General features: G+C 44.9%; 2 protein-coding genes across 2 annotated transcripts; one reads left to right on the forward strand and one right to left on the reverse strand.

Moving 5' to 3' along the window:
• The first annotated feature begins 1884 nt into the window (after nucleotides 1-1884).
• On the forward strand, nucleotides 1885-94248 carry GTF2E2 (general transcription factor IIE subunit 2). Its single transcript, XM_073542406.1, has 8 exons — nucleotides 1885-2118; nucleotides 2960-3117; nucleotides 65119-65210; nucleotides 66170-66277; nucleotides 71183-71365; nucleotides 75460-75553; nucleotides 93441-93556; nucleotides 93667-94248. Exons 2-8 carry the CDS (start codon nucleotides 2964-2966, stop codon nucleotides 93784-93786), a joined length of 867 nt encoding a protein of 288 aa, XP_073398507.1. The 5' UTR covers nucleotides 1885-2118; nucleotides 2960-2963; the 3' UTR covers nucleotides 93787-94248.
• SMIM18 (small integral membrane protein 18) lies at nucleotides 28438-54615 on the reverse strand. Its single transcript, XM_073542348.1, has 2 exons — nucleotides 54495-54615; nucleotides 28438-29121 (listed from the first exon to the last, which is right to left on the reverse strand). The coding sequence occupies exon 2, from the start codon at nucleotides 29093-29095 to the stop codon at nucleotides 28805-28807; it is 291 nt and encodes a 96-aa protein (XP_073398449.1). The 5' UTR covers nucleotides 29096-29121; nucleotides 54495-54615; the 3' UTR covers nucleotides 28438-28804.
• Nucleotides 94249-144179: the final 49931 nt, after the last annotated feature.

The raw sequence follows: 144179 nt of genomic DNA on the forward strand, positions 1-144179 counted from the left end.
GCCCTGTCATAGCTGCAGCCAGCATTCATCTTGATGTGCGTTGTCACCAGGATTGGCTTCAGGTTTCTGTGGACCTCGGGCGAAAGAGTATCAGTGGGCCCCTTTAACACATGTCACGATTCCTGATGCACATATAAAAAATACATATATAGTACAATATATAGGCACCACATAGTCCTCCATACAGTATTATGGCCACCACATAGTGCTCCATACAGTATTATGAGCACCACATAGTTCTCCATACAGTATTATGGGCAACCACATACTCATATATACAGTATTATGGGAACCTCATAGTCCGCCATACAGTATTATGGGCACCTCATAGTCCTCCATACAGTATTATGAGCACCCACATAGTCCTCCATACAGCATTATGGGCAACCACATAGTACGCCATACAGTATTATGGGCACCTCATAGTCCTCCATACAGCATTATGGGCAACCACATAGTACGCCATACAGTATTATGGGCACCTCATAGTCCTCTATACAGCATTATGGGCAACCACATAGTCCGCCATACAGTATTATGGGCACCTCATAGTCCTCTATACAGCATTATGGGCAACCACATAGTACACCATACAGTATTATGGGCACCTCATAGTCCTCCATACAGCATTATGGGCAACCACATAGTACGCCATACAGTATTATGGGCACCTCATAGTCCTCCATACAGCATTATGGGCACCTCATAGTCCACCATACAGTATTATGGGCACCTCATAGTCCTCCATACAGCATTATGGGCAACCACATAGTACGCCATACAGTATTATGGGCACCTCATAGTCCTCTATACAGCATTATGGGCAACCACATAGTCCGCCATACAGTATTATGAGCACCTCATAGTCCTCCATACAGCATTATGGGCACCTCATAGTCCACCATACAGTATTATGGGCACCTCATAGTCCGCCATACAGTATTATGGGCAAACACATAGTCCATTATACAGTATTATGGGCAACCATATAGTCTGCCATACAGCATTATGGGTACCTGATAGTCCTCTATACAGTATTATGGGAACCTCATAGTCCACCATACAGTATTATGGGCACCTCATAGTCCTCCATACAGTATTATGGGCAACCACATAGTCCGCCATACAGTATTATGGGCACCTCATAGACCACCATACAGTATTATGGGCCCCTGCTCCTCCATAGAGTACATCACGGAACGCATATAGTGCTCCTCTGATTGTTCTACTCCTGGTTTCGGCTTACAAATACTGAGGTAAAATACTGACCAAATGCTGATAGTGTGTACATGCACTTAGTGAATTTTACTGGGGGCTGCCATGGTGATTGAGAAGGGGATAGTGGAGTAGTGCACACAAAAAGTGCTAACTAAATGATTAAAAAAAGTGAATATATGAATTCCTATGTAAAAACAACTTTTGCGTTCCTTAGTTCACTCTTTTGGGCTATTTTAAGTATATGATTTCAGTGAAGCGGCCAGGTCTAGCCAAAAAGTGCAGGCCACAAGATGTCCGCTGTAGCCGGCAGAGCTGAATCCTGACAGTTTGTACATGCCACACCATTAGCATTCAGCCAGCTCTCAAAATAATTACTCTGGGTGGACAACCACTATTTCACGTCAAAAAGATGTAAACGTTTATTATAATCGCCACATAACACTCTGTACTAGAAAACAATATCATTAAATGAAGAAATCAGCTCCGTGTAACGCCGCCATACTGGCCTGCTCTGTACGGACAGTCTAGTCGCCCTGGCTCCGCCTCCTTCTAATCACTCCATTCTAGTCACAACTGTAGTAAGATGCTGGCGGTGACGTCATCAGCGCTGCGCCCGCCACTGCCGTGACGTTTCGATGTGCGACAGTTTTTTTTCTTCTTTTGTAAAACTTTATTGACAGAAAAAGAATGATGACAACGTAAAATCTGTCGGTTGAGCCTAGCATACCCGCCCCCGGTTATGACATCACACCTGAAACTTCTGGAAGACCACATACAGTCTAGCATCTACCAAAATCTGACCAACGTTGCCGGCGAGCGTGGGAACTGACGCCGTGGGGGCGAGAGGGCCGCTCCGAGTGCGGTACTTTGTAGCGAGTTTCTGGTCACACGCGTGGAACTGTGAGTGAAATTCGTCTTCGTCCAATATGGTGAAGCATTGGAGATGGTATAGGTGCCAGTGTGTGGGCGCAGCTGAAGACTGGGCAGGGTGGCACAGCTCAGCAGTGTTCTGCCAGTGTCCTCCTGGCCTGAGCTCTGGCTATCACACTGGTCATCCATGCCTGTGCTGCTGCACTGGAGGGCGATTGGCACCCAGACCGCCTGCACTGCCCGGAACGTGGCGGCTGAATGTCTGCCTGCCAGTGGCCACTTTGCTAATTTTTGTGGCCTCCTTTCCTAGTTCAGATAAGTGTGTGGTTTTTTTTGTTTGTTTTTTTTTTGTTTTTTTTAATGAGAAGTTTTAAACCTTTAAATTAATGTCTATAAATTATTATTGGAAGAAGTCAGAAGTAGCTGGCTCATGTTCTACTCAGCAGGAGAGTATTACACTTAATTTATGGTTTGATTTCTTTGCCTGAGTGGATTGGGTGCGTTATTGCCCTCGTCGGGTGAGAAATTCATGTCAATAGCACCTTTAGAAAATTGGTGATGTGTTCCATACTTATGTCACCTGCTGTATATGCCAATCATGCTATTAGACACACAGATTTACCTGGACTTGTCCCTAAGATAAGGCTGTGTAATCAGGCCAGCCAGCAGTTAGTAGACATATTGATTGACTATACTAGTGCAGCTTATGTTACTTGTATATTCATATTATACAGACATTATCCTGAGGCAGAACATTTTGTCCATTGTCTGTGGCTGAGTATATGAAGCCTGGTTCAGGGACTATGTATCTCTTGTGTACTGCAGATAACTTATAGTGCATAATTTTAAATAACTTCTGTCTTCTTACCAGCACCATGGATCCTGCACTACTGAGAGATCGGGAGAGCTTTAAGAAGAGAGCTTTGAACACTCCTGCTGTGGAAAAACGCTCTTCTTCCTCAGAGTCATCGAAGAAGAAAAAACCCAAGGTTGAAATTGGTGGAACATCCAGCGCAAAGCAGAGCTCAGGTTAGCGCATCAAAAAAAATCTTTGGTAGCAATTAATAATGGAACGTCACTGATTCACAGGACCCAGTCTAGCAGCTGCATCAGTAATTTGTGGCGGGAGCCGTGCAAACTGCCTCCTACCTGTTTTCATCCTTGGCTCCTCTTTAATTAGCCAGCCTGGCTTGAAATCATCTTTGCAAATTGACAAAGGTGTACCATGAGCCAGCCCGGCTAGTCAACAGGAAAGATTCTGGGAGGTAGGAGACTGCCACAGATCCCTGACCTGGCTGCTGGACCAGGTGTTGCAAATCGATTCGCACCCATAATAGCAGTGATCACATGCACATTTATACAACATTTTTTTTTATTTATTTTTATTTTACTCATTTATATAGCGCAATTAATTCCACAGTGTTTTACAGACATTATCGGCACTGGCCCCGATGGGGCTCACAATCTAAATTCCCTATCAGTATGTCTTTGGAATGTGGGAGGAAACCGGAGAACCCGAAGGAAACCCACAAAACATGGGGAGAACATACAAACTCCTTGCAGATGTTGTCCTTGGTGGGATTTGAACGCAGGACCCCAGCACTGCAAGGCTACAGTGCTAATCACTGAGCCACCGTGCTTGTGTCTCTTTTGCTGCTCAACACATCAGCCTGTTCAGTGATCCCTCAATCTCTCTGGTTCTGGACTGACTGCTCACCGCTTTTTTTTTTTTTTTTTTCTACAGCAGGTAGTGCAGATCACTAGTCTGCAGTGATACTCATATGAAAAAGTGATTATTTATTAAAGCATGCATTTTATTACACATACATTACTGTGGATTTTTTTTTTGTTTCATACAAGTAATCCTAACAACAATTTAGTATATATAGATTCAAGGTAATCAAGAACTAGAAAATCATAGGAAACCTTAAAATGCTAAATTTATTCCAAATGCATTAAAATATCAAATGGACAAAACACACAGTAACTATTGGATTCTATGTCAATATGCAAGTAATCGTATTACATTAAAGGGGTTATTCAGGACATTTTGTGTTTTAATATGGGTTCAAGAACTAACAGGTAGGTAGTTGCTACCTACCTGTCTGTTCTGCTCAGTGCCGATCTCTACCATCACAGATCGCTCCTTCCGCTGACGTCACATCAACAGAGTCACAGCTTCTTTTCCTCTCTACTCTGTTGACGGGAAGTGACTGCTGACGTTTTGCTAATTGGCCGCGGGAAGCCAGATGTCAGTCAGCATGACTTTGGTAGTCACGCACCATCGACAGAGCAGACTGGAAAATAAGAACTGCTCTGTTGACGTGTAACAGCTAAATCACTAGTAGGAGAGGTTGATGACTGTTCTGAGCTGGCAACAAGTAGAACAGGCAGTTAGCATGGTGGCTCAGTGGTTAGCACTATTGCTTTGCAGTTCTGGGTGCAAATCTCACCAAGGACAACATTTGTAAGGAGTTTGTATGTTCTCCCCGTGTTTACGTGGGTTTCATCTGGGTACTCCAGATTCCTCCCACACTCCAAAGACATACTGATAGGGAACGTATATTATGAGCCCCAATGGGGACAGTGATGATGTCTGTTAAGGACTGTGGAGTTAATGGCGCTATAGAAGTGAGTAAAATAAACAGTTGTTCCTGTTAACAGCTCCCTGCCTGTAAGTTTTTATGCTAATAATAATAATCCTGGACCACTCTGTTGTTAACCTGAAAAATTAACTCAAGTTATTTAGTGTAAAATGTGGACAGCATAAAACGTAAACAAAACTTGTCAGTTGTCACGGGGTCCTTCTCCGATACCACACAATCAACAGAGCGAACGAGGGAAGTGTGAACAATCCCAAGACCTTTATTATAGGCAAAACTAAAAGGTCCATAAACAATCCACCACAATGAGGATACAATAGTCCAGAACACGAATGCAGTTCAGTAACAGGATGAATATCCAAAGAGATGAGAGTCCAATAATCCAGCAGACAGAGGATAAAATGGGTCCATATGCTTCCCCTCCTCTCTGACGTGCTGTCTTCACACGATCATCATCACACAAGGTCTGACTTGTACGGCTCCTGTCCTCCCCAGCCCCCTCCTCATGTCCAGGGGACTACCAGGAGACAGGTTGGGGCGGTTTTCAGGCCTCCCAGACCTGACAAAGGTTCCTTGGGGATTAAGGCACTACAGGGGGTTCATCAAGAGGCATAGATACAGTCAGGCTGCAGACAGTAAGTGAGCTAATTCAATTATCAGACTTTTGGAAGGTAATTGAGATTCTAGACAATATGGGGAATACAAGGAATGATACAGGGCAACAAGAGAACACTATGGAAATCTGTAAAATATAAATAGACACAAAACGATACCCACATAACATATCACACCATCACATCAGTGTTGCTTCTTTTTCTATATTCTTTTGAAACAAAAATTATGTAAAAGATGCAATAAATTTTATTGACCCATAAATTGCAATGAAAAATTAAAATTCCTTCATGAAACAAGCCTCATACAAAATAGAAAAGTTATGTACACTAAAATTTAGAGAGAGGAAAAAATATGACTGGTCTTTAAAGAGGCCGATTTATCAGTTTGAACATGTTACACCGGCATCATGGACTAGTGGCTGCAGAACTATGTGAAACAGTTTTAATTTCTCCTCACCATTACGGAGATATTGGCTTCTAAATTTTTGGGTGTAATTTTGTTATTGTTCAAGAGAGATTTGTCTCTGAGGGCGTGCACTTCTTCCCCTGCTTGATGTTGACCAATCATAAGCAGGGCGACTATCTGTACATCTCACAGTAGAAGAAATCATCTGAGTTTCTTGGGCAAGTTTCTTTTTATCAGGACAGGAGGCCTCCTGCTTATGATTGGTCAATGATAAGCAGTGCAAAAAATCATCTCTGTCTGTTTTGTGCAGCATTCTTATATTGACCTTCCCTTTGTGTAGGCAGAGTGAGGTCCAGGATGGTGGCTGTACAAGAAGAACTGTTTGTGCCCTTGCTCTTTATCTAGGGAGTCTTCAATGTGCTATGGTCCTTATAGGACTGCTGCTAGTTTGCCTAGTACTTACACTGGGCTGGAAAGTATTTCAGTAAAGAGATAGAGTTGGCAAAAAGTGTTTACTAGATATTTTCTCTCTACATCAATTCCAGTTACTTGGACTCATTTTCGTTGTGCACAACCCTCAGGGACAAGTGCAACAACATCCCTTTAAATTTGCATTTGATACCCATTTTATATTGACGATGGCATCTGGAGTTGCCTGTATGGTGACATTTACTGTAATTGCCTCTCTCTGGATTTAGGACAGTTAGATCCCATCTTGTTTTATTGAATATCCAGAAATTACTGCTGTTTAACTTTGGTGCAGTCAATCACAGAAGGGCATCTGTCAGCACAAAATGACTGTTCAAACCAAGCAGTGTTTCAGAGACATTGTGTGGCCGAACATTTCAGTGCGCCGTATCATCTACTTGTCTTTCCCTTGCGTCCCTCCGGACAGCACCATGGAGGTAGTCCTTCCTTGACCTATAGTGGGACAAGATCACAGAGAGCTTGAAAGGCCCCTCCCACCTCCACCCTCCAGTGTTTTTCCTGTCCCAGCAAGGGACGGTTGTATGAGTGGTTGCTCTTAGAGTGAAGATAGCCGGTGGACGTTTATGGCTTTCCATTCCCCCTGGCAGGCGGTCTGTGGCTGATTACTTTCTGGGAGAGGTCCCTCAGCCTTCATTCGCTGTACCAAACGGGATTGGGGGTCTCAGCCCTCTCTCCCCCCCCCCCCCATGTCAAGCGGACCGTGGCTGACACCTCTTGGAGAAGTTCCTCATCCAGCAGCCAGCCTGCATGATGGGCTCAGGGGGATCGTGCGGCGCGTCCAATCCTTCCCCCTGTCAAGGGGCCCAGGGCCGACACTCCCCGGTGGGGAGTCCCTCTGCCCCAAAGACCGGTTGAGACGCTTCTCCCGGTGGGAGGCTCTTGGCTCGGACGCCAGCCAGCAAAACATCGCTACTTCCGGAAAACACGCTGTGGAGAAGGCCGTTGCACCTCCGGTAACGTCAACATAAGGTTGGCCTGCGTTCCACGGCAGAACGCGGAAGTGCAGAACGAGACAGGCAACAGGCTAGTTTCTTGGATCTCGTGGGGCACCGGAGAGGAAATCACTGGCAGTAATACAACATTCCTGACCGAACGCCACTTCCCTCCAGGGTAGGTTCTCGGCGTTACCAGCTCCTCCTGTCTTTCTAGCAGGTGTGGAGCCAGCACAGGTGAGTGCACGCTGGAATGTTGTGTTCACAGCCTGGGCCTCTGGGTTGATACTAGCCTCATGCCTTGGTGCCAAAGCTGGGCCTAGAGCCTCATGTGCTGAGATGTGTCCTCACATATAAGCAGCTAGGCCTTGGACCTAGGCTATAGTAAGGCCATATGTCCAAGCTACATCTCATAATTTGACCTCAGTTAGTTGCAGGCCATGTCTGCACAGAGCCTTATGGCTGGACACATGGTGGAATGCAGCACATGGTCTCCCGGAAGACTGCCCTCCAGCTGCGGCTCATTAATTAGCTCCTTCAGGTGGAGCCGGTGTGACAATTGAGATGTACTATTCAGAGAGGAGGTTTATCCGGATCTGTGATTGCTCTCTTGGAGGTAACTGGGGGCCTGGTCTTTCGTTTGGCACCTTCAAGCAGGGCCGTAGTCTGTGCATCATATTATATCATAGGTGCATTGTATCGTCTCTGTGCATCGTATCGCCGCTGATCATCGTATCGCCGCTGCGCAGGATATGGCGCTGTGCACGACGTATTGCCGCTGTGCACGACGTATTGCCGCTGTGCACGACGTATTGCCGCTGTGCACGACGTATTGCCGCTGTGCATCATAGGGCATCATATGGCATCAGTGTGCTTCATATTGCATCATTGTGCTTCATATTGCATCATAGGGCATCATTGTGCTTCATAGTACTTCTGTGCATCATATGGCTTCATAGTACCTTTGTACATCATATGGCTTCATAGTTCCTTTGTGTATCAGACTGCATCATGGGGCTGCATAGTGCCTCTGTACATCATACGGCATCAGGGGGCTTCATAGGGCCTCTATGCAGCGTATTCCACTATGTGGCTTCATAGTGCCTTTGTGCATCGTATTGCATCATAGTGCTTTATAGTACCTCCGTACATCGTATTGCATCATAGTGCTTTATAGTACCTCCGTACATCGTATTGCATCATATGGCTTTATAGTGCCTTTGTGCATCGTATTGCATCATATGGCTTCAGAGTGCCTTTGTGCATTATAGTGCATCATATACTGATAGGGAATTTAGATTGTGAGCCCCATTGGGGACAGCGATGATAATGTGTGCAAACTGTAAAGCGCTGCGGAATATGTTAGCGCTATATAAAAATAAATAATAAATAATCTATCATATGGCTTCATAGTGCCTTTGTACATCGTATTGCATCATATGGCTTTATAGTGTCTCAGTGCATCATACTGCATCATATGGCTTCAAAGTCCCTTGGTGCATAATATTGCATCATAAGCCTTCATAGTTGGCTCTATGCATCATATTGCTTCATAGCGCCCCTTAGTGTCTTGGCACATCATATTGCATCATAGTGCTTCTGTATAGCATAGGGCTTCTGTGCATCATATTGTGTCATAAGGCTTTGGTACCTCTGCGCCTCAAGGGGTCATTTCTGGGTCTTAATACCTCTGTGCTTCATAGTACCTCGGGCATTGTGGCTTTGTACCTCTGGCTTAGACCTTCTGACTTGTGCCTTTTCGTGGGCCACACCTTGTATGGTCGGCCTACCACTTCACATTTTGTATCAGGCCCCAACTCCGGTCTTCGTGTTTCGGGACCCAGACCCAGCTTCTGTTACTTCATTCTTTGCGACTGGGCTTAGCCAGACGAACAGTTATGCTTGACTTGGCCTAGTAACTTAGCATTTCTTCTATTTAGAACAGAACTCTCAAGTGAGTTACTGCCTTGAGTGCTAAAGGCAGGTCTCTCTCATAGTTAGCTTTTAAAGGGAGACATACGTCTTTGGGGGTTCATCCTTAAGTGGACATATTCTGGGTGCAGAAAATCCCATAAGGTGGAAGAAAACAATTCTTCCTGACTCCACATAGAGCAGTCGGACTAGTTTCCTTGATAAACACCTGGTAGACAGATTCTTGTCCCATAAATCCGTTGTATTATGTTTACCAGGGGTGGCATCACTACTTTTTGTGCCTAGTGGCGAATCAGCAGCTCTGCGTCATGTGGCAGAGGATCCCATACTCGCTGCTCTTACAGGAGTCAGGGCTCCTAAGGTAAAGAAGCTGTATCCAGGACTCTTGCAGTTGAGAACCCCTAGTCCCTCTGCCTCGCAGTAGACAGTACCCTTTGTGATGGGAGGGAACCTACTTCCCTCTAGTTATAGAGTGTGGTTCCTCCCACCATAGCAGTCAGGGGTATAAATATCTCTAAGAAGGTTGCCTTTTAGGATATAACATATAAATAAGTTGACACATTTACAATGTCTGGGCTAATGACTTGTATAGAAGTATACACACACACTTACTTTCCTCAATTCCAGAGTCAAGACTCCCTGTGTCTAACATCAGTAAAACAGGGGTGAGGATCCATATTTCCCTTTCAATGCTTCTAATGAGAAGCCCAGTGTTGGTAGTGGCAGGAGATGTTACCTGCCAGATGGAGTATTTCCTTAGTTTTAAATAATATCCAACCCTTTCTTGGGGTTTAGACATGTAAAGGATTCAGAATACACATGATCTCCTGGATGAGCAGGGTACATACGTCCCAATGCTCAGCTATTTTCCATGTACTGTTATTGCTTTGATCTTCCAGCGGTGCAGGGTCTCTGGCCTGCAGGTTTCCTTGTATGGTAAGCTGGTCTCCAGCCAAGGTTTAAGCCGAGCCCAGGAGGACCGACGAAGGAACTATCCTGTGTTATAAGCACATAACAGCGAATTACTGGTCTGTACAGTCCTCATTGTATTGTGGCTGGGGTTATCACCATACCTTTTGCTGGGCAGTAAGGTTTTAAACCTATTCTGTGACTGCGGTGTTCATAAGTATCTATCACAATAACTGTAATTCACTGCGGTTCATTAGTGGTATTGGGGTACAACAGGTTTGTTCCACTGCAGATCTTGTTTGCCACATTCATACTGAAATTGGCCATTATAGACATATATCAGACACTCACTGCGGTGATTACCTTTATAGATCCCTTCCGATATCTATATTTCTTCTCATCTTACAGATAATTTCTATATCTAGCCTGGTTCTTACCTAGGACTTTGATCCTTGGGCTTCTGTACCCACCCTGGGACCTTTGCTTTGGTATTCTCCATGGTGCTGTCCTGAGGGACGTAATGGAAAAAGGGAAATAGACCTACCGGTAATTCTGTTTCCTGTAGTCCCTCAGGACAGCACCCTTAGTTCCCTCCCTTATGTTTGTCTTCAGGCTTGCATGGAATTGATCGTCCAGCAGATGGTTCATCCATCAGGTCATCGTGGCTCGAGATTGGGATGGAGCCGCTAAAGGGTCTTACATACGCGTTTGTAAGGGCGCGTTTAGACCATTTCCATCCATCCTCGGTGGTACTTTGAAATAACACTGGAGGGGGGAGGTGGGAGGGGCCTTTTAACCTCTCTGTGATCCTGTCCCACTATAGGGCAAGGAAGGACTACCTCCATGGTGCTGTCCTGAGGGACTACAGGAAGCAGAATTACCGGTAGGTCTAATTCCCTTTTTTTTTTATCGCTGCCCTTCTGTGGCTTCGATAACGCCAAAAGCTGTCAGTCAAAAGAGAGGCTGGTGAAGATAGATGCAAACAGAGTAGGAGGAAACGTGCACTGAGCTGCTCAGCCATGTTGAGTGTGCAACAAGCATGTTTGCCTGGTTTGAATAGTGTTTTGCTGCTGACTTCCTTTTGAAGGTTTTATCAGATTTTTTTTTTTTTCCCATTGCTTTTTACTCCCCAGCCCTTTTCCCCATGTTGTGGCTTTAGGGTGTTGATGGATTACCATGGCCTGTCTTCACCATCTTAGTACTTCTATGAAGCCAGGCCTGTAGCAGGGCTTCATAAGCGACTAGTAAATTTACAGTGCGCTTCAATACTATGGTATTGCAGTGTATTGTGCAAGCGATCAGCCAATCACAAGTTACAGTACCCTAAGGTGTTTTGGGAGCTTTTGATGTTGCAGATTTTCTGCAGCATTTCTTCACCTGATAGTTTAACTTAAAATGAAGAAACATCCGGCTCCCACTATCCAATAAAATGCGAGATTGCTTTATTAAGTATTCCACAAGAATAGGAACAAGACACTGGTGTAGAAATGCAATGTGTTTTGGATCACTTGTGAGCCTTCTTCATAGCATGAAACCTACACAGACAGTGGCGTTTAAATATAAAATGTATACCACCCAGCATATTCATTGGACGTCAAGACCATGTGTGGAAACTCAGGTGTGGATTTAATGAACATGTTTTAATAAAGCTGAATTGATTTTTATACTTCCTGGCATTTGGCTTGGACATACCCTTATTGACAGTTATTTGCCGATTACATACCTATTTACTGCATTTCTGCAGTGGAAACACACCAAAACAGCATATGTATTTTTTTTCACCTGCAGACTTTCCGCATCTAAAACAATTATGTGGGGAAAATATGCATACAGATCAATTTATGCAGTTTAAAAAAAAAAAAATTACAGTGGGCACGAAATTCCTATAAATCCCATTAATTTTGCTGGAGCTGTAAAATTGTGCGTTTTTTGCTCAGGGAAGATATGCAGCATCAGAAACTTAAACTCTGTCAGCACAGAATGACTGTTCAGACCTAGTCCAGGCACCCGGTGCTTCTTGGAGAAGCCAATCATTGATATACACCTGCTTGGTTTCCATCTATGTCTGCTCTTCTCTGGCACTATGATGCCAGGGCTAACCAAAGAAGGGGAGGGTGAAGATTTTGGGAAAACAAGCAGGCGGTAAGGTGTATTATTATTATTATTATTATTATTTATTGTTATAGCGCCATTTATTCCATGGCGCTTTACATGTGAGGAGGGGTATACATAAAAACAAGTACAATAATCTTAAACAATACAAGTCATAACTGGTACAGGAGGAGAGAGGACCCTGCCCGCGAGGGCTCACAATCTTCAAGGGATGGGTGGTAATACAGTAGGCGAGGGTAGAGCTGGTCGTGCAGCGGTTTGGTCGATCGGTGGTTACTGCAGGTTATAGGCTTGTCGGAAGAGGTGGGTCTTCAGGCTCTTTTTGAAGGTTTCGATGGTAGGTGAGAGTCTGATATGATGTGGTAGAGAGTTCCAGAGTAGGGGTGATGCGCGAGAGAAATCTTGTATGCGATTGTGGGAAGAGGAGATAAGAGGGGAGTAGAGAAGGAGATCTTGTGAGGATCGGAGGTTGCGTGCAGGAAAGTACCGGGAGACGAGGTCACAGATGTATGGAGGAGACAAGTTGTGGATGGCTTTGTATGTCATGGTTAGGGTTTTGTAATGGAGTCTCTGGGCAATTGGGAGCCAGTGAAGGGATTGACAGAGGGGAGAAGCTGGGGAATAGCGGGGGGACAGGTGGATTAGTCGGGCAGCAGAGTTTAGAATAGATTGGAGGGGTGCGAGAGTGTTTGAGGGGAGGCCACAGAGCATGAGGTTGCAGTAGTCAAGGCGAGAGATGATGAGGGCATGGACTAGGGTTTTTGCAGATTCTTGGGTGAGGAATGAACGGATGCGTGAAATATTTTTGAGTTGAAGTCGGCATGAAGTGGAAAGGGTTTGGATATGTGGTTTGAAGGAGAGATCAGCGTCAAGGATTACTCCGAGGCAGCGAGCTTGTGGGACTGGGGAGAGTGGGCAGTCATTTACTGTAATTGATAGGTTCGTAGGGGGGGGTCGCGTGAGATGGGGGAAAGATGATGAATTCTGTTTTGTCCATGTTGAGTTTCAGATATCTAGTGGAGAAGAAGGATGAAATAGTGGACAGACATTGAGGGATTCTGGTTAGTAGGGAGGTGATATCTGGTCCAGAGATGTAGATCTGTGTGTCATCAGCATAAAGATGATACTGAAAGCCATGAGATTCTATGAGCTGTCCCAGGCCAAAGGTGTAAATAGAGAACAGCAGGGGCCCAAGGACTGAACCTTGTGGGACTCCGACAGATAGGGGGCGAGGTGAGGAGGTGGTGTGTGAGTGGGAGACGCTGAATGTCCGGTCTGTTAGGTATGATGAGATCCAGGAGAGGGCCAAGTCTGTGATGCCGAGGGATGAGAGGGTCTGTAATAATAGGGAATGGTCCACTGTGTCAAAGGCAGCCGACAGGTCCAGGAGGAGGAGGACAGAGTAGTGTCGCTTGCTCTTGGCAGTTAAGAGGTCATTGGTGACCTTAGTAAGGGCTGTTTCAGTGGAGTGGTGTGACCGGAAGCCAGATTGTAAGCGGTCGAAGAGGGAGCAAGAAGAGAGATGGGAGGACAGTTCAAGGTAGACGTGTTGTTCCAGTAGCTTGGAGGCGTATGGGAGAAGTGATATAGGGCGATAGCTAGATACAGAGGATGGGTCAAGAGAGGGCTTTTTGAGGATAGGTGTGATGGAGGCATGTTTAAAGCTTGAGGGGAAAACACCAGTTGTTAGTGATAGGTTGAAGAGATGGGTTAGGGTTGGGATGAAGACTGTGGTGAGGTTTGGGATGAAGTGGGATGGGATCGGGTCGAGTGCACAGGTGGTGAGATGTGATCTTGAGAGTAGAGTGGAGAGTCGATCTTCTGTAATGGTGGAGAAGTTGGTTTTGAAGGTGGAGGGCTGGGAAGTCGGGAGGAAGGGCTCTGGGGGTTGTTGACCAAAACTGTCCCTGATGTTATCAATTTTCTGCTTGAAAAATGAGGCAAAGTCTTCAGCTGAGATGAGTGGGGAGGGAGGAGGTGCTGGGGGGCGGAGGAGAGAATTGAAGGTGTTGAATAACTGTTTTGGGTTGCGAGACAGGGAGGATATGAGAGATGAGAAGTAGGTTTGTTTAGCTGTGGCGAGTGTGGTCTTGAAAGTAGTGAGGGACTGTTTGAATGCGATGAAGTGCTCGTTGGAGTGGGATCTTTTCCATCTGCGCTCAGCAGCCCTGGAAGCTCGCCTCAGCTCTTTGGTCAGGCTGGTGTGCCAGGGCTGTCTGTTGATTTTGCGAGTTTTGGTATGTGTAAGTGGGGCAGCGGATTCCAAAGCTACAGCTATTGTGGTGTTATATAGAGCGGCAGCGTCATCCGCATTGTGTAAGGAACTTATATCTGTAAGAGGGAGGAGGGATTCAGAGAATGAGTGTAGGTCAAGGTGTTTAAGATTCCTGCGAGGGTGTGAAAGTTTGTGGGGTGAGGATTGTAGACATGGAGTGAAGAGGGAAGAGAATGTGAGCAGGTTGTGGTCAGAGAGAGGAAGAGGTGAGTTAGAGAGGTTAGATAGGGAGCAGAGGCGGGTGAAGATGAGGTCCAGTGTGTGGCCATCTTTGTGGGTGGCTGTAGAAGACCATTGAGTGAGGCCGAAGGAGGAAGTGAGAGATAGAAGTTTAGTGGCAGCTGAGAGGGAAGTGTCAATGGGGATGTTGAAGTCGCCCATGATGATGGTAGGGATGTCAGCGGAAAGGAAATGAAGTAACCAGGTGGTGAAGTGGTCAAAGAAGGTGGTGGCTGGCCCTGGGGGGCGGTAGATGACAGCCAGTTGGAGGTTGGAGGGGGAGTAGATGCGCACAGAGTGCACCTCAAAGGAAGGGAGGGTAACAGAGGGTGGCAGTGGGATTGGGGTGAAGGAGCAGGTATCTGACAGGAGAAAACCAACTCCTCCACCATGTTTGCTGCTGGGGCGGGTGTATATAAATGATCGGCTCCGTCATGAAGCACTGAGCGGCGGGGCTTAGTTTGAACATTCGTTCTGTGCTGACAGTCTCCTTCAACATTGAAGGGAATTAAATTAAAAATATACAAAAAATGTAAATAAACCAAAATTTTAAATCAACTCCCTTTTTTTCTAACCAAAAAATAAGCATCTTTGGTAACATGCGCTTGAGGAAAGCCGATTTTTCAAAATGTAAAATTATTTAACATGTACGGTAAATGTCATAAAGAAAAACCTCTAAACACTGTGTCCCCCTGCAGCTGCTCGCTTGCAGTCATTGGGGCAGGGGGCCGTGATCAGTGGGCTCTTTCTGCTATAATCACGGCCTCTGCTCCTGGACTGCCATCCCGTTCTGCAGTGCATGTCCGGAGCAGTCTGTCACTCTGATTACAGCGCACTCGCTGTATATTGAGCATTGATTGGAAGCAAGCGACTGCATGGAGGACATAACTTTATCTTCCCGCTGCAGCCGTTCTTTCAGTTAGATGGCCGTATATGATTAAAATGATATTCACCTGAAGGTCACCTCTGTGGCTGTAGTTAAACACTGCTTGCTTTCACTTTATTTTTTTGATGACAGGTTCCCTTTAAACGAACAGCTGTGTCTTTTTAATTTCCCTTGAAATGTTATTCAACCCTTTTGCTTTTGGTTCATCGTCTGCGGTTTCGTTTTTATTACGTATTTGCCCAGTTTTCATGTATATACCTCCAATACACATGCATGCTCAGTTTTGCATGCACACAACACTAAAGACCCACTTACTATATATACAAAGCTTTAATGAAAATATAATAAAAAGGACTTACCTTGGCATTAAGCCCCTTTTTTTTTTATTATTATTATTTTTTTTCATTAAAGCGCTGTACATATAGTAGGTGGATCGTTTTTAGGGTTGTGCACAAATTGGGACCTAGATTTATATTTGAATACCCTGGAGAGAAGGGAATGCGACTGCCACTTTTTGTCCCTAGAAAATAAAAAAAATCAAACATTTAAATTCAACATGCTGAATCTTTCTTCCCTGACATCTCCAGGGTGACCCCATGCATATTGGATTTTTGGTCAGTGGGTACTGAAGACTTGACTCTATTATGTCTGGTGTCCCTAAATTTTTTTTATTCTGCACAATTACATAATTTGTCAAAGACTCTTGCAGTGTGTTATATGCTCACCATTAGGATTCTGTGTTTTTACACTCCCGACACTCTGACTGCTTAGAGTGCAATTTCCATACTTTGAATCATGACGTTCTCAATTGAGTGAAACGGAAGCGTAAGCAGCCAGCATCCCATATGGACTTGTTGCTTGACAGTGTAGAAATTGTGTACATAACATGTCTGTTAGGATTCAGCATATTAGAGCTCTTGACAATCAAAAGGGAGACAAAGATGTAAAAGTTTGTAAGGAATTAGTGTCTGCTTCCATCCAGAAACGCTTACCTCCGCTTGTGTGGTGTTGCAGTACAGCTATTTTCATGTCATTGGAGCACACACAACCCATCATCAGGCACCAGAGTCATACTGATTGAGCCTCAATGGGGACAGTGATGTTTTCGGTAAAGCAAAATATATAAAGCATAGAACTGGCTGACACACAGCGGGGGCAAGATTAGATCTAGAAATGAATGATTCACAAGATAGACTTTCCTAGAGCTGTCTGGTTAACAGACAGCAGGATTCCTGGCTAGCTACATGGTACAGTATGCCATAGGTTTCATTCAGATGTCCAGATCCAAATCACCCATACAAGTCTATGGTTCCAATAAATTCACACGGACGGCATCAGCATGCAGTCTGATTTCTGTACGCGATTAAACGGTTGGTCCTATCGAAAACGACACTCTGTGACTGCAGAATTGTGCATCCTGACAGTGCGCACACTGCAAGCTGTGAAGTTTCTCTAGTGTCTGCACCCGAGACGACAGTCATGTGTTCCTGAGATTGCGATATGCAAACTCCAGACCAGAATCTGACTAGACTGTTTCCAACTTTTCCAATTTGCTCAATGTGTATTGCGCAAGGTTGGAAGCAGAGTGGCTGAGAGTCTGCATATCGTTCTCAACGCATAAACCGCAGAATCCTCACAGCTCGCAGTGTACGCGCTGTGAGGATTCACAAGTCTGCAGTAACATAGAACGACTGCAGACTGGTAGCTTAAGACCAGACAATCCCTTTAAAATTGCAGTAGATATGAGAAACTGCCATTTATTTATCTTTCCACACATAAAACTCACTGATGGTAAAACTTGACCCAGTGACCAAACGCTGCTGAAACTCAGATGCAAAACACTGGTGAATGTCAGACATCCGAGTGCTTCTGGTGTATTTAGATAGCTGGTGAACGAGTGTTGGTTATGGCGCTCATTCAGTATTGTCAGCCCGTGTAAACATTCCGGATGTCACCTGAGCAAAACACTCAGGTGATGGGGTTCTTTAAGCTGGCACAAAATCCTCATTACCCATAATATATTGGATTGTGTAAATCGGATGTACTGCCGATAACACAATGCTAGACAGGACAATCATATTAACTATAAAGGGGTTCTCCGAGAATGAGAGAAATTGGCGTCCCTGATATAATGCAAATTGCAACCCATCCTAGTCACATGTCTGGGTGGGCTGCAGACTGGTGGCACCAAAGACCAACTGATAAGAGCAGTTTCACATGTGCCTCACAGCCCTGCATGCTCTGAGGATTATATATAAGTACGTTATCAGAAAATGGCGTACCTGTTGTTTAAATCAGGTTTTTGTGCGAAATATATTTTTTGGTAATCTTTTTCCCCTATGTTACAATCTGTATTAAAAATAGAAATCCTGCCAATTTCACACTGGCCACTGATGAATCAACCATGTACTTACAGACAATGCTGGGATTCCAACCGTATGTTTGTTTTTTTTATTGAAGTGTCTAATGAGCGTGTGCAATGGTCATTGTGAAGTGAGGAGGATCAGCTGTGATATTTTCCAGTTTTTTGAAGGATGCAGCCAGGCCCTTCAGTGTTGGTTGGGTAAATTGGGGCTTCTGTGCTGTGGGGTGCACTTATATCATGCTGGACAGCCCACCTGATGTAAAAGTATGGGTGTCATCAATAAGCTGGAAGCCACACACTGTGCACTACATGTATCTGTTTGACTGGCGCCCTATGCAAGCCTCATCTGTGGGCATTTTTAATGCTAGGCAAGCACCCCATCCATGAATTGGTATGTCTGTGAGAGATTAGGGCAAACATTAACTACTCACAAACCTACCGATTCATGGAGGGGGTGGTCGCCTAATATTAAAAATGCCCACAGATGAAGATTGCTGCCCCCCGCCTTTAACGTGGTGGTCTCCTGCATCCTTCTAGTGCATAGGTAATCTGACCTGAAGTTGGTAAGGCTATTTCTTCTGTGCTTTTTTTTTTTTTCCCAGCTGTGCATAGAGGTGTTATTTGGCATTGTACTTGTGCCTCTGCTTTTAAGGAACACAAGAAGCAGGAGTGTAAGAAAGTTCAAAATTCCTTGATGAAAATAACGGGATAATATAAGCATGTTTGGTATCGCCACGCACGTAAAAGTCTGTTCTATTAAAATATGGAATTAATCCAATTGGTAAACACTGTGAAGAGAAATAAAAATCAGAATGTCAGAATTGTTGGGGCTTTTGTTACCTCATCTCCCTAAAAAAATGTAATAATAAGCAACCAAAGCATTGTAGGTGCACACAGTTATCAATAAAAACATCTTCTCACTCTGCAAAAAAAATAAGCCCTGAAAATGGCGACGTAAAGCAAGCAAAAAATCTCCACAATCAGACTGACTCGGGCATCTGTGTTTTCAGGTCATTTATACTGTGCTGAGGACGCCGTAAAACCAAAATCCAGAAAATCGTGGCGGAATTGCATTTTTTTCACCTTTTCGTCACATTTGGGATTTTTGTTTTCCCCCGTGTTTCAGTACTTGGAAAAGTAAAATGAATGGTGTCATTCAAACCTGCAACTTGTCCCCTAAAAACAAGCCTCATGTCTGACAGAAACAATTATGGCTCCTGAAAAAGTGTAAAGGTTAAAAAAGATGATGTGGGAAAAAAAGCATTGCCAAATAAAAAACAGTGTATGTATGTAAATAAAATACACACGGTATGTAAAATGCAAACCTGATGTAAAGAATAGGTCATTTTCTGATGAGAAGTCCCCTGTGTCAGTATCATCAACCCTCCTAAGCTGGTTGATGCTATGGGCACACAGGTCGTCAGAAGCTGAATAAAGGGTTACTGGCTGCCTGTGAGATGGAAGCTGAAGCACTGTAAGAGGACGCCTGCAGATGTGTTTAACCCCTTCACGACCTATGACGCCTACGTAGGCGTCATGAAATGCAGTGCCCAAACGACCTATGACGCCTACGTAGGCGTCATGCTATAAATAGCCCCCCTGCGGGTCGGGTGACCGGGGTCACTGAAAGGTCACCCGACCCGCACACAAAGGACCCTTCAGAGTTAACACCTGGGGGTGTGGCTTAGCCCCCACGTGCCTACGATCGCTCTGATTGGCTGTTAAAAGTGAAACTGCCAATCAGAGCGATTGTAATATTTCACCAATGAAAATTGGTGAAATATTACAATCCAGCCATGGTCGATGCTGAAATAGCATCGGACATGGCTGGACACCGAGACCCGACCCCCCCACACCGACTGACGGCACCGATCGGCTGCCGCCACCTTCTGACGGCACCGATCGGCAGCCGCCGTCATGATCTCCCCCCCCCCCGCCTTCTCTCCGCCCCCCCAGCCCTCCGATCATCCCCTCTCACCCTCCGATCACCCCCTCACCCTCCTTTGTGCCTCCGATCTCCCGCTATCCGTCCCGGTGTCCTGCCGTCCAGCGTCATGGGCGCCGCCATCTTGCAAGATGGCGGGCGCATGCGCAGTGCGCCGAATCGAATCTGCAACGCTGCAGATTCATTCATTTATTTTGATCACTATGATAAACTTTCATAGTGATCAAAATAAATAAAAAGTAAATCACCGCCCCCTTTATCACCCCCATAGGTAGGGACAAATAATAAAATATATTTTTTTTTTTTTCCATTAGGGTTAGGTCCAGGGCTAGGGTTAGGGTTAGGGTTGGACTAAGGGTTAGGGTTGGACTAGGGGTTAGGGTTGGACTAGGGGTTAGGGTTGGACTAGGGGTTAGGGTTGGACTAGGGGTTAGGGTTGGACTAGGGGTTAGGGTTGGACTAAGGGTTAGGGTTGGACTAAGGGTTAGGGTTGGACTAAGGGTTAGGGTTGGACTAAGGGTTAGGGTTGGACTAAGGGTTAGGGTTGGACTAAGGGTTAGGGTTGGACTAAGGGTTAGGGTTGGACTAAGGGTTAGGGTTGGACTAAGGGTTAGGGTTGGACTAAGGGTTAGGGTTGGACTAAGGGTTAGGGTTGGACTAAGGGTTAGGGTTGGACTAAGGGTTAGGGTTGGACTAAGGGTTAGGGTTGGACTAAGGGTTAGGGTTGGACTAAGGGTTAGGGTTGGACTAAGGGTTAGGGTTGGACTAAGGGTTAGGGTTGGAATTGGGATTAGGGTTGGGGTTGGGATTACGGTTAGGCTTGTGGTTAGGGTTAGAGTTGGGATTTCGTTAGGGGTGTGTTGGGATTAGGGTTGTGGTTAGGGTTATGATTAGGGTTGGGATTAGGGTTAGGGGTGTGTTGGCGTTAGGGTTGGAGATAGAATTGAGGGGTTTCCACTGTTTAGGCACATCAGGGGCTCTCCAAACGCGACATGGAGCCACCATTTATTCCAGCCAATTTTGCGTTCAAAAAGTCAAACGGTGCTCCCTCCATTTCGAGCCCCGACGTGTGCCCAAACAGTGGTGTACCCCCACTTATGGGGTATCAGGGTACTCAGGAAAAATTGCACAACAACTTTAGGGGTCTAATTTCTCCTGTTACCCTTGGGAAAATAAAAAAATGGGGGCTAAAATAATTATTTTTGTGGAAAAAAAAGATTTTTTATTTTCACGGTTCTGCGTTATAAACTTCTGTGAAGCACTTGGGGGTTCAACGTGCTCACCACACATCTAGATAAGTTCCTTGGGGGGTCTAGTTTCCAAAATGGGGTCACTTGTGGGGGGTTTCCACTGTTTAGGTACATCAGGGGCTCTGCAAACGTAACATGACGCCCACAGACCATTCCATCAAGTCGGCATTTCAAAACGTCACTACTTCCATTCCGAGCCCCAACGTGTCCCCGAACAGTGGTCCCCCCCCCATATATGGGGTACCAGCGTACTCAGGACAAACTGGACAACAACTTTTGGGGTCCAATTTATCCTGTTACCCTTGTGAAAATAAAAAATAGTGGGCTAAAAATCACTTTTTGAGGAAAAAAAAAGATTTTTTTATTTTCACAGCTCTGCGTTATAAACTTCTGTGAAGCACTTGGGGGTTCAACGTGCTCACCACACATCTAGATAAGTTCCTTGGGGGGTCTAGTTTCCAAAATGGGGTCACTTGTGGGGGGTTTCCACTGTTTAGGTACATCAGGGGCTCTGCAAACGTAACATGACGCCCATAGACCATTCCATCAAGTCGGCATTTCAAAGCGTCACTACTTCCCTTCCGAGCCCCAACGTGTGCCCAAACAGTGGTCCCCCCCATATATGGGGTACCAGCGTACTCAGGACAACCTGGACAACAACTTTTGGGGTCCAATTTATCCTGTTACCCTTGTGAAAATAAAAAATAGTGGGCTAAAAATCACTTTTTGAGGAAAAAAAAATATTTTTTTATTTTCACAGCTCTGCGTTATAAACTTCTGTGAAGCACTTGGGGGTTCAAAGTGCTGACCTCACATCTAGATTAGTTCCTTAGGTGATATAGTTTCCAAAATGGGGTCACTTGTGGGGGGTTTCCACTGTTTAGGTACATCAGGGGCTCTGCAAATGTAGCATGACGCCCACAGACCATTCCATCAAGTCTTCATTTCAAAGCGTCACTACTTCCCTTCCGAGCCCCAACGTGTGCCCAAACAGTGGTCCCCCCCACTTATGGGGTACCAGCGTACTCAGGACACACTGGACAACAACTTTTGGGGTCCAATTTATCCTGTTACCCTTGTGAAAATAAAAAATAGTGGACTAAAAATAATTTTTTGAGGAAAAAAAAAAATTTTTTATTTTCACAGCTCTGCGTTATAAACTTCTGTGAAGCACTTGGGGGTTCAACGTGCTCACCACACATCTATATTAGTTTCTTGGGTGATCTAGTTTCCAAAATGGGGTCATTTGTGGGGGGTTTCCACTGTTTAGGTACATCAGGGGCTCTGCAAACATAACATGACGCCCACAGACCATTCCATCAAGTCGGCATTTCAAAACGTCACTACTTCCCTTCTGAGCCCCAACGTGTGCCCAAACAGTGGTCCCCCCCACATATGTGGTACCAGCGTACTCAGGACAAGCTGGACAACAACTTTTGGGGTCCAATTTATCCTGTTACCTTTGTGAAAATAAAAAATAACAGGCTAAAAATTTATTTTTTGAGGGAAAAAAAATTTTTTTATTTTAACGGCTCTGCATTATAAACTTCTGTGTAGCACCTGGGGGTTCAAAGTGCTCACTATGCATCTAGATAAGTTCCTTAGGGGGTCTAGTTTCCAAAATGGGGTCATTTGTGGGGGAGCTCCAAAGTTTACGCACACAGGGGCTCTGCAAACACAACATGGTGTCCGCTAACGATTGGAGCTAATTTTCCATTCAAAAAGTCAAATGACGCTCCTTCCCTTCTGAGTCATGCCGTGCACTCAAACAGTGGTTTTCCCCCACATATGGGGTACCAGTGTACTCAGGACAAACTGGACAACAACTTTTGGGGTCCAATTTATCCTGTTACCCTTGGGAAAATAAAAAATAGCGGGCTAAAAAATCATTTTTGAGGAAAAAAAATTATTTTTTTATTTTCACTGCTCTGCGTTATAAACTTCTGTGAAGCACTTGGGGGTTCAAAGTGCTCACCACACATCTAGATAAGTTCCTTCGGGGGTCTAGTTTCCAAAATGGGGTCACTTGTGGGGGAGCTCCAATGTTTAGGCACACAGGGGCTCTCCAAATGCGACATGGTGTCCGCTAACGATTGGAGCTAATTTTCCAATCAAAAAGTCACATGGCGCTCCTTCCCTTCCGGGCCTTGCGGTGCGCCCAAACAGTGGTTTATGACCACATATGAGATATTGATGTACTCAGGAGAAATTGCCCAACAAATTTTAGGATCCATTTTATCCTGTTGCCCATGTGAAAATGAAAAAACTGAGGCCAAATAAAATTTTTGTGAAAAAAAAAAAGTACTTTTTTTTTTTTTACAGATCAATTTGTGAAGCACCTGGGGGTTCAAAGTGCATACTATGCATCTAGATAAGTTCTTTGGAGGGTCTAGTTTCCAAAATGGGCTCACTTGTGGGGGAACTCCAATGTTTAGGCACACAGGTACTCTTAAAACAAGACATGGCAACCGCTAAACATTCAAGCATATTTTACATTCAAAAAGTAAAATGGCGCTCCTTGCCTTCTGAGCCCTGCCGTGCGCCCAAACAGTGGTTTATGACCACATATGAGGTATCAGTGTACTCAGGAGAAATTGCCCAACAAATTTTAGGATACATTTTATCCTGTTACCCATGTGAAAATGAAAAAACTGATGCTAAAATAAAATTTTGGTTGGAAAAATTAAAATGTCCATTTTTTCATTCCATGTTGCTTTAGTTCCTGTGAAGCACCTGAAGGGTTAATAATCTTCTTGAATATAGTTTTGAGTAGCTTGAGGGGTGCAGTTTTTAGAATGGTGACACTTTTGGGTATTTTCTGCCATATAGACCCCTCAAAGTGACTTCAAATGTGAGGTGGTCCCTAAAAAAAATGGTTTTGTAAATTTTGTTGTAAAAATGAGAAATTGCTGGTCAACTTTTAACCCTTATAACTTCCTAACGAAAAAAAATGTTGTTTCCAAAATTGTGCTGATGTAAAGTAGACATGTGGGAAATGTTATTTATTAACTATTTTGTGTCACATAACTCTCTGGTTTAACAGAATAAAAATTCAAAATTTGAAAATTGCAAAATTTTCAAAATTTTTGCTAAATTTCCATTTTTTTCACAAATAAACGCAAAAATTATTGACCTAAATATACCACTATCATGAAGCCCAATATGTCACGAAAAAACAATCTCGGAATCGCTAGGATGCGTTGAAGCGTTCCTGAGTTATTACCTCATAAAGGGACATTGGTCAGAATTGCAAAAAATGGCCTGGTCATTAAGGTCAAAATAGGCTGGGTCATGAAGGGGTTAAAGGGAGTCTATCAATAGGATCGCCCCTCCTAAGCCGTCTATATGGGCATGTAGGTCATAGGAAGCTGAATTAAAGGATTATATGATATCTGCGATCTGATGGTTTATTCCAGAGAAATATACATATTTTTTTTTATATGTAAATTAGCTGTTCTCAGGACTATGAGCCGGACACTTTTCTGCATTAGGCTGTGTGCACACGCTGCGGATTTTGCTGCGGTTCCGCAGCGGTTTTGGCCGCTGCGGACCCGCAGCAGTTTTTGCTGCGGTGTACAGTACCATGATTCCCTATGGGAATCAAAAACCGCAATGCAGACGGTGCAGAATTTTCCGCGCGGATTATCTGCGGTTTTCAATCCGCAGAAAGAATTGACATGTCAATTCTTTCTGCGGATTCTCCTGCGGTTTGCCATCTCCATAGAGGAGATGAAAAACCGCAGGACAAAACCGCAGAGCAATCCGCAGGTAAAACCGCAGGTATTTTGACCTGCGGATTTTACAAAATCCGCGCGGATGAATGCGCACCTAATCCGCAGCGTGTGCACACAGCCTTAGAGTCTGTCTGCAAAGATTATATTACATGAAGGGGCGTTCCCAGTGTGAGACATATAATGACTGACATTATGCTCGCTTGATCTCGCTGCAGAGCTGTGTGTGATTATACCTGACACATCTGCAGGTTCCTCTCCGCTTCCATCTCACAAACACAGGGTCACAGTAATGTTGCAATACAGCAGAGCTGTAGAACTGCAGCAAATGTGTTTGTAAGGAGACAAATTTAATTTCTCCTGTTCTGTGTTATATAGTCAGAGATGACTCAAAGTAGGTAACCTCACAGGTAGGAGAACTTTGACTATATCACAAGTGTTTTCATTTTAGATCAATTACAGTGTCTTAGGCATAAGACATGCACTTTAGAATTATGGTATGATAGTGCCATCTAGTGACCATCCAACAAAATAACATGCTTTCATTTTGATTTATTGAGTCAGTCTATTCCTGAACTTATTTATTTATAATATTATTGATTTGCAATTGCACGTTAAAGAGTTTTTTGTTTAACCCTATACACATTCATATATGCATCAGCATCTTCAGGAATTATCTGTCTTAATTCAAATGTAATTGATAAGTTTCTGCAAATTTCACACGGCTATCGGTGTGAAAAATTTTCTGCCCAGTGATGGCAAAAGTATTCTCCGAGTGATACCTTTATTGGGTAACCAGAAATTAATATGTTTGCAAACTTTCAGGGCACAGAGGCTCCTTCAGGCAGGGTTACAGAGAAATTACTGGTAATAAGAAAAAGGCACAACATTTAACCGGTATTACAGCTGAACATTTGTTCATGAGGTGGGGGTGATGACTCCTAACATGGATACAACTAATGTTGCGCTGTTTTCTTATTAATCTATTAGTAATCTGCCTGAAGAAGGAGCCCCTGTGCCCTGAAAGCATGCAGACATATATTATTTTCTGGTTAGCCAATAAAGGGATCACTCCGAGAATACTTTTGTCATCACTGGGCAGAAAAGCATTTACATCGATTTTTCTGGCTAGCACAGTACCACAATATAATTTATTGTACATGGATATAGGGAAAGCTATATTGTATACCTTGCTGCTACCTATCAATAGTTGAATTTTAAACATGCCTCCATATTCCAGTTTCCATTCCTGAAATGTTAAGTGTTTTTATAATGAAATAAACATTGTTTTAAAATTGTATTTATTAGTCACTTCAATTGCTTTGTTCCTTAATATTATTTTGGGAACAAACCCTGTGTTCTTAGATTTGTCAATAAAGTGCAGCCCACTATTTATGGGCATATTCTATACTATTGACACAATTTGTAATGTCAACCCAATGTGTCCTCGTGTGAGGGTATTCTTTAATTGATCAACGTCACCAAAGATAGGATGTGACTGTCTCCCTATTTTTTTTCCTATGCTGTAAATCTAGAAAATTTTTAATGCCCCTACAATTTTGGCACATTTTCTTTTTCTTCCATTGGACATAGGGCTGGGTCGCAAAAAAAAAATACACACATTTTTGCAAAAAGGAATTGCTTGCACCAAAATTTGTAATACTTACTGCTCATCAGAGCTGGATTCTGTGCTTTAGCGGCAGTGATATTGCACACTAGCATTACCTATATTTGTACTCCTCACGTGGGCTAGTCGGAAGAGAGAGCAGGTCACGGTATATCATATACTGATCTCATATTGTCCTGTGCACAGAGTATACCACAGACAGTATAATATAGGACTGGAATACAGCTCTGGCAAAAATTCGGAGACCACTTCCAAATGTTATGCTTGTCCGATTTTTCTCTTTATAGGTATATTTTTGAGTAAAATGTAAATTGTTCTTTTATTCTATAAACTACTCCGAATTTTCAAGCAATACATTTTGTATTTTTTTTTCTAAAAATGAGAAATGGTCAAAGTTACAGTAAATAAAAGAACCGGCGCTTTCAGACCTCAAATAATGCAAAGGAAACAAGGTCATAATCCTTTAGAAACAACAATACTAATGTTTTATCTCAGGAAGAGTTCAGAAATCAATATTTTGTGGAATAACCATGATTTTTAATCACAGCTTTCATGTGTCTTGGCTGCTTTCCACCAGTCTTTTCACACGGCTTCTGGCGCTAAAATGTAAGCATTTCTTCTTTGTGTGATGGCTTGTGACTATCCATCATCCTCTTGATTACATTCCAGAGGTTTCCAATGTGGTTCAGGTCTGGAGATTGGGCTGCCCATGGCTGGGTTTTGATTTGGTGGTCTTTTTTTGGCAAGAGCTGTATGATTTACTCTCCCTACAGACATACTATGTTATACTGTATACAGGATAATAAGTGATGGGATATGTTCTGAATACCACGTATTATGCTGTATATCATCTGTGTGCATTGCGTTTACCATCTACAAGATATCACATGTTACGGGATTATATATGACATGTACATAGTATAGTAATGATATTCATAGTATAACCTATACCACTCCCATTATCACATACATTGTAGGTGATGCAGTGATCAGCCCTTGTATTGTAGTGTCCGCGGTCACTCTGCTCAGGCTCCTTGTGGGTCATAGCTGCAGCTTGGGCCTTCCTTGCAGGTGACACTGGAGACAATGAGCTCACACTAAAGTGTGATCTGATCCATGTGAAGGTTCAAAGTCTTATAGAGCCTCTTCTGAGCCACAGTGGATGCTAAAATACTGAATCGTGCTCAGGATTGACCTGGACGCAAGTTGTTACGTCATGTCTATATAGATATCTACCACCCCAGTGCGGTGTCCTAGTCCCTGGTCTCTTCCATGTCACGGCTTCCACTCAGCGCTAATATTAGCCCCACCTACATGGACATGGCTAATATCGACTTCAACATTCTGACCAATATCTGAATCGTGCAACAGAGAAACATCAAATTTATTCTATTAATCGCCCAGCACTAACTGGGCACATAACGTTTTTTAAGTCTGCTGTGCTGATGAAAATTGTCATTCTGGTGCTTATCTTAGCTATGTGTTCCTCCTTTGTTGATGTGTGGGTTAAAAGGAATCTTTAAGCAGGTTTTTGCTATGTAGTCTGACAGCAGCTTGACGCAGGGGCTAAGCGCCTGATCTCAGCGATGTATGGGGTGCAGCAGTTGTGGTACAATCACTGTTTCTCTGCTGCAGATCTTGCAGTGCTCTGAATGCTGAGCTCTCTATAACCCCACCCACACCACTGAGTTGCCGCATTCTCTGTACACTGGACATTGACAGAAAGCTGCTAATCAGTGGTGGGGGTGAATTACACAGAGCAGTTGACTAGGAGGTGCGAGGCATCTAGTCCTCTAGTGATAATCTCCTGTTGATAAAACATTGATTTTCTTGAAACAACATAAAGCCTAGTAAGTGAAACATCACTGGAATGGGGGTCTATGGCTCTACATTATGCTGCTCTAAGATTACATGGCAAAAACCTGGTGACAGATTCCCTTTAGTTTCCATAAATGCTAGATGATAGCGTAAAATGACTACAGCAGTACTGCAATGATAAACTTCAAAATGTTCTTTGTCTATTACTTTGTTACCATTTGACCATAACGCCATACTCCTTAATACTGCATGACATCTGCAGCTGAATTGTCTTTATTATGGTGCTAGGATTAATACTGTGACAAATCATGGAAACGATTTTCATGTCCATACATTTTTTAGAACCAGTCTCAAAAATGAGCTACAATGTTTTGTATCAGAAAGGATGCATCATGTTCCGCTATGACTGTGCAACCTGCAACAAATCTAGGATGTCTGTGGTAAGACATTTAGTAAGGGTGCCTAAACAATTCACATGAAAGAGGCAACGATTGTGTGGTGTGGCCTAAGTGTGTGCTGTCATAAGCAGATGAAAGGCTTGACGTCTGCTCACAGATTGTCCTTGGAACCAAATAGCGGGCCACCTTCTGGCAGGTGCCGGCGCTACACAACTTCGGTTTTTCGCTTCTTGATACCGCTCATTAGGGCTCTTACTGGGTTTGGTTCATTCTCCAGATCTTTAACGGTCTTGTGTTTGGCACAACAGCAGCAGTCCAGCATTTCATAAAGGAATGCCAGCAGGACAAGGGACAGTACAGTCAGGATGAACAGCACCAGGATTACAAAACACGCTGTGTTCCAGCCATCATGGAATGGGTAGATCTTCTGAACCTGGAACCCAACTTGCTGCTGGGTCAGGCTTGTTTCATTTTTCCAGGAGCCAAGAGATGACATCTTGTTAGGCACTCTTCAGAGAATAACTGCAAAAAATGGTAATACCAGTCATTTACTATTGAACGAGTACAGTGAGTTTTTTCAGAACACCTTACTGTAGACCAGACCTTTTTTTTTTTTTATTGTGACATTTTCCAATCCCTTACGTCCTACGTTTACTTCATTACGAGATGATGAATCTGTAAATGCTGATTTGGACAAGGAAGTCCGGGTTGGAATTTGAGAAGCACAAACTCAAGAACACAAGGGTTGTCTGGCATTCAACTTCAATATTGGTATAAAAATAAAAGTCTTTACTCAATCCATAATGTGTTAAAAACAACCATACATTTAAAAACTAGACATCCTGAAGAAAAAATGCTGAATAAGCCTATGTGATTCAACCAGTGTGTCTGAACCATTCTTAATCATGACATAAAGATTTTGCTGTTTAGCCCAATTTTGGAGTTGTGCCAAACTACCTACCCTTGCCTTCTTGGGTACCAACTTGTGGACTAATTTTCACTGCTGTTTGGGTGGATTACTATAATTGTCTTTGCTTCGTTTTGTAATACTAATGTTCCCAATACTCAGACTGTCAGCTGACACCGCATACAGTATACAGTGGGGAAAAAAAGTATTTAGTCAGTCAGCAATAGTGCAAGTTCCACCACTTAAAAAGATGAGAGGCGTCTGCAATTTACATCATAGGTAGACCTCAACTATGGGAGACAAACTGAGAAAAAAAAATCCAGAAAATCACATTGTCTGTTTTTTTTTTCATTTTATTTGCATATTATGGTGGAAAATAAGTATTTGGTCATAAACAAGCAATCAAGATTTCTGGCTCTCACAGACCTGTAACTTCTTCTTTAAGAGTCTCCTCTTTCCTCCACTCATTACCTGTAGTAATGGCACCTGTTTAAACTTGATATCAGTATAAAAAGACGAAACGCGCGTCGGGGTCGGGCGCATCCTAGGAATCCTCCACCGCATACACCAGGTAATAATGGGGCATTGTTTTGAATTAGGGGGAAGAGTCTTGAGGAGATCATTTGCATATTCCCAGTGCCTTCTGGGATAAGTGAAGAGTCTCCGCGAGCTCAACGATCACTGGGTTTTGGCCGTTGCAGCTGAAAAGAGGAAATCGGAAAACCAGGGGAAGAGTCTTGAGGAGATCATTTGCATATTCCCAGTGCCTTCTGGGATAAGTGAAGAGTCTCCGCGAGCTCAACGATCACTGGGTTTTGGCCGTTGCAGCCGAAAAGAGGAAATCGGAAAAACCGCGCGCCGATAGGCGCGCAAATTTTGGCTCATCTTTCATCGTTTTTAAGAAATCTCAAGATGGAAGAGGCGAGGAGCCATTTGGTGAGCTGCATTTCTTGCTACATGTTCACAGACTTACCAGTGGAAAAGCCAAACTTCACATGCCACAAATGCAAGCTTGTGTCCCTGTTGGAGGAAAAGTTGCAAAATCTCGAAGAGAGGTTAGCTACGTTGAAGATCATTAAGGAAGGTGAAGAGTTCTTGGACAGAGCAGAATTATCTCTTCATGTTACAGAAAGAGAAGAAATTCGAAGTGCACCTGAAGAAACAGAGGAATGGAGACATGTGACCCAGAGAAGCAGGAGGATCAGGAGGCAGTCAGCACCCATACTGCTCAGAAACCAGTACCAGGCTCTCACGCAGGAAAATGATGAAGAAATACATCAGGATAAGACTTTGCCAACAAACAGCAACCTTGTACGCCTTCAGAGTCCTCCTGGATGGAGAAAGAAAAATGTTGTGAAGAAGAAACGGAGAGTGGTGGTCATGGGGGATTCCCTGTTGAGAGGAACTGAGGCCGCTATCTGCAGACCGGATATAACTTCAAGAGAAATGTGCTGTCTTCCAGGTGCAAAAATTAAAGATGTGTCTGACAGGATATCAGGACTCTTCAGACCTACAGATGACTACCCATTCCTGCTACTACATGTGGGGACAAATGACACCGCAAGAAACGACCTGGAAACCATCTGCAGAGACTTTGAAGACTTAGGCAAGAAAGTGAAAGAACTGGGAGCACAGGTGGTCTTCTCTTCCATCCTCCCAGTGGATGGCCATGGAACAAGGAGGTGGAATAAGATTCTGCAGGTGAACAACTGGCTACGTCGATGGTGCCGTCAGCAACGATTTGGATTTCTGGATCACGGAGTGAACTACTTATACGATGGACTACTTGCTAGAGATGGGGTGCACCTTACGAAGACTGGAAAGCAGGTATTTGGAAGTCGCCTTGCTACACTTGTAAGGAGAGCTTTAAACTAGAACAACATGGGAAGGGAAGCAAAAGACCAGAAAAAGCCATACACCTGACAAATGCTATTGAGAACTCTGCTATTAGAAGTGGAAAGGAAGAACAAAGACGAAAGAATCTAATTAATAAAAATATTGGAGAAAGAGAAACCAATCACAAACTAAAATGTTTCTATACTAATGCACAAAGCATGGGCAACAAGCAAGGAGAATTGGAACTACTAACGCAGGAAAAGAAATATGATGTCATTGGAATCACTGAAACTTGGTGGGACAATACACATGATTGGAATACAAGACTAGAAGGATACAACTTATTTGCAAGAAACAGACTTGATAAACAAGGAGGGGGTGTCACATTGTATGTTAGAAATGCGTATATCTGCACAGAGATTGAAGCTTCAGAGACTGGGAGTTCTGTGGAAACTGTTTGGGTAAGAATACAAGGACAGAACAATGGAAAGGACACCATTGTAGGCATTTACTACAGGCCGCCTGTGCAAGCTGAAGATATAGATGAACTCTTTATGCATCAAATGGCCAAGTTCTCCAAAAAATATGACATAGTTGTCATGGGAGATTTCAACTATCCAGACATTTGTTGGGAATCTCTCTCAGGCAAAACTAACAGGTCAAGGAAATTCTTATCCTCTCTTGCTGACAACTTTATCTTCCAAAAGGTAAAGGAGAAAACAAGGGGAACTGCTACCTTGGATCTAATCCTTATAAACAGGGAGGAAATGGTTGAGGAGTTAAAAGTGGCTGGGACCCTAGGAGGTAGCGACCATGCTATTTTAGAATTTTGGATAACTAGAGGCGGAAGACCTGTGAAGACTCAGACGTCAAGGTTAGATTTCAGAAAGGCAGATTTTAAGGGATTCAGAAAGAGAATTGGAGGGATCCAATGGCTGGATATCCTTAAAGACAAAAATGTCCAGGAAGGATGGGAAATCTTGAAAAATGAAATTCTCAAAGCACAGTTGTTAACAATTCCGAAAAGAGGGAAGAATAGGAAGCATTTAAGGAAACCAGGATGGATGAACACGGAACCTAAGCACATGCTAAAAAGGAAGAAAAAAATGTTTATAAAATGGAAAGAGGGAGGCATATCTAAAGAAGAATATAATGCTGTCTGCAGAACCTGCAGGGCACAAATCAGATTAGCTAAAGCTGAAAATGAATTGAGGCTTGCAAGAGATGTCAAAAGCAATAATAAAGGATTTTGGGGATATGTCAAAAGTAAAAGAAAAGTCAAAGATGCTATAGGATTTTTACAGGATGAAAATGATGAAATGGTAAGACAGGATGTTGAGAAGGCTGAACTTTTAAATTCCTATTTTGCATCTGTTTTCTCTCAGAAAGGAAATGTAACATCAACTGTTATTCACTGTCCTATTAAGGGAATAGAAGAATCCAGGATATCTATAAACAGAAAGATAGTGAGGAAACACTTAGCTAACCTAAATGAATTCAAGTCTCCAGGTCCAGATGAATTACACCCCAGAGTACTGAAGGAGATAGCAGAAGAAATTTTTGAACCCCTCTCCATAATCTTTGAAAATTCTTGGAGAACAGGAGAAGTGCCAGAAGACTGGAGAAGAGCAAATGTTGTTCCTATCTTCAAAAAGGGGAAGAAGGTGGACCCAGGCAACTATAGGCCGGTGAGTCTGACTTCTATACCAGGAAAGATCTTTGAACAAATTATTAAACAACATGTATGTCAATACCTGGATAAGAATGAAGTGATTAAACAGAGTCAGCATGGGTTTGTAACTAATAAGTCATGTCAGACTAATTTAATTTCCTTCTATGACGGTATTACTGATTGGGTGGATCAAGGAAATGCTGTAGATATAGTATATCTTGACTTCAGCAAAGCATTTGACAAAGTCTCTCATACAATCCTTATTGAAAAAATGACTAAGTATGGAATGGACAAAGCAACTGTTAGGTGGATTCATAACTGGCTTAGTGATCGGACCCAAAGAGTGGTCGTAAATGGCTGCACATCCAGTTGGAAGAATGTCTCAAGTGGGGTACCACAGGGCTCTGTCCTGGGCCCTGTATTGTTCAACATCTTTATCAACGATTTAGATGAAGGAATTGAGGGTAAACTGATTAAATTTGCTGATGACACAAAGCTAGGAGGGATAGCTAATACTAGAGAAGAGAGAGAGAGGATTCATAAAGATTTAAATAAACTGGAGAAGTGGGCAGCAATTAACAGAATGGTTTTTAACAGGGAGAAATGCAAAGTACTACATCTGGGCAATAAAAATGAAAAAAGCATATATAGAATGGGAGGAATAGGGCTAAGTGACAGCACATGTGAAAAAGACTTGGGTATACTAATAGATCACAGACTGAATATGAGTCAACAGTGTGATGCAGCAGCAAAAAAGGCAAATGCAATTCTAGGATGTATTAACAGAAGCATACAGTCTAGATCACGTGAAGTAATTATTTCCCTCTACTCCTCTTTGGTCAGACCTCATCTGGAATATTGTGTCCAATTTTGGGCACCACATTTTAAAAAAGACATCAACAAACTGGAGCAAGTTCAGAAAAGAGCGACCAGAATGGTGACCGGTCTGCAAACCCTGTCTTATGAGGAAAGGTTGCAGGATTTGGGAATGTTTAGTTTGCAAAAGAGAAGACTGAGAGGAGACTTAATAGCTGTCTACAAATATCTAAAGGGCTGTCACATTGTAGAAGGATCAACTTTATTCTCATTTGCACAAGGAAAGACTAGAAGCAATGGGATGAAGCTGAATGGGAGGAGACACAGATTAGATATTAGAAAAAACTTTTTGACAGTTAGAGTGATCAATGAGTGGAACAGGCTGCCACGAGAAGTGGTGAGTTCTCCTTCAATGGAAGTCTTCAAACAGAGGCTGGACAGACATCTAACTGGGATGATTTAGCGAATCCTGCTTTGAGCAGGGGGTTGGACCAGATGGCCCAGGAGGTCCCTTCCAACTCTACCATTCTATGATTCTATGAATTATACAGCTGGAATTTTTAGGCGCTATGTATTTTAGTGAAGCGTCTTTAGTGGTCATTGCACCTTATATCTTTTAGGCTTGCATTTGCTTCTCTATTATTGATTGTTCACTTATGGCATTTATTCATATTCTAGCGATTTATTAGTCTATATTTTTGCTTCACAGCATATATATATTTTTTATTTTATATATCTTTTTAATTTATGGCATTATATTTATTTGTTAGGCGCCTTTAAAACGGCTATTGTGGCTTTATTCTACTTGCTGTCACATATATATAGATATTTTTGTAATTCCTTTTTCTTTTTTTTTTCACATGATTATGCACTTTGCACTTTATGAATATATCACCATGTATTATTTTATATACCTGGTTAATATGTATTACATTGTATTTTCAACTATATATTTCTTCTTTGTAGTATTTATTCTGTAACACTGGTACAATTTTATTATGTATCATTTTGGCACCCATGAATCATTATACATTTTGTCATTGTGGTGTTCATTGGATTCCTAGTTTTCTGGCCCTTTTATTTGGTATTTGTCCACCATTCATTTTGTATATTGTTAATTTTGTGAATAAAATATTAATTTTATTTGTAATATTGGACGTTTGTTGTTCGGTTTTTTTCTCTGTTACATAAAGATAGGGTGCGCAGATCGCAAGCGTCCATGTGCGATAGTAGGAGGCGATGACCGGATGGGGCTGGCAGGGAGCAGTCAGGGGGCGGGGCTTAACGGCGCCGTGCGCTGCGTCGAATAAACGCTAGTGTGAAACTAGCCTAAGAGATAAACTGCCACCAGAGATGTCTGGCAGACAATCTGTCACAGAGAACACAGGAGCGCTCTGCAGAATGAACACTCCTGTGTATGGGAGTTGGGCAAGATAGCTGCCATCCAAACCATCATATGGCCACCAGCTAACTTGACTGTATGGGCAGGGCTGTGGAGTCGGAGTCGTGTATTCGGATCCCATTTTGGTGGAGTCGGTGTCATGGAAATTGAGGAGTCGGAGGATTGGCTTAGCAATTCCACAACCCTGGCAGGGCTGTGGGGGTGGAGTCGGAGCCCATTTTGGTGGAGTCGGGTGTCCGGGAAATTGAGGCGTCGGAGGTTTGGCTTACCGACTCCACAGCCCTGTGTATGGGGGTCTCTAGGCTTTGAAAGACCTTTTTGCCGTATGTATGGGTTTTTTCTACATCCGTAACCCAATGAAAACCATTGTGTGTCTGTTTATCCGCTTTATTCTCAGAATTGGAGGGTACTCATTGACCAAAGCTTTGCTAATAATATGTATTTTCAGGATATGTTTTTTTTTTTCTTTACTGAAAAATTATTTGGTGTTTCCTCTGAATAAAACAGAACTTGTTCAGCTTAGCTCAAAATGTAAAATCTTGTCTCCTAGTCTGAATTATGTTGAAATGTGTTCCTAGAAATGAGATGATGGGTGATTTGGGATTTGAAATGCTTCCTGCATCAATATGATTGCATCTTCTTGGTACCTATGGGGGTCCCAGTGTTCAAACCCCAGTTGAACCACAAATTAGCATCTATCCTATTACAACAGGTTTGAATATGCAGCATGCTTTGTACAAGAAAATAACAACGTAATTGTTGGTCAGAGCTTTGGTAATATGTTGAGTGACTAAAATGTTAAATGCAAAACATAAGTGCCATTCTGCCAGCTTAATTTTCTAAATCCGTGATGGTCTTATCTGCCGGATCCTAACTACTCACAAATATACTAAATGCAGGATTGCCAACAAAAGAACGGTACAGCAATGCTGTTTTGTAACAGATAAAATCTCATTTTGATATTTGGGCATGACGTTATACAAAAAACAAGAGCAGGCTCCACAGTGGTATTTCCACTGCTTATGAACTCGCCTTTAATTCCAGTTTATTGAGATGGCCATAATGAGGAAACATTTTGGCATCCACAAGACCAGGCATGATAGCAAGACTACTGGCCCTAACAAATGATGTTATGGATCCTTTTCATACTATTATAAAACCCACAGTCAGACCAGAACTTGTGGCTGCAATACTGATGCTAAAATGCACCCTTGTTTTAGTTATGGGTAAGAGGCTTTAGGCTGTATTGATTAACCCAGTGCATTGTAATAGTCCTAGTAAGCCACCCAGAAGAACGTATTAAAGGGAACCTGTAACATGAGTCATGCTGCCCAAATTGCGGGCACCATGAATCAGAGCCTGGCTGCATGATTGCAGCCATACATGTTTCTCTCTGAAATGTTGTGGTGTTTCAGAGAAAATACAGTTTGAAGATCTGTCCAGGAACCATAGTCTGACATGAAACAAGTCCTCCCAGCGCCACAGTAAATAAATGACTAGTCTCTCCAAAAGCAAAAGACCTGTCAGTCACCTTTAGCAGTGCTGGGAAAAGCCGTCCTCTGTAACGTTGCAGCATCAAGCTCTGATTCATTCTGCCTGCAGTTTGGACAACGAGGTCAGTTGATGGGTTTCTTTTACAGCCTTTAGTGTTTTTAAGACTATCTTTGCTTGTGCTCAAATCTGTTCTTGAACCTACACCAAAATTTTGCAAGCCAGTGGGCCATCAGTCAAGCAGAGCAAGATCTCTTTCACATGTCCATGTCTCTGGGACTTGTGGTGACAGCTTTCACACGTACCAGAGACAGTGACACACGTAGACCTATTCAAGTGAATGGGTCTCTGCACATGTCTGTGTGTTTCCACGGACTGTGTGTCTGTTTTTTACCGTCAGCACAGGCCTCAAAACATCAATGACATGCACTGCGTGCTGAAGACACTCTCGTCATTCTTCCCTGCTCTGCCGGCGATCAGCGCGAGCAGGGGAGATCAGGAGAGTTATATTCAAGTGGTAACAATGACAGCAGGCGATGGCTGATGGGACTATTACTCCCATCAGCCTACACCTGCTGCCGCTAATAACCATGACCGTAGGGTCGTCTGATGGGAGTATTCATCAGCCGGCTCCTGCACTATAAATAATTTAAAAAAAAAAAAAAAAATCTGGCGTGGGTTCCCCTCTATTTTCTATAACCAGCCAGGCAAAACTCACAGTTGGGTGCTGCAACCCTCAGCTGTCTGCCTCAGCAAGGCTTGTTATCAAGAATAGAGTGGTCCCCACGCTGTTGTGTTTTGTTTTTTTTTTGTTTTTTTTTTGTTTTTTTTAATTATTTAAATAAATAGTTTAAAAAACAGCGTGTTGTCCCCCGCATTTTTTGACAACCAGCCTTGCTAAAGCTGACATCTGGGGGCTGGTATTCTCAGACTGGTAAGGGGCCATTGATATAGGCCCCCCAGCCTAAAAATAGCAGCCCGCATCTGTTAGATCTGCCAGTTCTGGCGCTTTCCCCAGCTCTTTCCACTTGCCCTATGGCGGTGTCAAGTGGGGTTCATACTTGTGGGGTTGATGTCACCTTTGTATTGTCAGATGACATCAAGCCCACGGCTTAGTAATGGAGAGGCGTCTAAAAGACACCTATCTATTACTAGTCCTATAACTATATAGTAAATAAAGACACAGCCAGAATAAAGTATTTTATAAGAAATTAAACAAAACAGTTTTCCAGCTTTATTTAACAATAATAAGCACCGTTAGGTGAGTATAATGCATAATTCCACCAAAGTCCTCATCTGTAATAAAACAAAAAACCACAATATCCCTCATCTCTCCGTTGTTCTGTCCCACGCTGTAATTCATGTCTGGAGGATAAGTAGTTTTCAACCTGGATGGTGCCAAGATGTGACCGTCTAGACGGAGAACCACTGGTGAATGAGCTGCTGCGAGCACAGCATCCTTGAGCAGCAGTGTCATCATCCAGATTACCTCCAGTCACTGAGGCTGTGTTCCCAGCATGGCTGACCTGCAGTGACCTCAGCACCGTGGGAAAAAGTCAGTCAAGAGGTCACTGCATTTCAAGTTCAGTGTCTTCACAGCAGATCACGGTGAAAAAATCTGCAGTGAAGACAGAGCTTGAAGTGCGGTGACCTCATGATTGATTTTTTTTTTCCCCACGATGCTGCAGCCCTGCTGGGAATGCAGCCTCAGTGACAGGAGGTAATCTCAATGACGTCACCACCGGTCACTGATGCTGTGCTTGCAGCAGCTCATTCCCCAGTGGTTCTGAGCCTGGATGGTCACATCTTGGCACCGTCCAGGTTGAAAAGTACTTATCCCCCAGACATGAATACTGCGTGGGACAGAACGACAGAGAAGTGAGGGATATTGTTGTTTTTTATTTTAGTTTTATTACAGGAGATGAGGGCTTTGGTGGAATAAGGACCCTTTCACACATCCGTGTTTGCCATCAGTCACAATCCGTCGAATTTAGAAAAAAACGAATCCAGCTACTGATGCCGCTGGATCAGTTTTTTCTCATTGACTTGCATTAGCGACGGATGGCCGCACATTACATCCGTTCTTTGTCCGTCGGACAGAGACAACGGACATAGGAACGTTTTTTGCCTACGTCGAAAAATCGGACAACGACGGATCCGTCACTGTCCGATTTTTGCCAGAATGGAAGCCTATAGGCGACGGTGCCGTCGCTGTCCAACAAATGACGGAATCCGGCATCGGATTCTGTTTTTTTTTTTTTAATTTTTTTTTAACTGCGCATGCACCGACACTGTGTGCGGGCATGTGCGTGTGGGGGGTGGGGGTCTGCGGGTTTGTGTGGGGGTCTGTGCTGGGCTTTGTATGTGTATGCAGGCATCGTCTGATGGGACTACAAGTCCCATCCGGCTATGCTTCTACCGTGACAGTGATTGACACATTAGCCAACGATGGGACAGTAGTAGTCCCATCATCCGGCTAATGTGCTGAATGTAAAAAAGAAGAATAAAAATAAAAATACACACATATATAGCCCATACTCGCCATCTACACCTAATCCCCGAAGCCCTCGATCACCTATAAAAAAAAAAAAAAAATTAAATAAACCAACAATATACTCCGTGTCCGACGTAATCCAATTAATACGATTGTCCCATGACGATCTCCCGTGGAGAGCTGTCACATCAGCTGATGCGACCGCTCTCCAGGGGCTCAAGTGGTACAATGACTGAGATAATCCTCTGCATTGTATCACTCCACCGCTGACAGGTCACTGTAGTTCACCTGTCACTTTGCGGCTAGTCAGATCATCAGTTTTTCACAATCTGCGACGGATCCATGGAGCTGACTGATTGTGACTGACAGCAAAAATCTGATGTGTGAAAGGGGCCTTAGGCGTTAGGTGAGTATAACTGTGTTTTGTTATTTTTAAATAAAGCTGGAAAACTGTTTTGTTTAATGTCTAATAAAAGACTTATTCTGATTGTATCTTTTATTTACCATATAGCTATAGGATTAGTAATGATTAGGTGTCTTATAGACGCCTCTCAATTACTAAGCCGTGGGCTTGATCTCACCTGACAATACAAAGGTGAAATCAACCCCATAAATATAAACCCCACTTGCCACCACTACAGGGCAAGAGGGAAGAGCCGGGCAAAGCGCCACAATTAGCACATCTAATAGATGCGCCTTTTATGGGCAGCTAAGTGCTGCTAGTTTTAGGCCGGGGGGGTCAATAGCCATGACCCCTTACCAGCTTGAGAATACCAGCCCCCAGCTGTGAGCTTTAGCAAGGCTGGTTGTCAAAAATAGGGGTGGGGGGAACCTCGTTTTTATTATTTATTTAAATCTTTTTAAAAAAAAAATCGTAGTGACCCCTCTATTCTTGATAACCAGGCTTGCTGAAGCTGACAGCTGAGGGCTTCAGCCCCCAGCTGTGAGATATGCTTGGCTGGTTATAGAAAATGGAGGGGAAGCCACGCAGGGTTTTTTTCATTCATTCATTCATTCATTCATTTATTTATAGTGCAGGCGGCGGCTAATAAATACTCCCATTAGCAGCCGCTCCTGCTGTGATTAGCGGCAGCAGGTGTAGGTTGATGGGAGTAATAGTCCCATCAGCCACCTACTATCATTGTTCTCACTTGAATATAACTCTCATCATTCTCCCCTGCTTGCGCTGATCACCGGCAGAGCAGGGAAGAATGATGAGAGCCGTCTTCCGCACGCGGCGCCGGGGACAGTCAATTCATCGGGACACCCATAGGGTACGCAGGTGTAGGAGAGATTGTAGACTATAGCTATTTCGCACCCATCTGGCGCTTCAACAGGTCGCATGGTTGGACCCTTGGAAGCACCAGACTGGTGCAAAATGTTTGTAGTCAATAATCCCTCCTGCACACTGCATTGTACTGCCTACCCTATGAATGTCCCGACGAAATTACTAATAAAGGACTGTCCATTATAAAAGTATTGGTGAGAGAAACAGAAGGAGCAATCAGTGAATACCAATTTAATTGTGGCAACAGAACGGAAAGGTTTTTTTTTTTTTTGTTTTGTTTTTTTTAATTTCACCTCTGTTGCAGAAATATTGAATGTTTGGTACCTAATGAATTAACTTTAGTTAAATCCAAGTGGGTATTAATATTTTTCATCGGGGGCATATACTTCTGCTTCCAGCAACATAAAAGTGCAGAGGAACATGATGATGTCATCAGGGTCGCATGACCCGAATTCCACATGTCCTGCCTGCCGGAGTGTGAAGCGTAAATGAGCACTGAGGATATATTACATAACACAGAAGCATGGGGCTATTAACTCCAGACAACATCACATGTGCTTTTGCCCTTCTGTGTTGCTGCCTGCTAGCGATTGGTCAGCATCATACAGGAGGCAGAAGTACACGCCGCCCCCCCCCCAGTGAAAACTAAATCTTGGTTTTAACTAAAGTTAACTGATGAGGTGCCAAATATTTGATTGTTTATATCTCTGTAATGGGGAGCCAAAACATTTTATTCCGTTCTGCAGCCACTATTACATTGTGTGTCCAGTTCAGCATGAATAATTTGGTGAGAGGACCTCTTTAAAATGTACCCATCAACATTTTGTATATTTGGCATCTAGTCCCTTCTTAACGTGCTGATGATTGGTAGAAGTCCAGTTCCTGAGAGTGGTCTCCGAGTCAGAACCCAGACCCTCATTGATTGGCCTAAAATGTTAGGAAATTGTAGCAACAATATATTTATCTTTAACAATTTTGAAAATGAAAAGTGCGCTCAGTTGAAATTCTGTCATTTTCCTTTTATCTTTTCCTCTCATTGCTTGACAGGACAATAGATACTTTCCTAATTTCGAAATATCCAATATTTCTGCATTTGGATGGGACTAAAATACATTTGTAAGAAGAATACCTTTGTCCCAGTCATTATATCAGAATATTAATATGCACAATTGGAAGCGCGCGACTATTTTTGGCCTGTACGGTGTTTAAGTCTGTGTTCACGCACAGCGTTTTTTTTTCGCTGTTTTTCCCGCGGATTTGCCAAAAAATCCGCCGGAAAAACACAAAAAAGAAGCTTCCCGTTCATTTCTATGCATTTTGCACTTTTTGTGCACATTGATGCGTTTTTTACCGCGAAAAAAACGCATCGTGGTAAAAACCGCAGCATGCTCATTAATTTCGCGTTTTTTTCCGTGTTTCTGGCTTTTTCAATGTGTCTAGAAACCGCGCGGGAAAAAACGCGCAAAAATAGCGGTAAAAACACGTGGTTTCTGGGAAGGGAGTCCTGTTTTTCAGCAGAAAATTTCTGCTACGTGTGCACTTAGCCTAACTATTTGTGCCTTGATAAGTTTTACAAAGCCCAGAAAATGTGCTTTTCCAGGACGTCCACCTGACAGCACCATGGAGGACGTCCTCCTTACAGGGACAGGAAAAGCACAGGAGAGGTTAAAAGGTCATGTCCCACCCCCTTTCCCTCAGTGTTTTTTCTGTCCCTGCATGGAGGGACACACGAGAGACTTACCGGAGGGGCTCAGGGGATCGTGCGGCCAGTCCAAGCCTTCCCCTGTCAAGAGGTCCCGGGGCCGAAACTCTCCGAGGGGGAGTCCCTCTACCCCAAAGGCCAGGAGCAGGACGACGCTCCTGGAGGGAGCCGTTCCTCCCTAGGGGAGGCTCTCGGCTCCAGCACGGACCGCCATACAGGCGATGGTCGGTTCCCCGTAGGCGGCTGGCCGAACGGGCACCGACGAAAGAATGGAGGCCGGGAGGCAGGAGAGAGGCCTCCAGCAGGCCGCCATATCGAGCGACGGCGGGGCCCCGTGGTAGGAGCAGCAGACCGCCGCAGCAGGCGGAGGTCGGCTCCCAGCAGCGACAGGCCGGGGGGGCACCGACAGGAGATCGGCGCCGGGAGAAGAGCGACGGCTCCAACAAGGCGGGGGTCGCGCGCAGGGCCCGGCAGGAAGTGGGAAGGCGGCCTATCGCGAGAGGTCGTGCGTCACATCCGGTGACGTCACACGCCGGCCTTGAATCTCAGCGCGCGCCGCCGAGGTCCACAAAGCGTGCTACGGAGGTCCACAGAGCGCACTACAGCACAGCGCGCGCTTCAGAGGCCCACAGTGCACGCTTTGCAGGCCCACAGCGCTCTATAGAACCGCGCCAGGATGGAAGGAAATGCTCCAGCAGGTGGGAGGGGTAAGTGCGCATAGCGCAGACCACCCTCCCCCATCCATCCCCACAACCCAGATCTAAGTAGAGCCCCTTCTGTATTATTAGGAGAAGGGAAGCCCGGCAGAATCCCCCTCGGGGGTGAAGGAACCGGCCAAAGCCACCTCCAAATCAGTCCGATGCCCCGTATGCAGGGTAAAGCTGCCAGACACCTATAACAAGACCCTGTACCTCAAGGGTCATAGGCGAGGAACAGCCATCCCTCCTTGCCGAAATGAGATCGCTGATAAGGGAGGAAGTCCGGGCCTCTACAGCCAGCTTCGCTCGTCGTCAGTCCCCCAGCCCAGGGCCGAGTCGCAAACGTCCAAGGTGGGAGGCAGACCCAGAGTCGGAAGCAAGCCCTAGTGAGGAGTCTGACTTCCGGGACTCTGATCAGGAGGAAGAAGGCGAGATCCTGGGGGATAGACAGGATCAGAGCAGAAAGTACCTGTTCAGACTGGAGGACACGGACAAGTTGGTCCAGGCAGTCAGGAACACTATGCAAATAGAAGACCGCAGTCCAGACTGGACTTAATGTTTGGAGGACTACTGGCCAGGAAACGGGTAGTGTTCCCCGTAAGTGAACACATCAAAGCGATGGTCCAGGAGGAGTGGAAGGAGGCAGAGCGTCGGTTGATACTCTCCCGAGACTTTAAAAATAGACTGCCTTTTGATCCCGAGGAAACCCGGGCATGGGAAGAAGTCCCTAAAATAGATGTCCCGGTCGCTAAGGTTACCAAAAAAACGGCCATCCCATTTGAAGACTCATCAGGTCTCCGAGACCCGATGGATAGGAAAGCGGACGTCTTGTTAAAGAGAGCATGGGAGACGTCAGCGGCTCTTATTAGAGCCAACATAGCAGCCACCTCGGTGGCCAGGTCTATGTTTTTGTGGATGGGGCAGTTGGAGGAAGGCCTAACCAACAGGACCCCTAGATCAGAGATCCTAGCTTCTCTTCCTCTCATGAAATCGGCCACGGCGTTCCTATCGGATACGTCGGCCGAATCAGTAAGGTTTGCAGCCAGAAACAGCTCCCTCTCTAATGCGGCCCGAAGAGCAGTCTGGCTAAAATCCTGGTCGGGGGACAATGCTTCTAAAACTAAGCTATGCTCCATCCCTTTCTCGGGCCTGAGAGTATTCGGGACAGCCTTAGATAACATTCTAGAGCTGGTGTCCGATAAAAATAAAGGTTTCCCAGAGGAAAAACCCAGGCGGCCCCAGCCCTTTCGGAGAGGCTCCTTTTCTAGGAGACAGACCGAATTCAGGGGTCGGGCAAGGTCCAATAGAAGCTCCTTTAGGAGCTCCTTCAGCCAAGGTGGGAGGAACAAGAGTCACCCATTCACGTCAACATCAAGATCGAGGAGGCAATGACGCCATAGGTATTGGGGGAAGACTTCGCAACAAACTGGTCCCGAGTCACCCACAATCAATGGGTCCTCAGAACCATCGCGGAAGGCTACAGCATAGAACTTTATTCTCCTCCCCCCGAGAGATATATTACCCCCACCGTTGTCCTGGAGGACTCCGCAATGTGGACGGATCTAAAGGACATGGTAGACTCAAAGGTCATAGTACCAGTTCCCCCCACAGAAAGGGGAAGAGGGCACTACTCTTCCCTGTTTTCAATCACAAAGCCATCGGGCGAGGCTCGTACCATCATAAACCTGAAACCGCTAAATGCCTGGGTCAGGTACAAAAGATTCCGGATGGAATCGATCCGATCCGCAATTCCCCTAATAGACAGGGACGCCGTCATGTGTACCCTAGACCTAAAAAAGGCTTACTACCAGGTCCCTATCCATCCCTCATCCCAGAGGTTACTAAGGTTCGCGGTCAGTTTACCGGCCCGGACCTGCCACTTCCAGTTCCAGTGTCTTCCATTTGGGTTGGCCTCAGCTCCCAGAATCTTTACAAAGCTGGTGATAGAAGTGGTGGCCTACCTGAGAGATCAGGGTATCGTGATCATCCCATATCTGGACGACTTCCTACTGGTGGCAAGATCCAAAGAAAAGCTCATTCGCGACACAAACCGAGCAATTACTGTAATGGAGTTCCTTGGCTGGGTGATCAATTGGGAGAAGTCGGACCTCAGACCAGAGACCAGAAAAGTATTTCTTGGAGTCCTTCTAGACTCAGCCGACAGAATATCCTGGCTACCCGAGCAGAAGCAGAGGACCATTCAAGCCAGAACCAGAGACCTGTTGAGACGTCAATGCTCCATAAGCGAGGCAATGGAGGTCTTGGGCCTCATGACGGCCTGCATTCAGTGTGTCCGATGGGCCCAATTCCACTCGAGAGCATTACAGAAGGAGATCCTCGCGAGGTGGGACAGAAGTCAGGCATCGCTAGACAGACCCCTAAGGCTGCCAGAACGTGTAAGGGAGTCCCTTCGGTGGTGGACACAGTCCAGAAACCTTCAGATGGGCGTACTTTGGACAACCTCTCCATATGTGGTAGTCACCACAGACGCCAGCGCGTGGGGCTGGGGAGCCCACATAGAAGGGAAGATCTTCCAGGGGAGATGGCCAGTAGACATCAGGTCCAGATCCTCCAACTTCAGAGAGCTCTTCGCGGTCTGGGAAGCGTTGTGGAGAAACCAGTCGGTACTAAAGAATCGTCACGTCCGCATACTATCCGACAATATGACGACAGTGGCATTCCTGAAGCACCAGGGAGGACCCAGACATCAACCACTACAGGCCCTAGCGGGAAGGATATTCGCGTGGGCGGAGCAATCAGTCCGATCTGTGACCGCAGTACACCTAGAAGGCTCTCAGAACGAAGTCGCAGACTACTTGAGCAGACAACGGATCCACCCGACAGAGTGGGAACTGAACGAAGAGATCTTCAACCATCTCTGTCAGCGTTGGGGGACCCCCAGTATAGATCTTTTCGCAAGCCGAAAAAACTCGAAGGTCCCCAGATTCTATTCCCTGAATCCGACGGACCACCCGGAAGGCGTAGATGCTCTGAGCCAGACTTGGGGAGAATCCCTCGCTTATGCATTCCCACCACTAGCTCTCATACCGACAGTGCTCAGGAAGATACGCGAAGACCACGCAAGAGTGATGCTGATCGTTCCATACTGGCCAAAGAGAAGCTGGTTTCCCCTTCTAGGAGCCATGGCAGTAGGAAACCCAGTCGAGCTACCCCTGCGGAAGGACATCATCCACCAGGGCCCGATCTACCACCCAAACCCAGCAAGACTCCACCTATCGGTCTGGATCCTGAGAGGGACATCCTAAAGGCAAAGGGATTGTCGAATCAGGTCATATCCACCCTACAGGCCAGTAGAAAGCCGGTGACATCCGCAATCTACCAAAAGATACGGAAAAGATTCTGTCTGGAAGGTGGCAGGTCCGATCTCGGGGCGGGCACCCCCGACCTCCCAAGTATACTAAATTTCCTGCAGGCAGGTTTTAATAAAGGCCTTAAGCCCAGCACTCTGAAAGTCCAGATTTCAGCCTTGAGCGTCTTCGACTACCAGCTAGCTTCACATCCCTGGGTAATCAGATTTATAAGAGCCACGCAGCGCCTGCGCCCCACGATTAGGCAGCTCACCCCGCCTTGGGACCTGGGCCTGGTACTCGGGTTCCTCTGTACAGAACCCTACGCCCTCAGCGAGAAAATAACCATCCCTGCTCTCACTCATAAAACGGCCTTCCTAGTAGCCATTACCACGGCCAAAAGAATAGGGGAGATCCAGGCCCTGTCCACTAAGGACCCATATCATCAGATACGAGATGACCGTATAATCCTAAGGTTAGATCCGGCATTTACCCCAAAGGTAGCCTCCGCAAAGAATCTAAACCAAGAGGTAGTGTTACCATCGTTCTGTGACAATCCCCGTAATAAAAAGGAACAGCGTCTTCACTCGCTGGACGTGAGGCGTGCAGTTCTAGACTATCTAGAGGCCACCAATAGCTGGCGCATCGACCCAAACCTGTTCATCCTTTTTTGGGGTAAAAATAAAGGGAAAAAGGCCTCTAAGGCGTCCATCGCGCGCTGGATTACCTCAGTAATCTCTGACGCCTACCAAACCGAAGGCGCCAGCCTGCCAGATTCCATAAAGGCCCACTCTACGAGGGCGGTATCGGCCTCATGGGCGGAACGGGCGGGGGCCTCGGTTGATCAAATCTGTAGAGCAGCAACCTGGGCCAACCTTAATACATTCTGCAAGCACTACAAGCTTGATGTGTTATCTGGTCAACAGACCGCATTTGGGAGGAAAGTTCTCCAGGCGGTAATCCCACCCTGAGGAGGTGCTTTGGTACTCTCCATGGTGCTGTCAGGTGGACGTCCTGGAAAATAGGTATTAGACCTACCGGTAATGATGTTTCCAGGAGTCCATCCTGACAGCACGGGTAGTTCCCTCCCTGTTATGTTATACTATGTTATATTACGATATGTCATATGCTGTAAATATGATTGTTTCATTAAACTGTTACTAGCATCATCCACCTTGTGGTACTTGTTAAATCACTGAGGGAAAGGGGGTGGGACATGACCTTTTAACCTCTCGTGTGCTTTTCCTGTCCCTGTAAGGAGGAGGAGGACGTCCTCCATGGTGCTGTCAGGATGGACTCCTGGAAACATCATTACCGGTAGGTCTAATACCTATTTTCAAGCTTTCTCTCATAAATGAAGTTTCCTCTCGTTAATTGTGGCCGTTTCCACATGCCGTGAATTTGCAAGTCATTTTCGGGAGTACAGCAGCGTATCATTTATATGTGCTAATAAAAGCCTTTGTTCTAAACGGCAACTGCCAAGTAAAGAAAGTGTGTTACAGTGTAACATTATCCTCTGAGATGCCCACCAGTCGTCAATAATTCATTAGTAAAGCCCGTCTCCTTGCGTTGCATTGTGTTCCACTATACCCAAGATAGCAGCTCTTTCTTTTCTCCATTGCATATCATTTGGGGCTTTGAACCATAGTCTGCTTTTGTGTCGCAGTTAGATTTTGCATTTTGGCTGTATGCAATGATGATGATTATTATTATTAGGACACTGTTGTATATCTTTTTTTACTGTGTGGCCTGAGCTTCAAGTCATTGACCCATCCCCTTTCTTCTCAAGATCAGTAAGAGGTCCCAGAAGTCAGACCCCCAGCAGTCAAAGTGATGGCTTATCCTAGTGATAAGATATTACTGTGAAATAGGGACACATCACTTTAAAGGGAACCTGTCACCCCCTCCAGGAGTTTTTAAGTAAAAGAGCCACCTTGTGCAGCACTAATGCTGCATTCTGTCAAGGTGGCTCTTTTATTTAGCGTCCCTTCCACCGCCAAAATAATCGTTTTTAAAATTGGTCAGACATACCTGATATTTGTCAGGGGGACTGGGCTTTCCCCCCCTGGACACACAGCCTCACATACGTCAGTCATGTCCAGCTTTTAAATTTAGCACCGCCTCCTCAGCGTTCATTTCTTTTTCTCGCACCTGCGCTGTAATATTCTTTCAGTGGTGCAGCAGGACCTGTGATGACGTCAGCACCATGTGACCAGTAGGGGCGGAGCTCAGCAGAGCAGTGGGTGCCAGCAGGACCTGTGATGACGTCAGCACCATGTGACCAGTAGGGGCGGAGCTAAGCAGGGCAGCGGCGCTGCAGGCACGAGAAAAAGAAATGAACGCTGAGGAGGCGGTGCCAAATTCAAAAGCTGGACATGACTGACGTATGTGAGGCGTCTGTGTCCAGGGGCGAAAGCCCTGCCCCCCTGACAAATATCAGGTATGTCTGACCAATTTTAAAAACGATTATTTCGGCGGTGGAAGGGACTCTAAATAAAAGAGCCACCTTGACAGAATGCAGCATTAGTGCTGCACAAGGTGGCTCTTTTACTTAAAACCGCCTGTGGGGGTGACAGGTTCCCTTTAAGGAACAATTATAAATATATATGTGCAAAGCCCCCATAAACATTACACTAATATTTGCCGAACCCGCAGATAATGACGGGTTCGACCCACAGTCCAGACAGTAATTTTCGAGGAAGATAAGGATCCGCCATGTCCGATTTCAGAATGCATATCGTTTTGTTCACTAGAGATAAGCTGCCGCCATTGACTTTTGGCAGCAGCTTTCTCCTAGAGAATACTCTGCAGAGTGCTCCTGTACATGGTGGAGTTAGCCAAACCATCTTTCAGCCACCTCATGTGCATGGGGGCTTAAGTATTGTCAGGGGTCTCTCAACTGTGAAAAGCCTTTGTAGTTGTTTGACAAAGATGCGATTTCAGCCTCTTGATGTATCCTTTCTTTCCATTGGTTGTCTGCAGGCAGAAATCATGGGGGTAAAAGTGCAGACTAACCTGTGCATGTAACAATCTGTAGCATTCGATTTGTGACGGTAAGGAGGATGAACCTGATGGCTGTTTAGATGTAAATCTCCCAGTGAGGCGTGCTGTTTTACCACGAATTATGTGGCATCATCATTTCCTCCGACGCTCCCGTGTCGCTCCATCAGACAGCTATAATGCAGGGTTATTTTCATGCTGCCTCCAGAGGATAAAGCCGTTATGTTGGATTTTTTCATCATTGTGCTTAAGAAGTGTTGTGTGCAATCCACGATTGTCGGACCCCCTCAGACATAAAGGGGCACGTCACACAACATTCTCTTTTAAGCACTGCGTTTATGGCAAAGAAAAAATGTAAAAAATGGAGGCCAACTGATGCTGCAGTCGATGGGGAAAGTGAAATGCATCACCAACTGCATATTTGTGTCTTTTTTTTTTTTTTCACCGTTTTTGATGTTTGTTTTTTCCAAACATAGCATCTATCTTTTTTATATGCCCTTTTTCTATACAATTTTCTAGAAGACTGGGAAAAACATACAACAAGAAAAAAATCACGTGAACATAAAAAATATACGGTATAGAAAATACAACATGAAAAATCACAGCTTTTTTCCGGGTTACAAATAAAACCTTGGCACAAATCTTTGAAAAAAGCCTGAGATAGTGGAAGTTTTTCCCTTCATACCTCGGACCGCGTAGTGCCAGTGTTTGTTGTGGTAAGAAAAATAAGGCGAAACCTCCAAAGTGAATGTACGGGAGATTTGTGACATGGAAGGGTAGCCTTGCCGAATATAAGGTGGCATTCTCTTATTGGAGGGAGGCTATGTAATGGCTCTACACACAGATAAGACCAATCTCTGGAGAGACATCTCTGTAAATTGCCGTCCATTCATTCCAGCTGCCATAACGCCATCCTGCCATATCACTAGCTATATAGGAAGGAAGTACAAAGGCTTTTATAAATAAAACATGCTGCGGACAGCGATCACTTTCAGAGACATAATCAGCCAATAGTAATTCGGCGATGACTGAACAATTGTTCCTCAGCCTTGAGGCTCCGAATCCCTCATACATTCAGGAAATGTAATCTTTTACCACCCGTGTTAAATGGAATCCATCGCCAGGTTCTTGCTACCCCATCTGAGAGCAGCATAATATACGGGGCAGAGACCTTGATTCCAGCCTTGTGTCTCTTAGGCTAGTTTCACACTAGCGTATTTTTGCGCTGCACCTCGTGCGCATACCAAACGCATGCAAAAAAACGCATCATGTGTTTGCTGTTTTTTTGCGCATGCGATTTAACCCGTTTGTCACCATGTTAACTAAAAACCGCATGCGATTTTAAACGCATGCGTGCGCATGTCCTAGCGCACGCGTGCGTTCCCATAGACTGTAATGCAACAGTTTGCATCCGGCGCGCCAAGGCACTCACTCCAAAATAACGCATGCATGCGCTAGACCATGCGCACCCATGTTAAAGAAAGGGGAGCAATGCACATGCGCACGAGGCGCAACGCTAAAAAACGCAAGTGTGAAACCAGCCTTACTGAGTTGGTTGCTGCAGTTTAGAGAAAAATCCTTGTTTTGTTTGCTGCACATCTAAATGCTGAGCTCTGTATAACACACCACTGATTGGCAGCTACCTGCGTACACTGTGCATAGGCAGAAAGCTACCAATCATTGGTGTGGGTGTCCATTGGACTATGCTAGCAGCAGGTTTGCAAGTGATCTTGTGATATTCTCCTGCTGATAAAACAGTGATTTTGTCAAAACCACAGCAAGCAGCCCAAGAAATGACACATCCTTGGAAACAGGGTCCTTTCCTCTACACTAGCTGGTCTCTGATTAGGTGGCAAAACCTGGTAACCGATTCCCTTTAAATGCCCCAGCAATCCTTTGTATTTGACTCTAAGCTGGCATTCTGGTTTGGTTACTTGGGCAAAATTATCAGATTTGTTCAATAGTAGCATAAGTCTTCCCCAAGTACAATGCAACTACATGGCGATTTTATATTTTCTATGTGATCTGTGAAATGATTGGGCTTTAAATTCCTCTTTAATCCATGAAGCTACTGAATAATATATAACGTACTGGTAATATTACTGTATTTTTATTTGAGGACTTGTCACCAAGGCAAAACATGGCTAGTTTTTTCTATTAGGCTATGCTCAACGTTGCATTTTTGCTGTGTTTTTTGACTGCAGGCAAAACCTGATCTCTTGGCACTAAGGGTATGTGCACACGTAGTTTTTAGTCTCTGCGGATTTTGTAGAGAAAACCGCAGGAAATCCGCAGGACAAAGTGCTGCGGTTTTTCTGCGGTTTATCTGCGGATTATCTGCGTTTTTTCTGCGGTTTTGCCCTGCGGTTTTACACCTCATAATGGATGAGGTGTAAAACCGCAGCGTTTCTGCACCAAAACCGCAGCAAAACCGCAGCAAATCCGCACGGAAAAAAACGCAGCATGTGCACAGCTTTTTTTTATTTCCATAGGAAATAAAGGTACTGTACAACGCAGCAAAATCTGCTGCGTTTCTGCAGAGCCAAAAACGCTGCGGAAACGCAGCAGAATCCGCAGCGTGTGCACATACCCTAAGACCATTTTGGGGGAAAAAAAGGCAATTTAATCAAACTATTTAGTAGAAAAAGACTTTTATGTGAGGAAAAATAGTAACTATTCTGATAAAAAATAAGTTCACAACTTCATGAAAAAATACACAATTATAAATGTAAGCAGGGGTCATTGAATTAGTCAAGAATAGTTTACCTAAGTCCTCTTTCACATGTCCTTGTCTCAGCTATGTGTGGTGACCGTTTTCACATGTACCGGAGACAAGTACACATGTAGAGCCATTCAAATGAATGGATCTGTGCACATGTCAATGTGTTTCCACGGATCGTGTGTCCATGGGCAAAACATGCTGACATGTCCGTTTTATACCGACGGCAAGACGTCCCACACGCGTGCACACAGACCACACATGGATGTCCTCCGTGTGATACGCATAGGCATTGGGGAAGAAGCGCTACAGTAAGCGCTGTTCCCCGGCGGCGGGTGCTTAAGCCGGCTCTCATCATTCTCCCCTGCTCTGCTAGCAGGGCAGGGGAGAATGATGAGAGCCAGCTTCAGCATCTGGCGCTGGGGAACAGCGCTTACTTTTGCGCCCCCAGCGGCTGGCCGTGTGGTACTGATGCGGCACATGGTTGCTACACGTAGTACACACATAGACACGGATATCTCCGGTACCGGAATAAACGGACGTGTGAAACCGGCCTAAGACATTGGCAGAGCATTGACTTTGTAAGACACTGATAATTTTCACACTTTGGTCAGTCCTTGAGTTGGTCAGGTATTGTTCGGTTTCACACCTTGGTCAGCCAATGTTTATTTTATACACATACTGTACTAATCCTATCTGCCATTCTCAGGTGAGGACACCAAGACATTTTGGTGCATTTGCTCATTGAGTTCTGTGGGTGAAAAAATGCTGCAAAAACACAGAAAGAAGTGACATGTTGCAGTTTTCTTGTTTAAAACCCCATATGGCTCTAGAGATGTGGGCCTTTTTTATTTAAGCTATGTGCACGTTACGGAATTCCCGTGGGAAAACTAGCATTTTCCAAGCGATCTGTAGCATCGCTTGGAGAGCTGATTGACAGGTTGGTCACACTCGTCAAACATAGTGTTTGACGAGTGTGACCAACTTTTTACTATTGAGGCCGCCTATGCGGTATCAGTAGTAAAAAAAGATATAAAGTTAAAAATAATTAAAAAAAAAATAGTAAAAATAAAAAATCGGGTTTTTCTCACCTTCCGACATCCCGCGCAGCGTTCCCGATCATCGCGATGCTCCCATTCCCAGCGATGCCTTGCGAGACCTTTGATGATGTCGCGGTCTCGCAATACTGTAGCAGTCTCGCGAGACCGCTACGTCATCACAGATCCTTGCCGCAAGGCATTACTGGGAGCGGGAGTTGGCGGGAGCATTGATAAGGCTGTGCGGGACACCGGAAGGTGAATATAACATGATTTTTTTTTTTTTTTTACAGGGATATGGTACCCACAGCCCGGAGGACAGTCTCCTCCCCTCCACCCCCTGGGTACCATCCGCAATTGTTCTGCTTACTTTTCGCATGGTGGGCACAGCCACAGACGGAAAGTAAGCAGAACAATGCATTCCTATGTGGGTGGAATCGCCGCAATTCCGCTAAATTAGTGAGCATGCTGCATATTTTTCCGCGCTGCGATTCCGCCACGGAAAAATCCACAGCATTGCGAAATCCCATAGGATTGCGTGGGTGGGGTTTTTTTTTGCGTTTTCGCTGCAAAATCGCGCGTTAAAAAACGCAGCGGAAAAACGCAACGTGTGAACACGGCCTCAATGCTAGTTTTATGATCGTTACAAGGGGGCGTGGCTCCTAGAATCCTCGGGGGGGTGGGACTCCTAGAATCCTCAGGGGGGTGGGACTCCTAGAATCCCCTGGGGGGGGACTCCTAGAATCCTCTGGGGGCGTGTTTCGAGGTTGCTCTGCATAGTTACCCTGTAAGCCACACCCCTTTGTAAAGACCACACACATTGCCTGTGTCTTTCTGGAACCATATCATAGGTTTTAATGAAAACAAAAACTGAATTACTTAGGGGAGCAGCAAAATTAAAATAAGAGAAAAGTAATGTCCATGTCTGATCTGATGACAGGTCTTCTCTAAGGCCGTAATGTTAAGTGATGCAATTTCATCTAATCCATTGCACGCTGTGCTTTCTGTTTTGAAAGCTGTCACCGCTGCCATTGTGGACAGTTAGGGAGTGGCGCTGTCATTCAGTTTTTCTTACTGAAACCCACCGTGCTATAAAAAAAAGGTCAGAGGTCCTATAGGAATCCTATACTGCTCTGCTTTGCTTGCCTAGTATATGTCATGCTTCGAGCCTGGTCACAATGCATATTTCTCTGGTTAGATATGTGCTTGCTGACTCTGATGGACTGTGGAAGAAATCCTCTTGAATTCAAGCCACAAATGAAGCACATAGAATAAGAAGTGGTAGTAAAGGATGAGTGCTGCGGAGCCATCCATGTTGTATGATCACTCCCAGAGCCTGCATATGGGTAGCTGGGGACTGGCTGACAGAACGGGCTGTGAGCCATGTTAAGGGAAACTGGTCCACAATCCGCCAGCATGTCTCCATCTGAGCACAGCATATCTACTCTGCAGCCAGATTCTATCATCCCCATTCTGTTCTCTTACAATACATGGTGAAGATGGGTTTTTCTTCCTATGCACCTACCTTCCTGTATGAGAGGCTGCCGGGCTCTGCTGCTCTGTCTAGATTGCTCAGCACAGTGGAGATGACATAGAACTTGGCTGCCATTGGACAGAGCAGAATGCAGGCAGCAGACTGTTTCACTGCTTCATTAGCATCCCAGCCCTCCACCCAAAGCACAGGGGGGACGCCTGCCTTTCTTTCTGGATTTTGTTTCATCTTCCTAATACCACACCGTCTCCCTCTAAAACCTTATTGACAGGCTCTGAGCCAGACCCCATCTGCAGCATTTTACTGCCTGTTTAGTATAAAAGGGGGGATTTGTGTATTATTGGAATCTCTAAAGAGTTAACAAAATATTGAGAGTCCTCAGTGGTTTACAGAGTGGTTAAAGAGTTAAGAGAGACTTATGGCTGTCAGCAGGGCTGCGCAGTCGGAGTCGGTGCTCATTTTGGTGGAGTCGGTATAAAATGGACCAACTCCTAAAATATATAATAAATTGGGTACAGTAGTTCAATGCAGAATGTGCTGAATATTTTTTCATAGGAATTTGGGAAAGTTATGAAATGTCCTATTAATGGCTGTTCCTGACCTAAGGCTACATTCACACACAGCGTTTTTGCTGCGTTTTTTTGAGGATACGTTTTTCAGCTGCAAAAGCAGATCAGCTTTTTAAAAAACCGCATTAACTGAAAGGTTTTTGAGCTCATAGATAATGTTTTCTATAGCAAAAGCAGATTAGAAAAACGTCACACAAACTGACATGCTCATTCAGCCCAAAAAAGGATCCTCACAAAACAATGTGTCTGAATGTCTTATCTTGAAACCCATTGACTTTGCTGTCATGCCCAGAGTCACTGCATTTTACTGCAAAAAACAGATCCGCAAAAACGCTATGTGTGAATCATGGCCGTAGCCAGCGAGGGGCGGGGGGGCACCTATCAAAACTCGTATGCTGCAGTGCTCCCGTCCTGCACCGGCTCCAGACTGCAGGGGGCAATCTCCCCTCCTCTGTCTTCTGCCGTCTTCACCAGAGAGAGGAGGGGGAGGGGTGCCTGCCCTGCACAGGATCTGATTCCTGGGCCCCGAGCTGGAGAAAGTTGTGCACGCTGCAGCTGGCAATAAGAGATAGTCTACAAGAGGGACATGCTGGAAATCTGATTGGAAAAGTGAGGAAATTGGTTATTGCTGCCTGAACCCCTAAAATTGATTCCATCTTGAAGAGACGTGCTGGGAAAGGAGCAATTGTCGATCAAGCCACTCGGTGGGGCAGCACTTATTTAACGATTGAGCGATTGCTTGAACTAAAACGGTTTCTTACAGATATGGCGAACCCTCAGGTAACCCTAAATGAAGGTCAATGGACACAGGTGGCTGAATTGAAGGAATTGCTTAATCACCCATTTACCGTGACTAAAAAATTACAAGCCGAGGATTTAACTCCTGGCATGTTCATATGGGAGTGAAAGAACTTGCTATTTTGCCTGTCCCAAAGAGAAGGTTTAATCACAGATTGCATTTCTGTTTCAATTAAACGGAGAGAGACACAGCTATTGGAAAATAAAAAATTTTCTGGCAGCTGTTTATGTTGACCCAAGTCATCGTATACTGCTTGATGATCAACAGGTTACTAAAGAAAAAAAAAGCTCTGACCGAGGTAGCAGTTAGGATGAGTGGCCTACAGGAGGACTGCCAGGCGCAAGAGGACTTGGGTCCTGACAGTGCTACTGCTGCCATATCTTCATCCTCATCAGATGAGGAGTTTGACTTTGACAAGTATTTGGATAACATGGAGCAGGCAAAGGGTTGCCGCAAGGAAAATGACTTCACTCCGTCTCCTATAGCAAGCAGATTGACCATATTTTAGCAAAATGTTTCACTTGCTCTCAAAGAAATAGAAAAATTCAACCGTTCATCAAAACTGACTGTGCATGAGGCAATTCCTTTATACCCGGAAATTATTAGAGATGTTGCCCATGTGGTTAATGTTGTTACGGCTTTGCCTCCAACATAAGTTAGTGTAGAGAGGTTGTTCTCTGGCCTTAAAATTATTAGGTCAGATTTGAGGTCATCTATGAAGGAGGATCTGATGGAGGCAATTCTATTCCTTAGAACAAATTCATAGACTGCACAAATGTTGTTCAGTATGTTTTTGTTGAAAACTGTTTTTTGCAACTTACATAGTTTATTACATAGAGAGATATAGTGGGGAAAAAAAGTATTTAGTCAGTCAGCAATAGTGCAAGTTCCACCACTTAAAAAGATGAGAGGCGTCTGTAATTTACATCATAGGTAGACCTCAACTATGGGAGACAAACTGAGAAAAAAAAATCCAGAAAATCACATTGTCTGTTTTTTTTTCATTTTATTTGCATATTATGGTGGAAAATAAGTATTTGGTCAGAAACAAAATTTCATCTCAATACTTTGTGATATATCCTTTGTTGGCAATGACAGAGGTCAAACGTTTTCTGTAAGTCTTCACAAGGTTGCCACACACTGTTGTTGGTATGTTGGCCCATTCCTCCACGCAGATCTCCTCTAGAGCAGTGATGTTTTTGGCTTTTCGCTTGGCAACACGGACTTTCAACTCCCTCCAAAGGTTTTCTATAGGGTTGAGATCTGGAGACTGGCTAGGCCACTCCAGGACCTTGAAATGCTTCTTACGAAGCCACTCCTTCGTTGCCCTGGCGGTGTGCTTTGGATCATTGTCATGTTGAAAGACCCAGCCACGTTTCATCTTCAATGCCCTTGCTGATGGAAGGAGGTTTGCACTCAAAATCTCACGATACATAGCCCCATTCATTCTTTCATGTACCCGGATCAGTCGTCCTGGCCCCTTTGCAGAGAAACAGCCCCAAAGCATGATGTTTCCACCACCATGCTTTACAGTAGGTATGGTGTTTGATGGATGCAACTCAGTATTCTTTTTCCTCCAAACACGACAAGTTGTGTTTCTACCAAACAGTTCCAGTTTGGTTTCATCAGACCATAGGACATTCTCCCAAAACTCCTCTGGATCATCCAAATGCTCTCTAGCAAACTTCAGACGGGCCCGGACATGTACAGGCTTAAGCAGTGGGACACGTCTGGCACTGCAGGATCTGAGTCCATGGTGGCGTAGTGTGTTACTTATGGTAGGCCTTGTTACATTGGTCCCAGCTCTCTGCAGTTCATTCACTAGATCCCCCCGCGTGGTTCTGGGATTTTTGCTCACCGTTCTTGTGATCATTCTGACCCCACGGGGTGGAATTTTGCGTGGAGCACCAGATCGAGGGAGATTATCAGTGGTCTTGTATGTCTTCCATTTTCTAATTATTGCTCCCACAGTTGATTTCTTCACTCCAAGCTGGTTGGCTATTGCAGATTCAGTCTTCCCAGCCTGGTGCAGGGCTACAATTTTGTTTCTGGTGTCCTTTGACAGCTCTTTGGTCTTCACCATAGTGGAGTTTGGAGTCAGACTGTTTGAGGGTGTGCACAGGTGTCTTTTTATACTGATAACAAGTTTAAACAGGTGCCATTACTACAGGTAATGAGTGGAGGAAAGAGGAGACTCTTAAAGAAGAAGTTACAGGTCTGTGAGAGCCAGAAATCTTGATTGCTTGTTTATGACCAAATACTTATTTTCCACCATAATATGCAAATAAAATGAAAAAAAAAACAGACAATGTGATTTTCTGGATTTTTTTTTCTCAGTTTGTCTCCCATAGTTGAGGTCTACCTATGATGTAAATTACAGACGCCTCTCATCTTTTTAAGTGGTGGAACTTGCACTATTGCTGACTGACTAAATACTTTTTTTCCCCACTGTGTATATATATATAATATAGATAGATAGATAGATAGAGATATATATATAGATAGATATATATATACAGTGGGGAAAAAAAGTATTTAGTCAGTCAGCAATAGTGCAAGTTCCACCACTTAAAAAGATGAGAGGCGTCTGTAATTTACATCATAGGTAGACCTCAACTATGGGAGACAAACTGAGAAAAAAAATCCAGAAAATCACATTGTCTGTTTTTTTTTTCATTTTATTTGCATATTATGGTGGAAAATAAGTATTTGGTCAGAAACAAAATTTCATCTCAATACTTTGTGATATATCCTTTGTTGGCAATGACAGAGGTCAAACGTTTTCTGTAAGTCTTCACAAGGTTGCCACACACTGTTGTTGGTATGTTGGCCCATTCCTCCATGCAGATCTCCTCTAGAGCAGTGATGTTTTTGGCTTTTCGCTTGGCAACACGGACTTTCAACTCCCTCCAAAGGTTTTCTATAGGGTTGAGATCTGGAGACTGGCTAGGCCACTCCAGGACCTTGAAATGCTTCTTACGAAGCCACTCCTTCGTTGCCCTGGCGGTGTGCTTTGGATCATTGTCATGTTGAAAGACCCAGCCACTTTTCATCTTCAATGCCCTTGCTGATGGAAGGAGGTTTGCACTCAAAATCTCACGATACATGGCCCCATTCATTCTTTCATGTACCCGGATCAGTCGTCCTGGCCCCTTTGCAGAGAAACAGCCCCAAAGCATGATGTTTCCACCACCATGCTTTACAGTAGGTATGGTGTTTGATGGATGCAACTCAGTATTCTTTTTCCTCCAAACACGACAAGTTGTGTTTCTACCAAACAGTTCCAGTTTGGTTTCATCAGACCATAGGACATTCTCCCAAAACTCCTCTGGATCATCCAAATGCTCTCTAGCAAACTTCAGACGGGCCCGGACCTGTACAGGCTTAAGCAGTGGGACACGTCTGGCACTGCAGGATCTGAGTCCATGGTGGCGTAGTGTGTTACTTATGGTAGGCCTTGTTACATTGGTCCCAGCTCTCTGCAGTTCATTCACTAGGTCCCCCCACGTGGTTCTGGGATTTTTGCTCACCGTTCTTGTGATCATTCTGACCCCACGGGGTGGGATTTTGCGTGGAGCACCAGATCGAGGGAGATTATCAGTGGTCTTGTATGTCTTCCATTTTCTAATTATTGCTCCCACAGTTGATTTCTTCACTCCAAGCTGGTTGGCTATTGCAGATTCAGTCTTCCCAGCCTGGTGCAGGGCTACAATTTTGTTTCTGGTGTCCTTTGACAGCTCTTTGGTCTTCACCATAGTGGAGTTTGGAGTCAGACTGTTTGAGGGTGTGCACAGGTGTCTTTTAATACTGATAACAAGTTTAAACAGGTGCCATTACTACAGGTAATGAGTGGAGGAAAGAGGAGACTCTTAAAGAAGAAGTTACAGGTCTGTGAGAGCCAGAAATCTTGATTGCTTGTTTCTGACCAAATACTTATTTTCCACCATAATATGCAAATAAAATGAAAAAAAAAACAGACAATGTGATTTTCTGGATTTTTTTTTCTCAGTTTGTCTCCCATAGTTGAGGTCTACTTATGATGTAAATTACAGACGCCTCTCATCTTTTTAAGTGGTGGAACTTGCACTATTGCTGACTGACTAAATACTTTTTTTCCCCACTGTATATACACACTAGATGGTGGTCCGATTCTAAAGCATCGGGTGTTCTAGAATATATATGCAGTTTATTTTTGAAGATTCAATATTAATGCCATAATGCACACCCCAATCCTGATATGTATGGTTCTCATCCCCAATCCTTATATGTATGGTTCTCTCACCCTCAATCCTGATATGTATGGTTCTCATCCCCAATCCTTATATGTATGGTTCTCACCCCCAATCCTTATATGTATGGTTCTCTCACCCTCAATCCTGATATGCATGCTGCCCCTCAACCCCCTATCCTGGTATGCATGGACCTCTCACCCCTCTTTCCTGGTATGCATGGTCCTCTTACCCCCCTTTTGGGGTATGCATGGTCTTCTCACCCCCCTTTCTTGGTATGCATGGTCCTCTCACACCCCAATCCTGGTATGTATGCTCACCGTCACCCCCCTTTCCTGGTATGTATGGTCCACTCACCCCCATTCCTGGTATGCATTGTATCCTCACCCCCCCCCCCTTTCCTGGTATGCATGGTCCCCTCACCCCCCTTTCCTGATATGCATGATCCCCTCACCCCCCTTTCCTGATATGCATGATCCCCTCACCCCCCTTTCCTGATATGCATGATCCCCTCACCCCCCAATCCTGGTATGCATGGTCCTCTTACCCCCTTTTGGGGTATGCATGGTCCCCTCACCCCCCCCAGTCCTGGTGTGCATGGTCCACTCACCCCCCAATCCTGGTATGCATGGTCCCCTCACCCCCAATCCTGATATGCATGGTCCCCTCACCCCCCTATCCTGGTATGCATGGTCCCCTCACCCCCCTATCCTGGTATGCATGGTCCTCTTACCCCCCTTTCAGGATATGCATGGTCCCCTCACCCCCCTTTCAGGATATGCATGGTCCCCTCACCCCCCTTTCTTGGTATGCATGGTCCTCTCACACCCCAATCCTGGTATGTATGCTCACCGTCACCCCCCCCCTTCCTGGTATGTATGGTCACCTCACCCCCCCAATCCTGGTATGCATGGTCCTCTTACCCCCCCTTTTGGGGTATGCATGGTCCCCTCACCCCAATCCTGATACGCATGGTCCCCTCACCCCCCTTTCGTGGTATGCATGGTCCCCTCACCCCCCTTTCGTGGTATGCATGGTCACCTCACCATCCTTTCGTGGTATGCATGGTCACCTCACCCCCCTTTCGTGGTAGGCATGGTCTCCTCACCCCCCTTTCGTGATATGCATGGTCACCTCACCCCCCCTATCCTGGTATGCATGGTCCCCTCACCCCCCCATCCTGGCATGCATGGTCCCCTCACCCCCCTTTCTTGGTATGCATGGTCTCCTCACCCCCCAATCCTGGTATGCATGGTCTCCTCACCCCCCAATCCTGGTATGCATGGTCCCCTCACCCCCCAATCCTGGTATGCATGGTCCCCTCACCCCCCAATCCTGGTATGCATGGTCCCCTCACCCCCAAATCCTGGTATGCATGGTCCCCTCACCCCCCAATCCTGGTATGCATGGTCCCCTCACCCCCCAATCCTGGTATGCATGGTCCCCTCACCCCCCAATCCTGGTATGCATGGTCCCCTCACCCCCCCTATCCTGGTATGCATGGTCCCCTCACCCCCCCCTATCCTGGTATGCATGGTCCCCTCACCCCCCCTATCCTCGTATGCATGGTCCCCTCACCCCCCCTATCCTGGTATGCATGGTCCCCTCACCCCCCCTATCCTGGTATGCATAGTCCCCTCACCCCCCCTATCCTGGTATGCATGGTCCCCTCACCCCCCTATCCTGGTATGCATGGTCCCCTCACCCCCCCTTTCTTGGTATGCATGGTCCCCTCACCCCCCAATCCTGGTATGCATGGTCCCCTCACCCCCCAATCCTGGTATGCATGGTCCCCTCACCCCCCAATCCTGGTATGCATGGTCCCCTCACCCCCCTTTCCGTGTAGCCGCGACCAATCAGCGTCGCGGCCCTCTGTCCGCGATCAATCAGCAACGCGGCCCTGTAGCCGCGACCAATCACTGCCGCGGCCCTGTACAAAAATTTTAAAAAAAGTTATTCTCACCTTCCAACAGCTTCCTGTCTTCTTTCCACGCGCCCGGCCTCGCGTTCTCAGTAATGCTTGGCGGCTTAGACCGCTGATGACGTCAGTCTTCTTTCTCGCTCTCGCGAGAGTGACGTCATCAGCGATCTAAGCCGCAAAGCATTACTGGGAACGCGAGGCCCGGCTCGTGGAAAGAAGACAGGAGACCGTCGGAAGGTGAGAATAACTTTTTTTTTATTTTAATTCTCTTTTTTACAGTTTGTTTTATATATATCTGTGTGTATGTATGTAATCAGTATTACATAGTGCCCGTAGAATGTAAGTCCGCAAGGACAGGGTCCCCTCTGTACCAGTCCGTCATTGTAAATTTGTTTACTGTTAGCTATATCTATAACTTTGTATGTAACCCCCTTTCTCATGTACAAAATATTGCATATTTACAATTTATTAGCTTTTTGTGTTCTAAAGTTGTATTCCAATAAATATATATTATGTTCTATCTAAATATCTTGATTATTGTATCATAAAAATGACTAAATTTCTGATGTTCACATTGTACTACTATAAATTTTTCACTTAAATATAAGCAATATATGTTGGAGTTAGAGTCGTGGAGTCGGTGGAAGGGAAATTGAGGAGTCTGAGTCGCAGGTTTGGCTTACCGACTCCACAGCCCTGGCTCTCAGTAGATATTTGTACACTCATTTTGGGATCTTTCTCCTTAAATCTTGCACAAAACATGACTTTTTTCATAGTGAATATTTCTACATGAAGGATTCATCATCTTACATTTTTATTCAGCAGAAACAGCACCTGTGTTGTCCATTGTAGCTGGGCCTCGGTCACACAGAGGACCTGTCACTTGACATAAGTAACTTTTTCCCTTGGTGTAGTTGCTGGCATCCTCCCGAATCTGGCTTTGGTTTTCTTTTGTTCTTGCCCCGCTCTTTCCTGTATATAAATATTCTTGTTAGCCAACGGGACGTGATCCTCAACAAGCCCTCATATGGCTGTCAGTGGTGTAATAAAAAAGGTTCTGGCTCTAGGAAGATTGGGAGGAGAAAAAATGTAAGCGCAAAAATGGAAAATCGCCTGTTGAGATAGCGTAACTAGAAGCAAAACCCCACAGTGAAAGGTCCTCTGTAAATACTTATTTCTATGTGGACCTCAGTGTCTCTTCCGTTCTTAGCTTAGGCTGGTTTTCAAACCTCCATATATTCACAGACCCTTGTGTACAGGCATGATTCTCCTGACCTCAGCTGTCCCATGTAGGGACCGCGAGTATCCTGACAAGACAACTTTGTAGCTGTTTGTTTTCTCGAGAACGCCTCAATAATACAGCATAAGGTTTGATGAAGGAACATTTGTGTAAAATGAAGCGCTTATAAGCTGCATACAGTTAGGTCCATATATATTTGGACAGACAACATTTTTCTAATTTTGGTTCTAGACATTACTACAATGAATTTTAAACAAAACAATTCAGATGCAGTTGAAGTTCAGACTTTCAGCTTTCATTTGAGGGTATCCACATTAAAATTGGATGAAGGGTTTAGGAGTTTCAGTTGCTTAACATGTGCCACCCTGTTTTGAAAGGGACCAAAACTAATTGGACAATTGACTCCAAGGCTATTTCATGGACAGGTGTGGGCAATCCCTTCGTTCTGTCTTTCTTAATTAAGCAGATAAAAGGCCTGGAGTTGATTTGAGGTGTGGTGCTTGCATTTGGAAGGTTTTGCTGTGGTCAAAGGAGCCCTCCATGCAGGTGAAACAAGCCATCCTTAAGCTGCGAAAACAGAAAAAACCCATCCGAGAAATTGCTACAACATTAGGAGTGGCAAAATCTACAGTTTGGGACATCCTGAGAAAGCAAGAAAGCACTGGTGAACTCATCAATGCAAAAAGACCTGGGTGCCCACTGAATACAACGGTGGATGATCACAGAATAATCTCCATGGTGAAGAGAAACCCCTTCACAACAGCCAACCAAGTGAACAACACTCTGCAGGAGGTAGGCGTATCAATATCCAAATCTACCATAAAGAGAAGACTGCATGAAAGTAAATAGAGAGGGTTCACTGCACAGTGCAAGCCACTCATAAGCATCAAGAATAAAAAGGCTAGACTGGACTTTGCTAAAAAACATCTAAAAAAGCCAGCACAGTTCTGGAAGAACATTCTTTGGACAGATGAAACCAAGATCAACCTCTACCAGAATGATGGAAAGAAAAAAGTATGGGGAAGGCGTGGTACAGCTCATGATCCAAAGCATACCACATCATCTGTAAAACACGGCGGAGGCAGTGTGATGGCTTGGGCATGCATGGCTGCCAGTGGCACTGGGTCACTAGTGTTTATTGATGATGTGACACAGGACAGAAGCAGCCGAATGAATTCTGAGGTATTCAGAGCCATACTGTGTGCTCAGATCCAGCCAAATGCAGCCAAACTGATTGGTCCTCGTTTCATACTACAGATGGACAATGACCGAAAACATAAAGCCAAAGCAACCCAGGAGTTTATTAAAGCAAAGAAGTGGAATATTCTTGAATGGCCAAGTCAGTCACCTGATCTCAACCCAATTGAGCCTGCATGTCACTTGTTAAAGACTAAACTTCAGACAGAAAGGCCCACAAACCAATAGCAACTGAAAACCACCGCAGTGAAGGCCTGGCAGAGCATCAAAAAGGAGGAAACACAGTGTCTGGTGATGTCCATGAGTTCAAGACTTCAGGCAGTCATTGCCAACAAAGGGTTTTCAACCAAGTACTAGAAATGAACATTTTATTTACAATTATTTAATCTGTCCAATTACTTTTGGTCCCTTTAAAAACAGGGTGGCACATGTTATGGAGCTGAAACTCCTAAACCCTTCATCCAATTTTAATGTGGATACCCTCAAATGAAAGCTGAAAGTCTGAACTTCAGCTGCATCTGAATTTTTCTGTTTAAAATTCATTGTGATAATGTCTAGAACCAAAATTAGAAAAATGTTGTCTCTGTCCAAATGTATATGGACCTAACTGTATGTCCAAACAATTCTAGGTTCTAGTTCTTGTGGAGGATGCTTCTCCCAGATTGTATTTCAGGTGACTAATCTTAATGCTTTTTTTTGCAGATGGAAGTAATGGATCATTTAACCTCAAGAGCCTTTCCGGGTCTTCTAACTATAAGTTTGGCGTTCTTGCCAAAATTGTCAACTATATGAAGGTACTTGTACTAGTTTATATTCTGCATATTAATATACCCTATCTACCGGTAGTTTATTTCTGAGTGACTTAGAAAGCCAACAGATTGTCTACCCACCATGTACTCTTTACACATGCCATTAGTTATTACCTCTAATGCTGGGAGACTACATTGGTCTCCACGGGAATATGGAGATCTGGAACGGTGACTAGCCGCACCAGAATTTGTTTCTAAGGATTGGCCAAAATGTTGTTTGTTTATCTAGTGAATTATTCACTAGGGAGATGGTCTCCACAGCAGAATAAGCTTTATTGATGGGCAGAGACCAGTCATTGTCCTGCTACTACATACACAGACTGTGCCGTCACTGATGCCAGTAGGTAGCGGCAGATACCTGATTTGCGTTTTCCTAAGTGATAACATTCTGTCTTTGGTTGAATATTTTGAAGGTGCATCCATTAATTATATAATATTTTCCAATATCCATAATCGTCCCAGTTGGAAGCAGTCCACTTTCTTACTGGCTTGCATTCCATCTGTGGCCAGCCTTCTGTCGTATGGCTAGGCATATCCTTTATCACTCTTTTAGTCTTTTTAGTTTTGTATCCACTCCTGGTATGAATTATGTATGGTGCGCTTGAGATGAGAGCCTTAACAAACTGGATAATTACATAGACAGCCCTTTTCCCATCTCGCCTTCCATGTTTTACTCTTCAGCTTCATTGGTCTCTTTTTTTTAAGAACACATATGGTGCCTCCAGCTGCGGTCATGTTGTCTTCTTCTGACAGCAGGTTTCCTGACCATAAAAGCTTCCCGCATCCATGTAGGATCTAACTAGCCGTGGTGTTACTTTTAATATAGTGAAATAAAGATGATGTGTGCCGGTGTGTCCAGTTTTGGTGTCTCACTGTCCTCGACATATTGTTAAATGTGATGGTTGCTTCCTTTTTATGTATGAATGTCCATTTACTCTGTACAGACAAGACATCAGCGTGGTGACACACATCCACTGACTTTGGAGGAAATCCTGGATGAAACGCAGCACCTTGACATTGGGATGAAGCAAAAGCAATGGCTCATATCAGAGGTAAAGAAAAGCTACTGGCTTTTGCCCAGTTCTGCTCTATGGTAAGATATCTTACAAAGCGTGATTGAGACAGCCGAAGGGATGAAAACAGTAGCCAGAGGCCACACAATGCCCTCGTCTGCCGCCTCCTGTCCTCAAGATGCAGCGATGGATACATTGGTGGAGGACAGAGCCTCTGGTTCCTTCCAATCAGTGTGAGACAGCAGACGCGTGAAGTCTCTTCACCCCTCTGCGTCTTCCCCTGCCCAGGAGCTGTGGTATGGTCAGACCATGTCCCTGTACGGTCAGACACGGCCATTACACATAAGATTATCTCAGCACTGGAACGTTTTTTTTGTTTGTTTGTTTTGTTTTTTTTAGACGCATCCAATAGTGAAACTTATTCTTATTCCAAGATCTGATGAATTTTGTTTGTGGGAAAAGCACTTTAAATGGAATCTTTGTTCTTTTCATTTTAGTGGCAGCGTATGCAATACGGTGTAAACATATTTGGCATTGCCTACATTGCAGAAATTAAAATTTTGCTGTGGACATCAAGGTCCAAGGCATCAAGAATTGATGAAGCTCTTTTTCTATACATGTCTGTATGTGCCATCTACATATGGGTGCAGAACAGTACAGTCTGTGGGCTTGGCAGATAAAAATTGTGGCGGAATCATGGTTGTCCGTTCATTAGCATATATAAATTCCCATCAATATTTTTCTAAGTAGTTTTTTTTTTTTTTTTTTTATTTACTGACTTTATATTTCTTTTTCTTTTTTTCAATGGGATCCAAAGAAAGGCCGGTTTATATTAGCAAATTACGGGGACATTACTGATGCCATTCATGGCCTAGCTGAGGACTTGCAAGTAGTATAACAGAAAACATCTATGTCTTCCCTGGGTTTGTGGAGGGATAAGCCTAATGCTAAAGGCTATAGGACGAGGAGAAGAGTGAATTTAGGCTGTCTGCTTCATATAGTATCCTTAGTGAAGTGTGTGCTAATTAAAAGAACAGAATTAGGCTTTATTCACATGTGCATGTCAGCCTAAATGTTTCTTCAATGCTGGTGGCCACTTCGGCTTGGCTGCTATCATAATGTACAGTAGGACATCTTGGCACAGAAAGCTTGGTTTGCTTGATCTTGCCCAATCTGCTTCTAGAAACCGGTCCTTAAACAGACAACAGAGTGACTGCCTCCAAATTGGGACGGAGTAGGATATGTCTATGGTTCTTTTATGCAGTTCACCAGTCTATAGAAATGCCACTACAAAGACTACAATGTCTTTGTGAACGGTCTGTTCAAAACAATGACTGCACACTGACTAGTGAATTTATCCTTCCTACCCAAATAATATTTTTTTGGTAACCTCTTCCTAACAGAGGACATACGTGTATGTCAGATATCGGAGTATGGGGCAGACTTGTGAACTGATCCCATTCCATACATGGTGGGTGTCGGCTGCATTATACAGCTAGCACCAACCACATCTTTGCTGTTTAACAACTTAGATGGCACTGTCAATCTTTGACAATGGCATTTCAATGGTTCTTTTGCATGTCACTTCATTCATTTGGCTTTCGACCCTCTATAATGTGGTGGTAGGGTGGCGATGAAGTAACATGACAGCCGGTGGCCTGCTAAAGGCTGCTGTCACTACCATGTTTGTATTCCCATGAAGCCCACCTTTTTTTGCTATATACTGAAATAACAGCATATAGTGCAATCAGTTGCAGTTTTCAAGTACCCTAAAGAAACTAAAAAAAAATTTAAATAAATAATTAAAAATTTTAAGAAGCAAAGAAAATAAAATGAAATTGGAAAAATAAATGTGGTATCACTGCATCCGCAAAAGCTCAATAGTTAAAAAATGTAAAATTAAACTGTACAATAATTGGCACAAAGAAAAAAAGAAAACCACCAATTCCGGCGTTTTGACTAACATCTTAAGAAAATGAAATGTAAAACAATAAAAGCATCATACGTGCCCCAAAATGGTACCAACTGAATAACCTATAACCACACATAAAGCAAGCCTGGACACCGTTTCACCAGCATAAAAATATGGTTGCCTGTCTCAAACAATGCTCCCACAGCCAATTATAAAAGTAAAGCAAAACCCAAGCAATGGAAGAATTGCATTATTTTTTTCACCATTTCATCCCACTTGGATTTTTTTTTTCTTGTTTTCCATTCCAAACATATTTCATTACAGCTCTCTCTTCCTTCAGATGTATGTGACTTGCCGAAGGTGGGGAGAGTGAAGCCAGTGCTGATTGGTGCAGGGAACGCGTGACGTAACAATGTCACACAATCGCCGGTGGAGCCAGTGCTGACACCACTGGAACAGCGCCAGCAGCGGAGGTTTCACTAGAGCCAAAAATACGGATTGGGAACAGGTTGTCCTAGCACTTGACAACCCTGCTAAATGTGAAATAAAAAATAGTAGGAATAATCCTAATTCCAGGTTTGAGTGCAAAATCTCCTGCTGCTAAACACTACCACTGCAAAGCAACTGGGAGGGTCCACAAAATGCTTCTAAAATGCCCCACAGATGCTTCACAGCATGAACCTGGAGACAGTAGGTCACATCATGATCTTTGACGTTCAGCCATCTCTGGACTTGTGGACCAAGGATGCCTCACATGGCTAACCCACAGAGGATTCTTCTACTACTTTTATTTCTGAAGGCACCTCTAAACTGAAAATTAAACGTGGTTAGTACCTCTTTTCATTCTTTAACAGCTTAATAAGAATGCAACATTAATATTGGGTCCCATTCAAACTGCAGTGTAGGATTGGTATCTTTCATTCATTCTGTCAACCACAGAAGTAAATCTTAGACACCGTTAAACCTATACCAGAAATTTATATACTATTTTATTATTTTTTTTTTTTTTACTCCCTTGCTGACCTTTGCCTAAATGCTTGATGAAATATACAGATGACATGCTAAAGTGTGACTGAGGCCTTGTGATTATCCTGCCACATGCAACTCAGGGCCTCGGACCACTCTACCCAAAGCTAGGACACAGTCCGTAACCTACTACACTCACTTGAGAAGCTGTTATGGGCGTTGTACTATGAAGTACAACTCATAGAGCTGATATCAGTCTGCAGCAGAGCACAGTTATGTCAAATACACGGACATGTATATTACATCCCTCCTGCACAGCTACAATGTGAACCGAAGACTTGTGGTTATGATGTTAACTTTTTTTTTTAATCAAATGTCTGTAGAAGAATCCTGATCTTATTAGCCGTGCTCTCATTCTAAGCCTTACTGTCTGTGGACAAATTGGTCATCCTGTATGTAACGCGCGCCCACTGCTGCACTTTACAAAGTGAAAATTAGATACAGACTTCACATTTCCATCAAGCAAAATAAATGGGGCGCCTATCAGATAAGTTCTGGCTGGTTCTAGGATGCTGTTTTGTGGCCCTGGAAAGCCTGGGGACAGAAATGTGCCCGTTCTCTTATTTGCAGTGCAATTTTAATTAAAATGAAACTCAAGAAACATGTTTTATCTGATCGTGACAGCCCACCAGACGGATGTGTATGCAGATGGGGGCACTCGCTTCTCTTCCTGCAGCCAGAAAATCAGAATGTAGTCTCGTGTCCATTTGCCTGAGAACCACATTAGGCTATGTGCACACGCTGCGGTTTTTGCTGCGGATCCGCTGCTGTTTTGTCCGCTGCGGTTCTGCAGACAGTGTATAGTAGCAAGTAAATCGATGTGATTTACAATCTGCTGTGCACATGCTGCGGATTTTTAACTGCGGAAAAGCTGCGGTTTTGAATCCGCAGAAAGAAAGGACATGTCACTACTTTTCTGCGGATTCTGCTGCGGTTTACCATCTCCTCCATTGTAGAGGTGATAAACCGCAGGCCAATCCGCATTTTACCTGCGGTTCCGCAGATACCAATCCGCAGCGTGTGCACTTGGCCTTATTGATCTGTAGAAATCAATAGAACTGCTAGAAGTGGAGAAAAGCTGCTCTTATTAGGTACTGCTGTCCAGCTGTGTGTTTCTACATATAGAATAAACCACGAATAACATTTCCCAGCTTCCAGAAGAACATAATCAATCTTTTTATGTAAGAATATGACTGGTATTTAAAGGGTCCCATCACACGGTGGCTCAGTGGTTAGCATTGATGCTTTGCACCAAGGACATCATCTGCAAGGAGTTCTTTATGCTCTCGTTTTACGTGGGTTTCCTCCCACACTCCAAAGACATACAGATAGGGAATTTGTGAGCCCCAGTGGAGACAGTGATTATATATGTAAAATGTATAGAGAAGCCGAATATTTAAACAAAGGGAGTCTGTCTCCATGTTTTTGCTACATCATCATGAGAGCAGGGACCCTGATTCCAGCGATGTCACTTACTGGGCTGCTTGTTGTCATTTTGATAAAATCACTGTTTTCTCACTGCTGCAGATCTAACAGTTCCCTGAATGTAAACTGCGTATAATCCCGCCCACACCACTGATAGGCAGAAAGCTGTCAATCAGTGGTGGCGGCGGGGCTATACAGAGCAGGGGGACTACATAGCACAAAATATCTGGACCTCTAATGCTAATAAAACTGATTTTTATCAAAACTACAGCAAGCAGCCCAGTAAGTGACACATTTCAGGAATCGGGGTCTCTTTCTCTACATTATGCTGATTAGGTGGTAGAAAACTGGTGACTTATTCCTTATAATCGGCTCCCTTAGCAAAAGGAAGGTTCTGCTGAAACCCCAGTATATCAGCTGGTTCTTATGACTGATGTCTGTACAGCGGAGATGTAATGATATGTAGCACCTCGTGTGTAACGCCTCACATCTGGATGGTGACGAATCGGTGAACCTTCGATATATATACTAGATATACATTTCCAGTTATGACACAAAATGCATTTTTTTTTTTCTTTTAGGCTCTGGTGAACAATCCTAAAATTGATATTGTAGATGGTAAATATGCATTCAAGCCCAAGTACAACTTAAAGGACAAAAAGGCACTATTGAGACTCCTGGACAAGCATGATCAGAGAGGACTGGGTGGAATCCTACTAGAAGACATAGAAGAAGGGCTTCCTAATGCACAGAAAGCTATTAAGGTATCTGCTTCATATCCGTAGCTTTTTCCTCCATCCTCCTAGACTTGGAGCGATAGCAAATGTGTTTGACCACTGCTCCATACAAACTTCTTACTATGGTTATGTGGTGAGAAGAGATGAGGGACTGGGTTCCCTGACCTTGTGATCTGTGTGGGTCCTTGCAAATATATTGTCACCTATCATATTGTTTTCAATGGGAACCTTTTTAACTATTTGTTTTAAGATGCCAGCTTCTCCATAACAATCATCAGTAGTAAGCAGCAAAAGGAAATCAGTGCATAGATGTCCAAGGTATGATAAAATCCCAAATCTTTATTAAATAACACAGGTAGAAAAGCAGAAACAATGACAGACAAAGGGTGACACAAGCAGAAGCAGAGCAAGGGGGTATACAGTGTCAAAAACCTCACTCTGACCCTTATCGTGAGTAAACACCTGGTGGTAAAGATAAATAAGTGTCCAAGTATAGACACCCAATATATAGCAGGCAGACCAGTAAGAAGCAGTAAGGGGTAAAATCCCCAGCTGGACGGCCATATAATCAGGGGTGAAATTGCAAAGACACAAAAGCAAGGTAAACATACCAGGAGGGGAGAGACACTGGATCCCAAGCTCAGCTGGCCCGTCGTACGTTTCGGAAATGATCTTCCTTCCTCACACGCCCCCTGAGGAAGGAAGATCATTTCCGAAACGTACGACGGGCCAGCTGAGCTTGGGATCCAGTGTCTCTCCCCTCTCCCCTCCTGGTATGTTTACCTTGCTTTTGTGTCTTTGCAATTTCACCCCTGATTATATGGCCGTCCAGCTGGGGATTTTACCCCTTACTGCTTCTTACTGGTCTGCCTGCTATATATTGGGTGTCTATACTTGGACACTTATTTATCTTTACCACCAGGTGTTTACTCACGATAAGGGTCAGAGTGAGGTTTTTGACACTGTATACCCCTTTGCTCTGCTTCTGCTTGTGTCACCCTTTGTCTGTCATTGTTTCTGCTTTTCTACCTGTGTTATTTAATAAAGATTTGGGATTTTATCATACCTTGGACATCTATGCACTGATTTCCTTTTGCTGCTTCTTATTGATTACAGTGTGTCCTACACTGATTTTCCATGGGCTGATTGTGTTGGTTTTCTTTTCATCTGCACCCACACGTAATATATGATGTTATACTGTTTCAGCCTTGTGGTCTGTCAATTTTATTAATCATCAGTAGTGTACATACAAAAAAAAGACCATCCAAGGGAAAGGTGATAGGCCCTTTAGGGTACATTACAATGTTTTATAATTTCTTGCTTTTGTGCTCAGATAGTGGCTATTATAGGCCTGAGAATGCGTTACTGTCAGAATCTGATCCGAGTCTCAGTTGGGACTTCTAGAAGGTAGTGTTACTATAAAATATTCCACATCAGCATCCATGTCTAACCAGGCTTTCATTCTAGGAGATGAGTACATGTGGAGATATTCATGTGCTGACTTCAGCCATGGGCTCCATGATTACATCGTACTTACCTGAAGTCAGGAGAGAAAGTGACCGGTACTCAGCTGTAGAGCAGCATCATCTGTACACAGGAGCTAGTGATGGGCAAGCGTGCTCGTATTGCATGGTTCTCGAATGTTCGGGTCCCTCATATTAATCTGTGCGGTGCAGCACCGAAGCTGAGAATCTCTCGCTCTCACTCCAGGTCTCCCGGAAAATTCCGCCACGGCTTCATTTCTCTCCCGCCTGTTGAGTACAGGTCTCCGTGGAAAAATGCTTGACTTCTTCATTGACGTACATTATGCTTGGTGCTCGAGTAGAATACCAGAGCAGTACGATGTGCCCGATTCGACTACTGAGCACCCGAGCAGTTTACTGCTCGCTCATCACTAACTGGAGCTTAGCAGCAATGCTGGCACCTCTTGTTTGAGGCATGATGGTCCAAACCTCATCGCAATACCCAGCAGTGGTCGCTAAACAGTATGACAGAGCTGTGTTGTTCTATACACCATTTAAATCTGTCCACTGCTGGAGCTGGTGGTAACAGCTGATTGTGGAGAGTTGCCGGATTTTGGCCCCACACCAATCTGCTGTTGATGACCTATCCTGTGACTAGATCATCAATGTAATACCTTTTAAAGAAATTGGGTTTACAGAAGGAAAATCACTTAAAGAGGGTCTGTCAGCACAGAACAACTGTTCACGCGAAGTACAGGTCGCTCGGTGCACCCTTGGTGTGAGCAAACATTTAAGTGCACCTTCCCTCCTACTTGTTATTTATCCATCTCCATTCTTCTCTGACTCTATAAAGCCAGAGCTGTCAATCAAAAATGAAGGGAGATAACTCAGAGGGATAACAAGTAGGTGGAAAGGTTCTTAAATATTTGGAAACGCCAACAGTGCACTGTGCACCTGTACTTGGTTTGAACAGTCATTCTGTGTTGACAGTCCCTTTAAAATCCCCACGTGAGTCATCCACCAGCACGCCTGCACCTCTGATTTGCTGGCCTTTGTTGATTTTTTTTTTTTTTTTTTGCAGTACTGTATGACCGTGCATTGACATGACTGCTGCAGCTAATAACTAGCCTTAGCAGATATACTAATATGTGTGACGTGACTGCTGAGTCCAGTCATTGGCTGCATCTGTTGGATGGATGTACATCATGTCTCTGCTGTTGGGAAATCGACAAAAACCAACATGGACCTATGAGTCATTGGTGTTAGAGTGGTGAGAGATCTCTTTCTCTAATTCTTTCTTTTGGTGCATTTTATCATGTGTATATATATTTATTTAGAATTTTCTCTCCTTTTTTTTTTTTTCATTTCTCCTTTTTTTTCTCCCACGGGTGAAAGGTATGGAATCCCAATGTGACTTAATCATAGAAACTGTTTCTTGTCCCTACGGTCCATTTTAAAAGATATAGCTCATGGACCATTGAAATACAATGAGGCTTTTCACAAATGAGTTTATCTTTTCTTACTGACCCGTGTGCCAGATTTGAGAACAACTCTGTGTCTCCTATTCTGGTCCACTTTTGCCATTCTGGCCTAAAAAAATGGAATTCACAGTGATACTGTGGGCTATTCTTTCTCCACTGCTCTATTTTTTTAATAAAACTAAATTTACCAGTAGTGAGAATGTCGCCTTAGAGCACATTCAAGGCATCGGGTCCATTTTTGAGGCGTCTATAAACGGTTCTACTAATCAAGCTTGTGTATGGCATCAGTCAATAACTGAAACGTCATAGATTTATTCTGATTTGCGAAAATAAATGAGAATAGGACATGCACGGAATTTAAAGGGGTATTCTTATCTTCAAGATTCCATCCCTATATGTAGTAGGTGTAATAATAAAATTAGTAAATATCTCCAATTAGAAATGTAGTATAGTTTTTCTGATTCACTAAATCTCTTTCCTCTGTCTGTTATGTTAAATGGTTATTCCCATCTCCAAGATCCCATCCCAATATGTAGGAATTGTAATAAGAATAATAGAATTTAGAAATGTAGTATAGTTTTTCTGATTCTGTCTCTTTCCTCATGTGCTGGCTTTGCAGGACCTTGGGTATCCATGGTTACAACCACTAGCAACTAGCTAACTTTCACCTTATCAGTGGTTGTAACCATGGATACCTCAGGTCCTGCAATGCCAGCACGAGGAAAGAGACATAGCGAATCAGAAGAACTATACTACATTTCTAAATACTATTATTACAATTACTACATATTGGGATAGGATCTTGGAGATGGAAATACTCCTTTAACATAACAGATCCATTATAATAAACGGATGTGTGAATAGTTTAAATAAATTCTAAGGCTCCATATGCCGTCTGTTCTGAAAATAAGTACTGCAGTGTGAATGCGCTCTGAGGCTCAGAAGGGTTCCGTAGTGTCATTAGTTTGAGGTTTGTACTACCTGACCTTTTCCGTGGCTACTAATAAATGTGCTGTAGGTCCGTGACTCCAGGAAGGCTATGGCTTCATCTAGACCTTCTATAAAGCTTCCGGTCATTTGACATTATGTAGCTGAAAAGCCACAAACTATAAAGGGAAGGCTTCCTGTCTGACGTGTGTGAGCCATGGTACAATTTCTTTCTGCTTCTTTCCACAAGGCTTTGGGAGACCAAATTATCTTTGTGACCAGACCAGACAAGAAGAAAATCCTTTTCTACAATGACAAAAGCTGCCAGTTCGCTGTAGATGAAGGTAAGAGTCCCTCCTAAGCTGTGGCCATGGAGCACATTGCCCTAATATCTGCGGGCTACGCTATAGCACATGATGCTGCTTTTTGATTTTTTATCAATTTAAAGTATGCAGTGAGTGACATTGGCTGGCTGGATTAAAGGGGTATTTCCGGCGCCAGCGGGCAGTTTGTATTCCTCTGGTCTTATGCTGGTTGGACTCATCCGGCTTCTCTCTTTTCACTACTATTGAGAGAAGAAAACCGTGTATAGTCAGCATGTGACCACAAGTATTCCAACTGGATACATGCCACCGCATTACCACCTGCTTGTGCCTGATATACCAGGGAATTGTGGCAGACGGCGCACCGCAGATTCCTTGGTGGTCCATGATGCCTTCCCTGGTATGTGGACCCCATATCTACAGGTTAAAGGCTCATACTCACTTGCGGCACTCGAACCAGAGCATGCGGCTGTATGTTTTCATGCGAGAGACTCGCACGAGAATCGTGCAAGTCTCTCGCAAGTGAGTATGAGCCCTAATAGGGTTTTTTGACATGACAGGTTCCCTTTTAAGCGAGCTTTGTAGAACAAGCCATTCTTTCACAAAAGTTTGTAAAGGCAGATTACAGTGCTCGCGTGATATAACAATAAGAGACCCAGCGCCTGCATCGCTGGAATGGTGCCAGTGTGGGGGGTTAGTATGTGTCATTTATATTTTGAAGTTGCTTGTCTACTTTAGTCTGTGTTCCCACAGTTAGTTTTTGACACTGCGTGTTTTCACAAAATCGATGGGATTCATAGCAATCTCATACCCACTGTGCTTTTTTTTTTGTCATTCTTTTGTGGGTACGTTGAGTTTCAAGTGTGGATTTCCCCCCATAGAACTGCATTAGATGTGGAAAATCCACAGGCAAAAAAATGCACATGCATTTTTAGGGGATGTAATCTGCACATGACTGTATCAAGTATACCGGATAATAGAGATGGTTAGCACTCGACCAAATGTTGTGGATATACGGTGCCTGTGCAGTGAAGCGTTGCCTGCATCTACCACTGCCACCAATGATTGCAATTTATCTTGGGCTCACTTACTTAACTGTGGATCCTCTGGAATCTCTTGCCATAAAGGCAACTCTCTCTGGGCATATTACCATTAATGAGGAACTTCAAGAATTAAAACTACCTATCATAAAGTGAAATTACTCATACGGTGACTACAACCTCTCTTCTCTAAAAGGTCGACTATATGATTAAGGCCGTTGTGAGGCCGAAACATCAAAAAAGTTGTCGCTTTTTCACCGTTTAATTAAAATAAAAATATTTCACTTTTGCAAAAATCCACGTGTGCAGTGACTCTACATTGGACTCATGACTGTATCGATATAGATTTGTCAAAGTCAAGTACTAGGAAGAATCGAAAACAAAAACAGCTTAATTTAAAAATGACATACCCAAAAGAGGGAAAAATTGTAGCATCAAAAATGCGGTGCAAAAAAATGCAAGTAACTTAATTCATCTAATAGGTGCAGAACATCTGCATCATCAAAAACGCCCCAAATAATGGACATGGGAACGTAGCCTTAAAGGGGTTTTCTGAGTCAGGATTTGGCATCTTCCAAGTGTAAGTTGGCCCTAGGAGTGTACAGTATGCACACTGTTAGGATTCTGTTCTGATTGCTGGTTCAAGCTTTCATCATGTGACTTCTATGCAGTTTCTATGCTGGACGTCATTTGTTATCTAGATCCACATGAGAACATTGAGAGAAAGTAAAGAGAATCTCCTCTGCCTGTACACCGTGTGCAGAATTAATAGGCAAGTTGTATTTGAGAGGATTCTTTTTATTAATGAACAACAACTATGTTCTCAATCAACCCAAAAGACTCATAGATATCAAAGCTTAATATTTCTCCTTCGTCTCATTGGGGGACACAGAGACTGTGGGTGTGTGCTACTGCCGTCTGGAGGCCGACACTAAGTATACAAAAAAACAAGCTAGCTCCTCCTCCGCCGGATACACCCTCGCCCCGATAGCGGGCGGAAACCAGTTTTTGCTTAGTGTCTGATGGAGGCACACGCAGTCTGGGTCTCCCCAGACTATTTTTTTTTTTAATATTTTCATGCTATGAAGAGGAGACAGGGGCGACGGACCCTATTGAAAGGGTCCGATCTCCCCCAAACATCAAAGGGCGAGCACGCGCGAGTATCGCCTCCGCGTATCCTTTCTCGCACCGAGGGACATCTCTGGGACTTTTCCCCAGACATCTATTTTTTCTTTTTTATTTTTGAGAAGATATGACAGGGGCAACGCATCCTATTGAAAGGATCAGATTTCCCCAAACCATCAACGGGCGACCACGTGCGAGTGTCCTTCCACGTTTCCTCTCCCGCGACGTGGGACAATATGCCAGACTTAGCCCTGTCCACCCCTAGGTAGCGAACCCATGGGCTTGCACAGAGGCACAAGACTAGTCTGTGCGGCCCCACTGCTACACCAACGCTAGACGGCGGTACTGCGTGGTGGCGGACGGTCCCTCTCCTCGCCCAGACGAGGCGAACGGAGCTAGGGTGCCTGCACCGTCCGAAGACGGATTACCTCAGGGTAAGAAGGTATGGTAGCAGGGGAAGGAGGAGCTCCTGGGCAGCGTGAGGATCCAGGCCAGGGCTGCTCGACGAACGCTCCAGGTGCTGGAGCCGGCTCCCCTTTCCTGCCTGCGGTGTCAGCAGGGGAAGGAGGCTCCCGCAGTTTCCTCCCTCCCTCCTTCCATCCAGGTACCTGTCAGTGGCCAGGCTGGGGAGGGAGCGCACGGGGAGACAGCAGGAGCCCGGGTAAGTGCGGCCCCGTCTTGGCCACACTAGGGCAGGTTGTCCTCCTTCTCATACCCCTGTATCCCTAAAAAAAAAAAAAAATAGAGAGAAGGTTGGCCGTTTTTTTCTGCAAGTATGTCTGGAAAAGGGAAGAAACACACTTTCCTTTATACCGCATGCGTTTCCTGTGGGGCTGTGTTCCCGCGAGCGCAGACTATTAAAATATGTGAAGCCTGTAGTTCCGAACGCGCCCAGGAGCCCTCCCCTCCAACGGAGCCCAGGGGGTCGGATCCCCCAGAATGGGCGTTATCTCGGTCTCGGTCTATGGCTTCACTTACAAAGGCGATTGAGACCCTTCAGGCCCCGGATAGGGGTAGAGACGACGGCTCGCCTGTTTGGGAGGGTTCATCCACCTCACATGTGCCGCCGGCCTGCAGGGGCCGCACTCTCTCTAAGGAGACGTACAGGGAAAGATCCCATATGGCGTCTCCGGGCCCCTCCGGTGCTTCGGCATCCGTGAGTGTGGCGTCTCGCTCACCGTCACCATTGTCTGGGAGCAAGCAGAGTTCGGATGAGGACAGGCAGGAATCCTTGGATCTGGATACCCCCGGGTGTCGGGAGACGGTAGACAGTCTCATTGAGGCGGTCAATCAAACTCTCGGTATTGAGGTGGATGTCTCCCTGACCGCAGGGCATAAGATATCTTTTAAGAAGGCTAGGCAACCACACAGGGTGTTTAGCACTCATCCAGAATTCGAGGACATGGTGCAACGGCACAGGGAACGTCCAGACAAGCGTTTTTCGGGACAAAAAACACTAGAGACGAGGTACCCGTTTGCACCAGAGCTCTGTAAGAGATGGGCAGAATCTCCGATTGTGGATCCCCCAGTGTCACTCCTGGCCTCAAGAACGTTGTTGTCAGTGCCTAGTGGTTCTTCCATTAAGGACCCCACGGATCGGCTTATAGAAGGTTTAGCCCGCTCGGTGTATGAGGCATCGGGATCAGCGCTTTTGCCTTCATTCGCGGCAACATGGGTGGCCAAGGCCATGATGTCATGGTCAGAGTCTTGGAATAGAGTCCTGCAAGATAGAGACTTGCCGGTAGAGGTATCTGAGATAGTCACTCACCATCGCGATCTGATTTGCTATCTAATTAATGCATCCTTGGATGCGGCTAATTGCGCGGCTCTAGCAGCGGCAAACGCTATCGCCATGAGGAGTGCCTTGTGGCTAAGGCTATGGCGGGCTGATTCGATTTCTAAAAAATAGTTAACGTCCCTGCCATATCAGGGTAATCGGCTTTTTGGAGAGAAGCTAGACAAGCTTATTTCAGATGCCACAGGGGGAAAGAGCAGCTTTCTCCCACAGCAGAAGAGTAGACCGCCCTTTCGTCAACCGCAGGTGCGCTTTCGAACATTTCGCGACCCAGGATGGGCAGCAGCGGCCGGTTCTACTGCCCCAGCTCGTCATAACCAAGACAGAGAGCGCCAGGTCACGTATAGAGCCAACCAGCTGGGGAGGATGTGGAGCCGTCCACCCAGGTCAAGGGGAGCTAGGTCCCAGAGGCCGCAGCAAAATGACTTGAGGCATCAGGTACCCGAGGACAGCAGAGTAGGCGGTCGTCTGCTCAGGTTCCGCCACGTCTGGGTCAAGGTGGCACACGTCGCATGGGTGGCGGAATTGGTGTCATTCGGGTACAAGATAAGAGTTTATCGGACACCTTCCAAAGCGTTTTTTTCATTCTCGGCTCCCCAAATCGGAATCCCGGGCAGAGGCGTTGCTAGGAGCCATGAGGATTCTTCGGTGCAACGGGGTCATTGTCCCGGTACCAGAGGGCGAAGAGGCTCAGGGATTTTATTCCAACCTGTTCGCGGTCCCCAAGAAGGACGGAACAGTAAGACCGGTTCTGGACCTAAAGCTCCTAAACAGGTTCATCAGAGTCAGGCACTTTCGTATGGATTCCCTCCGGTCAGTGATATCGGCCATGGAGCAGGGAGAATATTTGGCCTGAATCGATGTTCAGGATGCCTATCTGCACATCCCTATTTTTCCCCCGCATCAGAAGTTCCTTCGTTTTGCGATCAATGGCCGGCATTTCCAGTTTGTGGCTCTGCCGTTCGGGTTGGCCACGGCACCCAGGGTATTCACGAAGGTAATGGCGGTCGTTATGGCCATTCTTCATTCTCGGGGCATAGTAGTGCTGCCATACTTGGACGACCTTTTAGTGAAAGGGCCGACCTTTCAAGCATGCGAGGAGAATGTCAGAATCACGCTGGATACTCTATCCCGCCTGGGATAGTTGGTCAATGGGAAGAAGTCATCCCTTACCCCGGCTCGGAGGATTCCATTCCTAGGGATGATTTTCGACACTTCCCGAGGGTTGGTAATTCTCCCTCAAGACAAGGCTCAGGCGCTCCGGCAGGGAGTTCGGAGTCTTCAGCAGCCAGGCCCTCACACGATTCGATTTGGGATGAGGGTTCTAGGGAGGATGGTAGCAGCAATAGAAGCAATTCCGTTTGTGCAATTTCATCTTCGCCCCCTGCAGCACACTCTTTTAGCAGCATGGGACAGGAGTCCGTTCTCCCTAGATCATCAGTGCAGGTTGTCCTTTCAGGTCCGGCGGGCACTTCAGTGGTGGACGCGCGACTCCTCTCTCCTTCAGGGGAAACCCTTTCCTCCAGATCAATGGTTGGTGGTCACAACCGACGTGAGTCTTCTCGGTTGGGGAGCAGTATTTCGTCATCACACAGCACAGGGGCAGTGGTCTCCCCAGGAGGCTCATCTGCCGATCAACTTGTTGGACATTCGAGCAGTGCGGTTGGCGTTGCAGCATTTTCAGCACTGGCTAGTGGGTCGCCCAGACCGGGTCCAGTCAGACAACGCCACGGCAGTGGCGTACGTGAATCACCAGGGAGGCACGCGCAGCAAGGCAGCCATGTGCGAGATAGAACATGTTCTCCGTTGGGCCGAGAAGCACCACTCAGTAATCTCAGCGGTTCATATACCAGGCGTGGAAAATTGGGCAGCAGATTTCCTGAGTCGGCAGGGGGTCGTGGCCGGAGAATGGTCCCTACACCCCGAGATTTTCCAGCAGATTTGCCAACGATGGGGAACTCTGGACGTGGATCTGATGGCCTCCAGGGAGAACGCCAAGGTGGGCAGGTTTGTTGCCCGGTCCCAGGACCCACGAGCAATCGCAGCGGATGCTTTGGTTCTTCCATGGAGCCAGTTTCGGCTCCCATACCTGTTTCCCCCGCTGCCTCTTCTCCCGAGGGTAATCAGAAAGATCAAGATAGAGAGGGTTCCGGCAATTCTGCTGGCTCCAGACTGGCCCCGTCGAGCTTGGTACGCGGATCTAGTACAGCTCCTCGCAGACGTGCCATGGCGTCTACCGGAACGGCCAGACTTACTGTCCCAGGGGCCGATCTACCACCCGAACTTAGGGGCCCTGTGTTTGACGGCATGGACGTTGAATCCTGGATTCTGACTCAGGCGGGGTTTGGGCGTGAAGTGGTGGCTACGATGGTTAGCGCCCGGAAGCCGGCCTCGGCGAGGATCTATCATAGTACTTGGAAGGTTTTCTTTCTCTGGTGTCGAGAGCACGGGGTTGCGCCTCTGTCCTTCTCGGTTCCCGACATCCTGGCTTTTCTGCAGTCAGGCCTAGACGCAGGTTTGGCCCCGAGTTCCCTGAGGAGACAGATCTCGGCCTTGTCTGTCTTGTTCCAGCGAAAGATCGCTAGCAATATGCAGGTCAAGACATTCATTCAGGGGGTCTCGCATTTAGTGCCCCCCTTTAGAGCTCCCTTAGACGCCTGGGACCTTAATCTGGTTCTGGGTGTCCTGCAGGAAGCTCCTTTTGAGCCATTGCAGGAAGTCGGATTGCCATACCTTACCAGGAAGGTCGTGTTTTTGGTAGCTATAACCTCTATTAGGCCGGTCTCGGAATTGGCAGCCCTATCCTGTAGAGCGCTGTTTCTGACCTTTTTTAAGGATAAGGTAGTCTTGAGACCACCTCCGCCGTTCCTGCCGAAGGTTGTGTCCTCGTTCCATATTAATGAGGACATCGTTTTGCCTTCGTTTTGTCCAGCCCCAGTACACAGAGTAGAGAAGGCACTCCACACGCTGGACCTAGTAAGGGCCCTCAGGAGGTATGTGTCGAGGACAGCACCTTTTCGCCAGACAGACTCGTTGTTTGTGATCCCCGAAGGGCGCAGGAAGGGGCTCGCAGCCTCACGGTCGACTATAGCCAGATGGATTCGCCTTACTATTCAAGAGGCTTACCGTATTAGAGGCGCGCCGATTCCATCTGGAATAAGGGCGCACTCGACTCGGGCAGTGGGCGCCTCTTGGGCGCTTCGGCATCAGGCTTCGGCAGAGCAGGTATGCAAGGCGGCAACGTGGTCAACCCTGCACACGTTCTCTAAGCATTACAATGTGCATACTCAGGCTTCGGCGGATGCGAGCCTGGGTAGGAAAATTCTCCAGGCAGCGGTGGCACACCTTTGAACAGGTAGGCATGCGGTTTGGATTGATGAGTTGCTCCCACCCAGGGACTGCTTTGGGACGTCCCACAGTCTCTGTGTCCCCCAATGAGACGAAGGAGAAACATGGATTTTTGTGAGTACTCACCGTAAAATCCTTTTCTCCGAGACGCTCATTGGGGGACACAGCACCCACCCTAATAGCCAGTTGGCTTTTGTTTATTTTAATTGGTATAATTCTTTATCGTAGGGTGGTCCTTTTTTCAGACATATGATTTTCTGCGGTAAGGCTAATTCGCTTTCAGCTTCTCCTACTGCTTTTGCACTAAACTGGTTTCCGCCCGCTATCGGGGCGAGGGTGTATGCGGCGGAGGAGGAGCTAACTTGTTTTTTTGTATACTTAGTGTCGGCCTCCAGATGGCAGTAGCACATACCCACAGTCTCTGTGTCCCCCAATGAGCGTCTCGGAGAAAAGGATTTTACGGTGAGTACTCACAAAAATCCATGTTTTTGGAAGTTGGAGTGGGGTTTTTTTTTTTAGATTTGGCTATCTCAGGAGGATATCTGTTTGTGCAGGTAATGATTACTGCGCAGATTTATTTGGCAACTTAATAAAAACCAAATATATGCCCATTTCACTTGTTTATTTTCACCAGGTAAACCAATATAACACAAAATTTAGAAATAAACAATTCTGACATTCAAAAACAAAACAAAAAAATCAGTGACCAATATAGCCACCTTTCTTTACGATGACACTCAAAAGCCTTCCATCCATAGATTCTGTCAGTTGCTTGATCTGTTTACGATCAACATTGCGTGCCGCAGCCATCACAGCCTCCCAGACACTGTTCCGAGAGGGGTACTGTTTTCCCTCCCTGTAGATCTCACATTTTATGAGGGACCACAGATTCTCTATGGGGTTCAGATCAGGTGAACAAGGGGGCCATGTCATTATTTTTTCTTCTTTTAGACCTTTACTGGCCAGCCACGCTGTGGAGTATTTGGATGCATGTGATGGAGCATTGTCCTGCATGAAAATGTTTTTCTTGAGCGATACCGACTTCTTCCCGTACCACTGCTTGAAGAAGGTGTCTTCCAGAAACTGGCAGTAGGTCTAGGAGTTGAGCTTCACTCCATCCTCAACTCGAAATGGTCCCACAAGTTCATCTTTGATGATACCAGCCCATACCAGTACCCCACCTCCACCTTGCTGGCGTCTGAGTCGGAGTGGAGCACTCTGCCCTTTACTGATCCAGCCTCGGGTCCATCCATCTGGCCAATCAAGAGTCTCTCTCATTTCATCAGTCCATAAAACCAAAGAAAAATCAGTCTTAAGATATTTCTTGGCCCAGTCTTGACGTTTTATCTTATGTTTCTTGTTGAATGGTGGTCGTTTTCCAGCCTTTCTTACCTTGGCCATGTCCCTGAGTATGGCACACCTTGTGCTTTTTGATGCTCCAGTAACGTTGCAGCTCTGAAATATGGCAAAACTGGTGGCAAATGACATCTTGGCAGCTTCACGCTTGATTTTCCTCAATTCATGGGCAGTTATTTTGCGCCTTTTTTTTATCAACACGCTTCTTGCGTCCCTGATAGCTATTTGCCATGAAACGCTTGATTGTTCGGTGATCATGTTTCTAAAGTTTGGCAATTTCAAGACTGCATCTCACAATTTTTGACTTTTCAGAGTCCGTCAAGTCTTTCTTCGGACCCATTTTGCCAAAGGAAAGGAAGTTGCCTAATAATTAAGCACAACTTATATAGGGTGTTGATGTCATTACACCATACCACTCCTCATTACAGAGATGCAAATCACCTGACTTACATAATTGGGAGTTGGCTTTCAAGCCTATACAGCTTGGAGTAGGACAACATGTATAAAAAGGATGATGTGATCAAAATTCTCATTTGCCTAATAATTCTGCACCCAATGTAAATATACAAGTCACATATGAATGGTTATATGACGGCCGCTTGATCCACCAAGCAGAACAGAATCCTAACAATGTGTACATTACACACTTTTAGGATTCAGCATCTCACAGTGTCTGCTGAAAGCTAACCCTTACTTACCTGGGAAACTCGTATATCATTATTTCCTCTAAGGTTCCTTTACCATATTAAGATGTGAGATCAGTGGGTTACATTCATCATCCTCTGCCTTAATACTTTTTCAGTGTGTACCTAGTGGTCCTTCCACATAGCTTCTATATTTTTAGTTTGCCCTTGTTGGACGGTATAAACTGGTGGAATGATAGACGATGTTTGAAATTCATTAGTTATTCACTACCAATTTTTTTTTCTGGTGTATACTCTTTTGTAAAAGCATTATAAAGTAAATTTAGTAAAGCCCTTAAAAGTAGAGATGGTCCAAATGAATTTGCAGGACCCTGTTTGGTTTTCCGTGGCTGTCTGTCGGATGGAAACGCTACAAAGCACCTCTTACCTGCCAGTTCATTGGTGCGGAGTACAATGTCACACTGCAACCATCACATCACAGGAGGAGCTGCGGATACTGTCAGGAGACTTTTTACAGGGCTCCTGCCAACAGCCATATACTGCCGTGGCTACTAGCCCATGTCTTTATTGAAAAGATAATTCAATCTCATACTTTTATGGCATCGGTGACAGGATATGCCATAAATGTGTCACTATTGCTGGGAGCTGCCAGGGCGCGTGCAGGGATGGTCAGAATCTCAGTCGTTTGTCAGAGAATTCTGATCACCTCTCCACAGATAGCGGCCGCACCAAGGCCCTGTTTCCAAGATATTGCCAGTCAAATCAATTAGTGGGACCTGCATGTACTAAACATTTTTGGCTTATTCTAAATGATGACCATCTCGCACACTGGAAGGGAGTGCCTGCAGGTTGCCATTAAAATGGAAACATCTTACCTGCTTCTGGACCCATATGTAGGGCTTGCTGAACAATAGGATCACATAGAGTGCTTGTTTTTTTTGTTCTTTTGTTAAAGGGAAGCGGTCAGGTCCCCTGACGTTTTTAAACCACCTGTTTGTCCTTTTAGCCGTTTATTGAGCTATTCTTGTAATATCTGTATTGCTTTATGGAACTGCATTTATTTGAGTAAAATGATTTTGTGTAAAGTAACCTGCTGTATGCTAATAAAGCAGCATTAGTCTGGTGAGACGTTTACTCACTGACCCTCATCCCACTCCAGTAGTTGCAGTCTCGCCCCTGGTCATGACTGACCGTCCCTGCACTGCCAGCGTCTTCACAGTTTGTTCTCCTTCCATTATTGCTCTTCCCCTGAACTCGGACTAGCCTCAGTGAGTAAATGTCTCCAGGACTAGTCCTTGTTCATGAGCATTAGTGAGTTGCTCTGTGTAAATTCTTTTCTGCTCAAAGGGAACCTGTCATGTAGAACATGATATCTGACCTGCAGGCAGGATGTTATAGAGCAGGAGGAGCTGATCAGATTAATATCCATTTTTATGGTATACCTTGTATTTTATTCATTGAATTCTCTGGTGTTTGTATGTATAGGAGTCCGGTGGGCGGTCCTACTAGTGACTGACAGTCTTCACTATGACTGTACATGCAGAGATGGCTGTCAATCACTAGTAGGTCCGCCCACTGGTCTCCTATGTATACAAACACCATGAATGTCAATGAATAAAATACAAACTATACTCAATCCTTTCCAACAAGCCCAGATATCATTCTTCTCCGTTTCTCCTTCTGCCCACAGGTCTGGCTACATATACAACACAACAGGTTCCTTTTAAATAAGTGCAGTTCCATAAAATAATAAACCTACTATGGGAATAGCTGAGTAAAGGGCTAAAAGGTCACTGCGACAGCTTCAAATTGTCATCATTGCTACTGTTAATGATCCCTGTGTTTTGAGTGCGGACCAGAATTTTTTTTATCTTTTTTTTTTTTTCTTTCTCATTTGTGGTGATCCACAACCTGGAATCAGGACACAATGGTTTATTTGTAATGTGATGTCTGGTGGAGGAACTAGTTTACTGTACGAGATATACCACAACATGCTCCGTAACAAACAGTGAAAACAATCAGTGACTAATGATGGCAGTGAATGGCTCCTGCTCACAGGGGGATAGTGCACTCACCGAGTATCCGAGTCACAGGAGAGAATCTCATTCTCACTCAACTCAGTATATAATGCAATAAAAGAATTAGTGGCTTATGTCTTTTTCTTTTTTTTTTTTCTACTGATACAATAATGGCTACCATTTTTTTGTGAATTGTTTTGTCTTGCTTGTTTTTTTCAAAATGTACATCCATATGATCTTAAGCGTAATACTCCGAAGTGTACTATGATTAATGGGGAGTTATAAAGCTGACCTGTGAGCTCGGGCTTGTTGCTGCAGTCCCTTTTCTGCCAGCTAGATGGCAGTCATCTGATGTGATTACTTGTCACTGGTGTGTTGGTGATGCTGCTTTATGTCTGTCGGGCTAATTGCTGGCATGCACTTTTGTGTCGATATTTAAGTGATGCTCTTCAAGAGCAGAATGGTTGTATGAGCTGTTATTTTTTTTATTTCCTTAGAATGTATAATCCTGTTTTTTTCTTATGTAGATGAATAAGTTGGGTAATGTTTCTTAAAAAAAAAAAAAAAAAAAAGATATGGGCTGTGGTCACACTTGCAACTGCAGTGCGAGAAACTCGTGTGAGTCTCTCGCCTCAATACCTGGCACTGCCGCCGGCGGTTCGGACTGGAGCGTTCAGCTGCATAGAAATACATGTAGCCGCACACTCCAGTAACGAATGCCGGGTGTTGAGGCGAGAGACTCGTGCAAGTGCAGTTGCAAGTGTGAACCCGGCCATAGAGACATTTCGGTTGTGTCCACTGGCTGGCAGCAGATGAGTCGGCCTCTGCAGTATAGTAAAATGTAAGTGACTTCAGAAGAATAAGACTCCTCAGAATAAGACTTATTACAGAGGCTGATATGTGCAAGGACGCTGCGCTTTGCAACTTTCTACCATTCTTAGTTCACTGTCGCTGTATGACAACACGCTTGGTTGCTTTAAATGGCCGAAACACAGAATGTCTAACTAATACTTTAGTCAATGATTTCCTACAGTTGTATCCACAGCAACAATTCTGTCCCAATAATGTGACAAAAACTTAGGGTATGTGCTCACATTGAGTATTTGCCCATTTTTCTGCAGGAAATGTGCTGCTTGAATTCTGCTCATTTTTGTGTGTGTTTTTGATGCGTCTTACATCATTTTTTTTCCATTTATTCAATCGGGTGACAAATGCTGAAACCGTTGGTCTGCTGTAGATTTGAAAAAAGGCTTTGGGTATGTTTCCACTTTTCGTATTGCCGGCACTTTGGACGCTGCGGAAACCCTGCTCCCCCCAAAGCGCCGCCCCTTTTGTACGTGCTGTGATACTGTATATGTTCATTGAACACACGCGGAATCACCGCATCGTATCCATATACTGGGTTATTTATCTTGCGGAGACTGAGCTTCTCTACAAGATAAATAGACATGCTGCGGTATATAAAGACGCTCCGCATGTCCGGATACGCAGAGCCGCCGGATGCAGCCCTGCACGCATAGTGAAGATGGGATTTCATAAAATCCCATCCACTATGCTGTAACATCTGGACGCTGCGGAATGAACTCTGCGGCTGTACACAGCATCTAATCCGCAGCGTTTCCTGATGTAATCCTGAACGTGGAAACATACCCTTTGAATGAAATCTGCAATGAGAAAACCAGCAGTGTGTATGTGTGAGATACGGGAAACACTACGTTTTTTTTTTTCCGTAAGATAAAAATGCGTCAAAAACACAGTGTGTGAACAAGCGTTGATCGGTGTAAGTAATACTAATTTTAAAATCTGGATATAATTGTTCAAATCCTCAGACAAGTCCATGTTGTCTTAAGGTCCCTTTACATAGGTCAACTGATGACATTAAACAACTGTCAGTCTGTAAATATTTACCCATCCGTGGTCATTTAATTGTTTCTATAGGCCGTCTTCTGTAACTGATGCACACTTTATGGTTTCTAATAGAACCCTCAGTGCACACCGGCGGCCATTGTTCTCGGCAGCACACCTCCTGTTTACTTACACAAGACACCGTCGAGAATGATGGTCTTGCACCTGATGTGTAGCACAAAATATCAATTCACCCCATAAAAGAGCGTTTGATCCTTCATTGGGTGATCATCAGCCTGTTTACACTGAAAGATTATTGTGTTCTTAAGAATGCTTGTTTTACCATACTCTTTTAGTTTAAAGGGAATCTGTCACCCTTTTTGTCAGCTTGCAGCTGCAGGCATAGACATCGGGGGCTTATCTACAGCATTCTGTAATGCTGTAGATAAGCCTCCGATGTAACCTGAAATATAAGAAAAACACGTTATATTATACTCCCCGGGGTGGGCGGTCCGGTGGGCGTTGCGGTCCGGTCCGACTCCTCCCTTGTTCATGTGATGACGTCCTCTTCTCCCGTCCTGTAATGGCTGCGGCGCAGGCCCACTGCTCTGCCCTGTTGAGGGCAGAGCAGAGTCCTGCAGTGCGCAGGCGTCGGGAGAGGTTCTGGCGCCTGCACACTGCAGAATTCTGCTCTGCCCTCAACAGGGCAGAGCAGTGCGCTTGTGCCGCAGCCATTACAGGACGGGAGAAGAGAACGACATCGCCTGAAGAAGGGAGGCGTCAGACCGGACCGCAACGCCCACCGGACCGGACCTCCCACCCCGGTGAGTATAACGTGTTTTTCTTATCTTTCAGGTTACATCGGAGGCTTATCTGCAGCATTACAGAATGCTGTAGATAAGCCCCCGATGTCTATGCCAGCAGCTGCAAGCCGAAAAAAAGGGTGACAGATTCCCTTTAAATGTAACTTTATAGACCTCTGCAGTCTTACTCTAAATAAGTTAATGTATGTATGTGTATATAAAAAAAACTTCCTTCTCACCCCTAATGGGGGTGGTCTTTGTTGTCCTTTCTCATTCTCGTATCCTCTACCAGAGGCCTGGGAGTTTGAGGGTTCCGCACCGGACGTTGGTTGTTCCCAGCATTGCGTTTTTCTGGACAGAGAGCTCAGATGTTGCTCCTGGGATCTGTTGTAGCCATTTTCCCAACTTAGGGGTCACTGCTCCAAGTGCTCCTATCACCACTGGAATCACTGTTGCCTTCACCTTCCACATCTTCTCCAGTTCTCCTTTGAAGTCCTGGTATTTCTCCAGCTTCTCATATTCCTTCTTTCTGAAGTTGCTGTCACTTGGCACTGCCATATCTATTATCACTGCTGTCTTCTGATCCTTGTCTAATATGACACTGTCTGGTTGGTTAGCCAACACCTGCTTATCCGTCTGGATCTTGAAGTCCCACAGGATTTTAGCCCTTTCATTCGACACCACTTTCTCTGGGGTCTCCCACATGGACTTAGGGGGACGTAGCCCATATGCTGTGCAGATGTTCCTGTATACAATTTCCACTACTTGGTTGTGGCGTTCGGTATACGCTGTTCCTGCTTGCATTTTGCATCCTGCCACTATGTGTGGGACTATTTCTGAAGTTTCTTTGCATAGTCTGTACCTTGGGTCTTGTCTTGTGTGGTAGATTCCTGCTTCTATGGATCTTGTATTTAGTGCTTGCCCTTGTGCCACTATGATTAGTGCCTCTGTGCTGTCTCGGAGTCCAGCTTTCTCCAGCCATTGGTAGGATTTCTCCATGTCAGCCACCTCCATTATCTGTCGGTACATCCCATGCAGCGGCTTGTCTTGCCATGGTGCTTCATGTTCCTGCTCTTCCTTCCAGATCTGTTGTTGTTGCTGCCTTAGGCTTTCTGTCAGCATCTCATCTTCTGGTGCCATTCTTCTGAAGTATTCCTGGATACTTCTGGTTTCATCCATGATGGTGGCTTGGATGCTTATCAAGCCTCGACCACCCTTTCTGTTGGTATACAATCTTTAGGTGCTAGACTTGGGGTGGAAACCTCAATGCATTGTGAGGAACTTTTGTGTCTTCACATCTGGAGCTTCCATCTCTTCTTTTGGCCAGCACACTATGCCAGCAGGGTATCTGATAACTGTCAGGGCATATGTATTGATGGCGCAGATTTTATTCTTCCCATTGAGCTGGCTGTTCAGGACCTGTCTTACCCTTTGATGGTATTTGGATGTTGCTGCTTTCCTTGCCTCCTCATCATGGTTATCGTATCCCTGTGGGATGCCGAGGTACTTGTAGCATGTCTGTACATCTGCTGTGTGCCCTGCTGGCAATTCCACTCCATCAGTCTTGACTACCTTGCCTCTCTCTATTACCAACCGGCCACACTTCTCCAGTCCGAAGGACATCCTGATGTCGGGTGGATCCTTGTCGTGGTGGATCAATGAATTGATGTCTCGTTCGTTTTTCGCATACAGCTTGATGTCATCTATGTAATATTATATGACAGACTCCTAGATGTCAATGTATTGGCCACCAATTGTATAAATATTGTCAAAGTTATAGGTTGAGAAGATGTTTACATGGATTAAAAGACACACCAAGCCAATCATTGACGTATGTGTGTGGACTAATTATACAGTGCCAAAAACAATAACTGTAAGGGGGGGGGATATCCAACAGGGGACAATTAAACCTCAGCTATTATAAAACGTAGAAAGCTTTATTAGTACACCAAAAAGCTGGCATGAAAACAGTGGTTTTAAAGACATGGGTAAAAATAAACCCTCACAACAAAGGGCGGGCTTGGCCACCACAGGGTTAACTTGTAAACATATAGTATATGACTATTCAGCCTTGTAAGGCAAAAAGCTGCTGCTAAATGATTATAAAAGGGGTCCACATAATTGCATGATAAACACCTATGCATGTCATGAAAGCACCTATATGATGGATAATTTACCCGTAAATGCAGATCAGTAGCAATGTCCCCGTGAGGTCTGCCCGCCTTGTGATTCTTCGTGTAACTAGGTGTTTATCATGCACTTATGTGGACCCCTTTTGTAATCATTTAGCAGCAGCTTTTTGCCTTACAAGGCTGAATAGGCGCACATTATAGGTTTACAAGTTAACCCTGTGTTGGCCAAGCCCACCCTTTGTTGTGAGGGTTTATTTTTACTCATGTCTTTAAAACCACTGTTTTCACACTTGCTTTTTGGTGTACTAATAAAGTTTTCTACGTATTATAATAGTTGACGTTTAATTGTCCTCTGTTGGATAATTTTTCCTCCCCCCTTATATTCATGTAATCCATGTAGAGGAGGTGGCTGATGGTGCTCCACCCTTGAAATTGTATCCATAGCCAGACTCTGTGATTATCTGACTAAGGGGGTTCAAGCCTATGCGGAGCAGCAATGGGGACAGTGCATCACCTTGATGGTCACTTGTGCTAGTTGTCTTGAGTTGACTTCCAATGTTGTTCCCCATTGCCCCTTTGAGTTTGAGGAAGGGTCTTAATTTCCTGTTGACATTGTAGAGAGCCAAGCATTCACAGATCCATGTGTGTGGCATTGGGTCATAGGCTTTCCTGACTTGCGGTCAAATGCCTAGCTTCTAGTCTGCTACTCCTCAGTAGAACATTGAGAGAAGCAGAAAAAGTTGCTAGTTGGCAAGTTACCACCAGTATGCAATTTTCAGGCTGGCAGCAGTCACATAACAGATGATTGAATAGAGCAGAATCTTGACATCGTGCATGTTGCACACTGCCAGGATTCATCAATCTACAGACTTCTTGGAGTGACTGCAGAAATTTATGTTTGGCCCAGAAAAACCCCTTTAATCATGATTTTAATTAATGGCATGAGTTTTAATTCAGTTTACTGTGACATAAAAAGTACAGTCAGACCTATCTGCTGTAAGTGGTCCTCATGTTGTGTTCTGCAGGATGTGTGCTTGTCGGTCTAGGACATAATGAATGAATGGTTTTTGCTGATAAATGAAAGCAGCTTTTTGATTCTTATTGCTCATCTCCTTCTAACCACGGTCATGAATACCAGGAATACCAAATCAAAGCCGTGTCTGGCACCGTTCACTCTCCCTTTATTTCTGGACTGCAGCGTAACATTCACACTGTCAACAATCATCGCCCACAATTCATGCAGGGCCATCTGTCTCACCACCATGAATTATTGCAAAAAAAGGGGGAGACAAAAAAGCGCAATAGGGTCTTATCCACGTTACAAAAGACAGTATATCATGAAATATGCTCACCTGGTTAGGATGAGATAAGAGCGTGTAGGTAGCGGCTGCTGCAGATCCACAGGTCTTCAGTGACCAAAGAAATGATGAATCCAAAGGGAGTTTGTAGCTATATTCCGCGCTGCCGCTTTAGGTGGTATTTCCTGATGAAGGGGGCATGAGACCCCTGAAACGCGTAGAATAAAACCACTGCAATCATACAGCATTCTCCTGGAATTTGTCTAAAGCGGCAGCGCGGAATATAGCTACAAACTCCCTTTGGATTCACCATGAATTATAGCAGATACCAGATTATCAACAGCTCGGATCTAAGCCACCACGCTGTTATCAGTGATGGATTGTCGATGTTGTAGAACTATGTACATTATATGGAGAATGAATATGCTGCCAACCACAGATGATTCCTTTGCCAGCATGGACTGGCGTGTGTCCTGTGTGACATGGTGTTTTCTGTTTTATTAGAATTTCAGAAGCTATGGAGGAGTGTCCCAATAGACTCTATGGATGAGGAGAAGATCGAGGAGTACTTAAAGAGACAAGGCATTTCCTCTATGCAGGAATCCGGACCAAAGAAAGTTGTAAGTATTTGTGGGGTGAGAGAGTCTTATTATGAATGTAGGCGTCACTTATCTGATATGCCGTTACCTACATACTGTGACCGAATAATGACGTTCACATTTGTGTTCAGATTCCAGTACAGAAGAGAAAAAAGGCAAATTCACAGAAGAGGAAGAGATTTAAGACTCACAATGACCACTTGGCTGGCGTCCTAAAGGATTACACAGATGTCACTCCCAGCAAACAATAGGGATGCTGCGGGCATGGGGAGTAAGAATGTTTACAGAGGAGTGCGAGATTTACTTAGCTCTTATTGCCTCGGAGCTGGGACATGACTCCCCATCATTCAGACCTTGCAGCCAAGTGCTACCTTCCCCCAGCTATTGGAGAGCTGTTTTTTAGGATCTTCTTAAAGGACTGATTACATCGCTCGGTCCTAAGAGGCAGGATAAAACTGATCCCGAGTGCTCGTTGCTGTAATATTCGTGTAGATACAGCGACGGTCTGGACTCTGAAGTTCTCTTTACTGTACATAAATTTTTGGAAATGTATTTTGTTTGTTTTCTGTCCTCACTTGTTGCTTTATTTCGCCTTCTAGACAATATTTTATATGAAGTATGCAACTTCTACTTGTCTCTTTGTGTTGTTTAAATAAAATTCATTTCATTTCTGGAGTGAAAATGCAACAAAGCATAACTGTATTCTATAAGAATAGTAGTTCTCTTATATATATATTAGTGTGGAAGATCGAGGCTACATTTGTAGATGCAGATAATGTGGTTGATTCTGTATGAAAGAGATTGTCCTCAGAATTTGGTGACGAGTTAGATGGCTTCAATCTTCTGAAACAAAACTGACCACCATTAATTAGACCCTGACAAGTGCTGGGAATCTTGAACTATTTTCCAGTTATTTTCTCTGTGTGTCTCCATTATGCTGAGGAGCATTTCCGCTCAAAACATAAGATTGACACGTATTTGTAAATCAGAAGTTGGAGTAGGAGCCACCATGTAATTATGGCAGTAATGTTTTATTATAATCCACAATGCAGCTACTATAATATAACCTTATGGATGTGAGTCTTATATCCTAAATCATGTGGTAAGGCTGGTTAATGGGTGAGTTGACTTTTAGGATTGCTACCCCCACTATGTGGCACGAGCGTTTCTGTGGCCTATGTGCATATTCTCAGAGGAACATTAGATGGCCTATAAGTCTCCCTATGCCAACTTGGTGCTCTCCATAAGAAGAAACTTTATGACTTAGACCAGAGGCCTCTCACTCAACCATCCAGTTCTCCTGCTTTGCACTGATGAGGGGCTAATGCTCTGAAACCATCTGTAAATGAAGGTTCTGGTTCAGCTTTATATCCTAAGTCACATGGCAAGGCTCTTGGGTAGATATTGACTTTTAGGATCGCTACTTCCAATAGGAGACACTTGAGTTCCTGTCCTATTCCTCTGTAAAGTGGCTATTTGCATATTTAATTTCCCAGAGGATCATTCCATGACCTATATGTCTCCCTACACCAATTTGACGCTTTCCACAAGGAGAAACTTTACCGCTTACACCACTTGTCAGAGGCCTCACACCCAGCCATCCAGCTCTGCTTTGCGCTGATGAGGAGCAAATGCCCTTAAACTGTCTGCAAATGAGTGTACTGTTTCAGCAATATATCCTAAGTGGTGTACAAAGAATCTTGCGAAGAGTTGATATTGACTTTTAGGATTGATACTTAAAGCGGGTGATACTAGACTCCTTGCTGTTTAAAATGGCACTGTTGTTGCTTTTTTCTTCTATATCACAATCCATACTAAAAATAAGAAATCTTACAGTTTTCACCCTGGTCACTGGGGCTTAGACTCCTACTTCCTGTTCTTTCACATATACCTTACATTAGCAGAAATATACAGACTTATTGGCAATGTTTTTTTCCCATATCACAATCTGTTTTAAAAACAGAAATCTTGCAAGTATCACACTGGCCACTGGGGAAACCACACATGTACATAGGGTGTGTGTGGGGGGTCTGACCATTGTGGCAATGTTTTGTATTGACACATCTAATAAGCAATGTGCAAAGGTCAATATGAAGGGAAGTGGAAAAGGGGGGAGCTCTCATATCGCCTTTTGTGAATGGTGGACCAGCTGTGAATAGAGGTGTTGTCTGTCAGTGATCCTGCCTCTGATGATAAACCGCTGAAAACTCTTCTTGAAAGGATTGCAAGTATGACTCTAAAGCCCCCGTTACACATAGCGATATCGCTAGCAATATCGCTGTAAAGTCACCGATTTTGTGACGTAGCAGCGATATTGCTAGCGATATCGCTATGTCTGATACTTCCCTCCGACCGGCTCCCCCGCTGCTCATCGCTGGTCGCGCGAGAATGTCCTGGACCATTTCTCGTCGGGCGCTTCCTGTGGCGCCGACGAGCGACGCTTGGACGCGGGCGGGAGGACGCAGGATCGCCTCGTCTGACAGGTAAGTAGCGACCCCCGACCCCTGCTATGTAGCTGGTGAGATCTGCCTGTGTGGCAGCTCACTAGCGACCACTTAGCGATGTACCAGCGATCCATATCGTTGTCAGGATCACTGGTGCATCGCTAAGTGTAACGGTACCCTTAGGCCACGTTCACACTTTCAGAATATGATCAGTATTTTACCTCAGTGTGTAAGCCAAAATCAGGAGTGGAACAGTCAGAGGAAAAGTATAATAGAAGCGCGTCACCACTTCTTGCTTTGGCTTACAGGTACTGAGGTAAAATACTTAACAAATACTGAGGTAAATTACTGACCAAATACTGAACGTGTCCTTGGGACTCATTCAAATGTCCGTGCAAATCTGTCCAATCTCTGACCGTAATGAACCGACTGACCACGGCTCTCTCCAAGCGTCACCGCTTGATAGATTTCCTTGGGGCTGTCACACTCAGGTCGGGAGACCTGCTGCTAGTCCGTTCTTTAGCTGTCTGTGCTATGACCAATCCGCATGAGGCCTAAAACTGTTCCAATGACCAGTGTGAAAATCGAAAGTTCACAAATTGTGTTTTTAATGAAGATTGTGATATGAAAAAAAAGTGCAGCTTTTTTTTTCTTTCCATGTACTTGGAACACACAAACTTTATCTAAACAATAGGTGATTCTCTGCTAACACATTAGTTTCAGGCAGCATATCACTCAGCGGCTGGCAGTCCACGATCTGAGTCATCAGACGTATCTACAGCTGTACCTAGACCTGTGTGTAATAGTGCATTATAGTGTAACACGCCATGGCCTACATCCGAACATTCTTGGGATTAGTGATCAGTCCATGGTTTCCTCATGGGAACACCTTGCTATGTTGAAATGCAAACATCTGCTCGTAGTTTCCCCCACGTGAAAAAAAATCCTAAAAATGCATCTCTGTGATGAAACACACAGTTGTCTGCATTATAGTTTACCGTTGTCATACAGTGACCCCTTTGGAGTGTAAACCAACTCCCCCCATGTCCTTACTTATATTTTGAAGCCATTACATTACAGCCCTTCCTGTTAATTATTGTCTGTCTTCACTCTAGAATTGAAGCCTGAGACTGTGTGAACAGTTCTCTAACTAAATTGTTTCTTCAGAGAGTTCTTGAACGCTAGTGCCACCTATTGGAAGTAGCAATCTTGAAAGTCAGTATCGACACCTACCCTATGACTTGACTGATACTGACTGCTGAGCCATGTGTCTAATCCTCTCCTGTGATACTGACTGCTTAGCCGTGTATCTAATCCTATCCTGTGTGATACTGACTGCTGAGCCGTGTATCTAATCGTATCCTGTGTGATACTGCTGAGCCGTGTACCTAATCCTATCGTGTGTTACTGACTGCTCAGCCATGTATCTAATCCTCTCCTGTGGTACTGACTGCTGAGCCGTGTACCTAATCCTATTGTGTGTTACTGAATGCTCAGCTGTGTATCTAATCCTCCTGTGTGATACTGACTGCTGAGCCGTGTACCTAATCCTATCGTGTGTTACTGAATGCTCAGCTGTGTATCTAATCCTTCTGTGTGATACTGACTGCTGAGCTGTGTATCTAATCCTCTCCTGTGATACTGACTGCTGAGCCGTGTATCTAATCCTATCCTGTGTGATACTGCTGAGCCATGTATCTAACCCTATCCTGTGTGATACTGACTGCTGAGCCATGTACCTAATCCTATCGTGTATTACTGATTGCTCAGCTGTGTATCTAATCCTATCCTGTGTGATACTGACTGCTGAGCCGTTTATCTAATCCTACTCTGTGTGATACTGTCTGCTGAGCTGTCTATCTAATACTATTCTGTGTGATACTGTGTGCTGAGTTGTGTATCTAATCCTATCCTGCGTGATACTGACTGCTGAGCCTAGCCAGTCTCCAGATCTCAACCCTATAGAAAACCTTTGGAGGGAGTTGAAAGTCCGTGTTGCCAAGCGAAAAGCCAAAAACATCACTGCTCTAGAGGAGATCTGCATGGAGGAATGGGCCAACATACCAACAACAGTGTGTGGCAACCTTGTGAAGACTTACAGAAAAAGTTTGACCTCTGTCATTGCCAACAAAGGATATATCACAAAGTATTGAGATGAAATTTTGTTTCTGACCAAATACTTATTTTCCACCATAATATGCAAATAAAATGAAAAAAAAAACAGACAATGTGATCTTCTGGATTTTTTTTTCTCAGTTTGTCTCCCATAGTTGAGGTCTACCTATGATGTAAATTACAGACGCCTCTCATCTTTTTAAGTGGTGGAACTTGCACTATTGCTGACTGACTAAATACTTTTTTTCCCCACTGTATGTGTCTAATCCTCTCCTGTGATACTGACTGCTGAGCCGTGTATCTAATCCTCTCCTGTATGATACTGACTGCTGAGCTGTGTGTCTAATCCTATCCTGTGTGATACTGACTGCTGAGCTGTGTATCTAATCCTATCCTGTGTGATACTGGGCTCCCCCTGCAGTCTGTGTCAGAGGGTGGTCTGTGTTGGTACGGTAATTGTGTTATTTCCAGCTTTACAGGACGATAACACCATAGAAATGATAAGAATAATAGGCAAAATTGTTTGGTGAATTGGAACGCGCGGGGTTAAAATCACAACATAGCCTATGACGCTCTCGGGGTCCAGACATGTGACTGTGCAAAATTTTGTGGCTGTAGCTGTGACGGTGCAGATGCCAATCCCGGACATACACACATTGAGTTTTATAATATATATATATATATATATATATATATATATATATATATATACAGTGCCTACAAGTAGTATTCAACCCCCTGCAGATTTAGCAGGTTTGATAAGATGCAAATAAGTTAGAGCCTTCAAACTTCAAACAAGAGCAGGATTTATTAACAGATGCATAAATCTTAAAAAAACAAAAAATTATGTGGCTCAGTTAAATTTTAATACATTTTAAACATAAAAGTGTGGGTCAATTATTATTCAACCCCTAGGTTTAATATTTTGTGGAATAACCCTTGTTTGTAATTACAGCTAATAATCGTCTTTTATAAGACCTGATTAGGCCGGCACAGGTCTCTGGAGATATCTTGGCCCACTCCTCCATGCAAATCTTCTCCAAGTTATCTAGGTTCTTTGGGTGTCTCATGTGGACTTTAATCTTGAGCTCCTTCCACAAGTTTTCAATTGGGTTAAGGTCAGGAGACTGACTAGGCCATTGCAACACCTTGATTTTTTCCCTCTCGAACCAGGCCTTGGTTTTCTTGGCTGTGTGCTTTGGGTCGTTGTCTTGTAGGAAGATGAAATGACGACCCATCTTAAGATTCTTGATGGAGGAGCGGAGGTTCTTGGCCAAAATCTCCAGGTAGGCCGTGCTATCCATCTTCCCATGGATGCGGACCAGATGGCCAGGCCCCTTGGCTGAGAAACAGCCCCACAGCATGATGCTGCCACCACCATGCTTGTCTGTAGGGATGGTATTCTTGGGGTCGTATGCAGTGCCATCCAGTCTCCAAACGTCACGTGTGTGGTTGGCACCAAAGATCTCGATCTTGGTCTCATCAGACCAGAGAACCTTGAACCAGTCTGTCTCAGAGTCCTCCAAGTGATCATGAGCAAACTGTAGACGAGCCTTGACATGACGCTTTGAAAGTAAAGGTACCTTACGTGCTCGTCTGGAATGGAGACCATTGCGGTGGAGTACGTTACTTATGGTATTGACTGAAACCAATGTCCCCACTGCCATGAGATCTTCCCGGAGCTCCTTCCTTGTTGTCCTTGGGTTAGCCTTGACTCTTCGGACAAGCCTGGCCTCGGCACGGGAGGAAACTTTCAAAGGCTGTCCAGGCCGTGGAAGGCTAACAGTAGTTCCATAAGCCTTCCACTTCCGGATGATGCTCCCAACAGTGGAGACAGGTAGGCCCAACTCCTTGGAAAGGGTTTTGTACCCCTTGTGACCCTCCACGATCTTGTCTCTGATGGCCTTGGAATGCTCCTTTGTCTTTCCCATGTTGACCATGTATGAGTGCTGTTCACAAGTTTGGGGAGGGTCTTAAATAGTCAGAAAAGGCTGGAAAAAGAGATAATTAATCCAAACATGTGAAGCTCATTGTTCTTTGTGCCTGAAATACTTCCTAATACTTTAGGGGAACCAAACAGAATTCTGGTGGTTTGAGGGGTTGAATAATAAATGACCCTCTGAATAAACTTTTCACAATTTAAAAAAAAATTAAACAAAGAAATAACATTCTTTTTTGCTGCAGTGCATTTCACACTTCCAGGCTGATCTACAGTCCAAATGTCACAATGCCAAGTTAATTCCGAATGTGTAAACCTGCTAAATCTGCAGGGGGTTGAATACTACTTGTAGGCACTGTATATGTGTATATATATATATATATATATATATATATATATATATATATATATATATATATATACTGTATATATAATGTATATAAGATTTGAGTAAAAAAAGAATCAGGCTGTGTGCCCACGATGCGATTTTTAAGCGTTTTTGCCGCGATTTTCGGCGCTAAAACGCTGCGAAAACGTTTAAAAATCTTGTACATGACGCCCCCCATGCATTCCTATGGCATTCCGCATATGCTGTGCTAATGCTGCGGTTTTTTCCGCGGCGGAATCGCATCGCGGAAAAAAATCGCAGCATGCTCATTCTTTTGTGCGGAATCGCAAAGAATTGCCGCGATTCCGCACCCATATGAATGCATGAAAATCGCTTACTTCCCACATGTGGCTATGCCCACCATGCAGGAAGTTAAGCGTCTCATGTGCGGTTGGTACCCACGGTGTGGAGGAGAGGAGACTGTCCTCCAGGCCCTGGGTACCATACCCCTGTTAAAAAAAGAATAAAAAATCGGGGTATATTTACCTTCCGGCGTCCCGCGCTGCATTCCCGGCCTAAGCGTTCCCAGTAATGCCTTGCTGCACGGTCCTGTGATGACGTGGTCTCGCGAGATCGCTATAGTAACGCGAGACTACGTCATCACAGGTCTCGCAAGGCATCGCTGGGAACGCTGAGGCCCGGGATGGCAGCGCGGGAAGTCGGAAGGTAAATAAACCCCGATTTTATTTTTTTTTTAATTTTTTATCATTTTTTACATTTTATCTTTTACTATTGAGGCCGCCTATAAAAAGCTGCTCACACTTGTCAAACACTATGTTTGACGAGTGTGACCAACCTGTCAATCACTTTCCGATTTGAAGCATCGCTTGGAAAGTGCTTGAGAAAATCGCGAACAGAATCGCGGTGAAATCGCGCGGAAAAAAACACGCAATTTCTGGGAAGGAGTCCGGTTTTCATTGTGCGTTTTAAAACGCTACGTGGGCACATAGCCTCACAGGACCCGATCCAACGGCCATATTGGAGTCCTTGGCCACTGGATGAACTGAAGTGTCAGCATGGCCTAATAATCAGAATAGGTGACTGGGATATACGTACTGTAGGATTGTTTGTAGTCTACAAATGTAATTATATGGTGGCAGCTAAAGCTGGATAACGCAATGAGAATATTTATGAAGGCTGCTTCAGTGGGATGATCCTCTAAGTTTCAGCATTATCTAATGGTTTCCAACTTTGATGCAATTTTCTAGCATTCCTCCCTGTCCTGTTGCTTAGGCCTCTTTCACACATCAGTTTTTTTGGTCAGATAAAATCCGCTAAAATGGCGGACAACGGATCCGTTCCTGTACTGACCACAACGTTTGGCACCGGACCGTTGTTTTAACAGATCCGGCGAAGGAAGAATTTTAAAGGAACCGCTGGCCGGGGAGGAGAGAGAGAGAATTTTTTCAGACGCCAGAACTGAGTTTATGGTTAAATTTCCGACACAGGCATTTCTCCCTGGCATGCACAATAGAAAATGCGGATTCAGCCGGGAAAAAACGTTTCATTGTCCGTCCTGTCCGCTTAGCGAACGGCAAAATCTTGGCGGATCCGTAAAAAAACGGATGACATCCGTCAAGATCCGCCGTTAATACAAGTCAATGGGGAAAAAAACGGATCCGCCAAGAAAAATGGTGGAGCCGTTTTTGACTGATGGGGAAAAACGGATGTGTGAAACAGGTTAGACTCCCTAAAATGACATGGCCTATGAGGCATGTACATATTCAGTGGGAGTGCGAGTGCCTGATGGCTGCCAGAAAAGTTTCCTATAATGCATGCGTAATTATAATGGGGTGAAGAAAGCACTATATTGTAATCCGAACGCTGCTCCTCTTCTTCTGCTTCTTCTTCTTATTGTTAGTCAGTTGATTTCCGCAATTAATGCGGTCCGAACCGCTACACGCACAGACTCCATTGAGGTGTCGTTTCGAAACCAGCGTCCACGAGAGGTGTGCTAAATAATTTTCGTGTCGATCAGATTTGTATTTTCTGCGCAGTTTGCGTTTGAAAAAACATTTTCCTCAATGCATTTCAATGGGAAAATGTTGCCACAGGGAAAACATGCCCTGAGGCGATTCAAATGGCAGTTAAGCTCATTGATATGCGCAGGCACACCCAGTTACTATGCCAACGCCTACAAACTATACATGACCCCAGCAGGACACAGATTCTGCCAGATAATATCAACTCTTAAAGCGAAACCCACAGCACAAATGCAAATCTAGCTTCATCACATGACGCATGCCCCTGAGAGAGAATGTGCGCCAAAGTGGATTTAGAAGTCTAGAGAGCCAAACTGGCTCTTATAGGGCCGACACACCAAAGTGATTCTTAAAGGGCCGGCGCGCCAAATCGAAAGCTGAGTGACCCCAGGCTCCAAATCGGAGGCTGAGCCACCCCAGCCTCCAAATTGGAGGCTGATCGGCCCTGGCCTACAAATCAGAGGCTGAGCCACCCTGGCCTCTAAATCGGACCCAGAGTGGCCCCGCCCACCAAATCGGACCCTGAGGGGCCCCACCCACCAAATCGGACCCTAAGGGGCCCCAACCACAAAATCGGACCCTGAGGGGCCCCACCCACAAAATCGGACCCTGAGGGGCCCCACCCACAAAATTGGACCCTGAGGGGACCCGGCCACAAAATTGGACCCTGAGGGGACCCGGCCACAAAATCGGACCCTGAGGGGCCCCACCCACAAAATCGGACCTTAAGGGGCCACACCCACAAAATCGGACCCTGAGGGGCAACACCCACAAAATCAGACCCTGAGGGATCCTGGCCACCAATTCAAGCCCTGAGAAGCCCAGGCCACCGAATCGGATCCTGAGGGGCCCCACCCACCAAATCAGACCAAAGTGGCCCCTGAGAGGCACCCACAGTTAAAACGGATCCTGAGTTGAAAGTCTTTCAGGGGCAGCAGGCAAGTCTCTCTAAAAGGGGCAGCCCGGGCACCATTTCAAAGCGCTATCTTGTACTTCCTTCAGGAAATACACATCTAGTATTTCTTATATATTTTATCCAGCTTGGTCTCAAACAGAACAGCTCTAGGTTTGTGCTTTATCACTATAGTCAATCACTGAACATCCAAAAACTTTATATCGTGTAACATATCATCAGTTGAAGGGATTGTTCCATGAGCAAAGTACATTTTAATTAATAGATGTTGGAATAATAAGTTCCATAATTGAATTTGTAAAAATTATACTCTGAGAGGGCTACATTATACTATATGAAGAGGGCTACATTGAATTCTATGGAGGGGCTACAGTATGCTAAATAAGGGGGCTGCATTATATTGAATGGAGGGGCTGCATTATATTCTGTGGGAGGCTACCATATATTCTTTGTCGGGGATGCAATATACTCTGTGGGATGGCTGCATTATACTATATGTGGGCTGCAGTATACTGTATCGAGATCTATGGGGAATACATTACACTATATGAAGAACTATGGGGTGCATTATACTATGGGAAGTGAATTGTACTACATTGATGACTATGGTGGTACGTTATACTACATGGAGCACTATGAGGAGCGTATTCTACTATATGGAGGTCAGGGCAGTGTTTTTTAATATATGGAGGAGTGTATTATACTATTTGGAGGACTGAGGAGTGTATTTTACTATTTGGAGGACTGAGCAGTGTATTTTAATATATGGAGGACTATGAGTAGTGTATTATACTATATGGAGGACTATGGGAAGTGTATAATATATGGAGGACGGAGGAGTGTATTTTAATATATGGAGGACTATAGAGAGTGTATTATACTATATGGAGGACTATGGGTAGTCCATTTTACAATATGGAGGACTGTGGTGCACATTATAATATATGGAGGACTATGGGGTGTATTATACTAAACAAGCAAAATGCTGCATATTCATCGAGTGATTGGATTGTTTATGCCAGAACAAAAATCATTGTTCTCAGCAGCATATCGCCGTTGTAAACTGTAGATGTGCTGCTGATAACATGATACCGTATGGGGTCAGATTGATCTAATAGTGATTGTTCGGATCCCATCATTCTTTCTCAGTTGGTGTAAAGAGGCCGTGAAACAAGCGTCAAACGACTTCAATACTGTCGATCACACTCGTTTAGCGGCCTGAACACAGTGGTTGTATAGATCTACCAGATCCGGCAATTTCTCTGGCTATAGATTTCGCTCTTCCAGAGGCAAGGTCTTCAACAGGTCAGTTACCACCTGGTTCATCTTCTCGCACATGCAATTTGTTTGTGGATGGTATGGTGTTGTCCTGATTTTCTTGCAGCCGTACAGGTTACAGAACTCCTGGAGCACTTCTGCCTCAAATGCTGGGCCTTGGTTGGTGAGCACTTGTTCAGGGTAACCTTTCGGTCGACAAAAGTATTCTTGAAACGCTTTGGCTGCCGTCTTCACTTGTTGGTCTTTGACAAGCACGACTACCAAGAACCTTGAGTAATGGTCAACGATGGTCAGAGCGTTTGTGTAGCCAGTTCTTCTCGGAGTCAATTTCACATGATCCAAAGCTACCATTTCAAGCGGCTGTTTAGTGACTGTGGGCTGTAATGGGGCTCGCTGACTGTTGCGGTCTTTCCTGCGCAGGTTGCATGGGCCACATTCTCGGCTCCACTTCTCGATGGCTCGCCTCATTCCAACCCAGTAGATTCTTTCACGAAGTAAAACCTCCAACTTCTTCCATCCGAAATGTCCTGCTCCATCGTGTTACGTCTCCAAGACCATTGGCGCATCCTGCTTCAGGACTACCATCTGCCAGACCAGTTCGTGGGTGCGTGAGTTGATGTTCCTCCAACACAACTTAGGCTGGTTTCACATTAGCATTTTTTTTGCGCAGCGCATCGTGCGCGTCCATGCGCAAGCATCATGCGTACCTATGTGTAACATGGCGTGTACATGGTCTTGCGTTTGCACGCGTTCATATGCGTTTTCGTGCGAATGCGTTTTTCAAGGTGTGCAGCTAGGTGCGCCAGATGCAACCTGTTGCATTTTTGAGTCCACCGAAAGGCGTAAAAAAAATGCATGCGCACGCTTGCGCACAGAATGTGACAAAATAACGCATTACAGTCTATGAGAACGCAGGCGTGCGCATGGACATGTGTTCGTCTGCGTTTTCGTGCACAAGCGTTTTTGGCGTAAAAATGAGTAGACACCGATTTTAACCCCTAGAGAATGAATGCGCATAAAAAACGCAAACGCATGCAAAAACGCATGATGCGCTGTTTGCATGCGTTTCTATTGTGCACGATGCGCTGTGCAAAAAAACCGCTAATGTGAAATTAGCCTTACCCTAATAGATGAACAGCTTGCCCTTTTCCTTCCACAACTGCTGTATTTCCTGTGGAGCATCTGGACCAGGGTGTGAAACAGCTTGCATCAGCAACTCCATTACTAGGCGGATGGCTGGATCACTATCTTGCGTCTCTGCCCACTCATGGTGGGGCAATGGATTTAACGTGGCCTCTTGCACGATGTAGCACTTGTTCTTCACCCTTTGGGAGTGCTGGGCTGCCACTGGACAGTGGAATGCTGGTAACATAGTAACATAGTTTTGAAGGCTGAAGGAAGACCTTATGTCCATCTAGTTCAGCCTATTTTTAGTGCAGCTGCTCTGCATTGTTGATCCTGGGGAAGGCAAAAAACCCACAGAGTAGAAGCCAATTTTCTCCTTAGGGAAAAAAATTCCTTCCCCTAAGCTGTGTCAACCATCTACCTACTACCTATAATACTATGTTATTCGTAACCTTCTATATTGTTACTCACAAGAAAAGCATCCATTCCTTTCTTAAATTCATTCAGTGAGTTGGTAACTCGAGTTCTTCTGGATCTTCTCCCCCATCTGGTGAATTGGGCATCCTGGACAGTGCATCAGCATTAGGGCTCATACTCACTTGCGAGAGACTGGCAAAAACCTGGCACTGCCGCCGGCACTCGGACCAGAGCGTGCGGTTGCATAGAAATACATGTAGCCGCACGCTCCAGTCCGAGTGCCAGCGGCAGTGCCAGGTTTTCATGCTAAAGACTCGCACAAGAATCGTGCGAGTCTCACGCAAGTGAGTATGAGCCCCTTAGCGTTCTTATGTCCCCCTCGGTACTTGATGGTAAACTCGTAGTTAGATAGCTGGGTCATCCATCGCTGCTACAATGCACCCAGCTTTGCCGTTTCAAGGTGGGTTAGCGGATTATTATCCGTGTAGAAGGTAAACTTCGTTGAAGCCAGGTAGTGCTTGAAGCGCTCTGTTACCACCCAGACTATGGCGAGGAACTCCAGTTTAAAGGAACTGTAGTTGTCGGGGTTCCTTTCAATGGGTCAAAGTTTCCTGCTGGCGTAGGCAATCACTCTCTCTCTGCATTTGTGACAGCACTGCTCCTAATCCCACGTTGGTGGCGTCTGTGTAAAGTACAAATGGTTGGTCATAGTCAGGGTAGGCCAGGACTTCATCTCCCGTGAGAGCCTGCTTCATCCGAGTGAAGGATTCTTCTAGCCTGTTGTTCCATTCGAACGGAGGACTCTTGTTCTTGGCCTTCTTGGATTGGCCCACTCGAAGGTCTTGCAGGGGTGCGGCTATTTTGGTGAAGCCCTTGATGAATCTCCTGTAGTAGCCCACCAACCCAAGAAACTGCCGTTCTTAATGAATAGTGCTGGGTCTTTGCCAGTCCCGGATAACTGACTTTGTCAGGGTCCGGTGCCATGCCTTCCCGCTTACCATATGGCCTAGGTACTGCACCTTGGGCTTCAAAAGGTGACATTTGGACAGCTTCACTTTCAAGCCAAAATTGGACAGGGCTTCAAACACTTCTGCCAGGTGCTTCAAGTGATCGTCATAGGTTTTGGGGAAGACGATGATGTCATCCATCTACAGCAGAACGGTTTCAAAGTTTTTATGTCCTAGGCAGCATTCCATTAACCGTTGAAACGTCCCTGGTGCTCTGCTTTGCCTGAACAGCATGTAGTTAAACTTTCAGAGGCCCATTGGTGTCGTAAACGCTGTCTTATCTCTGTCTGCTTCTGCCACGGGAATCTGCGAATACCCACTGGTGAGATCTAAAGTCGAGAAATAGTTAACGGTTCTCAATGCAGCTAATAATTCCTCAATTCTAGGTAGCGGGTAGGCGTCCTTATGTGTAATTTTGTTAATCCACCTTGTAGGTATTGTACTCACTCAGGTGCAATGGGTGGAAATCAGGAGGCACGTTCCTTTTAAAGTTCATGGGGTTTATTGCTTCACAAACCACAAAACAAAAGAGAACAAAAGAAATATCCTTTAGCTCAGGTAAAACAAAGTACAAGTGTCCAGTGCTTTAGGCTCAGTCCTGGAGCCTCAACACACACAGGAGGCTTCCCCCTCCCCTCATACAGCCCTGTGTTAAGCAGTAGTCTACATTATATAGGTATAGCTACACCCACGAGCTCACTAACTGATTAGTCACGTGACTGTGACATCACCACAGGTCCTTAAACCCATATAGAGGTACGGTGACGTCCCTTACTGCTTACGTGCACTAAAGAAAACACTCCGGGCTACATCACAGAGACAAAGCCATCTCTGTGACACATACCTCCCATCAACTATACGACCACTAGCCACGCCACATTACTTTCCCCTTCTGCCTAAAGCAGTGGGGCTTGGCACTTTTTCCACTAGACAAGGGATTCTTGAGAGGGCATTGGCATTACCATGTAGCTTTCCTGCCCTATGTTCTACATGGAAGCTGAAGTCTTGCAGGGCTAAGAACCAGCGGGTGACCCTAGCATTTTTACCCTTTGTTTGTCTCATTCATCTGAGTGGGGCATGGTCGGAAATCAACTTAAACTTATGTCCCACCAGATAGTACCGTAACATATCCACTGCCCACTTTCTGGCCAAGCACTCCTTCTCTATGACTGAGTAATTCCTTTCACATGAAGATAGCTTCCTACTCAGGTAGAGAACAGGGTGCTCCTCCCCATGTATCTCCTGGGAAAGGACTGCACCTACCCCGACATCTGAGGCGTCTGTCTGGAGAATAAACTCTTTCTTAAAGTCCGGGGCCATCAAAACTGGTTGCTTACATAGAGTCCCTTTCATTTCTTGGAAGGCTGACTCTGCCTCTTCAGACCATCTGACCATTACTGATTTTGTCCCCTTGAGAAGATCGGTTAGAGACGCAGCCACCATGGCGAAGTTTGGGATGAACCTCCTGTAATATCCCACGATCCTCAGGCATGCTCTAATTTACTTTGTGGACAAAAGTCTCGGCCATGTTTGAATTGCCTCCACTTTACTGACTTGGGGTTTTATTTTGCCTCCACCCACTACATTGGAACTAACAAGGATGCTGGATGCACTACAATATGATCACTAAAATTTACAAGGTGCCACCAAATGCATGGAAACAAACCTGGAGAACATATGCAAAAAAGACCATGACATAATCAGTGCACACTTGAATATCCATAAACGTATAATTTTATTAACATCACAAAAAACACTCAAGGGTTAAAAACAATTAAAACCAACAATCCGTGCCCATGTCCACTAGGGGACAGCTGTGAACTATACGCTATGTGCAAACTATACATGTATACACATACACAATCTGATGAACACTTCTCAATTGAAGAATACCGTAAACTTAACTTCTATGTGCAAACTATACATATGTACACATACATAATCTAATGAACACCTCTCAATTGCAAAAATACCATGTTTCTATACATGAATACAGACAGATGGCTGTCGTAAACCAAAAAATCTCAGATTATCTGGTCTTCCTCTGTATGTCAAGGAAATGGGAAGCGATAGATGCTAAAGCCTTACCCATCTGAAAGTTAGAACGTGCCAGATTAATAGTTGAGATGTGCTTCTGTGCCCGGTTCCTTAGCTCTTGCGACGTCTGTCCGACGTACACCTTGGGACAGGAACAAACAAGGGCATAATTGACATGGGTGGTTTTACAATTGACGTAATGGTTAAGCCGATAACTGTGTCCATCAAGTGGATTATTAAAAAGATTCATGGTCGGGTACATAAATGGACAGATATTGCAGTTACCGCATGGGAAAGAGCCCCTGAGGCAAATGACCGCTGAAGTCTAACCTCCGGGTGGGATAAATGACTTGTGGTGAGAATATCCCGTAAATTGGGTGCCCTTCTTGCAGTCATGAGAGGTCTTGGACTAACGCAGGCTGAGGTCTGCGTGTCTGATGTCAGGATATACTAGTGGTTCTCAAGAATTCTCCTTACCTGGCTCCAGCCCGTGTTATACTCCATAATGAATCTGAGGGTACAGTCCTGCGGGCGTGGTCTTGTCAGGAGGAGAGCATCCTGGTTCACGGCCCTGGCACGTTGGTATGCTCTTTAGATCGTCTTCCTAGGATAACCTCTCTGGCGGAATCGAGAGGTCAGCAATCTGGCTTGCTTCCTGAAATCTGAATCAGAGGTACAATTACGATGGACACGCAGGAACTGTCCTACCGGTATACCTCTACGTGTGTGTAACGGGTGGAAGCTTTGGTATTGTAACAGGGAATTGGTGGTAGTAGGCTTACGATGAAGATCAGTCGTGAGACAATCACCCTCAATAGTGACTTTCAAATCAAGAAAAGTCACAGACTCTGATGATATATAATGGGTCAGAAATATATTGAGGGAATTGTTGTTCAGTTCGCTTAGGAATTGTGTGCATCCATCTACGGTACCTGTCCAGATGAAGAAGATATCATCTAGAAATCGCTTCCAGTTCCTGACATGTTCGATGTATCCATGGGAACGGTAAACCACGGTCTCCTCTCACCAACCGAGGAAGGTGTTGGCGTACGCCGGTGCACAACGCGCACCCATTGCCACGCCTGATTCCTGTTTGTAGTACGTCCTGTCAAAAATAAAGTAGTTGTGATGCAAGATGAAAACTGAGAAGGTCAAGGATAAGAGAGTCATGTAAGCGGTTTGAGCTATCCTGCTTGTCTAAGAAAAATGCCAATGCATGCATACCGTGAGAGTGATTTATGTTAGGGTATAGTGACTCAATGTTGCATGTTACCAATAATGCCTGGTCCGGTATACAGATGTTACGGCATGCCCTGATGAAATCACCTGTATCCTTAATAAAGGAAGGTAATGCTGATGCAAAAGGCTGCAGGAAAAAATCAACGTAACTGCCTACCCGTTCACACATGCTCCCAATGCTTGAGATGATAGGACGTCCAGGTGGCTTTGAGGCATCTTTGTGAACCTTCGGTAAAAGATAGAAGGTCGGCGTCACTGAGTTATCAATCCACATGTACTACTTTTCATTGGTCGTGATAATGCCCATTGATGCTGCTTGGTTAATCAGTCTGTCCAAAAAGACAGATGTCGGGTCTGAAGGTAATTTGACATAAAACCTCGTGTTCCCCAATTGCCTATTCACTTCTTCCACATACATACAGGTAGGCCATAACACCACGTTCCCTCCCTTGTCAGCCTCCCAAATGATAAAGGAGTCATTGTTCTTCAGCGCCTTGACAGCCCTCCCTTCCTCTATAGTGAGATTGGTGCTTCTCACGATAGGAGGCAATCGCATGATATCACGTTTGGCCGCCTCAAAGAAGAACCTGACTGCGGGAACCAGGGAGAATGAGGGAGAAGTGGGGGACTTTATTTTGCATGGAAATATCCTCCTACCTGATTGGGTGGCATTTTCTTCCAGCAGTTCCAGAAGATCCTGGAATACTTGTTGTTCTTGCGTTGTGCTGGCATGAATAATATCCGGTTGTCTGTGGATAACCTGTAAAACCAGCTTCCTGCAAAACAGATACATGTCTTTGATTAAGTGAAATTTATCCATCTTCTGTGTTGGAGAAAATGTCAAACCTTTTTCATGGACACGAGTCTCAGCTGCCGAAAGGACGTGGTCTGATAAATTAATGACCTGCAAATCAGGGGACTGTACCTGGAAGGAGGTGTCAATGGAGGGAACATGAACTGAAGATCCTATCAATGCTTGGCTCTGTAATTGCGACGAAACGGAGACGGAGGGCCCCTCGGGGCGTTCTGACGTTTTCTGAGATTTCTTGTGCTTTCGGCCCCGCCTGGTCCGGTATCTAAATCGCTGCCTCCTGATGACAAAAAAATCACTAGAGCAAGTAGTTCCTGTGGCAGTCTCTGGGGGACCTTGGTCCGAAAGTTAGTGGCAGTTCTGGCCTGGCGAGCCTGGCGAGTGCCTCCACCTGAAGGTTCTCAGATTGTCAAAATCCAACCGATCTCTCTGGAACTTCTTTTGTTTCCTACTAATGACCTCCTTCTCATAGCAGTCTAGTGTTTCCTTGAGTGTGGTTTTGATCGTATCAACAAGCTGTGTATCCTCGTAGCCCGCCATCTTAGTCTCCAATTCTCTGATATTATTCTTGGTGGAGGCCATTAGTTGTTTATCGTGCTCTAATAACATGGTAATAATAATTGCAGAGCATTGCATTAGACCCCTTTCCCATGTCTGCTGGAATGGGGCTGAGGGCTCCCAGGCTGGAAATATTTGTACCCGTAACCCCTGAGAGACAATCCCTGCTCTGAGGTACTCCTCTAGTGTTCTAATGTTCCATCATAACCGTATGGCTAGCTTATTCGCCGAGGTTAACTCAAGGGAAAGCTTCAAGACGTCTGAGCCATTGCTTTCTGTCTGGACCCCTGAAAAGATACTAGAGGATTGTGTACGCCAACTGACTTCTCGTGCTTCCCAATCCATAATTCAAAAGCCACAGCCAACTAATCAGTTGGTCAGACAGCCAATTATTCTAGGACAAGAAGTATGGAACCAGGAAAGGGGGGAATCATTAGTTACTTCCCTTTCCTACAATAAATATGTCATAATAAACTGTGTGCTATCCAGCAAAGACGAAACACCCCCATGAAGAAAAAGGAGTGGGTGTGCAACATGAAATGGGAACTAACAAGGATGCTGTATGCACTACAATACGATCACTAAAATTTACAAGGTGCCACCAAATGCATGGAAACAAACCTGGGGAATATATGCAAAAAAGACCATGACATATAATCAGTGCACACTTGAATATCCATAAACGTATAATTTTATTAACATCACAAAAAACACTCAAGGGTTAAAAACAATTAAAACCAACAATCCGTACCCATGTCCACTAGGGGACAACTGTGAACTATACTCTATGTGCAAACTATACATGTATACACATACACAATCTGATGAACACTTCTCAATTGAAGAATATCGTAAACTTAACTTCTATGTGCAAACTATACCAGGCGGTACTTCCAAGCGATAACTGCGTATCAAATGACACGTGGGGGTGGAAAAAACGCAGGAACGGGTTGTGCAGAGGTTCTATTGGCCTGGGTGTCATAGAGAAGTAGTAAAATATTGCAGGTCCTGCCCTACATGTCAGTTAACTGCCCCCACCTCTCACTTCCGGAGCCCCCTTGTACCATTGCTCATTATTGAGGTACCATTTGAAAGAATTGCCATGGTTAAAATTTCGCCTCACTACATAGCCTATGATGTTCTCGGGGTCCAGACGAGACTGTGCAAAATTTTGTGACTGTAGCCACGACGGTGCAGATGCCAATACATACATACACTTTTTCCCCATTATGTAGATAGGGGCAAAATTGTTTGGTGAATTGGAACGCGCGGGGTTAAAATTTCGCCTCACAACATAGCCTATGACGCTCTCGGGGTCCAGACATGTGATTGTGCCAAATTTTGTGGCTGGAGCTGCGACGGTGCGGCTGCCAATCCCGGACATACATATATACATACACACACACAGTGAGCTTTATATATTAGATTACAGCTAGTTTGTTGCGAACAATTTCATTTAGCACTGAGCAGATTACTTTATATTGGTCTGCATTAACTATTTATTCACTGGCATTGAGCACTTTTTAGGCATCTGCACATTTATTGTGACAGAATAACGCATTGTCTGAATTAAGGTATATAGTATTATCGGATACATCTATGAAAAAAATTTTTGATATCTTAAAGCAATACTGTGCAAGATATAATAAAAAACAACATAGTTAGTTTTCTCAGGGATAATTTTATCCATGTATTGAGTAAATTATTATGTATATAGTTTCTACTAACTATTTTGGTTATAAGTACTTAGTACTTCTTTGTACTTCTGTAACTACATACAATGTATTTATTTATGGCTAATTATTATGAATTTTGGTACTAAGCACTTTATTGGTTTATATACTATCACTGTGCATACATTTTGCCTTTAGAGATAGCAGTATTGTTTCCCTTTATTTTGGGGTATCTAATTCCCTGACCCTGGCATATTTTATGACATTTCCTTGTCTTGTCTTATCTTTCAAATTTTGGATCAATAAATTTGATGATTTTATATTTTTGGCCTATGCCTTTCTTTTCCTGCAACATTCAATGTAAGATGTAGAGAAATATATTGTTTTGGAAGGTGGTGTTCTAATTTTTGGATCTAGTTGATATGTATACATCTGTGCAGGTGTAGAAGACTCTGGCAACAGCCATTTCTGGACCAGGTGCAACAAGTCGAACATTTGGGGGTGAGGCGGTTTGTCCCAATGATAGGCCCAGCGGTGATTTCGCAGTCATTGTCATCCCCAAATGTGCGAGAATCTCAGCTTTTAGTTTGGGATACTCCTTGGAGTCTTGCAAAGTCAAGTCATAGTACGCCTTCTGTGGCTCTCCCGTCAGGTATGGCGCCAGTACCTCTGCCCAGTGCTCTGGCTGAAGTTTTTCCCTCTCAGCCACCCTCTCAAACACCATCAGGAAGGCCTCAACATCATCCTCAGGGGTCATTTTCTGCAATGCGTGTCTTACCGCCTTTCTGGGCATCATCAGCCAGACCTAGGATTGGGGTGCTCATCCTGCCCTTGATGGCTGTTGCCAGAAGCTGCATCTGCTGCCATTGCTGCTACTGACTCTGTTGTATCTGTTGCAACAACAGCCTGTTGTTTTCTTGCTGCTGTGACTGTGACTAGACCAAGTGTTTCAGCAGGTCCTCCATTTTTCCCGGCAATGCTTGCTGGCATGCTACAGTCTTGACCCAGGACATGCAGTAACAGTCTCATGTCTCTACTGGGAACACTGCCTGCACGTCTAGCACCAATTGTAGGGCTTGTACTTACTCAGGTGCAATGGGTGGAAATCAGGAGGCACGTTCCTTTTAAAGTTCATGGGGTTTAATGCTTCACAAACCCACAAAACAAAAAAGAACAAAAGAAATAGCCTTTAGCTCAGGCAAAACAAAGTACAAATATTCAGTACTTTAGGCTCAGTCATGGAGCCTCAACACACACAGGAGGCTTCCCCCTCCCCACATACAGCTCTGTGTTAAGCAGTATTCTACATTATATAGGTATAGCCACACCCACGAACCCACCACCTGACTAGTCACGTGACTGTGACATCATCACAGGTCCTTAAACCCATATAGAAGTACGGTGACATCCCTTAGTGCTTACGTGTACTAAAGAAAACACTCCGGGCTACATCTGTGTGACACATACCTCCCATCGACTATACGACCTTTATCCACGCCACATCCTGTAGTCAGCACACATTCTCATGGCACCATCTTTCTTTTTTCACAAGGACTAATGGAGCTGCACAGGGGCTACAACTATCTCTGATTACCCCAGCCTCCTTCATCTCGCATAACATTTCCTTGGCACGTGAATAGTGTGCTGGGGGTACAGGCCGGTACCTCTCTTTATTGGGTGGATGATCTCCGGTGGGGATATGGTGTTGGACCCCTTTTGCCTGCCCAAAGTCTAGAGGATGTTTACTGAAGACCCGCTCATAATCTCGAGCCACCCGGTAATCCCCATGCTTTTGGTGCGAAGGGGTGGAGTCAGTGCCTACATGTAGCTGATGATACCAATCCTCCAGCTGCCCTTCAGAGCCATTGTCCTCCAGCTGGTCAGAGGGAAGCAAGGGCTCTGCTGCCTCTATTGCATTGTTACTGACAGTGAACAGCTTAGCAAGGGTGGCATACCTGGGTAAATGGATCTCTTTCTCCCCACAGTTCAGGATGTATATTGTTACTCTCCCCTTGTGAACATCAACAACCCCTCTGGATGTCAGGATGGTGGGTCTACTATCAGAGTACACTGGTTCTACCAGGGCTTGGTAATCTTGACCCCTGAGACCTATTCCTGCCCGACACCAAATTAATATTTCACTCCTTGGGTGTACTGCAATGGGGAATGGATCATTCACTCTGACACTGCCGACTTCACCAGACAGCTCTACCTGTTGTCTCTGCATCAGTGCTCTGATCTCCTTTTGCAGGACCTGCTGCTGACTGGAACTGGCGGTGCTGGCTTCCTGTTGCAACAAAGCAATAACTTCTCCAAAACAATTTTCTATTACATTAGTGCCTAGACTAATCATTGGATTGCATTCTCGTTTGTCAATATCAACTATAATCAAACCTTGTGACTGCAATTCTACTCGGCCAATCGTAGTGGTCACCTCTTTATACCCCATCTGCGGCAACGGCTGACCATTGCTGGCAAAGATGGCAAGGTGTTCATCTGGGCTGCGAGCAATGTCTAAATCAGCCCAGTACGGCTCCCAGGTGACATATGGTATCGTTGTCACCTGGGAGCTGGTGTCCAGTAAGGCGTTCATTGGCAAGTCATCAATCACGACGGGCAGCACCGGCTGCCCTCCCATGTACTTGTCTTGCCAACTGTGGGGGCCTGGACGTCTTACTACTGGGGATTGGCCCTCTGCCCCAGGAGTTGCTTGTTTAAATTACAGAATCTTGCGATGTGTCTCACCTTGTTGCAGCAGCGACAGATGGGTTGTCCGTCCTGGTCGTAGCGGTCGTTGTATCTCCCTCTGGTCGGTGGGATTCTCCTCTGTCGACGCCACGGGACGTCATCTGGACTGGAGGTCAACTGAATCTTCTTCTTTCGGGCTTGTTGCATGGACTGCACAGTTTTAATTAGTGCAGCCACACTTTTGGTCAGCTCCTGGACCTGGAAGCATAGGTCTGCAGAACAGTCATTATCTTTGGTTGGCGTGTCAGCCTCAACAGGGGCCCGGGAAAATGATGCTGCCTCCTGCTTATATGTGATCGCTGGGTGCATAGGGGGCGCTGTGCCACTAGGATTTGGTTCACGCAGCACCCGGATGGCCCTATCTTTAAAGTGCAAAGTCCATGTCAGGATTTTGTAGGGCCATTATGCGCTGCTGTGTCCTTTGATTGTTAGACAGGAGTCCCTCTATAAACTGCTCTGTTAGCAACTTATCCTCATCTTGCACGCTGTCTGGGTCAACCTGCTTTACAGCCCGTAGCGCCTCCTGTAGGTTAAGGATTCCTGCACCCTTTGTTTACATACAAGGAATCTCATCTTTATTTCTGTTGCAGTGCGGATGTCAAAGGTGTCGTTCAGCCTGGCCAAGATTTGCTTGACAGTTCTTTTTATCAGTGTCCAGCCAAGACTTTACTTCCCTCTGGGCCACACCAGTTAAATGGCCAGTGAAGATGCCGACTTTTTGACTCTCAGACAGGGGGTACACTTCAAACAAACTACATAGTCTCTCCTTAAAATCGCTCAGGATATGTGACTCCCCTGAGTACTGCGGTATCTATGCCGCTCCCGATATGTGCGGCATTGATAGTGGCATTATAGAGGCAGCAGCTGTGGCCGCCACTGGATCTAGTGGTCTTATGGGTGTTGCAGCTGCGACCGCCACTGTATCTGGCTGCATCATGGGGGCTGCGGTCATTGCTGGATCTGGCTGCATCACGGGGTCTGCGGCTGCGGCCGCCGCTGAACCTGGCTGCTCTTCGGGGGCTGCGGTCGCCGCTGAATCTCCACCCGGACGGGACATTTTCTCTCCCCCCCGTGAACCTCAGCCAGGCCCTCCGTTTAGTTACCAGAGTGAGCGGCTGCTCCACAGGAGGTCTGGATGGTTCTCCTTCCGGTTTTCAAGTCGGGGCTTCCTGCTTCTTGCCACTGATAACAGAGCGTGGCCCGCGTTTAACTTCGCATCTTTTCTTTTGGTTCCGCTCACGACGACACGCCCCTTTCTTCCCGCGCCATGCAACACAGTAATGTCGGCAATTTCCCAGTTCACTTAAGTCTCTAGCACACAGTACCCAGCTATGCCGGGCTCAGAAATCCTGTTCATGATGCCAAAATGAAGTGCCTGCCAGGGCCGTAGGGATACTCGGTTTCCTGGCCGGTTCTTAAGGGCATGTGTCATGGCGGCAGTGACCCGGTCCGTGGCCCTGGGCATCCAATGAAAATGATGATAAAAGGGGAATAAAGTTTATAAGATATAGTTTGTGACGCCACCTGTGGTATTCGGCAAGGGATAGCCGACGCTGCTTAAAAAGACCGCTGAGGCTGATGGTGATGCAGCAGAGTTGGTACAGCTCTCCACAGGTAGAGCTAAGTCCCAGGGCAATTATATTATAAAAGATGGTGATGATGGATGTAATGCAGGGCTGAGGTGATGCAGCAAATAAACAGGAGAACACAGCGGGGTGCAGTCTTTACGCTTTTACTCACATTTTGAGTTGCAAACCAGGGCACTGAGTACAGATGGTAATGGAGATCCAGCCAGCCTGGAAGCAACTTAGGATCCACTAAGCCAGATGGGTTGGAGGCCTCCTTTCTGCGCTGTCCCATGAGGTCTAAAGCTATGCTCAGTCCTCTGTTCCTTACGGTTCTTTAGTCCTTGCCTGTATGGCAGGCAGCTTGAGCCTTTCACAGGTGTCACTCCTTCGTGGTGGCTCTGGCACTGGTATGCTGCTGTGCGCTCAGGTGTGTGATGGGGTCGGGAGGCCTGCAGTCTCCTGCCCTCCAGAATTGGCTGCTAGGACTGTTGTACCCGTGCAGCCATGGACTCTGGCGTCCAGTGTCAAGCGCTCTTCGCTGGGGTGAGCTTGGTCACAGCTCCAAACTTAATGTGTATGGCGGTGTAGCACTATAGCACCTTATATTACTGGGTCATATTATAGTAATTTATATCTTGGCATATTTTAGTATACGTAAACTTTCATTTGTATTTATCCCTCATATTTTGCAGTACTCTGCAATTCATCCATAGCACTGCAGTACTTTTTGTAGAACATTATTTCTTGGTTATACTTGTATATTCATTTATTTTCAATGTGCATTGTATGTTTTGTCCTCTAGCACTTTATAGTACTGAATCATTTACAGTGGATTTAATTCTATATCTTGCAATACTTTTCACTTTTGCACAATTTTTGTTTTACAGCACTATAGCACTTTTTAGTGCAATTTTTAGAATATTATGGTAGTACTTTTCACAATATTATTGTCTACACTATATATTTAACTTACACATTATTAATAGAAAAAAGTTTTTTGAGCGAAAAAAATGTTTAAAAAAGTTTTTTGAGCGATATATTTTAGCACTTAGCATTTTTTTTTTTACATATTTTTTATTTATTTTTTTCTGGTGCTGATATTATACAAATTTTGGCAAGATGTATTGATTTATTTATTGTATGTATTCAGATTTTATATTTTAGCACTTAGCACTTTTTGATATATATTTTTTATTCTATTTTTTGTGTTTATATTATACTAATTTTGGCAAGATGTATTGATATATTTATTATTCAGATTTTTATGTCATCACATTATAATTTGGTATACAGTATATATATTTATAATTTTGGCTTTCCATTATTTTTTCATGCTGGATCCGTTCTTTTCTCATAGACTTGTATTAGTGACAGATTGTGACGGATGGCCACACGTTTCATCCGTCGTCCAACGGATCCAACAGAAAATCTCTGTCCGTCGGCCGGAGACAACGGACAGATGAACGTTTTTTGTGTACGTCGAAAAGTCGGATAGCGACGTCTTTTAAAACTGAGCATGCCCGGAATCATTTTTCTTCCTTTATTTTAACCCCTGCGGCTGCTTTTTCTATTCTGGCACAAAATCCTTCTCTCTCTCTCTCTCGCTCCAGAATTCTGTTTCTTTAATTCCTACAGCAAGGCTGCTACAACGGATCAGTCATAAAAACGGATCCAGTGCATCAGTTTTTTGCAATATACGCAGGATCCGTCCACTTGACGGATCTGAACACTTTGACGGATTGTGACTGATTGCAAAAGACTGGAGTGTGAAAGGGGCCTTAAGAAGCGAGATGTGGATGAGAAAAGGCGGTGGATCCGTTGCCAACCGTTAATTGACGGAATCCGCCATCGGATCCTCCTTTTTATACTGAGCATGCCCGAAAGAATGTCCTTTCTTGATATTTAACCCCAAATCCCATTCTGGCAGCGAAATCTCTCTCTTTCTCTTGTGAAACAGGCCTTACTTTAAATTTCATGCACTAGCGTCTAAAGCGGATCCGTACAAAAAACGGATCCAGTTGCATCCGTTTGCCACAAAACGGAAACGGATCCGTTTTTGCACACTGGCGGATTTTGACTAACGCCAGAAAACTGAAGTGTGAAACAGGCCTAAGAGAAAGAAAAGACTCAATCAGAGAAGAGGTCACCTATAAGGTACCAGGATGTAAATTTTTAGCTATTGGTACTGACTGCGTCTCATCAGTACTATGGTTCCTGTATAGTCTACAGTCTGATAAAGACTGATAACTCCCAGCATCTCCTTACCATTGTTAAGGACATACTGGGAGTTGTAGGTTCATGAGATACAAATGTATATGGGCCTGACTTAGAAGGATTCAGCTCATCAGTTATTAATCACATGATGTCATAGACCTAATGGAAAAGGGAAGAATTAGCTGGGTAGAAATGCAAAATGGGCGCCTTCGGCTTCATCTGCCTTGGGCACCCAAAATACTTTGTTTCGGCCCTGGTAACGGATAAAGCAAAATCCTACATGACCTATCAGTGTTCTACGATTTGGGTTGAGGACACTTATTGTATGTGGGCTGGTGAATTTTGTGTGCCAGGGCTGCTTTTTAGTCCCAACTCGGCCCTGAATCCCTTCGTGTAACTGAATGGGAGGAAGAGTGTGAACTTGTGCTAATTGTGCAGTCACACTTTGTCATCTCTGCTCCGTCCTGTCTTCCAGTGCAGGGTTAAATTGCTCTGACTTCATATCTGGCTTCATGGCTTGATCATAGATGCTGGATCCTGATCCCCAACAAAATCTCACCAACCGAAGGTTGTGAAAGAAGCACACAAAACACTTTTATTGGATGTTAAATTGACCGAATTTTATTCCAAATCTCATCATTATTATTTCTTTCAGTGTCTGAAATTTAGAATCAGCCAATTACTATGAAAGAGACACTGAAAATGGCAGAACCCCCGACTCACGAAGAATCGTCCTTCAGCACTCAGGAGAGGAAAAAACCCCTGTGGTGGAAACCTCTAGGGAACCATGGCTGCAGGACTGCCCTTCCCTTGGGCTTAGAAGGTTAGTGCCAACATGTAACAGCAAATTGTACCTGAATTTGTACATTGTGTCATATTTGTTTTGGAGAAGCCTAATGCGACCTCTCCAGGCCGTACACATAAAGTGAAGGCGGCGAGTACCGGACGTGAGGGAGATCTGGCTGCAACATCTGTCACCCCATTGATCTGGCTGGCTAGGCGGTATGGCTGATATGGCTGGCTAGGCGGTATGGCTGATCTGGCTGGCTAGGCGGTATGGCTGATCTGGCTGGCTAGGCGGTGTCCCCTTCCTCCCATTGTGGAGTGATGAAGCTCCAGGTCTCCAAACACATCAAGTACGGCTCCGTCTACGGCTGAATGACTTGTGGTTCTGGAATCTTCTCCTGCATCATAGATGCATGTGTTTATGACATCAGCGCAGTTGCCATAGTTATCACAGGTGTTTTATACTGTGGTTTCATTGGCTAGAAAGTCCCTCTCAGTGTTCCAAAGAATTAACCCTTGAATGACTGGTATTGTGTCTTTCTCCAGAAGCCTGTAAAATAAACTTGTCACTAGACAGGACCATTATCATTATTATATTTTAAAGTTGCCCCAACCAAAGTCTAATAAGTGAGCGCATCTAGAGTTGATGTTTAACAAGCGCAATCATTCCATTAAGCCCTACTAAATGCATAAATGCACATTATGAGAATAGAGCAGACTCATAGAAAATTAATGATACCATGGTAATTGCAGTTAGATATGGGATGCTATATAGGGGCTCATACTGTTTATAAGAGCTATATGGGGACTCACACTGTATATAGGAGGCAATATGGTGGCAAACAATGTATTCAGGAGGCTATATGTGGGCTCATACTGTATACAGGAAGCAATTTGCAGGCTCATACTGTATATAGGAAGCGATGTGCAGGCTCATACTGTATATAGGAGGCTATATGTGCAGGCTCATACTGTATATAGGAGGCTATATGCGGCTTCATACTGTATATAGGAAGTGATGTACGGGCTCATACTGTATATAGGAGGCTATGTGCAGGCTCATACTGTATATAGGAAGCAATGCGCATGCTCATACTGTACATAGGAGGCTATATGTGGGTGCTCATACTGTATATAGGAGGCTATATGCGGCCTCATACTGTATATAGGAAGCGATGTGCAGGCTCATACCGTACATAGGAGGCTATATGTGGCCTCATACTGTATATAGGAAGCGATGTGCAGGCTCATACTGTATATAGGAGGCTATGTGGGCTCATATTGTATATAGGAAGCAATGTGCAGGCTCATACTGTATATAGGAGGCTATATGCGGCCTCATACTGTCTATAGAAGGCTATATGCGGCCTCATACTGTATACAGGAGGCTATGTGGGCTCATACTGTATATAGGAGGCTATATGCAGCCTCATACTGTATATAAGAAGCGATGTGCAGGCTCATACTGTATATAGGAGGCTATGTGCAGGCTCATACTGTATATAGGAGACTATATGCGGCCTCATACTGTATATAGAAGGTGTGGCAGGGCTAAGGGTCGTGTAATTGATGGGAGATATGTGTCTCATAAATGGCTTATCTCCATAATGTAAGGCAGAAGTAAAGCATACCAGATATTGTTATTGTTTTTGTTTGAAGGACCTGTGGTGAGGTCACAGTCATGTGACCAGTCAGCTGCTGGGAACGTGGGTGTGGCTACAGCCTTATAATGTGACCTGCTCCTGAACCAGGGAGCTGTATGTGGGGTGGACTACACCTCCCAGCATGTGCTGAGACTCGCGGTCTGAGTCTGCAACCACGAAGGTTTATGTTTTGTTTGCCTAAGCTAGAGGCTATTTTTGGTGATACGCTGTTTTATGGTTTATGACAGAAATAAACCTCATGAACTTTGGAAGAACCGCTCTCCTGATTGTCTCCCGCTGCACCTGAGCGAGTCACATCCCCACAAAGGCTATATGCGGCCTCATACTGTATACAGGAGGCTATGTGGGCTCATACTGTATATAGGAGGCTATATGCAGCCTCATACTGTATATAGGAAGCGATGTACAGGCTCATACTGTATATAGGAGGCTATTTGCAGGCTCATACTGTATACAGGAGGCTATATGCAGCCTCATACTGTATATAGGAAGTGATGTACAGGCTCATACTGTATATAGGAAGTGATGTACAGGCTCATACTGTATATAGGAAGCAATGTGCAGCCTCATACTGTATATAGGAGGTAAACACTGCATTCAGGAGGCTTTCTGTTGGTGCTCATACTGTATATAGGAGGCTATATGCGGTCTCGTACTGTATATAGGAAGCGAAGTACAGGCTCATACTGTATATACACTCACTGGCCACTTTATTAGGTACACCATGCTAGTAAGGGGTTGGACCCCCTTTTGCCTTCAGAACTGCCTCAATTCTTCGTGGCAGAGATTCAACAAGGTGCTGGAAGCATTCCTCAGAGATTTTGGACCATATTGACATGATGGCATCACACAGTTGGCGCAGATTTGTCGGCTGCACATCCCTGATGCGAATCTCCCGTTCCACCACATCCCAAAGATGCTCTATTGGATTGAGATCTGGTGACTGAGGAGGCCATTTGAGTACAGTGAACTCATTGTCATGTTCAAGAAACCAATCTGAGATGATTCGAGCTTTATGACATGGCGCATTATCCTGCTGAAAGTAGCCATCAGATGTTGGGTACATTGTGGTCATAAAGGGATGGACATGGTCAGCAACAATACTCAGGTAGGCTGTGGCGTTGCAACGATGCTCAATTGGTACCAAGGGGCCCAAAGAGTGCCCAGAAAAAATTCCCCACACCATGACACCACCACCACCAGCCTGAACCGTTGATACAAGGCAGGATGGATCCATGCTTTCATGTTGTTTACGCCAAATTCTGACCCTACCATCCGAATGTCGCAGCAGAAATCGAGACTCATCAGACCAGGCAACGTTTTTCCAATCTTCTACTGTCCAATTTCGATGAGCTTGTGCAAATTGTAGCCTCAGTTTCCTGTTCTTAGCTGAGAGGAGTGGTACCCAGTGTGGTCTTCTGCTGCTGTAGCCCATCTGCCTCAAAGTTCGACGCACTGTGCGTTCAGAGATGCTCTTCTGCCTACCTTGGTTGTAACGGGTGGCAATTTGAGTCACTGTTGCCTTTCTATCAGCTCGAACCAGTCTGCCCATTCTCCTCTGACCTCTGGCATCAACATGGCATTTCCGGCCACAGAACTGCCGCTCACTGGATTTTTTTTCTTTTTCGGACCATTCTCTGTAAACCCTAGAGATGGTTGTGCGTGAAAATCCCAGTAGATCAGCAGTTTCTGAAATTCTCAGACCAGCCCTTCTGGCACCAACAATCATGCCACGTTCAAAGGCACTCAAATCACCTTTCTTCCCCATACTGATGCTCGGTTTGAACTGCAGGAGATTGTCTTGACCATGTCTACATGCCTAAATGCACTGAGTTGCCGCCATGTGATTGGCTGATTAGAAATTAAGTCTTAACACACAGTTGGACAGGTGTACCTAATAAAGTGGCCAGTGAGTGTAGGAGGCTATATGCAGCCTCATACTGTATATAGGAGGCTATATGCAGCATCATACTGTATACAGGAGGCTATATGTGGGTGCTCATACTGTATATAGGAGGCTATATGTGGCCTCATACTGTATATAGGAAGCGATGTGCAGGCTCATACTGTATATAGAAGGCTATATGGGGACTCACACTGTATATAGAAGGCAAATACTGTATTCAGGAGGCTATATGTGGGCTCATACTGTATATAGGAAGCGATTTGCAGGCTCATACTGTTTATAGGAAGCGATGTGCAGGCTCATACTGTTTATAGGAAGCGATGTACATGCTCATACTGTACATAGGAGGCTATGTGGATGCTCATACTGTTTATAGGAAGCAATGCGCAGGTTCATACTGTACATAGGAGGCTATATGTGGGTGCTCATACTGTATATAGGAGGCTATATGCGGCCTCATACTGTATATAGGAAGCAATGTGCAGGTTCATACTGTATATAGGAGGCTATATGCGGCCTCATACTGTATATAGGAAGCAATGTGCAGGCTCATACTGTATATAGGAGGCTATATGCGGCCTCATACTGTATATAGGAGACTATGTGCAGGCTCATACTGTATATAGGAAGCAATGTGCAGGCTCATACTGTATATTGGAGGCTATATGCGGCCTCATACTGTAAATAGGAAGCGCTGTGCGGCCTCATACTGTATATAGGAGACTATGTGCAGACTCATACTGTATATAGGAAGCGCTGTGCAGGCTCATACTGTATATAGGAGGCTATATGCGGCCTCATACTGTATATAGGAAGCGCTGTGCAGGCTCATACTGTATATAGGAGGCTATGTGGAGACTCATACTGTATATAGGAAGCAATATGCAGGCTCATACTGTATATAGGAGACTATGTGGAGACTCATACTGTATATAGGAAGCAATGTGCAGGCTCATACTGTATATAGGAGGCTATGTGGAGACTCATACTGTATATAGGAAGCAATGTGCAGGCTCATACTGTATATAGGAGACTATGTGGAGACTCATACTGTATATAGGAAGCAATGTGCAGGCTCATACTGTATATAGGAGGCAATTCAAAACCAGGAAATATCCAGCTACAGATCCAGGGAAAAATTGTTAAAAACAAAAAATGAAGGAGAGCGATAAAGTGGCGCCTGTGTAAAAGGTTTTCTAACTGCTGCGACTCTAGATACCAACCACAAGGAAATCGAAAGGATTATAAATATTTGTGATAGACTCACGCAGAAAACACCAAGATGTGGGAGAAAAGCTAGTCACTTATTAATGAGACAAATAGAAGAATATTTAATAGGTAAAACCTGACAAGAATAAACAATAAACTGCAGTTAGCCCAATCGTGGGGATAAATCGCTGAGAAATAAATAGTGATTAGTATATCTTAATGAATATATTGCAACTCGCCCAGTACAAAGCTGTGAAAAAAATGGTAGTTAATGGAAATAGTAAGTATTGCACTCAAACAGTTGATTAACCAAGGAGAGATGGCATGTACCCGAATAGAATTCTCCTAGAAGTAAAGGGTTAATATGAACATAGAACACAATTGGGTGAAAATATTAAATGGTCATAAGCAATATGTTCCGGACCTGAAGAAAGAAGCTGAGTTTTCCGAAACGCGTTGGTTTCGGCCCTTTTTGCCACCCGTACCTCCTTCTAGCAGCAGTTACGCGGCACCACGTGATCCACCGCGTCACACAGGTCCTGCTCCTACTGCACATCTGCCGGGACGCAGCTATCGACCAGAGTGACCGGATCCCTGCCGACAGCTGGAGCGCAGGAGCGCTGGTCTCACACTACACCTCGACATATCGCCGCATCTCCCAGGTCCGACCTTTACTGCAGCAGCCAGAACGCAGTCACCGGATTCTACGCAGACCATCGGAGGTATTGTGAGAAGCAACACTCACATACAACTATATATGGTGAAATCACCTTGTACTGTTCAGCGCGCTATATCACAGGGCTCGAGCCCTCCACTCATTGGAGAAAGTACTTGGTGTATCCATCATCGGCCGGGGCAGCTCTCCCCACGGCTATAGACATTGGACTATTTTATGAATGTAGGTTTATACCAAGCATTAACTATGGACTAAGGATATAATCACACTCTTTATGCCGGGACATATTGCTCATGACCATTTAATATTTTCACCCAATTGTGTGTTTTATGTACCTATTAACCCTTTACTTCCTGCCGCTCTTATTTGCAGCCTCTAGGAGAATTCTATTCGGGTACATGTCATCTCTCTTGGTTAATCAACTGTTTGAGTGCAATACTTAATGGAAATAGTAACTACCATTTTTTTTCACAGCTTTGTACTGGGCGAATTGCAATATATTTATTAAGATATACTAATCACTATTTATTTCTCAGCTATTTATCCCCACGATTGGGCTAACTGCAAATTATTGTTTATTCTTGTCAGGTTTTACCTATTACTGTATATACTCGAGTATAATCCGACCCGAATATAAGCCGAGGCACCTACTTTTGCCACGAAAAACTGGGTAAACTTATTGACTTGAATATAAGCCGGGTTTGCATTGACCACTCATCCCTACCGTGGTATGCATGGTTCCCCCGTCCCTGTCATTGTATGCATGGCTCCTTATCCCCTATCTTTGTATGTATGATTCCTGTTAAGAAAAAAACATCCTATTTACCTGCCTGCGCGCCGTCGGTGGCACTGCATCTTGTTCCGGCCATATAACACGGATAATTCTTGGTAATGACAGTGAATATATAGAACATTCATTACTGTGTGCATTATACACATTTACATTCCTGCAGCTCAGTGGCGTAGCAACTGATTGTGGCGCCCGGGGCGGTCGAAAAATTTGCCGCCCCTTTGGTCGTTGATATTCTGGAAGCATCTGAAGAGCCCACACTACACTCAAAGATCTAATTTTTAGTCTACTACTAACTCTGCTGTTATTATTTCTAAATTTCTAGACTTTCATCTTCTTGCAGTTCTCTATATATATATGTATGTATTAGCTTGATGACCCTACTGAACCTCCACCACTGCCCTGCATAGAGCCGCACCATAAAACAGTGTAAGGAGACCCACGTGTCCTCCCCCTGCACAGACCCACAGTACACTCCCTACAGAGCCCTCATGTTCTCCCCTTGCACAGCCCCCCCGTGTACCCCCCTGCACAGCCCCCCATGTCCTCCCTCTAAAGATCCCCCCCATGTCCTCCCCTGCACAGCCCCCCCATGTCCTCCCCCTACAGAGCCCCCCCATGTCCTCTCCCTACAGAGCCCCCCCATTTCCTCTCCCTACAGAGCCCCCCATGTCCTCTCCCTACAGAGCCCCCCATGTCCTCTCCCTACAGAGCCCCCCCATGTCCTCCCCTGCACAGCCCCCCATGTCCTCTCCCTACAGAGTCCCCCATGTCCTCTCCCTACAGAGCCCCCCCATGTCCTCCCCTGCACCGCCCCCCACATCCTCCCCCTACAGAGCCCCCCCATGTCCTCCCCTGCACAGCCTCGCCATGGTCAACTATCTGCCCAGCCCCCCCCAATTCCCAGTATCCCTCCTCCCGCCCTCACCTGCCGGTTGCCGGCTCCGTTCAGCAGCGGAGTGCTCTCCCCGGCCTCCTCCAGCTGCTCCCGGCCGGACCACGACACCCTGTTGACCACATTGGCCATGCTCCGTGCTGTGCGGCCGCTCCGCTCGCTGTTTGGGCATGTGACAGCCGGAGCCTTGGCAGATCCCACGGTCATGTGACTGCCAATCTACAGCGCTGCAGCGGGGTCATACCAGGAATGCACGCCCGAGGCATGAGGGGTAATGTAGTCCTACAGTGTTACCATAGCAACACGGCTGCTGGGGCCTTTCCTAAAAGCAGCCGAGGAGCTGTCATGCTGCCGCGCCGCCCCCACACACGTGCCGCCTGGGGCGGACAGCCCCCCCCACGCTACTCCAGTGCTGCAGCTATGGGTCCCTGTTATCAGCCATTCATAGGCCAGGACCAGCCCTCAACATAAAGGGGACACAATTATAACACTGAGCACAATAGTGAGACCACCCCCTGACATCAGCAGAGACCTGTGCAGTGGCTGAAGAGTTAACCAGCCCTCGGGAATCTGCAGAGCTTCATTATACATCAGTGCCAATGTTCACTACAGGACTGGCATTGTATTCATGAATCAGATGGCTCAGGATGAACTCCAGGCAAGTATCAGAGACTCCACAGCGGAAACTCCAGATCTCATCCAGGGCTTCCTGGTGCCTGATCAGTAGGCAATGAGGTCCCTGTATCCACAATGATCCTTGGAGAAACAATTGTCCAGCAGACCCAGCACGCCCTAAAACTGGTAAAACCATCCTTTTTACCTCCCTGGTGGCTTTGCAGCTCGTTCTGGCTGCCGGAGCCTGCAGCTCTTCCTGTCGAGTGATCACTTGGTACTGCTCATTAAGGTAATGAATATGCGCTCCACGCCTAAGGGAGCGGAGAGGCGTGCAGGCATGTGAGTATGGTGTGCTGGAAGCTGGTGGCCTCTGTGACCTGCTGGCCTAACACTTGATCGACTTGTAATCATGGTCATAATGGGGAATGTACTTCATCGATTGGCTGAGGAATAGGACCTCCGTATGGTTCATAAGAAGCAGAACCAGCATCTCTCCTTGACTATGTTCATCACTCGAACAAGAGGTTGGTTACGCATTTAGTGGTAGTAAAAGTTACGGATGAGACTGAAGATACTTCTGCCACACCTGAAGAAGCTCCTGATGAAGTGGTGCCAATAGGAGAGCTGTAATGCTCTTCCATGCTGTGCAGTACAGTACTGTACATTCATCCCATTTTCATCACCTTCAATCATCAGTACTACACAGCTAATTCATCATCTTCATCATGTAGAATTTGTTTAAGAACATAAGTAGTGTTTATAAAAAGGTGCAAAAGGTTAATAAGGAACTGGGGCCGATTAATAAGGGACTGGTAATGGTAAATAAGTGTGTGGGAGGGGTTTGTAAATCCTTAAAATATATAAATGCTAAAATTAATGTAAGTTTCTTACTTGGCGGATTTTCAACTATCGTGTTGGAGGTTTAGAATGTAATGCCCGCGATAAGTGGGGGATCATTGTGTAGGATTGCTGTGGATTATATTCACTTTTTCCAGTGGTTTTGAGGCTCTTTTTAAGGCAGATTCCAGGCAGAATTTAAAACCAATTGGGGGCAATATGAAAATAACACCTGACACCAGATAAAAAGGGGAGAAGTTGACTCAATCTTTGCAATGTATGTCTCTGTGCCACACTAAGCATGGAGGACATAAAGAGAAGATGAGAACTGTGAGGACTTGAGAACCAAAATTGTTGAAAGATATCAACAATCTCAAGGTGGGGCGTGGCTATGCCGTGAACGGGAGAGGACGCTGGCTAGGAGAGCTCCTCATCATCCTGCTGGATCCTGGACCCCAATGGCGGATCTTAATAGGGGCGGATGGGGCGGTCGCCCCGGGCCCAAGGTTTTTAGGGGGCCCAGGGCAGGGGCCAATCGGTCGGTCGGCATCGCATATGATCTGTCAGTCTGTCACTGTGTGAGCCGCTCAGCCGCCCGCCGCCGCCCAGTGGCGTAGGAACTTGGAAGGGGGGCGGCGGGCAGTCCCAGGCAGCACGTGTGTGGGGGCGGCGCAGCACGGCAGGAGGCAGAGCAGAAGTTCCTCCTCTCTCTGTGTGCTGTGGGTGGCCCGGCCGGGACTGAGAAGCGTGGAGGCGGCGGCGCCGCCGACTGGCAGTGCACAGTGAGGAGGACTCGCTCAGCCCAGGAGATTTTGGCAGCGGCTAGCGCAGGGCAGGTGGGTCACTGACACACTCACCGTCGGCGTCACCATTTGGGAGGACTGGAGGATGCTCTGCCTCTCCCCAGCCTCCCTCCCTGGCTGCTCCCTCCGCTCCAATCCAATGCATTATGCAATTTATGCGGCTGCCTCCAAATTGGAGGGAGCAGCCAGGGAGGCTGGGGAGAGGCAGAGCATGGAGGCAGCCACATAATGCATTGGAGGGAGGCTGGGGAGAGAGGCAGAGCATGGAGGCAGCCACATAATGCATTGGAGGGAGGCTGGGGAGAGAGGCAGAGCATGGAGGCAGCCACATAATGCATTGGAGGGAGACTGGGGAGAGAGGCAGAGCATGGAGGCAGCCACATAATGCATTGGAGGGAGGCTGGGGAGAGAGGCAGAGCATGGAGGCAGCCACATAATGCATTGGAGGGAGGCTGGGGAGAGAGGCAGAGCATGGAGGCAGCCACATAATGCATTGGAGGGAGGCTGGGGAGAAGCAGAGCATGGAGGCAGCCACATAATGCATTGGAGGGAGGCTGGAGAGAAGCAGAGCATGGAGGCAGCCGCATAATGCATTGGAGGGAGGCTGGGGAGAGAGGCAGAGCATGGAGGCAGCCACATAATGCATTGGAGGGAGGCTGGGGAGAGAGGCAGAGCATGGAGGCAGCCACATAATGCATTGGAGGGAGGCTGGGGAGAGAGGCAGAGCATGGAGGCAGCCACATAATGCATTGGAGGGAGGCTGGGGAGAGAGGCAGAGCATGGAGGCAGCCACATAATGCATTGGAGGGAGGCTGGGGAGAGAGGCAGAGCATGGAGGCAGCCACATAATGCATTGGAGGGAGGCTGGGGAGAGAGGCAGAGCATGGAGGCAGCCACATAATGCATTGGAGGGAGGCTGGGGAGAGAGGCAGAGCATGGAGGCAGCCACAAAATGCATTGGAGGGAGGCTGGGGAGAGGCAGAGCATGGAGGCAGCCGCATAATGCATTGGAGGGAGCAGCCAGGGAGGCTGGGGAGAGGCAGACCTGGCAGAGCATGGAGGCAGGTGACTGTGTGATTAATCATTAACATCCCTAACCAGTAGCCGGCCAGGCCGGCGGTACCCCCTCCCAAGCGCGGCCATTTTATTCCTTTCCAGACCCCGCATCCGAGCAGGCCATTCACCGCCCCTAAATATCAGCATATGCAGTGTTTTTGTGAGAAGAGCCACAAAATGTGGACAGAAAATGTTTTCCTGGGAAGGGGGGTACAGGGGCCCAGGTTTTATGAACAGCCCCGGGCCCATAGGCCACTTAATCCGCCACTGCTGGACCCTATATAAGATATAGTTTGTGACGCCACCTGTGGTATTCGGCAAGGGATAGCCGACGCTGCTTAAAAAGACCGCTGAGGCTGATGGTGATGCAGCAGAGTTGGTACAGCTCTCCACAGGTAGAGCTAAGTCCCAGGGCAATTATAGTATAAAAGATGGTGATGATGGATGTAATGCAGGGCTGAGGTGACACAGAAAATAAACAGGAGAACACAGCGGGGTGCAGTATTTACGCTTTTACTCACATTTTGAGTTGCAAACCAGGGCACTGAGTACAGATGGTAATGGAGATCCAGCCAGCCTGGAAGCAATTTAGGATCCACTAAGCCAGATGGGTTGGAGGCCTCCTTTCTGCACTGTCCCATGAGGTCTAAAGCTATGCTCAGTCCTCTGTTCCTTACGGTTCTTTAGTCCTTGCCTGTATGGCAGGCAGCTTGAGCCTTTCACAGGTGTCACTCCTTCGTGGTGGCTCTGGCTCTGGTATGCTGCTGTGCGTTCAGGTGTGTGATGGGGTCAGGAGGCCTGCAGTCTCCTGCCCTCCGGATTTGGCTGCTGGGACTGTTGTACCCGTGCAGCCACGGACTCTGGCGTCCAGTGTCAAGCGCTCTTCGCTGGGGTGAGCTTGGTCACAGCTACAAACTTAATGTGTATGGCGGTGTAGCACTATAGCACCTTATATTACTGGGTCATATTATAGTAATTTATATCTTGGCATATTTTAGTATACGTAAACTTTCATTTGTATTTATCCCTCATATTTTGCAGTACTCTGCAATTCATCTATAGCATTGCAGTACTTTTTGTAGAACATTATTTCTTGGTTATACTTGTATATTCATTTATTTTCAATGTGCATTGTATGTTTTGTCCTCTAGCACTTTATAGTACTGAATCATTTACAGTGGATTTAATTCTATATCTTGCAATACTTTTCACTTTTGCACAATTTTTGTTTTACAGCACTATAGCACTTTTTAGTGCAATTTTTAGAATATTATGGTAGTACTTTTCACAATATTATTGTCTACACTATATATTTAACTTACACATTATTAATAGAAAAAAGTTTTTTGAGCGAAAAAAATGTTTAAGGCTAGTTTCACACTTGCTTTTTTTTGCAGCGCGTTTTTCCCGCAAAAAAACGCATTGAAAAAACGCATACAAAAGCATACAACTGCTGCGTTTTTTTCAAGCATTTTTATGAGCATGCATGAAAAAAACGCAGCGTTTTTATGCGTTTGTATGCGTTTTTAGTGCGTTTTTACCGCGTTTGCGTTTTTTCCAACATTAGGTGGCCCCTCACACTAACCCAAACCATGACTTTACTAACCCTAACCCTGACCCTAACCCTAACCCTGACCCTAACCCTAACCCTAACCCTGACCCTAACCCTTAACCAAATCATACTTAACCCTAACCCAAACCCTAAACCCTAACTAACCCTAACCCTAACCCTTAACCAAACCATACTTAACCCTAACCCAAACCCTAACTAACCTTAACCCTAACCCTAACCCAAACCCTAACTAACCTTAACCCTAACCCTAACCCTAACCCTGACCCTAACCCTTAACCAAACCATACTTAACCCTAAGCCTGACCCTAACCCTGACCCTAACCCTTAACCAAACCATACTTAACCCTAACCCTGACCCTAACCCTTACCCTAACCCTTAACCAAACCATACTTAACCCTAACCCTGACCCTAACCCTGACCCTAACCCTTAACCAAACCATACTTAACCCTAACCCTGACCCTAACCCTGACCCTAACCCTTAACAAAACCATACTTAACCCTAACCCTGACCCTAACCCTAACCCTGACCCTAACCCTTAACCAAACCATACTTAACCCTAACCCTGACCCAAACCCCAACCCTAACCCTAAACCCCCTTAACTAACCCTAACTCTAACCCAAACCCCTAAATTCCATGGTTAACAAAAAAAAACGCATGTGCAAAAAAACGCATACATGAGCATGCCAGTGCGCACATATGCGCATCCATAGGCTATAATGGCCATTTTTAGCGCAAAACGTGCGCATATGTGCGCATGCGCTTTTTTGCAGGGCCAAAAAATGCAACATGCTGCGTCTGGAAAATACAAACGCACACCCCAAAAAAACGCAGCGCATGAAAATCTCATACATGCGCTTACCAGTGCGCAGGTATGCGCACCCATGTTAAATATAGGGGAAAAAACGCATGCGCACATATGCGTTTTTTTCCAGCGCAAAAAAACGCAAATGTGAAACCAGCCTAAAAAAGTTTTTTGAGCGATATATTTTAGCACTTAGCATTTTTTTTTTTACATATTTTTTGTTTATTTTTTTCTGGTGCTAATATTATACAAATTTTGGCAAGATGTATTGATTTATTTTTTGTATGTATTCAGATTTTAAATTTTAGCACGTAGCACTTTTTGATATATATTTTTTATTCTATTTTTTGTGTTTATATTATACTAATTTTGGCAAGATGTATTGATATATTATTCAGATTTTTATGTCATCACATTATAATTTGGAATACAATATATATATTTATAATTTTGGCTTTCCATCATTTTTTCATGCTGGATCCGTTTTTTTCTCATAGACTTATATTAGTGACAGATTGTGACGGATGGCCACACGTTTCATCCGTCAGAAAATCTCTGCCCGTCGGCCAGAGACAACGGACAGATGAACGTTTTTTGTGTACGTCGAAAAGTCGGATAGCGACGGATTCCGTCTTTTAAAACTGAGCATGCCCGGAATCATTTTTCTTCCTTTATTTTAACCCCTGCGGCTGATTTTTCTATTATGGCACAAAATCCTTCTCTCTTTCTCTCTCGCTCCAGAATTCTGTTTCTTTAATTCCTACAGCAAGGCTGCTACAACGGATCAGTCATAAAAACGGATCCAGTGCATCAGTTTTTTGCAATATACGCAGGATCCGTCCACTTGACGGATCTGAACACTTTGACGGATTGTGACTGATTGCAAAAGACTGGAGTGTGAAAGGGGCCTTAAGAAGCGAGATGTGGATGAGAAAAGGCGGTGGATCCGTTGCCAACCGTTAATTGACGGAATCCGCCAACGGATCCTCCTTTTTATACTGAGCATGCCCGAATGAATGTCCTTTCATAATATTTAACCCCAAATCCCATTCTGACAGCTAAATCTCTCTCTCTCTCTCGTGAAACAGGCCTTACTTTAAATTTCATGCACTAGCGTCTAAAGCGGATCCGTACAAAAAACGGATCCAGTTGCATCCGTTTGCCACAAAACGGAAACGGATCCGTTTTTGCACACTGGCGGATTTTGACTAACGCCAGAAAACTGAAGTGTGAAACAGGCCTAAGAGAAAGAAAAGACTCAATCAGAGAAGAGGTCACCTATAAGGTACCAGGATGTAAATTTTTAGCTATTGGTACTGACTGCGTCTCATCAGTACTATGGTTCCTGTATAGTCCACAGTCTGATAAAGACTGATAACTCCCAGCATCTCCTTACCATTGTTAAGGACATACTGGGAGTTGTAGGTTCATGAGATACAAATGTATATGGGCCTGACTTAGAAGGATTCAGCTCATCAGTTATTAATCACATGATGTCATAAACCTAATGGAAAAGGGAAGAATTAGCTGGGTAGAAATGCAAAATGGGCGCCTTCGGCTTCATCTGCCTTGGGCACCCAAAATACTTTGTTTCGGCCCTGGTAACGGATAAAGCAAAATCCTACATGACCTATCAGTGTTCTACGATTTGGGTTGAGGACACTTATTGTATGTGGGCTGGTGAATTTTGTGTGCCAGGGCTGCTTTTTAGTCCCAACTCGGCCCTGAATCCCCTCTTGTATCTGAATGGGAGGAAGAGTGTGAACTTGTGCTAATTGTGCAGTCACACTTTGTCATTTCTGCTCCGTCCTGTCTTCCAGCGCAGGGTTAAATTGCTCTGACTTCATATCTGGCTTCATGGCTTGATCATAGATGCTGGATCCTGATCCCCAACAAAATCTCACCAACCGAAGATTGTGAAAGAAACACACAAAACACTTTTATTGGATGTTAAATTGACCGAATTTTATTCCAAATCTCATCATTATTATTTCTTTCAGTGTCTGAAATTTAGAATCAGCCAATTACTATGAAAAAGACACTGAAAATGGCAGAACCCCCGACTCACGAAGAATCGTCCTTCAGCACTCAGGAGAGGAAAAACCCCCTGTGGTGGAAACCTCTAGGGAACCATGGCTGCAGGACTGCCCTTCCCTTGGGCTTAGAAGGTTAGTGCCAACATGTAACAGCAAATTGTACCTGAATTTGTACATTGTGTCATATTTGTTTTGGAGAAGCCTAATGCGACCTCTCCAGGCCGTACACATAAAGTGAAGGCGGCGAGTACCGGACGTGAGGGAGATCTGGCTGCAACATCTGTCACCCCATTGATCTGGCTGGCTAGGCGGTATGGATGATCTGGCTGGCTAGGCGGTATGGCTGATCTGGCTGGCTAGGCGCTATGGCTGATCTGGCTGGCTAGGCGGTGTCCCCTTCCTCCCATTGTGGAGTGATGAAGCTCCAGGTCTCCAGACACATCAAGTATGGCTCCGTCTACGGCTGAATGACTTGTGGTTCTGGAATCTTCTCCTGCATCATAGATGCATGTGTTTATGACATCAGCGCAGTTGCCATAGTTATCACAGGTGTTTTATACTGTGGTTTCATTGGCTAGAAAGTCCCTCTCAGTGTTCCAAAGAATTAACCCTTGAATGACTGGTATTGTGCCTTTCTCCAGAAGCCTGTAAAATAAACTTGTCACTAGACAGGACCATTATCATTATTATATTTTAAAGTTGCCCCAACCAAAGTCTAATAAGTGAGCGCATCTAGAGTTGATGTGTAACAAGCGCAATCATTCCATTAAGCCCTACTAAATGCATAAATGCACAATATGAGAATAGAGCAGTCTCATAGAAAATTAATGATACCAAAGTAAATGCAGTTAGATATGGGATCCTATATAGGGGCTCATACTGTATATAGGAGCTATATGGGGACTCACACTGTATATAGGAGGCAATATGGTGGCAAACAATGTATTCAGGAGGCTATATGTGAGTGCTCATACTGTATATAGGAGGCTATATGTGATTGCTCATACTGTATATAGGAGGCTATATGGGGACTCACACTGTATATAGGAGGCAAACACTGTATTCAGGAGGCTATAAGTGGGCTCATACTGTATATAGGAAGCGATTTGCAGGCTCATACTGTTTATAGGAAGCGATGTGCAGGCTCATACTGTACATAGGAGGCTATATGTGGATGCTCATACTGTATATAGGAAGCAATGTGCAGGCTCATAGTATATATAGGAGGCTATGTGCAGGCTCATACTGTATATGGGAAGCAATGTGCAGGCTCATACTGTATATAGGAGGCAAAAACTGTATTCAGGAGGCTATATGTGGGTGCTCTTACTGTATATAGGAAGCGATGTGCAGGCTCATACCGTACATAGGATGCTATATGTGGCCTCATACTGTATATAGGAAGCGATGTGCAGGCTCATACTGTATATAGGAGGCTATGTGGGCTCATATTGTATATAGGAAGCAATGTGCAGGCTCATACTGTATATAGGAGACTATATGCGGCCTCATACTGTATATAGAAGTCTATATGCGGCCTCATACTGTATACAGGAGGCTATGTGGGCTCATACTGTATATAGGAGGCTATATACAGCCTCATACTGTATATAGGAAGCGATGTACAGGCTCATACTGTATATAGGAGGCTATGTGCAGGCTCATACTGTATATAGGAAGCAATGTGCAGGCTCATACTGTATATAGGAGGTAAACACTGCATTCAGGAGGCTATATGTGGGTGCTCATATTGTATATAGGAGGCTATATGCGGTCTCATACTGTATATAGGAAGTGAAGTACAGGCTCATACTGTATATAGAAGGCTATATGCGGCCTCATACTGTATATAGGAGGCTATATGCAGCATCATACTGTAAACAGGAGGCTATATGTGGGTGCTCATACTGTATATAGGAGGCTATATGTGGCCTCATACTGTATATAGGAAGCGATTTGCAGGCTCATACTGTTTATAGGAAGCGATGTGCAGGCTCATACTGTTTATAGGAAGCGATGTACATGCTCATATTGTACATAGGAGGCTATGTGGATGCTCATACTGTTTATAGGAAGCAATGCGGAGGCTCATTCTGTACATAGGAGGCTATATGTGGGTGCTCATACTGTATATAGGAGGCTATATGCGGCCTCATACTGTATATAGGAAGTGATGTACAGGCTCATACTGTATATAGGAGGCTATGTGCAGGCTCATACTGTATATAGGAAGCAATGTGCAGGTTCATACTGTATATAGGAGGCAAAAACTGTATTCAGGAGGCTATATGTGGGTGCTCATACTGTATATAGGAGGCTATATGCGGCCTCATCTAATATATAAAGCTCAAAGTGTGTATGTATGTGTGTATGTATGTATGTATGTGTGTGTGTATGTGTGTATGTCCGGGATAGGCATCCGCACCGTCGCAGCTACAGCCATAAAATTTGGCACAATCACACGTCTGGACCCCGAGAGCGTCCTAAGCTATGTTGTGAGGTGAAATTTTAACCCCGCACGTTCCAATTCACCAAACAATTCTGCCCCTATCTACATACTGGGGGGAAAAGTGTGTGCGCGTCAAGCCCCGCCCCTCATTGTGATGTCACAATGCCCCTATTTGCATACTGGGGAAGCAGTGTGTGCGTGTCAAGCCCCGCCCCTCATTATGATGTCACAATGGTTGCCATGGCGACGCTGATGTCATCATAGGTTGCAAGCCCCGCCGCTCATTATGATGTTATAATGGTTGACTATGGATTGGAGGATGTGTGATGAGTATATGGGTACCGGACTATGGGATGGAGGATATGTATGACGGGTATATGGGCACGGGACTATGGGATGGAGGATATGTATATGGGCACGGGACTATGGGATGGAGGATGTGTGATGGGTATATGGGAACGGGACTATGGGATGGCGGATATGTATATGGGCACGGGACTATGGGATGGAGGATGTGTGATGGGTATATGGGCACGGGACTATGGGATGGAGGATATGTATGATGGGTATATGGGCACGGGACTATGAGATGGCGGATATGTATGATGGGCATATGGGCACGGGACTATGGGATGGAGGCTATGTATGATGGGTATTTGGGCATGGGACTATGGGATGGAGAATATGTATGATGGGTATATGGGCATGGGACTATGGGATGGAGGATGTGTGATGGGTATATGGGCACTCGACTATGGGATGGAGGATATGTATGATGGGTATATGGGCACGGGCCTATGGGATCGTGGATATGTATGATGGGTATATGGGCATGGGATGTGTATATGGGCATGGCTCATCTAATATATAAAGCTCAAAGTGTGTATGTATGTGTGTATGTATATATGTGTGTGTGTATGTGTGTATGTCCGGGATAGGCATCCGCACCGTCGCAGCTACAGCCACAAAATTTGGCACAGTCACACGTCTGGACCCCGAGAGTGTCCTAAGCTATGTTGTGAGGCGAAATTTTAACCCAGCGCGTTCCAATTCACCAAACAATTTTGCCCTTATCTACATACTGGGGGGAAAAGTGTGTGTGTGTCAAGCCCCGCCCCTCATTGTGATGTCACAATGCCCCTATTTGCATACTGGGGAATCAGTGTGTGTGTGTCAAGCCCCGCCCCTCATTATGATGTCACAATGTTTGCCATGGCGACGCTGATGTCATCATAGGTTGCAAGCCCCGCCGCCGCTCATTATGATGTCATAATGGTTGACTATGGATTGGAGGATGTGTGATGAGTATATGGGTACCGGACTATGGGATGGAGGATATGTATGACGGGTATATGGGCACGGGACTATGGGATGGAGGATATGTATATGGGCACGGGACTATGGGATGGAGGATGTGTGATGGGTATATGGGAACGGGACTATGGGATGGCGGATATGTATGACGGGTATATGGGAACGGGACTATGGGATGGAGGATGTGTGATGGGTATATGGGAACAGGACTATGGGATGGAGGATGTGTGATGGGTATATGGGCACTGGACTATGGGATGGAGGATATGTATGACGGGTATATGGCCACGGGACTATGGGATGGCGGATATGTATAAGGGCACGGGACTATGGGATGGAGGATATGTATGATGGGTATATGGGAACGGGACTATGGGATGGCGGATATGTATATGGGCACGGGACTATGGCATGGAGGATGTGTGATGGGTATATGGGCACTGGACTATGGGATGGAGGATATGTATGATGGGTATATGGACACGGGACTATGGGATGGCGGATATGTATATGGGCACGGGACTATGGGATGGAGGATGTGTGATGGGTATATGGGCACAGGACTATAGGATGGAGGATATGTATGACGGGTATATGGGCACGGGACTATGAGATGGCGGATATGTATGATGGGTATATGGGCACGGGACTATGGGATGGAGGATATTTATGATGGGTATATGGGCATGGGATTATGAGATGAAGGAAGTGTGATGGGTATATGGGCACTCGACTATGGGATGGCGAATATGTATGATGGGTATATGGGCACGGGACTATGGGATGGAGAATATGTGTGATGGGTATATGGGCACGGGACTGGGGGATGGAGGATATGTATATGGGCACGGGACTATGGGATGGAGGATATGTATGATGGGTATATGGGAACGGGACTATGGGATGGCGGATATGTATATGGGCAAGGGACTATGGGATGGAGGATATGTATGATGGGTATATGAGAACGGAACTATGGGATGGCGGATATGTATATGGGCACGGGACTATGGCATGGAGGATGTGTGATGGGTATATGGGCACTGGACTATGGGATGGAGGATATGTATGATGGGTATATGGACACGGGACTATGGGATGGCGGATATGTATATGGGCACGGGACTATGGGATGGAGGATGTGTGATGGGTATATGGGCACGGGACTATGGGATGGAGGATATGTATGATGGGTATATGGGCACGGGACTATGAGATGGCGGATATGTATGATGGGCATATGGGCACGGGACTATGGGATGGAGGATATGTATGATGGGTATATGGGCATGGGACTATGGGATGGAGAATATGTATGATGGGTATATGGGCATGGGACTATGGGATGGAGGATGTGTGATGGGTATATGGGCACTCGACTATGGGATGGAGGATATGTATGATGGGTATATGGGCACGGGCCTATGGGATCGTGGATATGTATGATGGGTATATGGGCATGGGACTATGGGATGGAGGATAATTATAATTTTCTATGACTAACCACAGTTAGTTACTATGCCCGGGCAGCGCCGGGCTCTACAGCTAGTACTGTATATAGGAGGTAAACACTGCATTCAGGAGGCTATATGTGGGTGCTCATACTGTATATATGAGGCTGTATGCGGCCTCATACTGTATATAGGAAGCGAAGTACAGGCTCATACTGTATATAGGAGGCTATATGCAGCCTCATACTGTATATAGGAAGCGATGTGCAGGCTCATACTGTATATAGGAGACTATATGCGGCCTCATACTGTATATAGGAAGAGCTGTGCAGGCTCATACTGTATATAGGAGGCTTTATGCGGCCTCATACTGTATATAGGAGACTATGTGCAGACTCATACTGTATATAGGAGGCTATATGCAGCCTCATACTGTATATAGGAAGCGATGTGCAGGCTCATACTGTATATAGGAGGCTATGTGCAGGCTCATACTGTATATAGGAAGCGATGTGCAGGCTCATACTGTACATAGGAGGTAAACACTGCATTCAGGAGGCTATATGTGGGTGCTCATACTGTATATAGGAGGCTATATGCGGCCTCATACTGTATATAGGAGGCTATATGCAGCATCATACTGTATACAGGAGGCTTTATTTAGGTGCTCATACTGTATATAGGAGGATATATGTGGCCTCATACTGTATATAGGAAGCGATGTGCAGGCTCATACTGTATATAGAAGGCTATATGGGGACTCACACTGTATATAGGAGGCAAATACTGTATTTAGGAGGCTATATGTGGGCTCATACTGTATATAGGAAGCAATTTGCAGGCTCATACTGTTTATAGGAAGCGATGTGCAGGCTCATACTTTTTATAGGAAGCGATGTGCAGGCTCATACTGTACTTAGGAGGCTATGTGGATGCTCATACTGTTTATAGGAAGCAATGCGCAGGCTCATACTGTACATAGGAGGCTATATGTGGGTGCTCATACTGTATATAGGAGGCTATATGCGGCCTCATACTGTATATAGGAAGTGATGTACAGGCTCATTCTGTATATAGGAGGCTATGTGCAGGCTCATACTGTATATAGGAGGCAAAAACTGTATTCAGGAGGCTATATGTGGGTGCTCATACTGTATATAGGAGGCTATATGCGGAATCATACTGTATATAGGAAGCGATGTGCAGGCTCATACCGTACATAGGAGGCTATATGTGGCCTCATACTGTATATAGGAAGCGATGTCCAGGCTCATACTGTATATAGGAGGCTGTGTGGGCTCATATTGTATATAGGAAGCAATGTGCAGGCTCATACTGTATATAGAAGACTATATGCGGCCTCATACTGTATATAGAAGGCTATATGCGGCCTCATACTGTATACAGGAGGCTATGTGGGCTCATACTGTATATAGAAGGCTATATGCGGCCTCATACTCTATACAGGAGGCTATGTGGGATCATACTGTATATAGGAGGCTATATGCAGCCTCATACTGTATATAGGAAGCGATGTACAAGCTCATACTGTATATAGGATAAGGTACAAATATATCCCAAATACTGGAAAAAATTCTTAAAAAGCTCAACTCAATAGAAATATAATAGCAAAAAAAATCTCATAAATGAGCTATTAAGCATCGCAAGAGATCAAAATTGGAGTTTTTCAAGCTAAATAATTTATTTAGAATAATTAACAGAGCATAAATGCTAAATGCAAGTTACAGCAGACATAAACACAATATAATTAAACCAGCACCTTGACAGTTAATAAAGTTTTTATCTGTATAAAACATGTAGTTTCTTTGCTTTCCTTTCACAAATAGAATGCATAGTAAACAGCAAACTCTCCATTTACATAATATGTATGCCCAGATAAGGTTTTGCATACAATAAGTGCCCAGAGTAAACTGCATAAGTGCCTTGTATCAAATAAGCCTGGTAGGCATTAAGTGTACACAGAGTAAAAACTGTCTATACAAATTCCAGAGTAAGATACAAGGACTGCATTAGAAAGTAACAACTTACATGTGCTGTGTATGTCGCTGTAAAACCTGCTGCCCCTACGCGCGTTACGCCACAGCTTCCTCAGGAGGCGTGGTTTACAAGTGCCCCGGATCTAGTTTATATAGTGCGGTCAACCAATAAACCGCTTTCCCTAATAAAGCTTGTAAAATTCAGGACCTGCGCTGTAGTGTCCACAATGACGTCAATAGTATCCAGTTCTAAACGTCCACAGCATTATCGGCGCATGCGCTGTTGAGTCCCCACTATGAACAGCGAGTCTATCATCAGCATGAAAGCGGCTCAAGCTGCAAAACAGCCAGAGACAGCCACATACCAGACTGAGCACGTCAGAAGGCTCCTAGGGAGGACAGAACTGGGCATGCGCTCAAGTGAGGACAAGAAAATAAAATAATTATGAAGAATAATAATCACTATTTAAAGTGATAGCAAGTGTTGAAAGTGAGGGGATAAAACATAATGATGCTGAAATAATTATAGCGGTGTGTATGAACCATTAAAGTGAATATGCCGGACATAGAGTGCAAAGGCACACACTATGTGTCAATTATAAGCACACTATGCAAGCAATAATTTTTTTTTTTTAACAATTAGCATAATGTGTATGCAGGCTATATGAAAGTGTATGTGCATCATATAACTATAACAACTATATATCATGTCTCTGTTAAAAAACAAATGTACATAAAAATAACACATGGCATTCAATACATACATCAAATGTCATATATCATAAAGTAATTATACACAATTATGTATAATGCATAATACATAGCACAAATACACAAAGAAAATTGTGAAAAAAAGAAAAAATGAGTGAAAAAAATATATATAAAAATAAAACAAATAAAAATGTAAATGAAATAAACAAATAAAAAAAGAAAAAATGAATAAAAATGTGAACAAATAATATGAAATATTGAAGACCCAATGGGTACGAAAAGAGCCGTAGATTTCTTGTGAGAAGAGTGTTTCTTCATAAAATCTTGAAATGCCCTCAACAATGAATTCCATGCCAGATCATATATTGCGATGCGAAGATAGAGAACTGGAGTATAAGCACAGGAAAAAATAATTAAAAACAGTAAGCTAAAACCAAGACTAAAAAGATACCCATACGATTTTTACAGAAAGGACCCAAAACCATTACTCTCATTCAATCATTTTTTTTTTGCTATTGTATATAGGAGGCCATGTGCAGGCTCATACTGTATATAGGAAGCAATGTGCAGGCTCATACCGTATATAGGAAGCAATGTGCAGGCTCATACTGTAT

Source organism: Dendrobates tinctorius, unplaced genomic scaffold (genome assembly GCF_039654945.1).
Source record: "Dendrobates tinctorius isolate UK_male_01 unplaced genomic scaffold, ASM3965494v1 ptg000011l, whole genome shotgun sequence".
Taxonomy (NCBI): domain Eukaryota; kingdom Metazoa; phylum Chordata; class Amphibia; order Anura; family Dendrobatidae; genus Dendrobates; species Dendrobates tinctorius.

Bases quoted from the DNA above. Each gene is read 5' to 3' on its own strand.
- GTF2E2 (XM_073542406.1), top strand. From the start codon at position 2,964: ATGGATCCTGCACTACTGAGAGATCGGGAGAGCTTTAAGAAGAGAGCT. The intron at 65,211-66,169 runs GTACTTGTACTA...TACTCTGTACAG, and splicing joins AAATTGTCAACTATATGAAG to ACAAGACATCAGCGTGGTGA. The intron at 66,278-71,182 runs GTAAAGAAAAGC...TTTTTCTTTTAG, and splicing joins AGCAATGGCTCATATCAGAG to GCTCTGGTGAACAATCCTAA.
- SMIM18 (XM_073542348.1), bottom strand. From the start codon at position 29,095: ATGTCATCTCTTGGCTCCTGGAAAAATGAAACAAGCCTGACCCAGCAG.